This window comes from Porites lutea, chromosome 5, assembly GCF_958299795.1.
Source record: "Porites lutea chromosome 5, jaPorLute2.1, whole genome shotgun sequence".
NCBI classification, from domain to species: Eukaryota; Metazoa; Cnidaria; class Anthozoa; order Scleractinia; family Poritidae; genus Porites; species Porites lutea.
Window position 1 is genome coordinate 20,162,747 of NC_133205.1, and position 127,500 is coordinate 20,290,246.

At 39.7% G+C, this 127,500-nt stretch overlaps 2 protein-coding genes and 3 pseudogenes across 2 annotated transcripts; 3 read left to right on the forward strand and 2 right to left on the reverse strand.

The window, feature by feature from the left end:
• Nucleotides 1-47,644: 47,644 nt before the first annotated feature.
• Nucleotides 47,645-60,595, forward strand: LOC140936631 (fibroblast growth factor receptor 2-like). Its single transcript, XM_073386129.1, has 9 exons — nt 47,645-47,657; nt 49,892-50,036; nt 50,323-50,531; nt 52,954-53,138; nt 55,063-55,632; nt 57,639-57,853; nt 58,333-58,373; nt 60,013-60,109; nt 60,369-60,595. The coding sequence occupies exons 1-9, from the start codon at nt 47,645-47,647 to the stop codon at nt 60,568-60,570; spliced, it is 1,677 nt and encodes a 558-aa protein (XP_073242230.1). The 3' UTR covers nt 60,571-60,595.
• A 3,025-nt stretch (nt 60,596-63,620) lies between these two features.
• Nucleotides 63,621-77,961, reverse strand: LOC140936632 (uncharacterized; annotated as a pseudogene).
• Nucleotides 77,962-87,429: 9,468 nt separating this feature from the next.
• Nucleotides 87,430-97,200, forward strand: LOC140938051 (uncharacterized; annotated as a pseudogene).
• Nucleotides 97,201-97,717: 517 nt separating this feature from the next.
• LOC140938052 (uncharacterized) lies at nt 97,718-101,186 on the reverse strand (annotated as a pseudogene).
• Nucleotides 101,187-111,218: 10,032 nt separating this feature from the next.
• LOC140938053 (CUB and peptidase domain-containing protein 2-like) lies at nt 111,219-116,422 on the forward strand. The gene is made up of 4 exons (XM_073387594.1): nt 111,219-111,282; nt 112,089-112,233; nt 114,083-114,158; nt 116,357-116,422. The coding sequence occupies exons 1-4, from the start codon at nt 111,219-111,221 to the stop codon at nt 116,420-116,422; spliced, it is 351 nt and encodes a 116-aa protein (XP_073243695.1).
• Nucleotides 116,423-127,500: the final 11,078 nt, after the last annotated feature.

A 127,500-nucleotide genomic window follows, 5' to 3' on the forward strand; every position in this document is an offset into this window, starting at 1 on the left:
CGCAGGAAATCCCAAGTGGGCAAAATGGGCTCACCTTGCCCCCTTGGGTAGCCAATTAGAATGCAAGGTTTGCTTCATCTTGCCCACTCGAGGTAGCAGTTGGACATTTTTTGCCTTTTGCACAGAAGTAGTATTTCAAGATTAACATTTGCAGAACTTGACTAAGCATAAAGCACTTTAACTTGGGACTGAAATTAAGTTCCATGATCCAGCTTGCTTTCTTTGAGAGAACGTACTGCACCAACATCACATACCAAGGTGATCTGCCTGTTGTATAAAAAACAAAACAAAGTGCTAATAAGTAAAACACAGAAGCTATTCCCCAGGCTATCGGGGGGGGGGGGGGGGGGGGGGAGGGAAAACCTTTTAGCAGTAAGACAACTTTACTAATGTAGATATTCTCATACGAATAAAACATACTAAATGAGTAATATACATATAATTTACTGGCCGCTTATTTTGACAACTTAACTCAGCTGTCTACTTCAAAACTTTCTGACAACCCTGATTCATCACATTACATTTACATGCATACAGTTGTGTTTCATAGTAATAGCTAGTACATTATGTTGCCCGCGACCTGCAACATTAAGACTATGGACCAGGGGTTACATGTACATGTAAACAGAGGCTGTCTATGATTACCAGTACCAGTAACAAAAAGCCTACTTTTCAAGGGCCCAACCTCCCTCAGGTTGCACATTATCATCTACACGTACAGGGTCAATACCAGGGGCTGTGTCACAATATTTAGTATTGTCTGGATCACTCTGTTACAGTCGATTTCACATTATTTACCACACCATGTTGCAAAGTTCGTTGGAAAATTGGGTACTACATCATGAAGTAGCCAATTACTTAGCAAGTTAGGGAATCAAATTGCGAACTTCAAGACATAGTTGTCAACTGTGGTGCGACTGAGCTTCACAAGTTTGCTCAACAGTAAGTTCACTTCCCAGTTTTTTTAATCACCGAGTTCTCGTCAAAGAAGTACCTATTCCTGGGATCTCAGTTACTGAAAAAAAAAAAATCTTCAACTTTTTCTTGAGCGTTCTCAGTCAAGCATTATTATATTATTAGATTAAGCTCTCTTTTGGAACTATTGTCAACTCTTTGCACGAGTAACCGAAATCACGTGTCAATACATGACTTATCGAACCTTTGCAGGTCAACAACCTTATTTTCGGTTAAATGTTTTTGTATTTCCGTAGCATACATACTTGGTCGTCGCTGTTTAAGAAAGTCTGTGTAGGGGCTTCCTGGACATATGAAACGATCAACAATATTTGTTACTGTCCTTCTAAGTAAATTAAACTGGTGCACTATTTGGAATGGTTTCGAACCCCAGTGATTTTGTTACCTCTGCGTCTTGTGTCCCTCACACAAAAAATTCTCCAAAGACGCAAAATAATTCATGGCATGCATCCCGTAGGATGCAAAGGATGATCGATCGATTTGAAGATTTGTTGGTAGAATATCCTGTTTGTGTGATTTCTGTAGCTGTTGTTTAAAGATGTACATTTATTTTAGTCTTTTTGTGCTTTAAATATATAGGACTATATTTTGATTTTAGTAAACTGTCTTAAAGAGTTTTGGCATCTGTTACCAGATTAACTGTCTGGTTAAAAGGCCCATACCAAGCATTTTCAATTAAAGACTCCCTGTTTTTTAACTTGGACTCACTGGTTATGCGTGTGTACAGGCCGGAACTCTTGACTATTCACAAGATGAGTCCTAGGACTCACCATATACTATTTGCAACAAAATCACTGGAACCCTCTCACCATTTTTCTACAATCATTTCACAGACCTCACAGTGCAGTGCCTTGCCTTGTTTAGTAAGAGGATTCAGGTTCCTTATGCAGCAGTTTCCTGCTCGGAAAATTACTGTACTTATCAATCACAGCTTTGTGTCAACAAATATGTCTCCCAAGCATTATCTCAAATGCTACAGACCACAAAAATGAAATATGGAAAACTGTTAAGCTTTCCTTGTCTTACTATCTGTATTCCATCACAATCCTCCGCCTTGGATAGCCTTAGCACGGTAAAACACTCCAACTTTCAAATTATACTTGTGCATCACGAGGTTTTTGTCTCATATTCTGCTCCACTGTGTCAGAAAAGAGTCGCTTTACGAGGGAAGCGATCGATTACTGAAGGCCGATGGGTCGCTGAATACACATAACAACTCTTAGATGTCTTGTGGTATCATCAGAAAGCAAAAATATACCGATTCCACGCTCCTAGAACCTATAGAAGCTGGCAAATTTGAAGCCGTTGCAATGACTTTCAAAATGGACGCCAAAAAGAATGACCGCAATGAGCATGAGCAAAGGAAAAGTCCGCTGACCAGCACTCCGCTCTGTTCTAGGCCCCATTCTCTCTTGTTTTCTCTCTTGTTTTCTCCGTCTAGGAGCATTTTAGTTTTACGCCAGTACTAGTACTGATTGACATCAATCTGGCAAATATTGAAAGCTGTTGGTAAGTTCTGCGATTTTTATCACTTAGAATGGAAAGCAATGGCAACCTCGCACACTCCACAGTCTTTGCATCAATGCAACGCGCGCGAGTAATGCATGAGAACCGTTTAATCTCGACAGTAAATTTACCTTTATTCACCTTGATTGTACGCCAAGGCAAAGTCTACGAAACATTGATCATGCGATCTTGGACATGGGTTAAAAAAAAAAAAAAGATAAAAATTCGTCACCTGAAACGTAACGGAAACAAGAAAGAACGGAAATGTGATGACAGAAATGTGGCGGAAACATGAACGTTCGTTTCCGACGCGGAAACATGACGGAAACGCGTCCCGTCCATGGAAAACTAGATCAACATGTTTCCGCAGGGCGGAAACGTGACGGATATAAGCAACTTCCCGTTTCCGTCGAGTTTACAAAATACGGAAACACGTTATTTCGTCCTGTGAAATGGAAAACTTCTCGTCAAATTGTCAGTTGGAATAACAGTTAAATTATTGGTATTAACACCGTTCTAAATGCTGTTTGTAATGGCATCTGTATTGATATAAATCATGTCAGTGGAGTTTGTGATATTGGGAAGATTAGCATCTCCATATTCTGTTTTTTTTTCACAATTTTCTCTGTAAAACCAATTAACTCGCCAAATTTACTGTTTCTAAGATCCAGGTGGTAATTGTTGTCAATCTGAATGAGATTCTTGTTTGTTGACTATACAAATGTTAGGTTAATATAATACACATCATCTTTTTTTGCATCGACAGTTTTATGGCCCTTCTTTTTCATGTACTGATGTAAATAATCATTTATGTCTGAATAAGTATACATTCCATCTGTAAATTTGACTGTTTCCCAGGATGTTCCACCATCAGTTGAGTATTTTATTTTGTTATTTTGATACTGATCTGAAATATTATGCCAACTGTAAGTCATAATGACCTTATCCAGTGCCAATTCATGTGTCATATTATTTTGGAGTTTCAAAACTTGGTCAAATTTGCTTATAAAATCCTCCGTTTTATTTTTTTTGATTCTCTGTCTATCAACAGATGAAATATGGATTGTTCTTTCCTACATTATATTATTAGATTACATTATATACTCCTTCAACACACATTTAGAACACCTAATTTGTTCAATGTGTGAGCAATTTTGGAAAATTCATTTTTGACATCATCATTTCCAGCCAATATGGATCCGCCTAACAATTCCAATCTGTCCAAAAGTTCAACTGGATTATTATAATAAACAACACCAGAGCCGATTTTTTTGTACTTATTACTGGTTCGGTGAATTGGAATATCACTTATTCTGTTCAGTTCATCAAATACCATTTTTGATAATGGTGAATACTTTTTTTTCACTGTTGAACCGCTTTGTGAGCAGATCAAGTGTATCAAAGTCCACTTGCTTATCATAGACTTTTTTACCATCCTTATGAGCAATTGGTTTGAGTTGTCCATAAAGGTTAGGCACATCAATGTTTACATTTCCATAAACACCAGTATTGGGGTTAATCTTATACGCATTCCTCTTTTTTTGTGTATGAATACCCTTACCAACCTTCAGAGTTTTGTGCCCTTCTCTAAAATGCCAATTCTTTGTCGATATTTTCTTATGATCTCAATTCCTTCATCATACTCACCAATTTCATCCTTATTTCTCTTTCTGGCAGATTTTGTTGTGCTCAAATGGGCTTTTTTCCAGCCTAACTCCTTATTCATTTCACCAGATTTATCCAGAATTTGTTTCGCATAATTTGGCTGTTTTAAGGTTTGCAAAAAATGTCAGCTGGCAATGGCAGTTGCTGGTTTTGTACCAATGCTAATTCTTCTTGTGTGAATCCATTGTTCATATCAGCTACCATTTTAGGCGCCACCTCACCGCTGGGGCCCGGTAATGCTAATCTTTGAACTTTCTCAGCGTACGGGACAACTTCTTTTTTTAACATCTTCCCTCAAATTACTGACCTCCTGTATCTCCTTATCATACTTTTCGGTTAGAGGTTCCAGAGTTTCAGATATTTTTTCGCGTGTATCCTGCTTATTAGTTTGCACTTCTTTTATAACATCCCTAACAACTTCAGCCATTTTTCCTGCCTCAATTTTAGGAATACTGAGTTTCTTGAATCTTTCAATATTCATTATACTATTGTGTTAGATAGCTTATCTGAACTATCTTGAATTATCTAACACAATAGTATAATGGAGATTCCAAATTATGATTTCAATGAAGATGAAAATACAAACATGCCCAAATCCAATTTAAGGATGCTAATTTGTGGCCATTCAGGGTCAGGCAAAACAAACTTGCTTTATCACATCCTTATGAAACCATTAGTCTATTATGACCAGATCCATTTATACGGCAAAAATCTTGAACAGGAAAAATACAGACATATGATAGAAACAATGAATGATATTAGTGGCCAGGTTGGATATGACATAATGCATTGCAATAATGATGACATTAAACCTATCAATAGTCTGGAAAGTGATGCCCAGAAAATTGTTATATTTGACGACTTCATTTTTGATAAAAATCATAAACCGCTAATCGATTATTTCATTCAAGGGCGGTACAAGAACTGCAGTGTTATTTACCTTTTACAATCATTTTATAAAACTCCAAAAGATGTCAGATTAAACTGCAGTCATTATGTTATTTATGATTTTCCAAGCAGCAATGAAAGAAATATGATCTCTAGAGAGCTGAATGTAACAAAGGACCAATACATTAAAGCGACAAAACAACCCTACTCATTCCTTTATGTTGACAAACCAATGAAAACTGTGAAAAGAAACTTTTATGGAAATATCTAATATAATCCATGTGATTTGGGAGTCAATCATTAGCCAATCAGCTTTGAGTATAATTTTATTTTTAAGCCGCACACAATTCTTTGCGCGCCTAGAGCTTGTTCGTACGAACCCAGGCACGAACCTGCAGCGTTGTCGCGTGGTGGAAAATGGTACCGTTGTTTACATTCGGAGGCTTTTCCAGAGAAAGATTTGGCACAGAGCGGAGTTAAGATTGACAACTGAGTCTTTTAATAACTGTTGACTTGTTAAAACGAAGAGCTAGAGAAGGATTGGATCTTATGGTAATCAATCTTACGACAGACGAGTGAGAGTTTTAATTGATCGACTTCCGTACTCTTTCGCGCAAGAGCTGGTTAAATTTCCTATCTATTCCCGCATACACTTTAGTAACCAACTTGGGTTTGTTTGACAAAGGGAGTGCAGTCAATTGAAAAAGCCTGCCAAAAATGTGCCACCCGCGACAAAGTGGATGAGTTGAGCCAGCGTTTGATCGAACTCAGCTAACACAATCAGAATATTAAAAAAAAAAAAATCTGACGAAACAACGATAAACACGATATCTTTAATACTACCTAAACATACAATAAATACCGTTAATAGAACATAACAGTACAAAACAAGGTGAGAAATTATCTTTATGCTTACAAGCTGGAATTGCACTTTTCACACATCGCTTTCTTTTGAGTTTAACCCTATTCAGACTGGGGGGGGGGCTTTTCGACCCCCCCCCCTCCGGCAAAATCGTGATAACTCCTACACCGAAAGAGCTATGACGTTCAAATTTTCTGACTTTTCCTAAAATTTATCTAGGAACATTTTGGTATAATTACTATGTCCATGTGATTAATCATGTTGCCATGAAAAACCAGTTTCTGACACATAGGTTTTGGAAAATTTAAAAAATGGTGATTTTTTTTGTTTTAAGATCGCGTTTTTACACTTATAGTGCTTTTTGTTGTTAAAATGGTCTTTGCTTGGGACTAGGTTTTGAATTACATCCAAATGTTTCAACATCGAATATTTGGGGGGAGGGGTGGGGTAAAATTTGTCCCTTTTTTGCTTTGACAAATATGCTGCTCCATTTTCCAAATAACACTTCCAAAGTCATTTGTTTGGGTAATAAACATTAGTTCGATACTTCTTTTATACATTCTGAGCTTTTTCCCCTTTGAAAGTTGCTTTAAATTATAATTTTAACAAAAAAACAGAAATCCAAGATGGCGGATCCAAGATGGCGGACAACCATTTCAAATTTTAAATTTTATTGCTTCCTATTGCTTTTTCTCGCTGTACAAGTGTTTCCTTGATACTAGTTGATAAGAAAGGATAACAAAGAGATGACTTCACCAATATTATTGATATTTGACGTATCTAAGTGGAAAAATAATAAGAAACATTGAAAAATCGGAAATGACGTCACTGTGACGTCATCATTGGGCGTGGCAAGTCAAAACTGGGTGTGGGGCTTCTGTGTACGGAGATGATCGTTGTGTGTAAATTTTATGACCCTAGCATTATTGGTTCCAGAGATACAGAGGGGGGTCCGAGGAGCCCCCCCCCCCAGTCACAGATTGACCAAAAAAGCCCAGTCTGAATAGGGTTAAAACCAACCTGCTGCCCCACGACACTTTTTATCCGTTCATATAAACACTTCCTATATTTCTGGTACCATTTAGAGTTCTACACGGGGTATAAGGTTGGGAAGAACCCAAAATTCAACGATGAACGGTACTCGCACTACATTTGACCGACATGGTAAACAAAAACAAAACTTGCGAATGCGCGTGCGCTGTTTCATGGGATACGGCATTAAAATTTTCTCCCGAGTCCTCGGCAATGACGTCACCAGATCGCCTAGATAATATAAAATGGGAATTTTCAACCAGCTACCCAATTATAATGAATCATTTACAAAAGGAAAAAGAGGAATTACTGGCCCCCAAGGACCTCCTGGCCCGTCTGGACCCACTGGTGCTCAGGGTATTCCTGGGGCTACCGGCCCTCGTGGTCTTACTGGTCCATCGGGCACTGGTCTTAGTTTCGCAGCAAATGGAAATTATGATATGGTACATAAAAATACTGATAAATCTGGCTAGGGGGACTGCTTCCAATGATGCTGTAAGAGTAAGTCAACTAGAAACTAGACTACCACTTTCTGGTGGTTCAATGACCGGCAATTTAGAAATGGATGGCAATAGGATATACAATGTGGCTCAACCAAATGGTGATAATCTATCCTTACTAGCACATTTCCTGACAACTGGAAAGAGGCTGAGGTGATTCCGATTCTTAAAGACGGTGACCATGAAAAAGTTGCCAACAACAGACCGTTATCTCTGCTAGCCGTAGCTTCAAAGGTCCTTGAAAGGATTGTTTTGAATCAGTTCAGCGCCTATCTCAGAAAAAACAACCGCCTTACCTCACACCAAAGCGGCAATAAAAAAGCTCATTCTACAGAGACCTTAAACATCCTGCTCACGGATAAGATACTCGAAGCAATGGATAAAAAGCAGATAACAGCACTAGTACTATTAGATCTATCCAAAGCCTTCGACAGTATAGACCATGCAAGGTTGCTCCACAAATTCTCCATCTTAGGAGCCTCACCCTCTACTGTCAAATGGTTCAAGAACTATTTAACTGGTCGCGGGCAATACGTGAGAATTGGCTCCGCCTACTCTGACACTCTACCTATAACTCACGGAGTTCCTCAAGGCGCAATCCTATCACCATTGTTGTTCTGCATTTATCTCAACGATTTACCCACGGCACCGACGTTTTGCAACCTAGAATCGTATGTGGATGACTCAAAGCTATTAATGTCATTTCCTCTCGTTGAGCTTGATGCTACCATTGAAAAGCTCGAACAAGACCTTCACAGTGTAGCTCAAAGGGTGCTGTGAGAACCATCTACTTATCAGTCCCGATAAAATCAAACTCCTTTTCCTCGGTACCAGACAGATGTTAAGCAGGTTACCAGAAGACCCTAGTGTGGTATTCTTAGGTAAAACACTGAAGCCAACAGACTCTGTCAAGGACTTGGGAGTCTTTCTTGACCCCCATCTGACCTACGATCACCATATTTCATGTGTAGTGTCATCTTGTTTCGCAAAGCTTTGCCAAATAAATAGAGTCAAAAGGAGCTTCGACAAGGAAACACTAGAGTTGTTAATAACGTCATTAGTCTTTAGTAAGATGCTTTACTGCTCATCTGTATGGTCAAATACTACACTCCAGAATATAAACAGCTTACAATCTATTCAGAATTTTGCCAGCAAGATCGTAACAAACTCTACGAAGTTTGACCACGTAACACCTTTGCTTCGAGAGCTAAACTGGCTTCCTGTTAAAGAACAATTATTCTATAGAGACTCCGTTTTGACCTTTAAATGGCAGAACGATCTTGCGCCTCAATACTTAACGAGCAAGTTTACCAAGCGCTCAAATATACATACTCGTAACACACGTACACGGAACTCTTTGTAGATTCCGCTATACAGAACGGCTATAGGCCAGCGCACATTTTCCTACAGAGGGGCCTACACATGGAATAACTTGCATAATGAACTTAGGCAAAGTGCCTCATTGGCATCTTTCAAGCGCGCCCTGAAAGACACACTATTGAGGCAGACATTTCCTTCATAAGCTCTAGAATTTAGTAGAATACCATCATAAATTGTGATTTCGAGTTTTTGTCATTTTTGACAATAATAATAATAATAAAATTACTCACCTTGCCAAACCAACTGATGATAAAGATGGTGTAAATAAAAAATACACAGATGATAATTATTTGAAACTGTCTGGTGGAACAATGAGCGGCAATATAATATTAAACAGTACTATGCCTCTTTCACAAAAACAAGCACTAAGCCGGGCCACTGAAAGTGCATTTTTTGTGCAAATTACTAATCCGTATGTATATTCCCGATTCAATATGGTCAAAAACAAGATCACCAATCTTGGGGATGCAACTGATGCTACTGATGGGGTTAATAATTAATAAAGTCCTCTGATCACACTAACAGATTTGCATATCTCATGGACCCTACAAATGGTCTTTTGCAGTGGACTGATTTGCTAACTACCAGTATTGCCCTGAACAGCAATGGTGATTTAGAAGCAACATTAGGCAATTATCACACGTACACTAAAAAGGTGATTTTTGCTTCCATTAGGAAGAACTCAGAATGAGGTTATAAATGGCGGTTAGCTATCGAATGCTATCCCCTTCAAAAAGATAGAGAATACACCTTATGTTTCGAAATCCTCACAACAGACTATCAGTTGTGGCACAAATCTGTAATTACTGTTGACACAACTACCAGTCAGGGAGTAAATGTAAAAAATTGGCATGTCAATAAGTATTCACATGAGTATAAAACATCCTCGGTTGAATTTATGTACTACCAAAAGCTTGTGGTAGCATTCAGTAAAACAGCTTCATCCACACCTTATTTTCTGCACATACAGAATATTATGGCTCAGGCGGGGTCTGACCTAGGGGTTTACCCAACTAATTTCAATAAATATTACCTAATAGATTACGGTATTCTCGGCGAATCAATGGATTTAGATCCAAACAAAACATACCATACGGCATTTGATATTAAGCCAACAGAAGTTGTTTACAATGTGGATCTAGATATGAACAGAAAGAAAATATTAAATATTGCTCCCGATACAACTAAAAATAATTCCGCAGCGACTGTGAAGATGGTCAAAGATATGGAGACAAAACTGAGCCCTCATACAAAAAATAATGTTTATAGGGAAATATTTGAAGAATTTTATGATTTAAGCGATGCTGGTATCTATTAATTAGCAACAGGAAATCCATCAGGTGTCGTATTTTCCGGCTTAAGTCATTACATAACATCTTTTACAATGAATATTGCCAATGTTCAGGAAGGAGGATTGAGGGTGAAAAAATAAGCCATTGAATTTGGATTTATTCAGTAAAAAGGGCTTTACCATTTGTGTTGTTATGCAACTGTGGCTAAATAGATCAATGTATAAAAAAACGTTTATGAGAAATGGAGCTCATGAAAAACCTCACTTGATTTATGACAAAACAACAAGAGCTTAAAACTGCAAACTAATGGTCTAAGAGCTGGGTCAACTAATGAAACTTCTATCACTTTACTAGATAGTTTCAATGGTAAACGAGTTGTGTTTTGGCTAACAAAGAAAGGTATGGGGCTACACCAACAGTAAAAGCATCAATATCCAATTATTCTGCAACCTGAACACTAACTTCAGCTTTAGCATCTCAGAGTAACTACACTTTCAGAATAGCCTCAGAAGATGTGGTAATCCATAGAGTAATGTATTCTCCAAATTTTTATGATAACGATTCTATCGAATTTCATAGAATAATGATTCATGAGAAATTAAATGGTTCATATGTTCTGTAAATAATCTAAACTAGTGATATAATGAGTCAGAAGCAAAATATATTTCACTTTAATCATATCGATAAAAGCAAAACAAAAGAGGAGATACAGGAGATTAAAGAGTTGTATAAGTATTACCATTTAAAATATTGGATTTACCAAAAGGCCTACAAATACTTCAAAAAACTGAATCTCCTATTAAACATGTCCTCACCTGGCCTGATAATAATCGGGACTGTTGCTGGCGGTTTAACAGCCAACCCAGCCATTATAGGAAGCATATCAGGCGCTGGTTTAGCTCTAAAAACATTTTCTGAAACAATAGACTATAAAGGTAAAATTGAAATGAGCCGGTTTGCTTACACTTCTTACGACAAAGTATTACTCGGGTTGAGAACTTCATTGCGAGAAGGTACCTTCAATAAGCGTGGATTTTGCCCCATTAGAAACAAGATTTGAAAAGCAATACGCTAAAAAGTTCCTCTCCTGTCCAACAGAGTAAACAAGATGGCGGACGCCTTAGTGTGGATAGTACTCCGTATAAGATAACCCGAGGCACAACCTCTTCCCCAGGGTCTCTCCCTCAATGAGTAATGGGGGCTTTTCCTTTCCTTACTTCCGGTCTAAATTCTGAGAAATTAGCCAGCTGATATCAGTTTTGATGAGATCGTAAACTCTCTTCCACCAATCTTCATAATATTTGAACGTAGGTTTTGACCGAGTAAGAGGAATAAACTTGTATTCTACTCCTAAAATGTCGAATAGTTGCTTGATAATAAAATTTTACACTGATAAGCTCTTTTCGACCAACCGGTGTAACACGGTCAAGTAGCTGGAATATTCTCAGAATATTCTCTCTATTATAGTACCCAATTTGAATGCTGTTCTTTTGTGCGATATCATTCATGACATTTATGATGTGATATTTTCTGTGATATACGGACTTCTTTCTAATCCTGTGGCGATTCCCATAAAAATCAAAATATTCGGGGGCAAAATATTCATCATGAACTTGACCACAATTCTTACACACGATAAAACCGTCTTTGATCAGTCTCATAGAATCGCAACAAAACTACCGCCTTGGCTTAACCGGGTCCTGAATCTTTTTATTACAAAAGATACAATTAACCTGAGCCTCATGCATCAATAACTCATGAACTTCTTTATTACACATTACGATAATATTATAAGATAATAATTCCTTAAATGTATTTGCCCCCACTCAGACTGCGTATTACCAGAGAGAAAACACAAATCAATTCCCACAATGATGCGAATAATGAATTTGACTCATATATAAGGCCAGTTTGAAATAGTATTAGGATGTATCTTAGTGAAAGTATTACAGAGTGGAAAAAAGCAGGCCCCCTCTGCTAATGCCGGTAACCAGATACCCTTGTTAATGATGGGGTGAAGGCCCGCTGCTCCATCATTAACATTGGAAGAGAAAAAATGGGTAATGAGGAAACTCCCTTGTAGACGGTCTCCGGGACGTTGAGTAGAGCTATGGTCGCTACGGCGGAAGTGCTGGTTCGCCCCTAAGCCCGAGAGGGAGAAACAAAAACAACATGACATGAAATAAAATGAAATGAAAGGAGATAAGATGAAATGAGAAAGCCCTGTAAATTGGTCTATGGGTCCCTGTAAATGAATGGCCTATGGTAAACAATAAAAAAACCTTCTCAGGAGGGACTGAGGGGAATGGGGAGTGGGTAGGAATGGGAAAATGGGGGAGTCCTCCTGAGAAGGTCTGGTGGCCACCAGCTTTGTTAATTTTTATAATCTATTATTAGTTGAAGTAATCTGAGATCAGGCTCTATTTTCGTTTCGCTTTGTAAACAACATTCCGGCGGGCATGACGAAACGGAAAGAGAGCCTGATAAAAACCTACGAAACGTCTGCCGCCCACTTTTTTGATTGATTGACATTTGCTGAATCAGCCAACCAAATTTACTTCCGTTGCTTGTTTTTCTAGTATGCAAATTTTTCACGCTTGGGAAAAATGCAGACTGGCTGAATTGAAAAATAGCTTTTTATAAATATCTGTTAATTTTTTTCAGCTAAATATAAAACAGTCAGCACAATCACATTTAACTTCTTACAAGATTAAGGAAGATCTCTAAGGTTATTTCTGTTTTCGAAAAGGCGGCGACGCGATGTTCTGCTAGTTTTATTATTTTGGCTAGGTGCGCTCGAATTTAAAATACTGAAATTTATATTTTTCTGTTGTCTTTATATTTTCCTCGGCAATTTTCCCCGATTTTCAGTACATAAATCTTTAAAAACAAAAGCAAACAGCCAACGAGCGAGGACACCAGTTTTCCTGGTTTATATTTTACAAAAAGCGGAGGCAAACAACAGGTCTGTTACCTTAAGCCACCAGCTTTTATAATAATGCCTACAAAAATTCCTTGAACAGCGATGCGATATTTTTCGTCTAATACTTCACAGCTGGCGATGGAGGTTTCTTTCGCAGTGAGCCTCCGCTTGCGTACCCCGTTCAGAGAAGTCATTCCCGGCTAAACTTTCAGATGTAACCAGTTTTAAGATGGGCAGTATTTTGATTTGCACTCGTTTGTTGGCAAATCAAAAGGCACCTTGTTAGCGGTCAACAACTTGCAGAGGGATTCAACTAGGCGATACACTGTACAGTACCGCAAATGATCCCCAACCGCAAATGATCCCGAGACCGCAAATGATCCCCAAAATGGACCGCAAATGATCCTCGACCGCAAGTGATCCCCAAAGTTGACCGCAAATGATCTCGTGAAAACTTGAGGAATGGAATGGATTTTATGGGACTGATTACAAAAAAGGACTGATTATAAAACAGGAACCTTTTTCTCGCGCCTTCTAAAGAAAAAGGGAAGGAGGACGCTTCGTCTCAGGTCAATTTATACAAGGCCAAAAAAAAGTAGAATAAATCTGAAAAGGATATGCTATGAACCGTATACTTCTTCCATTGTCAATTGCTTCAATTTTCTTTAAAGAACTGTTTCGTCGCTGAAAATTTAAGACAGGCAGGACGTTACGCAGAAAAAACTCTATTATTTTAACGCCCAAGCTCAACTTGTCTACTGAGGAATACCAAGCCGGGCACCCTCTACATAACAAGAGCTTTATTGACTTTACTGATCTTTTTAGAAGCGTCGAATTAATTTTCACAATATTTAGTTTTGATTTTTCTCTGGAGTGTGAATTTTACGTGATAAACAGCAAGACATTGGTTCGTAACTTAGGAGTGTCCCAGGCCTGGGAGTGCCCTTTACGAAACAAGACATGATTTGAAATAAACACACGTCAAAATGCCCCCGAACTTATCAATGTCCACAGGTTTCGGTTTATTTTGAAAGAGCAACTTGCTTACAGCTCATGAACATGTTGCGAATAGTTATATTGACGCTTATATGTATATCCATTTGTTGTGTCTTTGCTGGAGACAGTTAACAAGAATCTAAACCTGGTAACGAGAAACGCAAAAGCGAGGTAAGCGGTAGTTATCGAGTGACAGAACATCGTACGAACCGTCACATTCACGGACTAAAAAAAAGTCGCTTATAATTATTCGGATCCATGAGGCACTTTAAAGAAAATTAAACAACCTAAAACCCTTATTTAGCCGCAATGAAAAGCATTGCATTTGAAAAGAGTTCAAAGGAAATGCTTGCATTAAAGGACAAATCATGCCGACCAGAAACAACAATAACTGCCGAAAATGCGTGTCATGACCTCTCAGTATGAAATAAGCGGCAAAAATCACATTTGCTCAGACAAAACGTTTTCCTTCAGAGGTATAATCTACCCGCCAGAGAGAAAATTCATATGAACAAGCAGCATTTTGGCATGAGGTAAAAGTCGTGTGTTGCCTACCGACTTCGTTTTTACACTTGAATGATTTTTTCATTTAGTTTTTATTCATGTATGTATTTTAGAACTGAAATTTAGCGTTTAATCTTACTTTTTGTAATAATAATAAAATAGAGACGATGATCCGCTAACTCGAGTCTAAGCCATTCCTATTTTTCTTTCGGGATCATTTGCGGTCAACTTTGGGGATCACTTGCGATCGAGGATCATTTGCGGTCCATTTTGGGAATCATTTGCGGTCTCGGGATCATTTGCGGTTGGGGATCACTTGCGGTACTGTACATACACTCACATTAGTTCCGTAAACAAAGCAAATCCTGAGAAGATATGAACAACCATATGAATTTTCTGAATTTCCATGGCACATATTAAGGCATATTTTCCTACCATAAGACCATAAAACAATAAAAAAGACAGCAAAATCGATCCTTCTCTCCGCCGACGACGGATCATTCACGAAAACAACCACGCGAAGAATAAGCGCTTTCAACTTCCGGCGTTTCCGACAGCCAATCAGATCTTGTGGCATTGTTCTAACAGCCAATCAGCGTTACGGCCAAAATCTGGCCGTAACGAGCGCAAACGTGAATGAGTTTGGATCAGGCCCCATTTTAGCGGTCGCCGTTAGAGAGAATGTATGAGAACCGCTCAAACTGGGCCTGATCTCAGGTTATAGTTGAAGTTGATTGTCAACTCTTCGATTAGTTGTTGTTGCTTTTTTGTGATCTTTGACATTGCTTCCTCTTTGGAACACTTATCATAACGGGCCTTTGTTTTGTAGCGCTTACCATCAACCTTATCATCATGATATAACAGATTGTTTACCGCATCATCCTCAATAACTAAGGTCTTTTCTAACCGGCCCAATTTATGAGCTACTTGTTTTTCTGTCCCAGCATCAATGGTGGCCATTTGTGCTTGATATTTCACTTCCTGACGTTTCACTTTAATGCCCAGTTTGTTTAATAATTGCGCTTCCAGTTTCTCACTGAAATCAGCTATCCATTCAAATTCCACCTTTTCCAAGTCCCTCTTGCCCTTACTGGGAGCATTAACAAGGAGACTGATATGAGGTTTTTGTGTTCGGTAACCGTGTTTTGAACTCACCAGTTGTACTGCCAATATCCACTTTATCGCATTTCTCAAATTCGACTTTGTAGATTTTGCCATTATTGTAATCGCTATTGAAGTATAAATTTACGATTTCCATATTTGGTTGCTTTCTAATTTCATAAACACGGTTCAGTGCGCTAGTGTTGAGATGGATATATAATTGAATTTGGTTGTGCGGGATAGTGCCGTATATAACTGTTTCTTTTCCATACGGTTGACATCATAAATATTATAAGGTTCGTTGATATCAGCGCCCTGATATTTGTAAACAGTGCAACAGAATGCGGGAATAAACGACTGAGCAAACTTGCTGATAGGAAAGAGTGTTCCCTTAATGATAACACTGACATCATCAATATGGTCCACATTAAACTCCATCATATTATAAATCTCCTCAGATTTCAAATTGGTAGTTGCTTAAACGGGCATCCCGACACAAACTTGATAAACTTCCTGATTACTATCATAAATAAACTCAACGTAACACGGTTTGTCTGCAGTGGATCGGTCACAACAATCCCGTGTAGCCTTTTGTCTGGTTGAGTTCAAATAGCAGATGTTTTTGTACAGGGGTTCTCTTTCTGCAAATTTGGTTGGCACCTTTCCCGTTTCGGGAAACTTCGTTAACGTATCTTTTGTTTTGATATCGTAACGTGAACACCCTTCTTTGTATTTCATTTGGACCCTTTTGGGCACATTTCAGATAAAGCTACTGAATCAAAATAATCATACTGTATCCGATGTCCCTTTTCAACGGGGTCACATTGACTAGTATCACCAAACATGAATACAGTATTGTGATATTTAGTGAACGCTTGATAGATCTTAACTCATCCACTTATTTGGGGTCATAGAATTCTCTTCGATAAAGATTGTTTTATCCTTCAAATGAGAAATGTCCCGATTATCATAACTATTAAAATACGAATCAAAAGTGAAACACTTATCAGACAAACTGTCGTCAATCCGTGATTTCACATTCTCGATCGCTTTATTGGTGAATGATAGGATAATCGGATTCGTAGCTTCTGCAGCTAGCTTAATGAGCTTCGTGGTTTTGCCGCATCCCGCCTGACAATAAAAGATCGCACCATCGCCCACAAAAATCTGTGTAATCATCCGGGTCAAAATTATTGCGATTATGTTTCTCAAAATACAAGCACTCTGAATTCGTTGTAAACACTTTGCCAATCTGATCAGTACTAAATACGACATCCTTCTTGTTTGGATATTGGTGCTTGGGGTTTGTCATAAACACGCCATCAGAGTTAATCGAATACAACAGTGAATCATCGGTCCAATTATCGTAAATCAAATCCAGACATGACAATATTGCTTGTAATACGACAAAACGATTGATTGAGGTATTGTCTGAAAAAACGCGCTCAGTTTGTTGCTCTCTAACCAGAAACAATTCTTGATCTGTGTCACGATTCTAAGAACAGGAATAGGTTTTTAATGTCTGTTTTAGTGCTTGCTACAACTTCCGTGTCGCACCGCGTGGGCCTATCACGCTCGGCTCTATGTTGCCTGTTGTTATATAATCATACAAGATTACACTGGATTGGTTGGTAGATAGGGTGCACGTGCAGAGCAACGTGCAGTGACAATGTAACGCAATATCACGACATCTTCCCCTTTTTATAGCGTTGGCATTTAAATAATTAATTAATAATTAATGTTCCGATCACTGTTCAGAATCACATAAAATTAAAAAAACATTGTTCTTGATTGAAACCAAAAAAAACAAATATTCAGCGGCTTAATCGTTCAATGTTCAGTAAATCTAATCCTAGGCTCAATGTTCAATGTTCAGTTCATATGGTAATCCTGATGCCACACAGGTGGTAGACGTCTGCCCTCTGATCGGCGAGTTTCAGTCCTTTGTGGCTCGATCTTCGTTCCCATTTCAGTGTCAGGTGGCCCTCTCTCTGCTTCGGTTTCGACGTGGAACTCCGGTGGTGGAGGTCCCGGCTCAATCAGGCTTGGCGCAGGTTTGAGGGTGGACTCGGGCGGATTTAACTCTACGGGACTCATAGGTGGTGCTGTTTCAGGGGTCAGGCGCAGTTGTCGACGGTTGCGTCGGTATCGCCTGCCACAAACTTCAATTTCATAAGACCTATTCCCCAAGGCTCTCGTGCAGGTCCCCAGACTCCATTCTCCCTTCCAGGGAGTCGCATCCTAATGGCCTGTCCGCACTTTAGTGCTTCAACATTTCTTTTCTCAGGGAAGGGGGTACCAGCAATCGCTCACCAAGGAATACTAGTCCCTTGTCTTTTTTATAAGCTCACTTCTTTTGTCATAGTAGGGCGTTAGCTCAGGGGCACCGAGCTTCCTTGAGACTGTCCATCCACCTTTTATTGCTCCGATCAGCTTTTGCATCACTGGGTCGTTGGCAATCTCGTTTCTGAGTTCAGCGAGCCCGTATAGTGCAATCGAGAGGTTTTCTGAATGATCGATTTCGGCAAGTGCACAAATCAGACTTGTATCGTGCTTGGAGGCTTCGGTTGTGTTGAGGTATGCTCGACTCAGCGCATCTGATATCCACATAAGTTCCCCTTTTTTGTACTGCACATCCAGAGAGTAATTCTGAAGAGCCATCAGCATTCTCTGGAGTCTCTTTGTTGACTTGTGTATTGGCTTGGTAAAAACTGCCTTTAGTGGTTCATGGTCAGACTCGATGTGCACAACTTCGCGTCCCAGTACGTACTGATTAAACTCGTCGGTTGACCACACGATGGCTAATAGTTCTTTCTCGATTTGAGCATATCGGGTTTCGGTGTCGGTCAGAGCTCGCAAGGCAAAGGCAATGGGCTGACCCTTTTGCATCAGAATTGCACCTAGACCGGTCTCGCTGGCATCGCATTGTATTGTCACTTGTTCATTAACGTCATAGTATTTCAGTACAGGGGCCTTGGCCAAGTATTCTTTGACTATGGTGAATGCTTTCTGATGCTGTGCAAGCCAACACCTATCTACGTCCTTGTCTTCGAGTCTTCGCAAAGGTTCTGTCATGTCGTACAGGAGAGGCAAGAATTTGGCCAGATAATTAACCATCCCCAGGAACCTCTTCAGGCCTTTCACACCGGTCGGCGGTGGCATGTCTAAAATAGCTTCAACTTTAGCTGGGTCTGCCTTTAGACCATCAGGAGTCAAGAGATGTCCCATGAAGCGCACTTCGGTTTGAGTTCTTTTCAGCTTGAGTTTGTTAAGCTTGAGGTTCCACTCCCAACATTTCTTGAAGAACGCACGTTCATTCTTTTCAAGGCTCGAGTTGACCTCTGCGTCGGTTTCGCCAAATCCAGCTATGAGGAAATCGTCAGCGATAACTTCAACACCCTCTAAATCTTCTACGAATTCATGCATGCGTCGCTGCCAAACTTCAGGAGCACGTGAGATACCAAAAGGCATGCGGGCCCACCGATAACGTCCAAAAGGCGTATTGAACGTTGTCAGGTAACTAGAAGCATCATCTAAGAGGATTTGGTGGAAACCGTCCTTGGCGTCACAGAGTGTAAACTTCTTAGCACCTGTTAAGCGGGAGGCAACTTCATCGATAGTCGGCAACTGGTAATGCTCTCGCCGTATGGCACGATTTAAATCTCTCGGGTCAATACAGATGCCTACTTTGTTTGGCTTCACTATGGCTAACATGCTGGATACCCACTGCGTCGGCTCTGTTACTGGAATAATAACTTTACGGTCAACAAGTTCGTCCAGCTTGTTTTTGATACGTGGAAGCAAGGCTAGTGGCACTTGCCTCGGTGCGTGGCCAACTGGTTGTGCCTGTTCGTCTATGGCTATTTTGTAGGCTCCCGGTAGGGCACCCAATCCGTCGAATACATCATCATACTCTTCGAGCAAGGAGGCGTTGGGACACTTAACGTGTTATGCTAGGACATCACAGTTATGCAAACTCACAAAGCCAAGATTTAGGCTGGTATTTAATGATAAAATCGGTTGATAGTCGTCGTCTATGATGTTAAAATCCAGTGACCTCCGCTGTCCACGAGACCACACGGGGAGGGTAGCTTTACCAGCAATTTTGCGGCGATCTCCCGTGTACGAGACTATTTCCTTTCGGCATGGTTTGAGGCGATGAAGGAGTGTGTCCCCAGTGATTTGCTTGTATACTTGGGCGGGGAGAATGTCGCACTGCGACCCGGTATCTATTTGAAACTGGACTTCTGTCTTAGGATCTGGCCTATAAATGTGGAGGTTAACCACTGCCATTTGTTCCTGGCCTTTGCTCTTTCTAGTAATGGCACCAATGTAGTAGGGGTCGTCTTCCATATCAACGGCTTCATGGACCGCTGAAACTCTGCTTTTCAATCCTCGGGGATTAGCGCGACATTTATGAGCAAAATGATTCATGCCCCCACAGCTAAAACATGTTCTTCCATACGCGGGACAATGACGTCCGTGCACCACTCCGCAATTTCCACATTCTCTAGACGGTCTTCTAATTGCTTGTGACTTGAGTTGTCGTTCTTCTTCAAATTTTCCTGCAGATCCGGCCTTCCGTAACGCCTGAACCGCGGTGTCTCCTCCAGCCATTTGCTTGACTTGCTGTTGGGTCTGTTCCGAAGACTTAATAATGTCGACTGCTTGTTGGAGAGATAAATCATTCAAACGGAGAAGTCTCTCGCGCACGCGATCGTCCCGTATGCCTAGTACGAGGCGGTCACGCAATATTTCATCTGGTGTGATTGTATCGTGTGCGCAGTTTTTGCGATCGTTCGGTGCTCCGTAAGATAGGTCGAAATGTTTTCGCCGGGTTCCTGGTTTCGGTTGTTGGACCGATAGCGTTCGTATATGACCTGTGTTCTAGGAGTACAGAATTCGTCGAACTTTTTCAAGACTTGTGAAATGTCGTCTGCGTTTTCTTCTTCGTTCCAAGTGAAAGTATTGTGGGCTTTGACGCCATCCTCGCCAATAATGCTTAGTAACGTCGACACGCGGACTATGCCCTCTTGTTTATGTACACCAGTAGCGATTTCGTAACGCTGCCAAGCTGTTTTCCACGACTTCCATGCGGTGGCTAAATTGTCGTCAAAGATAAGCGCTTTAGGCGGAGACAAATTTGACGGGGGAATGAAAACTTGTGTCGGCGCTGGTGGCGAAACTGTGGATGCTTCAGCTGTTTCTGTCATCTTTTAGGCGTGAATAAATCCCGCTTCTGACACCATGTCACGGTTCTAAGAACAGGAATAGGTTTTTAATGTCTGTTTTAGTGCTTGCTACAACCTCCGTGTCGCACCGCGTGGGCCTATCACGCTCGGCTCTATGTTGCCTGTTGTTATATAATCATACAAGATTACACTGGATTGGTTGATAGATAGGGTGCACGTGCAGAGCAACGTGCAGTGACAATGTAACGCAATATCACGACATCTTCCCTTTTTTATAGCGTTGGCATTTAAATAATTAATTAATAATTAATGTTCCGATAACTGTTCAGAATCACATAAAATTTAAAAAATATTGTTCTTGGTTGAAACCATTAGCAAGACGTTTTGCTTGTGCTTCTGGAAATGTATCAAATATGAAAGTCAGGAATTTAGTGAAAGTATCAGGTTTTAATGTTTGCCGCACTCTAATAAACCATTTGATATTGGAAACGGGCATCCGAGCATTATTGACCAAGTGTTTGATTAATTGCCGACAGTAAAACCCAGCTTCAATCTTAATATCAGCGCCAAACTGTTTGATTATAAATTCGTCGATATAAAATTCGCCGTAATACTTCAGTTGGTGGTTATGAGTAAATGGTTCAATAATATCATGAATTGTGTAAAGTGGGATTGGTTCTTTGTTATTGATCAGGATTAAAGGGTACCATTTTCATATATCAAGTGAGACCAAATTATCAGGTTTGTCACCAGTACTACACCATTGTAACGCTTTAGGGTAAAAATCGTCGAGCACTTGTTGTGTTTTTGTGTCATAACAACTCTCGGGCAGATAACTGCACATTTGTTTGAACAAACTAGTTGCCATATTAGTGTAAGATTGGTTTGACAAACCAAAATCCGCTGTTTTGAACTTATCAAACAAACTGTCACAAATCCGCCTTCTGGTTTCATATTGGTCATTTAATACAAACATGTTTGATCGGTGATCAATAAAACCATCAAGTCTAAAGTGTAAATATTCCACAAGATAGTTGGTGCGGTAAATGTAACGATCAATGACCGGTTCTATTTTGTCATCTTCTGGCAACACAATAACCTTGTTACTGACATCCAACGGTTCCTCTTCTTGCTCATGACGACGCGACCATTTCATATCAGTCATAAACTTCCACGAATTATCAACTCCTCCTTGGTTAACTTTGGTGGCCAACACTTCCAAACGCTCGTCCGTGATAGGGTAACAATGATTGTCCTTTATGAAAAACACGAGAGTAATATCATGATGAGATGTTGTTGCAATATGTTTCATGAATTTCTTGTAGGTGGAATCGTAAGCGTGAACACTAATATTGGGATGACATTCTTTTGCCCAATCAACTACTTCCTGTGTCCTCATAAAAGGAAAACTGGTCGCAAATTCTGATAACTGAACAGACCCATTGCAACATGGAATCTGCTTGTTTTATACAATGATCAGAAAAGAAAAACACGACAAGCAAATGCCTCGTACCACTTGACTCTTCGCAGATTTGTGCACGTGTCAGCTTAAGCATTTTCGTAGTCACAAACGGTTCTTTTAGTACTATGCTTCCTATTGTCCGTTTTTCCATCGGCCATTTTTAGCTCTTTTCATGCTAAGGACGCATTATCCGTCTGGACGAACTTGGGCAAACATTTTTTCTTAGCTTCTTCCTCTCAGCCTTTTTTCGATTGGGAAATATAAAGCATTGTTGAGTAATTCCCAACTATTTCTCTTGCCTCTCTTCCTTTTCTCTCCCGCCTCCCGAACCCATTTCGCCCCTTTTCTCCCGTGTTCCAACCCCCTGTCGTTCCCCACAAGTGTAGGCAGCCTAAAGATGTTTGTTAAGGGAAACCGGAGAAGTGAACGTCAGTGGATGGTGGCTTCTATTGTATTCAGAAAGAATATAGCTAGAGGGGTCAGCTCTTAAATCTTTTTACGGTGAGAATCAAGTTTACGCACTCCGTCGATAAAACTAACTCCCCGCCCCCCATACCGCTGCAGCGCCAAAGTTCCGAGTATCCTTGCGATGTTAAAAAAAGACGTTTTTTTCTCGAGGGAACTTGAAAATCACCTAAAAGTCGCCTCCAAAGGAAAAAGGGGACAAGGACCGCCTTATCAGTGGTTATTTCCGAGTTAAAACTACTCAACCAAGTCCTTAATTTCTAAGTTGTAAATTAGAAACTAAGAAAACTCTTGTAGTGCCAATGCTTCAAAAAGGTATAACGTAGGAAAGTACAGGCGCATTTATTATAAAACACTTCGAAATGACCGACGTGCATATCAGCACTGAACGAAAACTTTCTAGATTAACACCACATATTTGCTTGGGGCAAAGTGCAAACTACAGTGTAGGACGAAATCAGGGTGAGTGTAAATACCGCAATTGAATTCTAATTTACAAGATAGGGTTGCAAATTCAGGGGCAAATGCGGTATTTACCAACTTTGCCCCTAATTTTCTCCTTGTTTGTACTATTCAGTATTATGTTTGCCCTGAGCAAGTTTGCTGTAAATCTTATTTTATGCGCAGTGATGAGATATTTAGAAACTTGACCAGATTTTAAAATTCAAAGATGTATCTCAAATCTCAATTTAGTGCCTGATCTGTACGCATAATAGGGAATCAGCGCAGTCGTAAACTCAATTGAAAAAATTACAATCCTGACCTCAGTTTTATATAACTAATTATCTTTTATAGGTTGCCCTCATCATTGGACTTCACACCAATCTACTTGCTATAAACTATCCTCTAATACACTGGAATGGATCGCCGCAAAATTTGCGTGTGAAGCACTCGGATCTAATCTCACAATGTTGGATTCACCAGCTGAACAACAAGAAATTGGTTGGGGAAAAAGAACATGGATCGGTTTGCACCGTGACTCAAGTAATAACTCACGCTGGCAATGGATTGATGGTTCGCTAACGGTTTATCTAAACTTTGCTTCTAACCAACCAGACAACTGGAACGGTACTGAAGATTGCGTAGAAATGTATCCGTCAGGGAAATGGAATGACTTGAACTGTAATACTCCTCTTCATTATTCTTGTCAAGTGTCCCCGGGTAGGTCACGTTATTTTCGGACAAAAAGAAATGAAATAGTTTTACATTCAAAGAGACGTATCTTAAAATGTTTTCTGGCAATTTTTTTTTTTTAAAGAAAAGTCACAATCTTAAGGTGTAGATTGAAATAATAATAGCTCCTACAGGACTAGCTTAGTATTTTATAGTTGATATTAACTAATGCCATGCACTTGTGTGGCGCATTTTCAAGAGTTACTAGTAAGGGGGCTTACCTACCTATTTATATTTTCTACAAACACACACACACAACTCTTTTTTGTCTCTAAATGGCTGTTATTCGTCTCTGGTCATTGCCCAATAAAGGTTTTCTGGAGGGTTGGATAATATTTTAGCAGATTTGTAACACGATTGCACGACGGTTTTATGTTCGATTCTGCAGTAAACACAACCTCGTTCGCAGGATCCTCTCCTACTCTCCGAAATAAGAGAGACGCTCCGGAGAAAAAGTACAATGGACCCTGGAAACTAGGTTGCAGCAAACTAAGGCGATGAAAATGAAGAAGTGATCGTCGCAGTGAACGCAATTTATGCAATTGCGTAAAGTAGCCTGAAAAAAATTCAGGACTTCTTCATTTTCATTTCATTTCCGCAGTTCATATATGATTTATTTCATGTATCATTAACAAACTAAGGCGAATCGCGAATTTAACTGAAATCAAGGACACAAAGAACTCTCCTGCGTAAAAGTATGTTGCTAAAATGTCCTTACGTCCACGAGCAGAAGGCAGGTGACTGCACGGTCGAGCACACAGCGAAAAGAAAAGTGTGATTTTGTTTTTTTCTTTTTTGGCTGGAAGAAGTTTCATTCCATTGTCTTGAGTATTCTAATGAAATTAAATTAAAAAATTAAATGAGAAGAAAAAAGAAACAGCAACAACAAAAAACAGAAATTTCAATTAATAAAGAGCCTAAACTGAGGATCAAATCCGAGATGACAGTTATTATTAAATACAGTAGACAAAAGCAAAACGCGGTTATGAACTTTTTGACACATTTAACTAAGGTCTATTAAGTAATCTATTAATCAGTATCGTCATTGTTTATCTTCTTTACGTTTTTAAAGTTGCCTCATATCTCCTCTTTTAAAGGATTTACGTGCCGAAAACTCTCCTCCTTAGACGATGTACAAATTTTGCCCGACAGTTGTGTTTTAAACAATCAAAGATACGGCTCAATTTGCTCATTTTCGTGCGCTACTGGAAAACAAATTAGTGACCCTTCATCTACTCGGTGCGGAATAAGAGGATACTGGAGCGAGGAAGTGAACGAAGTCAGTTGTAATGGTTCGTATAACTCTAATTTTTGTTTCTTACTTCTTTTTACCCTTGTTTTTCTCTTGATGTTTCAAGCAGCGTTAAAAAAGTAATGGTGAGGATGTTGTAAAAGAATTAAAGGGCGAAGTCACTGGTTAATATTGGCCCATAGAACAACGAGCTGGGGGTAATGTTACCCAGTACTTTATTAATAAATAAGCATATAGAATTATTTTTCATCACGGGAAGCAAAACGCTTCCGATCTGCATCCAAGTATATGTAACAATGCTCGGTGCAGTCGGGCCATAGGATCGACGTGGAAAATGTTAACTTATTGTCAAATTTTTAGAAATAGGTTTTTTTACTCTTCTCAGCAGGTACTAAAATTGCCAGGGAAAGAAGGCATCCACCATTTCTTCCACACATTTTTAAGAGTTTAAGGGACAGCCTCAAAAACTACGATTAGAAATTGGATTGTTGGACAATTGGATTGTTTTCACATGACGTCATGACCGCCATGTTGGTGTGCCAAACCCTTCCTGTGGTAGTTGAACTTTTTTCTTATGTAAAAACGTTCTTTTTTTTCCAATTTGCATAGCTGCTGGCCACGTGGGTAAAACGCTTTATACTAAAACACTGCGAACAGTGAAAACGTCGCCCTACTATTTTTAATTTTTGTCAGGCCCAGTGCAAACGTCGAACTTTTCATTACCAAACTCCTTCAATTAAGTACAAGAAAAGATTGACGTTTGAATCAGTTAAGTCTGACATAACTAATTTGGCTCGACCCATGCGCACATGGGAATTCCGACTTAGGAGCGACGTCGACCGACTTTCATGCGCCGAACCTAATGCGTAAATGACTATCATTTATTTTCACTGTTAACCGTTGTAGACTATGCTAACATCTTGAAAATGAATTGAGTCCGACTAATTTTTAGTTTGACCTATGATTCAACCATTGGACTTTTATCAATTGGGTCGACCCAAATAGCTATTAAATTCGGTACATGAAAGGTTCAACTTTTCAATTGGGTCTTAGTCCCCTTCTTTCCCATTCGCCCGTAGTGAATTATCGTTCTCAACATTTTAATGTATTGTTTCATAACTCTTAAAAAGAGCAAGGCAGGTTTTTGTGGAATTTTCATTGACAGAAACACATCCATTGGATTTCCAAGTAGCACTCAATATTTGTGGCACTGTCTTTTAATTTGCTTTGTTATTTAGAATGTCAAGAGGCTCTCGGTATGGAGAAAGGAGCGATCACTGACGGGCAGATTAGTTCTTCGTCACAGCTTGATGCCAACCATGAAGCCAGCCAAGGTAGACTGAACTTGAAAGGATCTTGGTCAGCTTACGCTAATGACGCTGAGCAATGGCTACAGATTGATCTAGGTAGCAATCCTGTCACTGTCACACGGGTGGCAACGCAAGGAAGTAATGTAAAGAGCCAGTGGGTAATAACTTACACGCTGAAATACAGCGACGACGGTCTGAATTTCCAGTCGTACAAACAACAAGGACAAAGTGAACACAAGGTTAGACACCTCTGCAGACATTTATATTGTGCGGAGTTTGTTACTTTTTTAAAGATGTGATTGTTGCTTTTCAAAAACAGAAGATACAGCAAATAGTTCACTAGGAAGCAAAATAAAGTTCAGTAATCTGTGTCACTGCATGTAACCCTTAAACTCAAAAAAGTTATTATCAAAGACAATGTATTCATGTTGTAGGTTTTGAGATCTTGTGCATCCTTTACCCCTTCGTTAGTGAACTGTACTTTTGTTCTTCGTCATTTCGTTCACCATGCTTAATCTCCTCATTCAACTCCCTCTGAGGAGTCAGTCGGGGTGAGTGAGGCTAATAAAAGTTTCCAGCACCAAACAAGCAAGACTGGGGAGCATTTGGGGTCGAGGATAATTTGTGGTCCGTTTTAGCCATTCTTTCCCTTTTGGGGTGTTGTGGTCGGGGCTCATTTGCGGCACTGTACAGTTCCCCTGTTCCCCAGAATAATTTTGAAATTCACTATTTTCTAAAAGTAACTTTAATTAACATGTTCCCCAAAATCCAATGCTGTCAGCTTTCCGAAGTTTCAAACACATAGAGTTGTAATGGGGGCAGGTCTAACCTATTGTAGAACCTGAAAAGGCATCCGGGTAACGCGTAAAGAAAAAATAGTCAGCAGTTCTTAGGAAGGAAAAAAACGACTTCAGGCCCCAGTCTACTCGCAACCAAGTCACAACCGACTGCAATAGACCAGAGAAGCAGCAAAATTGTCAAACTTTAGAAGTCTGACAGTACAGTGTAAAAGTTTATTCGAAAATGATATTATTTTAAACTAGAAAATCAATGTGCCCCTGTAACTGGAAAGACTCAGCCGTTAACCTTTTCCCTAGAGGTCATTTCAGGATACCTCTCGTTTCGTCCTAAAAGTAAATGGACAAGGTCCCTTTTGCTTCCCAAAACCCCTGCGACTTCAGGCCCCAGTCTACTCGCAACCAAGTCACAACCGACTGCAATAGACCAGAGAAGCAGCAAAATTGTCAAACTTTAGAAGTCTGACAGTACAGTGTAAAAGTTTATTCGAAAATGATATTATTTTAAACTAGAAAATCAATGTGCCCCTGTAACTGGAAAGACTCAGCCGTTAACCTTTTCCCTAGAGGTCATTTCAGGATACCTCTCGTTTCGTCCTAAAAGTAAATGGACAAGGTCCCTTTTGCTTCCCAAAACCCCTGCGACTTCAGGCCCCAGTCTACTCGCAACCAAGTCACAACCGACTGCAATAGACCAGAGAAGCAGCAAAATTGTCAAACTTTAGAAGTCTGACAGTACAGTGTAAAAGTTTATTCGAAAATGATATTATTTTAAACTAGAAAATCAATGTGCCCCTGTAACTGGAAAGACTCAGCCGTTAACCTTTTCCCTAGAGGTCATTTCAGGATACCTCTCGTTTCGTCCTAAAAGTAAATGGACAAGGTCCCTTTTGCTTCCCAAAACCCCTGCTCAAATTTCATATTCTTAGTGTATGTTTCAAATTCCATTGTAAAAAAGTACGATAATCGAGTAAAAAACCCTCCATACTATTACAACATCAGTAACATTCACGAGAAAGCACTAGCTTTTCCCCAACTGATTTCACTTCTCAACCAAAAACATATCATATTTGCATGTCTACATGTTACTATGAACAGCTTTCATTCGTATCAGGGGTTACGTCTAGGTGTGCAGGAACCCGAGGGGTGTTCTGAAATTCAGTGCCTGGTAACACAAAATGTCATCGTTCGATTTTGAATAGCAGGCAAATGGCACCAAAAGCGTGACTAATTGTCCATATAAAGGAGCGGTCATTAACTATTGGGGGGAGGGCTGGTAAATTTTGGGGGAACGATGCGATTTTTTGGGGCGCTTATTTGGGGAGGACTAAAGTTTTCTGAGCCCGCATGAGGGGAGGGTTACAATTTTCTGGGCACCTTTGGGCGATGTGCGCGTACTAATGGGTTTTGTGTTACTGAAATATTAAGCACTGCTTGAAATACGATGGCCGTGCAAGTAATATTAACAGAATTGCATACTCAAAGATGAATCGCACGGTTAATAAGCACTCTGATTGGCTGGAGATGAGGAGTGACTTCACGTGGAATAGCTTGAAATTTGCTTGCCTTTGAAATGGCTTTGAAAACAGCGCACGGGAATTATGAATAACGAGACTGAGAACTGAAAGCTCAACAAAATAGACGTATGAATTAATTGCGTGCGATCCAGGGAATGCAGGATATGTCGTTTCCGAGAGTCCAGTTGACATTTTTTTTTCCGGGGGAGCATGCCCCCGAACCCCCCTATATAATTCGTACATTTGGGGCTGACAGTACACTTGTTTCTCCAGTGACACTAGTGGTTAATGTTCAGTTACAAAAAAACTCCATACCTGGACAAAATGAATGATGATACCGACAAACAGGGGTCCAAAATCTACATAATTCTGGATGAAAACAGAAGTTTGAACACCAAAGAAACTACACAAAACAAGACTAAAGCCGCAGTAAAACGGGCAACAAAAAACTTGCAACTTGTTTTGCAACATTGCTGCAAACCAAGTTGAGTAGCAATGTTGCGCGTTTTACCACCCATGTTCGACCCTGTCTTGCAAGAAATAAGGTTGTAAGGTTTGTTTTCGTAGGTGGTAAAACGAGCAACAACACTATTTAACTCATTTTTTTTTGCAGCCATGTGGCAAAACAAATTGCGCGCTTTTTGTTGCCCGTTTTACCGTTCTTTAGGTAGCCAACGAGAACATCATTAAATGAATAGGTGATCAAAAGGCTTCTTGAATCATGAATCGGGAAGAGAATCATGAATCATTGAGGTAAAAAACGACAGGAATCATGAATATCAAGATTCAAATGATTCCGCTTCTACCCCCGAAAATATTTTAAACGTAACACTTTTTTATTCCAATGAAATAATTGTCTCAAAGTTACGCTGGTATGGATTCTCGCGATGCAACATTCGAATACTCAGAGTGTTAATAGGGGAGGGTTACAATTTTTTGCGCACGCATTTTTGGAGGGGGCAGGATTTTGGGGCTGTTAACCTGAGAGCGGCTAAAATTTTTGGGCCTCCACTTTTGAAATAATACCGCCGCACCCCCGCCCCCCCCCCCCCCCTTCCCTTCCAATAGTTAATGACCGCTCCCTAACTACTGTTTTTTTTTTTTTTTTTTTTGGTCTGATTCAGGTGTTTGTTGGCAACACAGACGAGAATGCTATCGTTTATAACGAACTCAATGGGTCCATTGTGGCACGCTACACACGTTTCCAACCAACAGCTTGGCAGAACCACATATCAATGAGGGTGGAACTATATGGCTGCAAAGGTACGTTTTTTGGTAACATCCTTCTTTTGTGGATTTCGGTTAAAATACAAACAAATCCTTGTTGTTTGTGGAGACTCTTTGGGAAAACAACAAACTATAACAAACAAACAAACAAAAATAAAGTTCAGACGAACTGAGAAATATTTCATCTCAAAGCTTTGTTATTGAGCGTATTATGTTGTGGTTCAATTTTTTCCTTGGTTTAGATTTCATTTTCCTTTGTTTTAATCTCATTATCTTAGCTTTATCATACATTACCATACCCCAAAACAAAGGAAAATAAAATTTAAACTTAAATTTATATGCCTTTTTCGGTCGCAGTTAAAGAGTCCTAGGTCTACTTTAAATGCTTATGATTGTAAAGATTATAAAGGGCCACGGAAGACCGAAGTATAATGAAATCGAGAGTAGCTTATTGCAGGTTTCTTTGATATCGCCATCTTTACTATTGGAATGAACTGAATTTGTTCGTTTTGTTAGGAAACCCCGTATACGGCCGCTGGTTTCTAGACGGTAGTGATCCAGATGTGGGGTAAGTTGGGTTGTATGTATCTTGTTTGTTCAAGGTTTGGTGCGGGGATGGGGCGGAGATGTGGCGTTTGTATGCCTTACCCCTATTTTCGGATTTCTCTTCCCTTCTTAACTTTCTAAAACTCTTGAAAATATTTTCTGATTGACCATTCTCTCTTGATGACATCCAGGTTTCAGCATCGCCTCAAACTTGTGCGTTTGCCTTTCCGACTGCTGCAGGTGGCATTACACTCATAGCGTTAACTGGTTAAATTTTTGTCTTATAACGTAAGAGTAGAGGGTAAAATAGTGGCTTGAATTTTCCTATGACAGGTAATTATTTTATTTACAGCTAGATTCTATTCATTGGTTTTTGTGATCTTACAGGTATTTTGGTACCGTTAACTATACTGAAGGCTGGTGTCCTGGAAGTAAAGCGGCGACTTTCAGTCAGAATGGTTCCTATGCTACTGTTCCCAACATTAACATAACAACCTGTGACTTTACAATTGCATTTTGGGTAAAGTATATTGGTGTTGACGGACCTATACTGGCACTTTGGTCAAAGGGTGGGAAACTATTTTACGTTACAGTCAAGAAATCCCGTCTTCTGTTATCGATACACAACACTTTCCACTTACAAATCAGTAACTGGAATCACGTAGCAGTAACCTGTCAGCAGCATAAGATCAACGTGTTCGTTAATGGTACGAAGAAGGCATTGGTAGACCAATGGAATGAGTATTTCTTCTCATCGTTAGGCCGTTACCAGCCAGAGTACATCATAGGGAATGATCCGGGTTTAGTACAGATACCAATGGCGAATGGGGTGTTTGTTGGAGCAGTCATGGATCTTTATGTGACTGGAATAGCTTTATCTGGGAGGCAGGTCTATGACCTGAGTAAAGGTGAGAGTAGTATCTATCCAAGGTTAAATCGTATTCTTCTTATAGTCCTGGTTTTAGGCTTTTAAAGATTAAGCTAGCATAATGTTTTGGCGTAATTCGTAATAATTTTTATTAGTTTTCCAAAAACTATTGTAATAATTTGCACTTTTGGCTAGTTTTACAGCTCAAAATTGATCATGTTAGCACTTACTTTGGCCCGAGAGCAGAATTACAGGTAAATTTAAGTAACGAAATAATTTTTTTGTCTGCTTATTGTCACATTCATTGGACTTAGGTCCCGCAGGAATTAATCAAGGTAATTAAGAACTCTTTTTACAGGACTCAACGCATGCCCATAATTAGCGCGATCACTTAAGATGGCGTCAGCGTGCTAGTCGTTAATTCAGGTTTCAGTTTTTGTAGTTGTTAGACAGTTTTGTAGGTTTAGTGGTGTACCTTTCTACATTCATCTATCACTGCAAATACATCAGTAGAAATCACTAAGTAATCGCAGTATTTTTCTCATTATTTAAAGGCAAACCAATTACACCCGTGATAAACAACAAAGAGTCGGAAATACATGGTTGCAAAGTCAATGTAACGTGGAGTAGAAAAGAAATATGCACCATAACGGAGACCACTGTACGGTTTAGGGAGATAAAGCCACTAGGCATTGAAGCTAAATGGGCAGAACATAAGGTTCCTTCAACCACCTTTTATCTTTTATCTCTGGAATGCGACAAGGGGTATGAAATTGGTGTGTCTTCCTGGTTTGGAGAACTTCAAAGCGACTGGTCAGTTTCTTGGAAATTTAAAACCCGCTCTACAGGTGCGATATTACCTTATGTATGTTTAATAATTGCTGATAGGTTTTGGTATTGACACCAAACCATATCCAGTTGAACCTCTGCTGAAGGTCCACAATAGCCGAGTTCTGAAATCCCGCCTTCCCGCTAGTTTTTTCTTCTTAATTCCGCTATCCCGCCTGTTTTTACGTCCGAATCCCGATCCCGCCTAGTCTGCTACACAGCCACAAAGTTTGTGGGGAGGGGCGTTGCGTGACGACACTAAAAATTGCTGTGTAGCAGACTAGATCCCGCCCTAATTTTTTTACAAGTTTCCTGCTTTAATTATTGAAATATTAAAACGTTATACAATGTTTAAGACTTATTTTCTTGCAATTGGAGCTTTGATGTTTAAGGCTCTTATTCTGATCCCTCAAACCTTGATCCATTTTCCGGAGAAAATCATGAGACGTAGGTCCTTCTTCAGAAGTGTAACCGGTTTTAATGAAAGCAAAAATTCACGGTGAAACGAGAAAGCGTTTTCACCGGCGAGCACAATGTGACAAAATGCAAGAAATCAAAACAAGCTAGCTCTCACGTGATCCTATGACGAAGCACGTCTAACCTATGTTACATAACAAGGAAAATGTGACATGAGAAGGGAAACGCGTGACAGAACACTCCCCGTCTGGTATTTCAAAAAATGCCACTATAGAAGAAAACGAACAGTAACTTTTCTGAAAACAAAGTTATAAGCTTGTAACAACGTTATAAGTATAATCTCCAGCACTTAGCTGAGACAGTTCATCCAACTGAGGTTTCCATCTTCTTAAAATCACTCTCACTTCTGAGCAGAATAACTTCATTTACTGGTCTTGTGTAGGTCCTAACGGATCCATCTTTGGCTGTCACTAGCTCCACCTTACGCACTTTGCCATCTGCACTGACATGGGCTCGGGTTATCCGAGCAAGGGGCCAGCAATTTCTTGGGAGATCGTTAGAGCAGAGGAGGACCAGGTCTCCTTCCTGCAGGTTCTTTGCTTCTTGCTGCCACTTTCTTCTCGGCTGGAGCATTGGCAGAAACTCCCTGCGCCATCGGGCCCAGAAAACATTTGCCAGATGCTGGACTTGTCTCCACTGCTTACTGTATAGTTCTTGTTGAGTGAAATTTCCTGGCATCGCCTTCAGGCTTTCAGACTTTTGTGTGAGTAGGGTGGCAGGTGTGAGAATCTCTGGCATGTCTGGGTCCGACGGAACTGTAACTTCAGCCATCAGCGTTGAGAGAACCTCATGAGTAAGATGCCTGGGTCCAAGGTCTGCAAAAATGGAATCCAGGATTCTTCGGGTCACCCCTATCATTCGTTCCCAAACGCCCCCTGCATGAGAGGCGTGAGGGGGGTTAAAGATCCAATCGCAACCCTCAGCGGCCAAGTACGACTGGATGGCACCTTCATCCATCTCTTTAAGGCAGGACTGGAGTTCGTTGTGTGCACCAACGAAATTAGTACCGCAATCAGAGCGAAGTTGCACAACTGGACCCCGTAAGGCAAGGAATCTACGCAGTGCATTGATGAAACTGGAGGTGTCCATTGACTCTAATAGTTCTATGTGAATGGCTCTAATTGTCAAGCATGTGAAAAGCACGGCCCAACGCTTGCTATTTGCCACTCCTCCCCTTGTGCGACGAGCACTTACTGTCCAGGGTCCAAAAACGTCAAGGCCAACGTAACTGAAAGGCGGGGCATGGGTAAGGCGTTCGACGGGTAAATCGGCCATTTTCTGGATTTGCTGTCGACCCCTCAGCTTCTTACACTTTATGCAACTGTTGATAACGCTGTTAACAATTCGCTTGCCTCCGATAATCCAGAATCCGCTGCTTCTGATCAGGCCGAGAGTGAAATGCCGTCCTTGATGTTGCACTCTCCCATGATAGTAGGTAACTAGAAGAGTGGTCACGTGATGCGAACTTGGGAGAATCAAGGGATGGCGTTCTTCATAACTAAGACCTGCTTGCTCTAATCGGCCACCAACTCTAACGAATCCTTCCTTGTCGATCACTGGGCTCAGTTTGAGGAGCGGACTTGATTTTGGCAGTCTTTCAGAACTTCTGAGGCAGTGTATTTCCTCTTTGAAGGCTTCATACTGGACATTTTGGATAATCAGGGACTTTGCTTTGCTAAGGTTGTGGACAAGGGCTGTCTTCTGACTCTTGTGTGCACCAGGCTCTTCAGATGTCTTTTGTTGGTGCAACTGGACAAGCGAGATCAGTCGTGCAAGTGCCTTGATAAGAGCCTCCCACCGTGAGAACCTGGAAAAACGGCTGGTTCCTAGGGATTTGTTTTGCACAACCCGTGTAGCCAGAGACTTCACAAGAGGGCGGACTTCAGGATCGTCTTCTGTGGGTAGCGCGGCATCGCTGCTGATCGTTTCATTTACAGATGAACCATGGTGGTAAAGGAACTGAGGGCCGCTGTGCCAAATGCTGTCTTTGAGGTTCTGTGCCTGAACTGATCGCGTGGCTAGGTCAGCGGGATTCTTCTGGGTTGGCACTTAAAACCACTGTTCTGGAGATGAGGATTTCCTGATTCGCTCCACTCGGTTGCTGACATAAACGTAGAATCGACGACTTTCGTTGCTGATGTAACCTAGGACGACTCTACTATCCGAATAGAATGCTACAGCCTGAAAATCAAGGTCCAATTCTTCAATGATGAGCTCTGTCATTTCAACTCCCAATACAGCAGCGCAAAGTTCCAGACGGGGAACGGTGGTAGCGTGGGACGGAGCTAACTTCGCTTTACCTAGGACGAAGGAGACTTGCATGTTCCCATCACACTGAATGGTCCTGAGGTATGAGACAGCGCCAATGGCCTCCTTGGATGCGTCACAGAAGGTGTGCAACTCCCGTCGACTAACAGCTTTGAGTGAGGTAGTTGTGTAGCAACGCGGCACTCTCAGGAGAGTTAGGGCTTGGAGGGCTTGGCACCATGCTTCCCATGCTGGTCTCTGCTCCTCTCGCAATGGTTCGTCCCAGTTCTCTGGCTCAGGCTTTGTTATCATTGCTCTTAGAAGGAGCTTGCCTTTGACAGCAACTGGAGCGGCAAGTCCTAGAGGGTCATACAGGCTGTTAACGACAGACAATACGCCTCGTCTTGTGAACGGTTTCGCTCCTACATTGGCTTTGAAAGTGAATGAATCGGCCGATATGTCCCACAATACACCCAAAGACCGCTGCGCTGGAATTGTATCCTTTGAGAGGTCCAGATCCCGAAGGTCGGCAACTCGATCTTCAATCGGAAAGGCTTGAGTTACCTCTGGAAGGTTGGATGCTATCTTGTGTAGATGCAGATTAGCTGTGGCTAACATGGCTTGTGTTCTACGCAATAGGTCTACGGCTTCAGTAGGTTCCGCAACAGATTTAAGTCCGTCATCCACATAAAAGTTGTTATCAACAAAGTTCTTAGCATCAGAGCCAAATTCCTGCTGCCCGACTTCGGCGGTTTTCCTGAGGCAGTAAGTGGCTACTGCTGGAGACGACGTGTTTCCAAAGACATGAACCTTCATTCGATATTCAATAAGCTCTCCATTAGGGTCATTGTCTTTGTACCAGAAGAATCGTAATAGGTCCCTATGATCCTCTCTAACTAGGAATGAGTGGAACATCTGCTCAATGTCTGCCATGAAGGCCACGGGCTGTTGGCGGAAACGTATCAAGATGCCAAGTAAGTTGTTTGTCAGATCTGGTCCTGATAGCAAAATTTTGTTTAGAGAGATTCCTGCGGTCTCAGCTGCGGAGTCAAAAACCACACGTATTTTTTGTGGTTTTTGGGGATGGTAGACACCAAAGTGGGGTAAGTACCAGTGAAGAGTAGGTGGGTCTGACTGTATTTTCGGTGCGGGTTCAGCATGTCCATTGTCAAATAGTTTCTGCATGAAATCGAAATAATGCTGTTTCATCAGAGGTTTCTTGTCTAGAGAGCGTCGTGTAGACTTCAAACGTTTTAGGGCTTCTTCTCGGTTATTTGGGAGCTTTTCAATCCCATCGCGGAGAGGTAAGGGCGCCTCCCAGTTACCTGATTCGCTCTTTGTCAGCGAGTGTTTCATGATCTGGACGAACTTCCTATCTTCCACCGACGTTCCTGGTTTGTTGTCGTCCTTAGTTCGTACGAACACATCTTCTCCCAGTCCATCTTCAGACCTCCTTTTAAAGTTTCTCTCCTTCAGGTCGTCTATGGGTTCTGCAGTCGGATGGTGTTTGACGTAGAAGCGGTTACTGCAGGGTAGTAGAAGAGAGGGTCTACCATTATCAAGAACTTGTGTTCTGAAACATGAAGCCTCACTTGGCTCGTGGGCACCATCTAAGCATGCATTTCCTAAGACTACCCATCCTAGGTCAAGGCGTTGAACCCAAGGTGCATCCCTGGGCCTGTTTCGGGACTCGCGGATTTTGTGAAGGGGCGGTGCATCTCTTCCAATAAGCAGAAGAATATCAGCCTTTGGGTCTAGCTCTGGGATCTTGTCTGCGATGGGGTCGAGGTGGGGCAATGCTCTAGCGACCGAAGGACTAGGAATTTCCTCTCTGCTATCCGGGATTGCATCACATTCAGTAAGGACTGGAAGTGCATAAGAGTACGCATTGTCTAAAGACTCAATGATGAGGTTGTGTGCACGTCTCCCTGTAACTTGGCTTGTCCCTGAGCACGTTCTCAGCGTGTACGATGTAGTTGCTCCTTCCAGTTTCATCAAGTCAAAGAGCTTAGGCTTGGCTAGGGAACAGTTACTCTGATCGTCAATGACCACGTACACCTTGACCTTGTCTTTAGGATGCCCATTTTTGTAAACGTAGGCTGGGCAGATCTTTGAACAGGATTTTCCCCCAACTGCATTTCCACACAGTTCTGTACAGTTGGCTGTGACCTTAGCTGGCTCCCCGCATTGCTGAAGGACGTCTTCGTGCTCTCTGGTTTGCGTTTCTTGTTCACTTGGAGGGTCAATGTTTAATGCTGCAACATGTTTATCACTTTGGCATTCGGCACATTTGATTACTGCTGTACAGTCTTTGGCTTGGTGGCTAGTTGAAGCAAGACAGCGAAAACATATTCGGTACTGGCTAAGTAAGTCCTTCCTTTTGGTGAGGGACATGGCTCTGAAGGCACGGCACTTGCCAATGGGGTGAGATAGTTTGTGGACGACACACCATTTGTCTGGATCCCGTGCAGAAAAGTGAAGGTGTGGAGGACCTGAAACCTCCGTTTTGTAAGCCGATAGGCCTTGTCCCGACGGGGAGATAGTGTTAGACTTAACAGGAGGCTTAGCTGAGTGTGAGCTCTTCTTGCCAGGGTCCTCAATCATAAGGTAGGGGTCGTTGCGTTCCCGTGCAATTTCCTCGATAAATGATGCGAACTCAATGAATGGAGGATATTCCACTTCATGCTGACGTTTGTAGCGATACGCATGTCTTTGCCATCTTGCCTGGAGATCTTCAGGTAGCTTGACAAGGAGTGGTTTCAGAAAGGCTGGCTCGTCAAGAATTTTGAGGCCGGTAAGTCCGCCATCTTCTTTCGCACATTTCAATTCCAAGAGGAGATCCCCTAGTTCTTACAGACCTTTGTTGTCTTTGGCATTCAGTGATGGGAATGCAGTTAGCTTGTCCAGGTGTACTTGGGTGACGACAGCTGTTGAGCCAAAACGTTCTCCTAACTTCCTCCAACATTCTTTAACTCCCTCGGTCGGGTTCTCTATATATGCATTTCGTAAACGCTGAATGAGTCTCTTAGAGTCACCAGTAGCATGCTCCGCCATGAGGGCAAGCTCTTCGCTTGGCGAAATGTTTACCTCTCTTATCATGTTCTTGAAGGCTGCTTTCCAAGTATTGAAGTTTTCAAGGGAGCTGTCAAATTTCTCTATTTTGTTAGCAATGAGCTCCCTTCTGGAGAGAAACTGAACGAAACCTTCCATGCGGTCAGTAGGGTTAGGATTGAAGGGCGGTGCTCCCGGATTGAGCTCTTTCGCAAAGCAGGGCTTCTCTTCCTTGACTGGGAAGCCGCGGGCGGAGAGGTTCTTTGCTTCACGATTACGGTCATGATGATCTTCATACGGTTTTAAACCTTCAAATTGACTGTCAATGAATTGCTGAACACGCTTATCAGAATCTTCGATTGGTAAATCTATTGTCTGAAAATCAAGGTTCAATCCAAGTTCCTCGTCAATAGCTTTTGCGCGGGCGACGGCAACAGCTGCTTCCTGTTCTGCGCGTAGGGACTCCAAGCGTGCTTCTTCCTCGCGTTTTCTCCTAGCAAATGCCAACTCATCTTCTCGTCTCTTTCTTTCTTCTTGTTCTAAAGCCAGCGCGGACTTGGTTTGAAATTCGGAAATTTTCCTTTGCATTTCGGCCTTTTTTAATGCCGCGGCCGCCTCGCCTTTTGCATGGGCCCGTAGTGCGTTCGAGGAAACGGACGACTTGGAAGCACGTGACCAAGACCAAAAGGATCCTAATTCCAGTAAGAGGTCATTTTTCCGGTCCAACCCTTCGTTAATCGCTGCCTGGACGAGTTCCTTCCGAGTTCTCATCATTGCTTCGACTGTTTGTCTCTCTTCCTGATGTTCGGGCAAGCTAGCGTGCACTGTAAAATCCATTAATGAAATCCACGCAAGTTCATAATCACTGAACGACGAACGCAAGTCTCCTACGGCCTTACGTAAGGCTTCCACAGAATCTGGAGTTTCTTTGAGCTTGGAAATCGCTTGACTAGTTCTTTCCCATATTTCAGTGAGTCAGACTGCAGTCTGTTTTCGATCAACTTCGCGGTGGGCTTCGAGAGTCGTTTTGCTCGCGTGGATTCTGAATGCTTGGCGTTATCTTCGACGACTGTGTTTTCGAGCGAAAACAAACCCATTTCCACTTTCTCGGGGCCTTCCTTTGAGCTCCCATGCTTGGATACCTTTGTAACGGGCGAATTTGAAGGAGCCTCTTCCAACTGGCTGGATGAACCGTGTTTTTGAGTTTCGCTTGGTTGCTTGAGCGTTAAATCCACGAGGTTGTCTGGCTCGGTGTGATCGGCCGGCGATAAATCTCTCGTTTCACTATTCTGATCCCTCAAACCTTGATCCATTTTCCGGAGAAAATCATGAGACGTAGGTCCTTCTTCAGAAGTGTAACCGGTTTTAATGAAAGCAAAAATTCACGGTGAAACGAGAAAGCGTTTTCACCGGCGAGCACAATGTGACAAAATGCAAGAAATCAAAACAAGCTAGCTCTCACGTGATCCTATGACGAAGCACGTCTAACCTATGTTACATAACAAGGAAAATGTGACATGAGAAGGGAAACGCGTGACAGAACAGCTCTTCACTTAACCATTAATAGTCTGGGATCAGGCTCCGTAGTGGGGAAAAAAGGCAAAAAATGGGATCAATTTTTTTTCTCCCTTTTCCCCCAATGCGGAGCCTGGTCCCAGGCTAAACCATTAACGACTGTAACTTTATTTTCTGTTTTGCTTGTTATTATTTTTGGCAGGAGCGCATCAGTACAAAAAACAAGGTTTACTTCGATCTGAGTTCTGGCCATTTGGAAACAGCCAGTTGAGTTGGGTAGATGGATGTTTCGATTGATTTACTGCTAGGTTGCATTAGGCGATGAAGCCAATTGTCTACGCTGACAGCGGCTCATGGAAAGTGTGTATGAACACATTGGTTGGACAGATTGATAAAATGTTCTCTTTTTCCAAACCTCCTATGGAATCGAACAGCACAAGCAACTGTAGACAACCCCATCCAGAAAGTGTACTTTTCCACCCTTCTTGCGCTTGGTCCTCGATTTCTTCCTCTTTTGTACTGCTTAAGTGTACTCATTCCTGTTTAAAATCTCTTTACTTTCTTCCATTCTTAAATCCGCTCAAAAGTAGGTGCGTGTGACCTGCAAGAGTTTGCAAAACAGTCCTCTTTTCTCACAATCGGTTTTAAGAGGTGCGAAGTGCAGGCGAAGACTGTGTAAAATTAACCGCGTATTTTTCGCGCCTCTCCCTAGTCTAATTCGTTTTTTGGCCTCTCTCCAGACCTTTCCATTGACCGTTCGCGCACACCGTCAGTTACCAAGTACCGAAATATGACAAAAACACGCAAAAGTGATAATGGATAAAACTGACAGGCTTCATTTCCTTGGCGACTAGTAGTTCCTAGTACATGGGCGTGTACACAAAGAAGTCAAAATGTGGTCACAACAAAAATTAATTCCCGTATCCCGCTACTTTTCCCTTACGATTCCCGCATCCCAACCCAATAAAAATAGGAAATCCCGCTCCCACACAATATCAAAATTCCCGCTTCCCACTCCTTTTTTTAGCTCGCATCTCGAGTATCACCACAAAAAAAAGCCAAATCCCACATCCCGCCAAACCTATTGTGGACCCTCTATGCTAGGGGTAGACCTCCGGGGAAGTAGACACCCTCTTTCAGCTCCCTCATAAGCCAAGTGGGTAGTAAAACAGATCAAGACGGAAATTTATATTAGCACAACAAAGCCCTTTGATGTTCAATAACAATAAAAATGTACAGATTATAGCCTCCGCTTACTGGAAGTTTATCATTCTGTAACTTTTAAACTGTACGCGGCTGTTCATCTGTAATAAATAGCCTGTCACGACGCTGTATGTTCATGGCCATCCTAAATGGCCTGCATTTCTACATTTGGCAAATTGACGGTGAAGCTAGCAAAAAGAGACCAATTTCAATATATCAAAAGTCATACCTTGGGGAAATAAAATAAAAGAAATGTGTTATTCATTGTTGTGCCTCAAGTATGAATTTGAACATATCAAAATTGTTCTATAGTATTTAACATTTTCTTATATCCAAACCACTTTCAGTGAAAGAGCTCAAAAAGCTTCTAAGAAAGGTTTCTATAAGAAAATCACAATCAATTGCAAAAGCGGTCAACTGTGGGTTTGCTTCCCCTTTAAGGTTACGTCGGTCGAATTTTCAACCGGTTGAAAAATTTGACAGGACACTTTGTTCACACGGAACCGTTCTATGTTTTTGCGCTGTTCACACAGAACTGTCGAGCTGTAATATTTCCAAGCAAAATGAGAAATAACGTGACTCGTAAATCCATGTTCGCAATATCTGGTTGCTATAAAGTCATAAGTGCACCACTAATATACACTCTGTGTAATATGTAGTATTGTGTCTTCTCACTGATAGTCAGTGGTATAGTGACTAGTAGTTACTAGTAGTTACTGGTAGTTGCTAGTAGTTACAAGTACTAGTTACTTGTAGTTACTAGTAGTTACTGGTTATGCTAGTGGTTACTGTTAGTTGCTAGTAGTTACTTGTAGTTACTGGTAGTTACTAGTAGTTAAAGGTAGTTAGTAGTAGTTACTGGTAGTTACTTGTAGTTACTAGTAGTTACTGGTAGTTACTGGTAGTTACTAGTAGTTAAATGTAGTTACTAGTAGTTACTTGTAGTTGCTAGTAGTTACCAGTAGTTACTTGTAGTTGCTAGTAGTTACTGGTAGTTACTTGTAGTTACTAGTAGTTACTGGTAGTTACTTGTAGTTACTAGTAGTTACTGGTAGTTACTTGTAGTTACTAGTAGTTAAAGGTAGTTACTAGTAGTTACTGGTAGTCACTAGTAATAAAAGGTAGTTGCTAGTAGTTACTGGTAGTTACTAGAAGTTACTGGTAGTTGCTAGTAGTTACTGGTAGTTACTAGAAGTTACTGGTAGTTGCTATTAGTTACCTATTTCCTCTCTTTTTCCAGCTGAGTAACCACGCATCCATGTAGCCACGCCTTTGCCATGCAAGAATTTTGCCGGTCACGGTAATATTTTGTATTCAAAACAGTAGCAAACAGATACCCAATGTAGCTCGCAAAGCAGAGGCGTGATAGGGCACGACTTTGGGGGGCAGTAAATTAAGCGAGCGCTAGCATTTAGAGAACAAATCCTGTATATAAATAGTAAACAAAAGCGGTCGGACACAAGAACCTTGAGGGACACCCCATTTTAAGTCAAACGGCTGTGAGAACGTCTCTTTTATGGAGATTCTTTAAGATCTCCCTTTTAAGTGCGATTTGAGCCAGGAACTGTCGAGCTGTAATATTTCCAAGCAAAGTGAGTAATAACATGACTCGTAAATCCATGTTCGCAATATCTGGTTGCTATTTTGGTTTAGTATATACACACTCAGTGATCTTGATGATTTAAGCAATCTGATTGGTTCGCTATCTCGGACTATTCAACAATATTCACCTCCTAGCAAGTGGATAATGTGTGAGCTCGGTGTTTTTCAAATTTCTTTAGAGAACGATCTTTTAAAAGTCGACAAAATCCTAGGGCTGACTTTTTTTATTAAGGCAAGAAAAGACTTGGAAAGATTCAATACGGCGTTTTTCAATTTACTGTAGCTGAGTTTTGTGCTCGATGGATTGTTTACAACTCACGTGTATTCGCGTAGAAGAAGCCGTTTCGTGAACTCAACGTTTTCTAACAAGAACATTTTGGCTCAAGTTTATTTATGACAAACAAATTTAAAAGGAAATGTTTGCAGAAATTCTACGTTTCAAGTAAACAAGAAAAAGAATGATACAGGAAGACGACGCCTTACCTCGAGCAACCGAGCCGCCATTTTTGTCAGCACTTCATGCGAAAAACGACACAACAAACCCTTTTGGCTATAAACTTGGCGAGTCAACAGAAAACAACAAAGCTCTACTTTTCTTCTCAGGTAAGGAAACAGTTCAAACTTTTAGCGGTTCCATTTAAGCCATTACGCTGTGTTTGCAAAATGATAAACTTGTGAATTGCCATGTTTGAAAATTCTGCAAAGACCTATTTTTAAACTTACGCGTGATTTGATCTGTCCATCAAATCGTACTTTTTAATGGTTTCCTCTCTGATTTTGTTGAGATCACTTCGTGTGTATATACTAAAACAATTATTCTTTTCAATCTCGGTGAATAGTGGCTTTAGGAATATTTACCTCGCCACTTCGTGGCTCGGTAAATATTTTGCCACTATTGACCTCGATTTCAAAGAATAATTGTTAAATATACTTCATGGTGGAAAGCCACAAGTGCACCAGTAATATATAATCCGTGTAATATGTGGTATTGTGTCTTCTCACTGATAGTCAGTGGTAGTAATTAGTAGTTACTAGTAGTTACTGGTAGTTGCTAGTAGCGGAGCTCCACGCGCGCGCTTCCATAGCTAAGGTAATCTACCCATCACAAAAAATTTGGTAATCACGTGACCCTACACCGAACGAACGAACGAACGACCGTCCGTCCGCACCACAGGGGAACCAATGTTTACTCTCATACTTTCTAGCCAGTTTGGGAGCCCAGAAGAAAACTAATTGCACATCAATGTTGTGATCAATTGACAGCTGTCAAAACAGGGTATCCGCTGACCAGTATCACCTGACCGTACCGCGGGCTCAAGTGTCGACCCATCGAGCTCGAGTATTTTTTTGAAGTTATACACCGTATTCACAAATGGCGGACACGCGGGAAAAAACTGGTGCCTAGTCATGAAAGCGAGGCGTTGGAGGATAAACAAAAATTGCAAATTAAGACTTTAAGAGAACTTGCAGAGTGTTTAGCACGGATTCCACCTAAAATAACTCTGTACGGACTTCTTTTTAAATACAATTACGTAGGATGTCTTCAGTTTTTAATATTTAGTAGTGATTTGCTGTTTGCAATCAAAAGGGACGCGTATATCTTCAAGGAAACAGGATGATTTTGTAGGTTTCCGAAGCATCAGAAGCTCGACAAGTGGGCGATGGCTGGAGAAAAGCGGCAAACATGATGGCCCAAACTTCACGCTGAAACCGAATACGAAAGCCAGATCTCTACAATTCTGTAAAACAGAAATAAAAACAGATATTGGTGGCGAGAAAAAGAGAAATAAGCGACGGATATATGGCCTACTTGTCAACGGAATGGACCTCCGCCATTACACAAAACAGGTCAAGTCGAGAGCGGGTGAAAGATTCATTCACGAAGCTCATTCATTCATGTCAGTGTCATTTTATACATATCTATGTATATATGTATGTCTGTATTTACAACTTCCTTTGGATCATATTAATTCCGTCGGTTTGGAGTAAATTGTTAGAGGTACGTTGGCACAGCTTAGCAAAAATCTCATGATTTCTTTGTTATTGCGAAATAATTAAACATAATTTTATCAAACTTAGAAGCTGTTATGACTTGCTATTTGCCTGGTCTCCTCTAGGGCATGATCTCGGAGAGCCCTTGGTAAAAAAGCGGTATAAAGCTCACATTTTACTAAGTTAAACTTTAAAGGCAATGTTTGTGTCAGGACTGAACACGGCAAGCTTCTGTTTCGAATAATTAAATTCGAGTCTGGATCCGTTTAACTTGAAGAAGACCATCATTTTATTTATTTATGTATTCTTCAACTTTAAAATATTATGGAACATAAAGTTAAAGCTCTTAATAGCCAAAGATAAGAGATACGAAATTACTCGCTGAAATGATGTGGCCGGCTTACCGAGTCTGCCGAGTAACAAGTTGAAATTTGAGCGTACTCCACTCGGTCGCTCCTGCAGTTTATACTAAAAAATTAGTTCTAATTGATGTCCTTCATCGATAAAGACCAGAGAATAACGTCCTAGCAAACAAAAAACAAACATGACTTCATCGAAACCTCAGTCACCTCTTCTTTCCTGTCTTCCTTTTTTCCATCGGCTCGACTTGAATTGTTCAGCGTCAGACGTCTCTTACGTTAACAAGTAGGCCATATACCTGTCGCTTATTTCTTTTCTTCTTGCCACCAAGATTTGTTTATAGTTCTGTTTCACCGAATTGCAGTGAGCTGGCTTTCGTACTCGGTTTCAATGTGAAGTTTGGGCCAACATGTTTGCCGCTTTTCTCCAGCCATCGTCCACTTGTCGAGCTTCTGATGCTTCGCAGACCTACAAAATCATCCTGTTTCCTTGAAGATATACGCGTCCTTTTTGATTGCAAACAGCAAATCACTACTAAACATTAAAAGCAGAAAGCATCCCACGTAATTGTATTTAAAACGAAGTCCGTACAAAGTTATTTTAGGTGGAATCCGTGCTAAACACTCTGCAAGTTCTCTGAAAGTCTTAATTTGCAATTTTTGTTTATCCTCCAACGCCTCGCTTTCATGACTAGGCACCAGTTTTTTCCCGCGTGTCCGCCATTTGTGAATACGGTGTATCCGTTGACAAATTACCAGTTTCAAATGATCGCAGGCTCAAGTTTATTTTTTCCAATGATTCATATGAAATATGTTGTGTTTATGTCATTATGGCCCCGCACTACTAAAATTAGCCAGTTTTTTAAAAATACAGGCGGGAAGACCTTTTCTTACCATGGACACGCGTTGGTCACGCTCTGCGTCCAATTTTTAGGCTCTGATTGGTCAAAATTTGACTGGTGAGTTCATGCGGAAAATTTATGCAGCATCTTGAAAGTTGTTTACTTTGACAGCTTGCGCTGAAGCTTACAGAGTTTTCTGTCAACTTGTGATGTTTTTAACTGTCTTTTTCCACTGGATGTACAAAATGAAATACAGCTGCTATCAAGAGTCTTCTATTATTCATGGCTGGTTTGTTTATTGGGGTTTTGGTTGAGAAATGCGTCGCTTGTCAAAATTCGGTAATCCGATTTCGGATGGCATCGTTTTCGTTTTTCACCTTGCTTAATGCGTAACAGGGTTTAAAAGTCTCAAGCAACTGTGGCCTTCCTTGATAGCTTTCAGGAACTGAATCTCGAATGGTAAGCCTGAGTAATTATTGTATTTGATGTTTGTTTTTGTTATGTCTAATTTCATGAAGTCGAGCACAGTTTATGAGGCAAGTTTATGCACGTTTGTAAGATTTGAGTCAATGATCTGACCTAGTGTCAGGTTTGATATAAGTTTACAGAACTTAAAAGGCCTTCAGATATATTTTCTCACCGCAAATAGAAAGAAAACGTTCCGAAGAATATTTAGTTATAAATTTGGCTGTATAAAGAAACCTTTTAGCGATTTTCTTGCTTCGAGGAGTTCATCTTTGAAAAAAGCAAAACTGGGAGGCCGGCTTTTAAAGACTCAGGATTTTTGGACACACTTTAATACCTGTCTTCGTGAATGAAAATTGTTGCCTCTGTAAATGTTTCACCGAATTATATTTCTTTTATTGATTGTTAGTAGTCTCTCTTGAAATTTTAATCGCTTGTAGGTGCCGTTTGTTTTCATCGTTCATGAATATCGCTTGCAGGAGTACTCAAAAATGTCGCGCGTATCAAACGCTTTATAAGATTACACATCGTTATAACTGAAACCATTAAATAACAAAAAATAATAATAATAAATTCGTTATTATGTTGAAGCGTAACTCTATTAAAGTTCATTCAAACACTTGACCACACTTACAGCTCGCACTAGAAATGAGAACCGGCTGGCCGTATGGGTGATTTTGGAATTTTTTTTGAACAGTTTCGCTAAAATGCCACGATTGATCGTCCTGAGTATTGACTAATACGTGCAATTTGTCTTGAAAAATTGTGAAATGCCGCATTCTGTCCGAGGTCTGTATGATAAATAGTACTGTTTCACCTCAGATGTGATGTATAAAGAGTATAAAAGGTTGGTTTACACACCCCCAGATTTGTTGGCAAGAATTTGTAAAGTAAACCTATCGAACGCAAAAAATGCGGCCTGATTTGTTTTCCAAGAATTTGTTTTCGAGGCCTAATCTACTGTGATCAAGAGCCATTATAGCTCTTGAATGTGATTGAAGATGTTTGCTGTTTTTGGGTGTACATATATATATAAGGCTATCAACTCGATGTAAGAAATAACTTAGCCTTTCCCTCAAAAGTCACATGAATGTGCCCTTAACTTAACTGATTTGTGGATCACAAGTTTATTGTTTGATTTAAATTATAAGTGTATTAATGGGAGCTTCGCTTTTAGCCCTGGCTAAATCTATATATTAGTTACCAGAACTAGTTACTTGTAGTCACTAGTAGTTACTGGTTATGCTAATGGTTACTGTTAGTTGCTAGTAGTTACTTGTAGTTACTGGTAGTTACTAGCAGTTAAAGGTAGTTAGTATTAGTTACTGGTAATTGCTAGTAGTTACTGGTAGTTTTTTGTAGTTACTAGTAGTTACTAGTAGTTACTAGTAGTTAAAGGTAGTTACTAGTAGTTACTTGTAGTTGCTAGTAGTTACTGGTAGTTGCTGGTAGTTAGTAGTAGTTACTTAAGCAGATTGCAATTGAGGGAAGAGATTATTGGTAACATGCCACAAAGTTGCTTATTAGACGAAAATGCTTGAACAGTAGATCGAGGCCGGGCTTTTTTAATAATGGGTTCCAGGTTTCAGCAAAATATCCAGTCTGCAAGGACAGGCTGGTCATATTAGCAATGGCAGGAAGGAGTGAGTCTAAACGTGAAGATGCAAGATTTGTTCTTTACAGATGTAGTCATATGACGAACTGTCTCAGTCAGGCTTGGCATTGGAAGTGGGAAAATACAATATTACCAGATTCAGATTCCAGGTTGGACTCGGACGTTGACAGCAAGAATGCCGTTCATCTTTGACCTGATATTGGTTACCTTGGCAATAAAAAAACTGACCCATATTGTTTGCAAGAAGTGAAACAGAATGTGTGGAAGACATCGATCTTTTTTCATATTCTTGAGTCTTGAACTCTTACTTGCCGCGAAAGCCTCCTCTGGTCTGTGCTGTTATCTTCGATAAACTGATTATAGTAAACACGGCGTGTCTCATTCACCAAATTTACTACACGATTTCTTTCCTTCTTAAAAGCAGCAAGATCAACAGATAATCTTGTAGCTCTCCACGTCTTTTCAGCATTTCGTCTCAAGCGTTTGGCATTCCTAATACCTTCATTGAACCACGCAGCAAGAGGCCTGACATTAATGTCACGAGTTAAGACAGGTGCATACATATTCAGTTGAGATCGTAACGACTCATTATAACAGCCGACTGGAGAGTCTAAGTCGTTAGGTGGATCATGATAAAGCTGAGAAGAAGGAATGGCCTCAGAAATTGGTTAGGGTCAATTGATTTCATCCTCCTGAACTGCACATGCGTGACGTTAGCTTGAGGTCTATATACCTCTTATTAGCCGAGTTTTCGGTCCGTACTGTAAATTACGGACCGAGTTTTTTTCCATCGATTTATGGTCCAAGCGCGAAAAAAAGAGTTCAGGAAGATGAAATCAATTGACCCTAACCAATTTCTGAGGCCATTCCTTCTCAGCTTTATCATGATCCACCTAACGACTTAGACTCTCCAGTCGGCTGTTATAGTGAGTCGTTACGATCTCAACTGCGAAGCGCGCGGGCTATAAATCGATGGCAAGCTTCTTTGCCATTTGCAGTGTGTTTTCAAAGACCAACGAAAAAACGATAGAAGCGAGTCCGAGCCAGACACAATTAATGTCCAGTTTTCAAAAGACTCCAGCGTCACATTAACGAGTGAATACTTACAGTGCTCTTAGTTTTGACCGAATAAACTTTAAAATATGTATGTAAACTCTGAGGACTGGGATGTTGACTTTGCTTTTCCAAATTTTAACCTAGCTTTGTTTTAATAAGAACGAAGCTGTGGTAGAAACTGAATCGTATCCTTACCGAGGAAGAGAATTCTAGTCAGTGTTTGAAAATTTTAACGCAGATCACAATTGAAGACGAGAATGAACTGGCAGAAAGGGAGGTTTTCCCAAAAACAATTAACGAGTGAATCCTTCGACAATGACAACAAACTTACCTTGAAAAACTTCTTTGCCTTTTGCAGTGTTTTCTTTACAAGGACAAACGGAGGAAAGATGGAAACGACTTGTAGACAGACACTGTGTCCGGTTTCCAAAATACTCCAGCGTTACACTTAAGAGCTAAAACTTACAGTTCTCTTAGTTTTGACCTAATAAACTTTTTTAACGTGGCGAATTTGTTTTCACTTTCTCGGAAACCCTTTGTTGTATGCTATTGTTTTCGTGCGCCAATAAAAACTTTCTTTTTTGACGCCTGTCAAATGACTGTCAAATCGTGCGTCCTGCACTTGTTTGCGGTCCCCCAAACAGGAAGAAGCCATATAATAAACATCTTATTAGCTTCGTTTTTTCGGTCCGTACTGTAAATTACGGATCGGTCCGTAATTTACAGTACGGACCGAAAACTCGGCTAATAAGAGGTATTTATTTGACTGAAGACTGGAAAATGGTCGGAGAATAACTCACTAATACAAGGGCAAGCAGCAATGATGTTATCAGATGTACGAGTAGTAATTAAGTCAAGTGTATGACCAAGTTCATGCGTAGTAGACAAACATGCTGCTTGAGACCCATCGACTCCAGTATATCCGAGAGGTAGTAGGTCCATACGGATATTAAAATCGCCCAAAATTATCAAGGGCTCACTTGACATGACCAGAGACTTGAGGTAATCGTTAAACGGCTCAGTGAAAAATGTGGATGTGGTCACAGCATGTTTAACAGAATATAGAGGCCTGTAAACTATAACGAGTCGTAAAAGAGAAATAGTTACTAGGAAACTTATTCCGTTTATAAGTTTATTAGGAAACGTATTCCAACCACGTTTGTATATCAACGGCTCCTTACATTTACGATTGTTTGTATCCCTCAGTGACCAGAGAGGCTCTTCCAAGAGTTCCCACAGGTTCTCCTACAGGAGTTTCCATACTCTGGATAGTGCTGGGAGTTTCCGTGGCTGTTTCTGCTTTGGTGGTGGGGATAATTGTCTACCGTAAGAGAGCAAAGAGGAATGAACGGTATTTCATAAAATGTTATTGTCTTTGTGAATGCTTTGTATTATGATGATGATATGCATGCGGAAAAAGACGATATTTTATTCTGTTTAAGTGTCTGTTGGTCTTTAAGTGTCTTTCCCTCAGTCAAGTCGCGCTGGTGAGTGACCTTCCTTACAGACCAAGGCGATGTACTTTTATCACCTTGTATGAACCAGGAAGCCATGCATCTCTGATTAAAGCATTACCACAAGCCCATGATTAATGACGACGAATTTCATTAACATTTAATTTGCACTATTTTCTCTAGGTCCAGTGAGTCTGACATTGCTGAGTTTATGTTGCTGGAAGTCCCACACGAGCGGGTTACTATTATGGAGGAACTGGGACGAGGCGCTTTTGGAAGAGTTTATAAGAGCGTGATGAGGGCGGTACCTGAAAAGAATACATTCTCCAAACCAAAGGATCACAGTTTTGATTCGCATGAGGGACGTATTGTTGCTACAAAAGTTCCACCTGGTAGGTGAATTCAGAATATGGCAAAAAGATAACTTACTCTTTCAGCAAACGTTATTCAAGGGAGTAATTCTTATTAATAACAACCAAGAGAGGCTCTCTTGTAACAGGTTTGAATTATTTAATCCAATAGATGGCAAACATCATATCGTGGAAAACAGCATCTGAGTGCCCCAGTCGGTAATAGTGGGCGCTTTCCATTTAGTCAAAATTTCCGAAATTTCGCCGGTTCGGCGGTAAATGGAACACCTTTCGTCGGTTCGTCCCACTGGAAAATTCCCAAAAAAAGTGGAAAGTCTAAAAAGGTGGCCTGGTTTTCCCGGTTGGAATTTCTGAACGGAATTTCGTGTTCCATTTACACGTTTCTCGTAGTTTGTACCAGTTCCAGGTCCACGGCAAGAAAATCTGTCACGGCCAGTTAGCAAATCAAAATGGCTTTCCTCGATCTCATGTATCAATGTACGGTTTGGTTTTTTGCTGGTTCCACAATGGAGGCACTTTTGCACCACGAGTGCCCTGGCCTTGAATTAATTGGTAAGTGTCTAGTAATAAGTAATAGCAATATTTATTCAGAGGTTCATATTCACTGAAGAGAATCCCTGCAATTTTTCTGCTACACGCTTTTCCCTCCATTTGCTCTATTCAGACGCTTCTTTTTGAGATTCCAGTCGGTCGCCTTCACCCTATTCTGAAACTATGACATCTAACAAACTAACAAACTGGGAAGATCGTGATGTCAGGAACTTCATCACCTCTTGGGCCGTCGGGCACCGCGACGTACCGGGGTTTACGACCAAATAGAACAACTTTTTACCAGTCGGAAATTCCACTTTTGCTCCCACCAAAATTTCCGGTATTTTTTCCTAAATGGAAAGCGCCCAGTGTGATGTACCTCAGGGGCCCATTTTTGATCTTAAATTTTGTTTTCTTTTGTTTTCTTATATTATAATATATTACTTATATTAATAACCTCCTTGAATGTTTGCAATTTACCACACTTTTTGCAATGAATCAATTAATGTAGACATAAAAACCTTCAGTGAGATCAGAACATTGATAAGGTGTGCTCCAAGGTTAGTCGTGTTTTAAGTGGTATTATAGACAAGCTCGAGATTATGTAACATTAAATGTGCTAAAGAGTATATAGCGCTTAAATCGATGCCCATGCTCGAGCGAAAACCGAGCGGGCACTTTTTAAGAAAACCACACAGATATAAAAATGCAAAACAGAGCAGGCTGCATGATCACTCCTCAGGGCTGTGACACGATAACAGATTACCTCTTTAAACCAATTCAAAATGTTAGTGCATTCCTTCGTAATGTGTAGATTGTGATGAGTATGTGATCTTTCGAAATACGTTATTCGCATGTTTCAGTCACTTGAGAACTTTATCTGATCGTATTACTGCAGCTTTACTTAGAGAACTACCTTGGCTTCCCTTGAAGTATGAGTAGCGGAATTTTAAATTATTTATGTCCGAGCTATAATCATCATTTGTTTCAAACTTACAAGCCTGTTAGGAGTTTACGATCATCAACCATGAACTTGTTAATTAGTAACACCCAGATCAAGGCTAAAATTTTACCGGGCGATCATGCTTTTTCGTTTTGTGTCCCTTAACTTTGGAATGATTCTCCAGAACATACAGTGTAAAATAGAGTTTGAATATTCGTTCTTCTAAGAAAAATCGTAAAGCTCTAAAAACTTCTAAGCTTTATTTTTATTTCTTAGTTTTGTCTAACAATTTTTCTAATTTTTAATGTTACGAGTTACTGCTTTCTAGTCGTTTTAGTTGAAAACATTTATTGTAAAGCGCCTTGGAGCTTGATGATGATGATGATGATGATGATAATGATGACGATGACAGTAAGCCGAAAACCCTTCATGAAACCCAACTACAAAAGCATACTGGGATGTCCCTGTATATGCAGAGTCAATGGAAGTGAGCCAATTTGATAGATGCATAAGGATTACAAATGTGCACTCAAAGAAAGTCATATTACTGGAGATGAACTGCCCGTGGGTCGAGAATAAGGAAGCAATAAAAGAACACAAAAAGTGGCGTCTAAGATTAAAGAGAAAAGTTTCCGGACTAAGAGATCATCCAGTATCGCATTATGTTACATGTTGTGTTTGGTGATCGTTGGATGAAGAGAACTAACGGTTTTTCTTTGAGACTTTGTTTTATCTACGTCACTTAACTTAGGGAACCAATTTCTTAACAAATAGATTTTTTTCTCAGGCAAAAATTAGGACCTGAGCTATTGACTGTGTTATATTTTTATAGGTTAAATATATTTTTATCTTAATTAGTTCTTTTGTTCTTTACATCTGGTTTTAGTTGTTTAGCACTAACTGATATCGTGTAGCATATACGCAGGTCACGGTTACCTGGATTTTCTTTAAATGTCTTTTGTTTTTTAGAAAATGCCACGGAGGAGGACAAACGGCAGTTAGTTCAGGAAATCGAGCTGATGAAGGAAGTCGGAACACACCGTAATATTGTGAGCATGCTCGGCTACTGGATCCAATCACATCCCATCATGTTAATCATGGAATATGTTCCTAACGGAGATCTTCTTCAGTGGCTCAGAAACAAAAGGCAACAGGTATCATTACTTTATCAGCCATATCAATAAAAATTTGCTGCCTTCTTTTTTGCCTTTTGTTTAAAAAAATATCTTCTCTCCATTCGCAATAGGGTTGCGCACAGGCACTATTTATAACACTCAAACTCAGACAAACAAATTCCACAATTTTGTTCGTCTTTTTGTTATTAAAATGTCAAGTTTGTCTGACTTTTTTTTATGAAAATAACAAGAATGGCAGATTTCACACAAACATGGCAAATTAGTCACTCTGACGTCATTAGTATTCTGTGCTGCACTTTCTAATGAACATCGTCCTGGGCGTGTATATGTTCTTTTTCTTACATTGTGTGGTCTCTTAAGGCAGACGGAAAATCCTCTACCTCATCACACGTCTAAAAACCATCGTCTTCAGTAAAAATAATAAGATGCTAAACAACTTGATGTGAGAATTTGTACATGTTACCTATAATTTAAGTTCTCAAAGACAGAGGTGCACTAAAAATGTAGACATGAATGCAACCGGATATTGGTATTTTTCCAAACGCGGTTTATACAGCGAGACTGTTTAAATGCTATTCATGTATTCGGAAAACAAAGATCGGTAAATATACAAAAATTTGTATTCAACGCTTAGTTAATAAAGCCAAGCTTGCCCCGGTAGGATCAGTTAAGGTTTTGCGGGAAACTGCCCACCTATCCCTCCCCTAAGCCACATTTTGCCCTAAGTAAGAAGGTAGCGTTTGTCTTAGGGGAGGCGTAGGTGGTCAGGAAAGAAAAAAAATGATGTTTTGAACGTTTACCCCTGGGGGTACCCCCGCCCGATAGGATGAGGATCTCCATTCTTAAATATGGTATCCTTCTTGCCCTTATTAGAGCAGTGTTGCCGATGTGATCCTTAGATAGGGTACCCTTATTCTATCAGGTAAAATTCACGTGCGTTAATGCCCAACACACCAAAAACAAATCATAGATCTGTTAAAACTGAACTTTACCCTAGAGCTGATTAGGAGCGCGATTTAAGGAAGTTTTTTTCTGTTTCCACTGATTCTTAGGTCTTGTTTTTCCCTTGAACTGGGCTTCATTTTCCATGTTTGGGTCTTTAATAGGATATTGGTTTTCGCTTGTCTCAACTATTCGAAATTTTTGAGAGTACCCCCCTCCCCCCAGGTGGGCGTTAACCTTTTCTGGTCAGCATGAATCACGGGATTACTAATGGTGGAGCTACGCTATTGTTTGAACATGGTAACAAGACAAGAGTAGTTTACTTCAACGAACGCTTTTCATTCTGGTAATTTACTTATTTTTTCTCATTTTCCTATGTATTCACCATAGTTGAGCTCCGCCATTTGATAAACCGTCCTTGATTCAAGCTAACAAAGGGCTTCCACTCAAAATGCCCGTCAGCTTTTCCATCCATGGTCTTTCAATGGTGGCAAGATGAGTTATTCAAATCAACCCATGACACCAGTGAGAGTTTTTCTTTTCAACCTCCGACCGACGCAGTAGAAAAGTTTCTTTTTAAAAAACCCTTCAAAATATTTTGGTGGAGATAATGATTGTGAGTCCCGAAAGCCCTGTACGAAATATGACGTCACAAGTGGCATTAGGTCAAACCAAATATTCAAAAGCACACGTCGCGTTTTTGGGACTGTGTATCTTAAAATGTCACAGAAAATTGTAACAAAGCAGAAGAAAAGCTTTGTTTCTATTGCAGTTTAATCCATTTGATTTTTCCGTGGACGATTTAAAGAAAGTTGGCCCATAAGGTTTTCCAGGCTAGGTTTTCAGTTTAACGTCGGTTAAGTAATCTTTCAATTCACATAGATTCCTTTTAATTGCTGGGTAAAAATATTTCGGCTAACCAACTGATAGTGTTGAAATTGTTTCTGCTGACAAAACCGTTTCATGATCAGACGGAATTCATTTCAATATTTTTTTGCAGCTTACAATGAAAAAGAGTCGTCAGAGTGATGTCGTTGAAAGGCTTAAGCCTCCTGTTCCTGAGAGGCCGAAATTGGTGTCCAAGAACCTGCAAACAAAATATGTCCTGGATGAAAACCTGAAAGAGGAGAACAGGGAAAGAAATAATGAAGAAAGTGGAAAAGACGGTGGCTATCATACCAGCGGGACGAAGGAAATTAAAATCGACCTGGACGACGTTGAAAGAGGAATTCTAATCAACGACGCTCCTCGATCTGAGATGGAACCTTCTTGCTTAAACCTGGGTTACGAAGATGACAAGGAGGAAGAAGAAAGTGACGATGTCAACACGTCATTTCAACGAAATGAACGGCGAAAGGGGTCGGTTACGTCGGTGATGGTGTTACCTTCGATCAGTATTGCCCATTTCTCCAAAGAAAAAGAGCTCACTCCCGCTGAGCCTTTGAGAAACGTCGAAGAAAAGATCACCATCAAGAAAGAAGAAGGCAGCTGTGAGGGCAAGGAAGATGATGAAGAAGACATTTCAGGGAAAGAAGTTCTTTGTTATGCGTGGCAGATTGCTAAAGGGATGGTAAGAACTTTTTCGACTGAAGAATGCTTTGAGCAATTTAGTCATCGTTTGCAAATCACAAAAATCTGCCTCTTCCCCGTATTTAAAATACTTTACTACTAGTTTTTTCTGCGTCTGCAAGTATTATGCTATCCGGGCATGAGACGGCAGATTTTTCAGGCATTCAAATTGCTGCGTTAATTATAACAGACCATTATAGGGGTAACTAATATCTTGCTGAATTTTTCGTGAAACGTAGCACACATAAAAATCAGCCGTTTGATTTTAAAAATAAGGTTAAAAAATCGAGTTTTTTATTATATCCCGAGAAGCCTAAAAATCACATGGAGCCGTCCTGAAGGTACCTATTGAAAAATCAGGTCTGTTCGTATTTTCGAAAAGGTGTCCAGTGAATACAGCCATATGACCTGAATTAGGCTAAGCTATCAGTTATTTAATTTGAATCGTACGTACAAGCCTGACATTTAGGGACGTTGCCAGCTTTTTGGTTAGTTGTAGGCCTGGCTGACTTTCATTTCCAAATATCCTGAAAATTGTACGCATGACCAGTACGCACTGACCTCACCAACTCTTTGAGCTCTTAAGCTTTTCAGCTGACTCCAACAACGCATAATTTATTTCAAGCGGTAGAGTGATCAAACCAAAAATTTGAAGGCCCAGGCCTACAGGGGCTACGCCCCTGAGAAAAGAAGGGAAGTAGAGGAAAGAAAGAGCAATGATTAAATTTGTTTTCGGGAATGGAAGACTGAGCAGCAAGAACTTTCTAGATAAATACTCCCGTACTCGGAATCTTGGAAAAACAATAAACGGTCTGCAAGTGAAACTGATGGTTGAAGCTAAGGGATTGCTTTTCGTAAACGGCCACCATGATGGTATTTGCTAACTATTGTAAGCTCAATTGATATATCTGGTGGCTCAGCTGTATATTTGGCTTTTAGGTTTTGCAAATACACCCTCCTTGATCTGCATAACTCTGCCTCATCCAATAATTGCTGTTTATTCATTTGTATGAATGAACCTTTTTTAACGAAAAAATCTATTCTCTAAATGAATAATGTTCACTGAGGTAAGCCGTTTTGGGTGACTTCGAAATAGAAATCAGCAGTATAGTAAGAAGCAATAGGTTTTTTTTTCTTTTTTCAGGCGTGGTAGTCTAAGAAGGGCTTGATTCCACTTACCCCAAGTCTCTCTCAAAAACAGCATTTAATTAAGTGTCAACAGGTGTCAACGGGCTTTCTTCCGCTGTTGAAATCTTAACTGAAAACCTTATTTCTCAACCAATATTCATTCCTTCGAGTTATCGAGGGTAAAATTGTATGAAAGTGATCTGAAGGGAAACAAAAATTATTTCGAGTTAGCGGGAGATTCAAGTTATCGAGGGTTCGAGTTACTGACGGTAAATTACAGTAAAGGAAATATCCAGGGGAAATCAATTCTGGTTCGAGTTCAGCACAAGGTTCGAGTTAGCGAGGGTTCGAGTTATCTGGAGTCGACTGTAATTCACTTAGCTTGTTCAACTTTGACGGCTTTTTGTGCTGAAAAGTATACGTCGCGGGGATTTCTTGGCCAATTTCTTAATTTGTTTCTTGTTTTCCAAAAGCTGTAACGGAAATCCTCCCTCCATTCTTCATGAATAGACCGACGATCACTTCCTCCCGCTTTCCGGACCGTTTGCCAGGCACAGCTTGCAGTGGCCTGTTCCAGGCTCTCGATAGTAGGGGTGGCAATGGCAAAAATAAGGCAAAAAAGCGTGATCTAGGAAAAAGGGGCGGTGGCGGGCTATCTTTGAGCCTGGAACAGACGGTTTATTGTACGTGGTTGCTTTTCCGCCAGATCGTTAAATCGAGAGTTCGTTTACAACGAAATCCCGATTAAACTGCTATCCCCCTGCTATATCGTAAAATCGAGCTTCCATTTTAATTTTCATATTGGAAATTTTTTGTTGATCTAAAGGTATCTGGTAACTAAAAACTGTTTGAGAAATAATTTCGTTATTTCTCTTCCAGGAATACTTGGCCAGCAAAGGATTCATTCATCGTGACCTGGCAGCCCGTAATATTCTACTTGGTGAGGACAGAGCGGTGAAGATTGCTGATTTTGGTTTGTTACGCCACGCAAATGAGAGTGAAATATACGAAGTTACGAGCGTGCACAAGCTACCAATGAAATGGATGGCACCTGAAGCGTTGGAAAGCGGCATTTTTACTTTCAAGACTGACGTGTAAGTATATGTTAACGAGGTCACAGTTAGGCCAAGCTTAGGCTTCCTGTGATGCAGTGTGAAGTTGAGGTTTTAGATAACATAGACCTTCCAATGTACTGTTTAGAACTGTCTGAAAAAAAAAAAAAAAAAACAAGAAAAAAACAAGAGCGCAATTTTGATCGTGACACTGTCTACAGTAGCGGTTATCACTCTATCTAAGTGAACCGACGAAGTTAATCTGAGACCATCTTGGATCCTAGATTCCACTCTCAACATCCCGCATTCCAGATACTAGATTCCGGATTCCAACTCAGTGTATTCCAGATTTCAAAAGGCCTAGATTCCAGAATTTCATAGTTAGCAGGATTCCGGATCCCATAGTCCATGACTCCAAACAAAAATTTCCTGAATTACCATCCATGGGGCGAGATAAACAAAATTGATATTTCTATGAATTTAATTCTTGCTATTTCTTTATGTACTTCCTTTTATTGCAGATGGTCGTTTGGAGTTGTTTTGTGGGAACTAGCCACCATGGGTAAGCTAGTTTTATAAATCTTTTTAAACTAATGCTGGTAGAATAATACCAGTAGGGAAAAGTTACGGAAAAGCTGACTATTCAGTTTTAGGATAGCTGTCACAGGAGATTTGAACCGCTTTAGAAAAGAGGCCATTCTTGCATAATGTCATGATTGCTAAACAACTAGAAAAAATAATAGGCTAACTTCCGCCGTTCTCCTAGCCGTCTTTATCACGTGTCACTTGGCAAAATAAATACTCAGTAATGGTAAACTTGTACATTACGTTATTTTAATCCCTCCTGGAGGTTGGTAAATTGATAATACATGATGGACATTGAACTGAGTGGAGAGCAATTTGGTCTGAAATCATACGCGTGATTTCGATTTGAGATCAGAAGTATGATTTCAGACTAAAATTGCACGACACGAAGTGAAATTATCACTTTATTACAGCCATTTTGAAATCACAGAATTCAATCCGTACCAGCAGTGATTGGCCGTGGCACCAGACAAGTTAGCTCGTTATCCCCCATACTCGTTAACATATATTCTGAAGCCATGCAAAGAGATGCTTTAAGTGGTGTGAATAAAAGTATTCGAGTGAGAGGTCATCTCATTAAGACAGTGCGCTTTGCGGATGATCAAGCAACCTTAGCCAGTTCAGTTAAAGGTCTGCAACTTATGATAGGTAAAATGCAGGAAAGCGCGAAGGAATATGATATGAAGATCAATGTTAAGAAGACTAAGGTGAAGAAAATCAGTAAGAGGCCTGGTGAGGAATTCACGACCTTTCTTGAGGGTAAACAATAAAGTCAAGAATCGTCGCACTTTAACTATCTTTGGAGCCTCATTACACAGGATGGATCCTGGGAAAAATAAATTAGATCGAGAATAGCCCGAAAACGCGTTTACTAAGTAAAAAGAACTGCTGACAAAAGCCTTCAGCGCGCTAGCCTTTGCCTGAAGAAGATAATTATGAAGACTGTTATCTGGGGTACTTTTCTGAATGGAGCCGAATAATGACCATAAAGAAAGAGGACGTGCGAAGACTGGAGAGCTGTGGGATGTGGCTTTGGAGAAAGGTTTTAAACATAAATTGGTCTGACAAAGTCTGTAACGAAGAAGTATTGAGGCGTGTCGGTGAGGAGAGGGCCATCATATCTGTTATCAACAGAAGACAGCGAGTCTGGCTTGGTCAAACCCTACTACATAGTGATCATGTCCCATTAGTTATTGAGGGAAGAATACCAGGAAAGAGACCACCTGGACGACGTCGAGCGGGAATGCTGGATAGAATGAAGGATAGCAGCTCTTACGTAGCGGTCAAGAGGCGTGCCTTAGATCGAGAACCATAGGGAAGGACTTGCCTGTGGGCAGATCAAATAGCCTGTTGAAAAGCGGAAACAAAAGGGCTTTTACATCTCATTTTGTATTCGACACAGAAATGATGCGATATAAAGCAAGGTGCGACGGTACGACGTGGTTTAGAACATAAATAACGCGATTTAGAAGAGATATGATTGTGTGATTCGTAAATAAATCACACTGCTGAGAGCCAATCAGATTGCAGGGATTACCAGCGATTTCAAAATGAAAAATAGGAAAAGCCTAAAAATCTTTGATAAGACAGCATTGATCTTTATTTTGTTATTTTAGGGGGTACTCCATACCCTGGGATAAGCCCTAGGAGGCTCTGCAGTTTACTTAAATCTGGATATCGGATGGAGAAACCCAACACGTGCAGCGATGAAATGTAAGTCAGAATAGAAATAATAAAAGACCTCCGAATAGAGGGCACGATGAAGAAATACTTACATAGTCCTTCAAACAGTTTTTTTTTTCTAAAATTGTCAGCCTTTTATCCGAGGAGTGGAAACTTCAGCGCGCCTCTTTCCCTTACGTTGCCCCATTCTAAAAAGAGCCTATAGAACATAAGTGTCTTCTGATTCAAAGTAAATGGAGACATATCTTTGTGTAGTGGTATTTTAAACTATGTTTTCCCTTTTCAACAGATACAAATTGACGATGGACTGCTGGAAGGAGGATCCAAATGAACGACCCTCATTCGTTCAACTAATACCGATACTGGAAGAGATGATGACGGAAGATACCCCTTACTATTATTTCAGGCTACTGGATCAGAACCAGCCATGTTACCGTGAGGCATCCGCTACTAACGCCAGTAAAGCTAGTACTCTTGATACGAAGCTGTAATTTCTGTAGGGTCTTTATGGTTTAAGTTTTGTCAAAGCACCCTTTTTTTCTTTAGATTGTTATAGGGGTCTCGGGGGAAGGTGGGGCTGGAGAAGGGGGGGGGGGGGGGGCTCCAATATGAAAGCATGAGGGAATACTGGACGGATAAGTAGATTAATAATTGCAGTTGCACCGTCCGCAATACCAAGAAACTATACCCATAAACTGAACACCGTTGTTTTCATCTTCACTACTTGCCAGTTTTCATAACCAGTCTCCTCAGGGCAGCCAAAGTAGAACACTCTCTAACTCATTATGACAACGTCTTTTTGTATATAGATACCGTAAAATTCCGAAAATAAGCCCCTCCATGTATAAGCCCCTCCAAATATAAGCCCCCCAGACCAGTAACGCAAAAAACCCTCCGTTAAATTGCCCCTCCAAATATAAGCCCCCGGGGGCTTGTACTTGGAAAATTGCCCTTAAATACAAATTTAAAAAAAGCAAAAACGGTAAATTTACTTCCAACTGTAAGGCTAGTCCAGTCGATTTTGAAACGCAAATTCTCCTCCGTAGATAAGCCCCTCCAAAAAAAAAGCCCCGGGGCTTATTTTCGGAATTTTACGGCATTTCTCTACGCTCAACCCTAAAGCTGCGCGCAAACGGACGCAACAACTTCCAACAATGTTGGACAATGCTGCGAGTTGTTGGCCAACAAAGTTACATCCGTTTCATGGGGGTTAGTGATACAGTTATGGTTAAAAATATTGGCTTTTTGTTTTGCACAGCCAAAGTGAGACCAAAAACTGCAATGTCTACGTCTAAGAGAGACGAGCAACCCTGTCATTTTCATATGGGAGTTCTCTCACCCAGCAAGGAACAGGACTGAGATGACGAGAACAACTGTTTAATGGGTTATTACAATAAGATACCTAATAATATTTAATTTCATTTGAAAGACATCGAGAAAATACTGAATAGCACTGGTAATGTAACAATTGTAGGGACTAAAATCGGTTCCTTCTCTACAAATGACTATAAATTTGTTAGTAGTTCGGATTGCGTCTTTTACTTTTTTAGATAGCCTGTCCACACTATACTGAAAATAGATGTTCGTGTAGACATGAAAATGTATCCGGTAGTATGAGCGACAACCGTATAGAACTGGAACAAGTGGTCCACACAGATCGAACATCGTACCAGAGCGGCCGGTTGGCCGAGAGGCCAGTTTGGTGTACTAAATCATAGTGCCCTCTCCTAAAAATATACTTTCATAATAGGTGGGTCCCAGCCTGTGCTCGCTCCTACTCATTTCACTTGAAAACATGTTCACACTGCGACGAAAAGTGGCAGAAAACCCATCCGATATGTAATGATCCACTTTTCAAGACCGCCGGCGGCGCAGTTTCGTTCCTTAACAGAAATAGCCGAAAAATCACCGTTCTTCTTTCTATGTGAACTGACAGAAGCAAAATCCTGTATCATTTTCGTATCGGTGCGAGGGCTATCCGATATAGTGTGGCTGATCGTAGCCTTCAGAGTTCCTCAGACGCCAGATATTAACCTACCACATAATTCCGTGGCTACAATTCAATGTTACGAACGTTTCAATCGGCTAGGTTAGATTACAGCATTGCCACTCGCTATAAACATGTCATGTCATGTCATGTTGGAGAAACGAACTATTGACTCAAAAAGGTGACATTAGGAGTAAGGTGATAAAAGGCACTTCGGTTCACCATAATATTGCGGTAGTAGAAGAAAAAAAGCTTAATTATTGTAGAGACCTTTGCTGGTGTTGAATAACAATTATAGTATTATAGTTTAGATTTTTGTGTTCTTTCAAATAGTGTCATTAGCAGATCACTTGGGGAACCCACGTCTGGGTATGAAACGTGAAGATTCGGATTACCAGGGCAGTTCGGAAAAAATAACATTCCATTTCCGACCAATGCTGCCAATACAATAAGCAATGCAGGAACCTTTGTTACAATTTCTACAGCTAAGGTCTGGTTTGGAAGTCAGTATATATAAAACACTATTCTCTAAAGGCACACAATCAGGGTCAGAGACGGGAAAGAAGTTATCCACCTCGGCGTTCATTCGATACCCCTCCTCGACCTGCATAATTTATAAAATTCTTTTACTTAATGGCTCATACGCCAGGAACGAAGTCAGCACCAGCAAGAACGTTTCAATGGTCAATTTATACAACTATACATTTATTCATTTAATACATATTACGTAATTACCTAATAATATTGCTTCATTTTATAATGATAATAATAAATTATTGAATGGCAGGAGTAAGATAAAATATTGTAGGGACTTCGGTATGAATGGGGTCACTTTGATATATCGTGCTATTATCCAAACTCATAGCCAGGCCAAGAAAACCAGAAGAAACGAAAGTCATCACTCTTCTTCCTCGTGTTCTCAGGACATGATGTCAATGGATATATCGACAGTGGCCTATTTCATAAACGAATGTCCAGCTTTTGTCAGTTTCTATATATTTGATGTCATTCTTTAAAATAAATTAAAGGCTTTTAAACTTTATCTGAGTTTGTGGTCATTTCTGAGTGATACGCTGAGAATCTCGAGAAAAGCAATCTCCCTGTTCCCCACAGGACAGGCTATTCAGCCTAATGATTCAAATTAGAGGAAAAGGGAGACCATTATGTTGCATCTTTGTGTGCTAAAAGGTTAATCCGAATTACACATGTGCTTGATCATGCACATGCCTGACATGTCGCAAAAGGCAAAACAGGTAGTGCAAGATCTTTTTCTCGTACCAGCTAACTGATAAATAACCAATTGTCTAGTCTGTGTATACAGCAACCCCTTAGGATTTTTCCTCAGGAGGGCTATTTTGAATGGACCGGCACAAGTCAAAAACGAGGGTTGTAAAAGAGCCGGCTACTTGGGCTCTCTAAGAAAGGGCATGACAGATTTCGGAAAATATATTGGAAGTTGGTGCGACAATAAAAATGCTTGTGGAAGATGTGAAACGTCGAACGCTTGGCAAAATTCTTGAAAGAAGACAACCTCTCTGACCATGACTCCTAAAACAAGCAAAACGACCCGTTCTATTTATTCTTCCTTTTTATATCTGCCTTAGGATAACAATATTCTAATCTTAGTAATATTCTACTTCACCATAACCGTAAGTGGAACAACTTGACCACCATATTTTTGGCAAGACCGCAGCAGTCTTTATAGGGCAAATTACGTTTTTTAAGTAAACGACAGAACTATGCGCCTTAAAATACAAGCATTTACAGTAGTTCTGTAAAAGCAACCAAGGATTTGCCAAGAAGAATAAAGCTGCGACTGGATTTGGGAGTTCTCGTCAAGTATTTCCACAACATTTAACAAAGATATTTTTGTACTTGTATACCAATTACGAGCCATTCGTTGTAAACCAAGAAAGGTTCAATAACTTTGACGGTTCTCCACAAAGTATGTTTCTACCAGCACCCCCGAAAACCAAACGAATTCATACTCCAGTCATCCTTAAAAACGGACTTTCAATAGCATGGAGTGAGGAATGCGTGAGGTTCTCGAGGGGCCTTAGTTATGTCAACTGAGAATCTAACACGCCATATTTCCCATATTTCACGGGACCAGGAAAATTGTTCTTCGCGGGGCCTTTCTTAGGGTAATAAAAATCTGGTGGGCGCTTCAACATCACGCCAAACTCGGACGAAAGGGTCGGTACTGGTGGTGGTGGTGCAGGTTTTTGAATTGATGTATTCTCTGGAACTAACTCAAGACTCTTTGCTCGGGATAAACCCGGATTATTTGGTCTCGGCGAGCTTTTGCTCGCTTGGCTGAGTTCGCTTCTTGCGGATATATTAGGATCACTATGGACAGTCGAAGGTTTTGATTGTTTCCATGGATTGTGAAGGCCACCAAAGAACCCACGAGCACTCGAGAAAAGCAGCCCAGCCGTACGACTGACAACACCTACTGACCTAGGCGCGTCAGCACTAGAATGACTTTCAGGGGAAGGCTCGGGTCCGTTGGACGTTTCATAGCTAGGACTATCAGGCAGAAGTTCAGGTGTACTGGACCCTTTACGCTTGTGATGACGTTTCTTCTTACTCTCACTGGTATTGAAGGTACTACCCTACAGGAAATACAGTACTACAGTTAGTAATCATTTCTAGATTAAGAGTGTCTCTCAATAGTGACCATTAGATTCTAAGACGAGGACGACTACAGGGAAGAGATTTTGTCAATGGCAAGAAGTGCGTGGCGTGAGCCAACATCATTTTGGCGGGAAAAAAGTGACAGCCGTGTTCATTCTACTACGCGTTTTAGCGAGAATGTCATGGAGGCGGAAATAAGTTATCAAATGTTAGAAGTTTTATCATTCTGCGATCGGGCGAGGGCTCAAACTCCTTCAATAAAAATAACCGTTCTAACTTGCAATAAAACTTTCCAGGCTTACTACTTTCTGAGAAGAGGCAAAAAAACCTCTGAGTCGTCCATGCTCACAAATCTAAAGGTCTCTATTTTAGAATTGCTCCCTGCGAAAGAAATTCCAGCTTGATCAAAGCGGTGCAATATTGTCGTGTGAGGAAGCAGCATGAAATCACAGACAAGAAATCCTACTATCCTGTAAATACAGCCCACTCACATCACTCCACGCCGTCGGGACGGGACATTTCCTAGCGACGGAGAGCGACGAGAGGCGGCTGTATTTGCAATGCAACAGTATACACCATATTCTTTCCCCTTCTGGAAATAAACAGAACTGGCGAATGATAATTCGAGCTTACTCTAGAAACCTTCTAGTGGACTAACATTTAACATTTAAATTCAAACATCAGGGATTAGCTTTCACCATTCAATTATAAATACACAACAGCATTGTGTGAAAACCTACCTTTACTAATTTTTTGTCATGGTGATCTGTATCAGTGCCGCCCCCGATACTCTCCGGTTCCGCCATCTTTACAAAACCGAAAAGAAGTTGTTCTTTTCCACTTAACCTAGGAACTAAAATAAAAATAAATACGTTTGTACACTGTACACATTGGACCGACAATAACTTGTAATGTGGTGGTAAAAATAAGTAAATGAATGAACAAAATATATTGCTCCGATATGACAAATAAAGAGTTCTGAAAACCTCTTGTTGCATAAATGCGTTCTGAAGTATAATTGATATGAAAATAATATTCATTGTCATGCAGATTAAACTAATTTTTACGAGAAAAAATGTCACTTAGCCTCGTTTTGAAAATGAGAGTTTTTGGAACTCAGAAATGGCAAACTAAAAAGTAATCCAAGTTGATATTTTTAACTACTAAGCGGAACGTAAGAAGGTATGTGGGGAGAAATTTCATGTTGATATCAAGTTGATAAAATGCCAGATGAATATTCCTAGTGCACGAACGTAGTACTCACCTTCCGACAAGACAGTGGCTTTGCTGCGTTTGCTATCTTCAATTGCAAGTCGAGGGGGGCCATGACCGTTCATAAAGTGCACTGACCTCCCGGGTGAGTTAGAAGTCTCCTGATTATTGTTCCTCTTTGCAAACAGTATGAACAGAAAAAGAATTAAGACTATTTCAATGCAAAGACCGATAACATGGCGCTCCATAACTTCCTTATTGAGTGGATCCGTACGGACTTTCATGTCAGCAACTGCGTTGGTCAGGTTGTCCAGTTTTGATTGCAGTTTAGTGATCTGTTCCTTTTGGTTGTTGATCTGTAGAAGGAATGAGTAAAGTTTACATTTAAAAAGAAGTAACATTGGCTCGATTAATATGTGCATGTAAACAAGACATTTGCACAGAAAATCGTCTACACTGTAGAACGTATACCAAACGCCATCAAACGTAAATGGTTGCGCTAAAGGTTCTACCATCGTTAGACCAATGTTGACGTTATCTTCAAGTGACGGGCCAATAGAGAGCATCAGGTTGGGAGTAAGTTTGAAACTGTCTTTCACAGCAGTTAATTCATCCAATTCGAACTTGTTCCATAGTTTTAATTCGTTGCGCACTTGAGATCGTTGACATGGAGCACGCTCAGTCGAAATCCATGTGTTGCAGAGTAGGGCATTCACGCCATATTATTATTGTACTAATCTCGCCCAATCTCCAACGGATAATTTTTAAGAGGATGATAAACAAAATGCCTGTGAACGTTCATTTTTGCGAATTGAGGGGTAGAAAATGCACTGAAGAGTAAACACCAGCTAATAAGAACCTACATTATTTGAGGTCTGGCAAAAAAGGCTACTTTATTTTGGGATAGTTATTGGTAATTTACGCTAAGAACGTTCTTTATTAGGTTCTTCATTTCTATGAAGGAGATATAGTTGTTGACTACCAGAAAAATGAAGAAACTTGAAAGTTTGGTCCTTAAATATACAGTGTTTATTCACAACTGTACATTGCAAACCTTCATGCAAGGTTCATGACGACAATTACAATCTGTACTTTTTATAAACTTTTTTTTGGTTGTAGGAATTACACTAATACGTCTATCTGTAATTACAGTTTGGTGTGAGTATCTTCTTGAAATATCACTTGGCAATCTCAAAGTCAAACTCCTTGGTCAAAATATTTATCTTTCAGTATTTACCTGTAAGACACATACAAGAACCTGCTTGATTTTGCTTGGCTAAACAGGTTCTTACATTTTTGGGTATTAAAATGCCAAATTTCTGCCAGCAGGTCCTTAATCCACAGGTTCTTATTAGCGGGTGTTTATTGTATTTTGTGAAGGTTCAACTTCCTCAGATTAATGTTAAGCTAAGAACATGTTGTGTAGGCAACACTCGCTTCGACAAAGGTTAGAGTTACTGATTGCTTCGTAACTCTCACCACTATTTCCCAACACTAAGAATTATAAAGATTATACATACAATAGTCTCTGCCTTCTTGGTAGCATTGGTCAACAGGGCAACTTTCTTATCTGAGTTCTTCTGTAATTCTTCCACTGACTTGCGGTATCTGTGACCGAAAATAAGGCAACTCTTGTTAGCATCATAAAGCATCAACTTTATTTCTCTTGATAAGATCAAAACCAGATAAAAACAACGTGCATTCTAACAAGAAAAGGAGACACAAGGCACTAGCTGTAGTTCTGAAGGCTTGAACCTGTTCAACTTATTCCCCCAGAAAAAAAAGGAGGGCGGGGAGGGGGGGAGGGGAGAGAATCTTCGCAATTACCTTAAACATAGGCCTGAATTTCAGACAACTACTTTGAGTCGTGTTTACTCCCTCAGTAACGTCTGAATTTCAGGCTACGTAAACATACCTTCCTTGAAGAAGGAATTAAAAGACACGAAGTTATGGGATTGTCCCTAGCACTTTCTCCGAGGACCCTAAACTACTTTCATTATTCGTTCAAAACATTTCCCTGATTCTAATTGGCTAAAAGCACACACATAATTCACTTTAACCAGCTACTGACGACCAAATTTGGAGGAATTTTGCGACTAATGAACTGATGATGTCAAAAGTGCAGCTTCCTTGCAGGTTAATGCACCGTTAACCGTGAAGACCTGGGGACGAAGTTGAGTTGTTTTGGTTATGAAAACAAAAATTGCGGACATTTCACTCGTTCCAAGAGTAAGAACTAGGCAAAATAATAGCTAAAAACATGGCAAGAACAGCAAGAAGACAACTTGAACGGCGACATCTGCTATTTGGAGAATATTTGTGGAGCTGAACAACCCTAAACGTGCACTATCAAAGATGAAGTTAACATCGATAGAGGTAAGCACGTTGTGTAACTAGGAATTATTTTGATGAATAATAAAACAATTATTGAATTCGACTTTCGTATCACATGAAGAATTATGGAGATCTCGGAGGGTGTTTTCCGCCTCGGCCTCGACTGATAACACCCTCCTCGATCTCCATAATTCTTCATAAGGTACTCAGCCTCATTCATTAATTGATAATTATTCAACTCTGGTCGTGTAATACAGTACAACGCTTTTAGAGCGCAGCAACAACTGTGGTCTAAACCGGTTGATACAAATTGAAAAAGATTTATTTTTACTGTCATTCCGCCTCAAATGAAACCCCTCGCTTTAATAAATGAATTGCCTTACTCCCCCTTCCTCTTTTCCAACGATTTTTCGAGTAATACCAGGGCCCGGTTCCTTAAAAGATGGTTAAGTTTAACCCAGGATTAAGCCTAGTTTTAAGGAAGGTTTTTTTTGTCTAAGGACATGCAAATCGAGCTAAAAAAGATACTGTTGAGCCTTTACCCCGAGATACAGTAATGATAACACAAGAGGTTACTCTAAGCAATACGTAGGAAGGTAAATTACAAAAACGGGACAAAATTATAATCCTGGATTAGCGCTAATCGACCTTTCAGGAACCGGGCCCAGGACCGGGTTGTTCAAAGCTGGGTTAAGATAACCTAGGGTTAGTGCAAAATATGAATTCAGATATGAAAGCTTAAAAGGTAAATTCAGTTTAATTCTTTTTGTCAACAAGTTGATATTTGGATGGTCTTAAAAACAACAGAGCAAATTATCCGAGAAAATGCTTTTGAAAAAAGAAAAAGAAACTCGGGTTAAATTTAACCCTGGGTTTAGTGCTAATCGGCCTTTAAACAACTGGGCCCAGAATTATATGCACTGGTTTAAAGGCCAAACCACTATTGAATGGGGGGGGGGGGGGGGGGGGGGGTTGGGGTAATTTTATTAGATGTTTAGAGGAGATGGTAATATAGCGCGTACGCGTAATTCAAAAAAAATTAATAGATGGAACCATCTAAAGAATTTTGTCCATCAGGTTGTAAATGTACATGTAGCTTTAGTCTGGGACCAGGCTCTCTAGTGGAGGAAAAGGCAAAAACTGGGCGAAACAGCCAAAAAAAGAAAAAGACAACAACAACTACAACTACAACAAAAAACATGGACTGGGGTGTGGGAAAGGGCAGCAGAAAAAAAGAAATCCCGTCCCTTTGTCATTTCCGCCACTTCATTTGCTGATTTTTTTTTTCGCCTTTTCCCTTTTGCAGCTGGAGCCTGGGCCCACACAAATAAAGCTTTAAAGAGAACATGGTGCTGTAACCACTTGTATCAACGAGAGATTGAAGAGATTTGTAAAAGTTACCTCTGATGCAGCTGTTCCATATACAGGGTCCTCATGTTCAAATTCTGTTCCAGAACCTTGATCTTGTTACTAAGACGAACAAATATGGATTCCTTCTGCCCTCCTGACCCGACCCCTGACGATACTCCAGCTGAAGAAGAAACAGCGGCTTGTTGAGCTTTGCTGAGGATTGAAGTATCTTGAGTAGCTTCTGCTGACGATGCTGCAGTTGAAAACTCATGGTTAGGCAAACTTGTGTCTCCAATAACAGGAGGAGCTGGCAATGAAAGAACAGGGTCTGAAGTGTCAGTAATGTCACTACTAGGAGGAATGGTAGGCTGAATAACTGGATCCACATTTTCAGTTTCCAACATTTTGGATGTCGATTTTGTGCTTTCAATACCCGGCCCCTGGTTTTCCAAATCTGGTTTCAATCCTTCACCTTCTGTTCTAACTGGCTCTAAATTTATGCTTGAAAAATCAGTTGCTTTGGTTGATTCTGACGCTTCAATGGCACTTTGTATAGGCTCTTTTTCTAAATGTACCTCTTCAGGTAATTGAGCAGTACCCTCTCGTCCATCTTTGTCAGTGAGTTTTGTCTCCAAGACGTCAATATCTGGAGAAGATTGCGACATAATGTGAATTGAATTTGGCCCTTTGCATTCCGATGGTATAGCTTCGGTTTGATCTTTACCCTTGCTACCGTTTAATTCATCAGTAACAGTTACATTGTCTTCTATTTTCTCTTCATCTTTGGAAGTTATATCCTTCATATTCAAAGGCAATGGCTGTTGAGAAGTGCCTTTTGTCACAGAGTGTGCCTGTTCACTTCCTAACACAGTTTATGGTCTGTCAGGAATGCTTTGTACAGGTTGTTTATTTAACTCCTGCTGATCGTGTAACTTGGATTCACCTTGTGGAACATCATCAAAAGAATCCTTAATTAATGGCACTTGGGAACTTTTAAGTACCACAGACGAAGAAGCCGGCAGAGTGGCAATTAAAGGTAAGGACGTAACAACTGACACTTCTGCTAATGAGGGGGTTTTGTCATCAGTTTCCCTCTTCTTCTCATCCTCTGACACGAAAATGTTAAGTGACTCGCTAGGCTGCAAAACTCCGGGCGAAGGGTCAACATATTCTGAAACTCCCGATGCGCCTGAGCTGGTAACTTCATTTGATATTTTCAGAACGCTGGAAGACATTTCAGGAATGATAACAGGGAATTCTTGGTATACGATATCTAATTCAGCACTCTTCTCTTCTGAGCACTCTTCTTCTTCACTCTTCTTCTTCTCCTCTCTTCTTCTCTTCAGTAGATCGCTCTCCAGCCTCTTCTGCAGGAACTTTCTCTTGGTCTTGACTTTCTTTCTTTTCATAACATTCACCTTTATCTTTTTCATGAGCTACAATTAAATTTCGCTTGTAATCACCACTCATGGCTAAATTCATTGATACTGTAAAGTTTTCATTCTTTGAAAACAGTATTCGTCCCACAAAACACCCCAGACTGTAGTGCCCCAATACCTGAGCAAACAACTGGCACGCTGACGGAGCAGGGCTGCATGTACGAGTCTCTCCCTCGTTACCTGCTTTGCTGCAAGGTGGACTATCTTCATGGCTTATATTACCAGACACACATTTTCCTTGTGAAGCATTTCTATCACGACTGTGACCTTGCTTTACTATACAGGCTTTGTCACCACTCATTTGTGAATTTTCGTTGAGCTCTTCATGACCAACAAGAGTGACAATTTTGCCCTTGCTTTCACCTTGGGATTCCTTCTCAGAAGCAGTCATTTTATTGTCTTGGGCGCCGAGTTTACTATCGTCTCCTTCCTTATCTTGCTTGTTATCATGCCCATTTCCAGTGAATTTCTCGACCAGATTAAAAACCGTATCAGCTGCTCTTTCCAGCAGATTTTGCTCCTTGGGTTGATCTTCAACCTTGGCACTAGGATCAGAAGGTAACACTGGCACATCACTGTCACTGTCACTGTTATCGTTCTCTTCCTGTCCATCTGTTTCATGGTCTTCCAGCTCTTCCATCATGCTGCTGCCGTGCACACGCAGAAGGCTCAGTGGACAGTAATGCTCTGAGCCAAAGTGACTCAACATCTCAACCTAATTGAATTAAGGACAACACATAAGGTACTTACAGGGTTTATGTCACACTGAGGTGTATTTGCTACAATGTATCTGTTTAAAAAAGCTAAAAATTGTCTTCGCATCGACTGAATTCCAAAAAAAGAAAGAAATTTCTACCTACAAGGTACTTAAAATAAGGGATTCGTTAATAAGACAACTATAAGCATCATACGTGCAATGGCTTGTTCTTTAACGAAACGAGCATGATAAATGTGTTGTACACTAAATATGTCGCTCATTAAGCCACAAGAGGGCGAAAAAGGCGTGATATATACGTAATATATCTCGTTCTTTAAGCTTCGATGAGACAAAACAAGTGCGATGAATGTGTAATAGGATGTTAGAAAGTTGCTGAACATAATAAACCTTCTGGCCAAAGCTGTTCAAAACTTGGATAGCACTATCCACCATATAAATCACTATACAGTGGATAAGAATTAGGGAAACCAATCGTGTTATCCAGTAGATAGTGACTTATCGGGTGGATAATGTTATCCATTTTTAAACAACTGAGTATTGCTCCAGTGATGAGATATGAGATGACACTCGTTCACGTACTGGCTAATTGCTGTAGCTACACTGAGGCCTGATGCCTAACTTTGGCTTTGGGCGACTTGACAGCAAACTGTTCACAGATTCATACCTTAAAGTACTTGGCATAGATTGGTTCATCTAGTGGAAAAGTTTGTATCGTCCTTTCCTCGCGAGCTTGAAATGTCCCTAACATAGTCCACTCTCTCGTGGGATATCTCTTACTGACATACACCCGAAAGCTTTCAGGAGTAGAAGAGAATAATTCAAAGTTTGCAATTTGTATGCTTTTGACTGGAGCCAGGTCACATAACTCCACAATAAACCACACTTGTGCACTACACGGATTTAACATATACAAGTCTCTATTTCCGACCAAAATACTGTCAACATTAGATGCTTCACTATTGTGATCTAAGATCTTTGCACCACAGTCTACTGAAGCGTAATTGCTTTGTTTTCGTTCCTTTAATTTCTTGGGTTTGGGTGCAGCTCCACTTGAGTTCTCAGCACTCTGCTGTTTACTTTTCTCTTCTACCTCCTGTAAAACTCTTCTTTTACATTCATCATTTCCTGTTCCTTCAGTTTGGTTTCCTCTACTGCTGCCTGGTTTAAAACTGCCGTTATACTGTCTTCTTCCTCCTTTGGACTTGTTGCTGAAGGTGCAGTAGGCGTGGGCTCACTGCTGATTGGATTTGGGGGGCTACAATAGCAAACAGATAAAAATTACAACTTATCCGTAAATAATATAATATGAGGTAAATAGAGGGAACTAACGTGTATTATTTTCATTCTTTAAATTTTCCCTTTCATCTATCTGTTTTTCACCTTGTGGTATTTTTTAATTCATTGCACTGTAAAGTTTACTTACACGGAGTCTAAAACTGAAGAAAACGCTTCTGGCTCTTTTGTTGCTACCACTGCCTCAGAGAAAGTGCCAGCTCTAACATTTTGACTTCCCTGGGATGACTGAATGTGGCTTGGATTACTGGGAGGTATAAGGATTACTGATGAAACCATGTATTCTCTTGGTTGTGAGTATGAGTCACTGCTACCTGCGTGGTTTACGACAGTAATGGACAAATCAGCATCATAGCTTGGGGTGGCTGGAGCCACTGTTGGTGTAACAAGTTCTTCCAGTTCTGATGTGGAAAGGAAGACACTTGAGATTCTTTCTGTAACAAACGAAAGAGTGAAATAAATTTTAAAGAGTTCTTAATTATGCCACTTATGCAAAGTCACTCTACCAAGACCCCCTTCCTCCCTGTGGAGGAGGAGAGAAACTCTAACCAATAAATTTCTACAAGACAAGAGAGTTGTGAATCACAACACTTATCTATCTGAAGTTCATTTCCCTACAACAGGGCTTAAGCGTGGAATGAAATACTCAGCTGCATGTACTTTAATAGACAATGTCACTTTTGAATTTTAAGGCAGCTACATTTCTGTAGCCAGTAGATGGTAATGTGGCAGCCAGTTGAACATGTCAGGGCAATTTATCATGTTAATGAGTTAATTTACTAAAACGTGTTAATTGATAAGTCAAGCTTTTATTAATCAATTGGTTGTACGAGCCGTCATTGACAACAGCATTGGTTGTCTTCCATCTTCTAGGCCGTGCAGTTTTAAAGAGTCTGTGGCTGTGCTTTGGAGAGGAGGGTATTCAAAACTACTGTATTTACAGTATAAAATTTACATGTACTTTATCAACAAAGCACATACATTATAAAACCAGACCGAGCAACTGATTGCAAGGTGTTTCAAGGGCTGAAAGGTCAAGTAAAACAGGCAACATTTTTGTTCAAGTTGTCACAATCCATTAGAAGTTAAAAGTATTGTTGCCCATATTACAAGCTGACGAGCAACATGTTGCACAAAAAATTTCAGTGCAAAACCCAAGAGTGAAGACACTGTATTTGTTCATACGAATAACTCATTTGAGGCCCAAAATTATGAGTTATAAGTCACTCCTTATAACCAAAATTATCTCTTATTTCAAGTCCCAGTGTGCAAAGAAATTCGTGTCTAATAGCCTGCGGCTAGTGGATTGTGCTATTGGGCTAGTGAATTCTGTTCTTAACTAATTGCCCGCTGGGCAGGTTGTTTTTTGGGAAGTTCAAATTACAGATATACATCATCAAATATTTTTTTCAGGGCAGTTAAAGAGACTCTTAGGCTAGTACATGCTAGATACAGCTTGCCCAAATGGCAAACTGTCAAACTGACTTTCTTTACTCCCTGAGTCCCTTTACAAATTGGTGGCAAATCCCTCATCATCCAAAAATAAATCAAATCCCCCATAAAAAACTTTGCAGGGTTATTGTTTCCCATCCTCTAGTATTAAACTTAATACAAGGGTGGCTATACACTGCAAGACTCACTTTTTGAAAGGCCAACATGTGTGAAAAAAGACTTGACTTATCACAACGTACATATATGTACAATGTAGGATTTTCTCAAAGAGCCGCAACTTAAACACTAAGAGTTCTAGTATACATGCAAGTGCTTTTTCTGTAATCTGAATTTTCTTTAGGGTTATTAAATTTTAGAATTGCAAAAAACACATTCGGCAAAATCTAGGATCAGTGAAATTTAGAACCAATGAGGTATATACATGTATTTAATACTCCTGCCCCAGTATCTGGGTACAAGAGGAACAAGATGTTGTCCTTTGGGCAAGCAGCTCTCAATGATTTAGTTGGAATTTGGTTTGACTTGCCTGGATCTATGCCTATCAGGCAGGCTATCATTTTTTAAAAAGAGATAATCATTTGCTCTTTCAACAACTATACCATCAAGAAATGAGCCAGTGGCAAAGCTTTTTATATTATGGCTAGTGCCCAGTTTTTTGCAACATAATTTACGCCTGATGGTTTTGGGATGTTGCTTGTTTCAAGATAAATTTGCAAGTTTGCGGCAATTGAACCACAACAATAGCTGAGATAAGTTCCAAATTAATATTTCGCGGTATCTGATGCATTTTTGTGAATTTCGCAGGATTTTGTGGATTTACCTGAATTTCGTGGTTCAGCGACCACGCAAAATAATCACGAGCCCTGTATAATTTATTATCGAAACCCACTTTATATAGGAATGTGATCAGTGATTGTTGTTGCAATAACCACCGTGATTACTATAAGATGCAGTCTATAAGATGCAGTGGATAAGATATTTTTGTACACTGATTGTAGTTGATTGCAGTAATTAGGCTTTTTTCGGTCTTTTAATCTACAAATGTACACCGCATGTATCAGAGTTTTGCCAAATAATTATTTTATAGTTCATGTTCCTTATTCACCGGTAAAATTCACTAGCAAAGGACACAGGTACATGTCAAAATCACTCTAAAGATATCATAAAATGCCTTGAATAATGGATAAATAATTATAATTATAATTATTGGTTAATTATTTTAATAAAAATATTGTCTTATTCAAGAAATACAGATTTTGAGCCAATATCCATGGAATTAATCAGGACTAGCTAATAACTCTAAATTAAAATGCAAATCCAACACAGGATAGACAAGATTAACAAAGCAACCTTCACAGGCAAAATTTGTTGAGTTTTACTTTAACTGTCTACCATATAATTAAATAATTTCAATAATTTTCAAGTGGCACCCATGAGGGTTACCCCTAGCAGTGAGTCATCAGCCGCACATATTTATATGCACACATCATTCTGAGAGAGACATAGAAGATAAAAGGTTCTTGTCTATGAAAACAAGAAGATGGCAGAGCTTTAACATGAACATGTAAACAGGTTAGCTAGTACTAGGCACATTTTAAAACATAATTTATGAATTGCAAACGCCAGAAAAAGAAACGGAGATTTTTACTACGAAAAATATAACCAACTGGTAAACATCATTTCAACAAGGTACATGTCCAATGAATACTTGTACCTCGCTGAGCTTGCTGAGCCTGGGTATCATGGCGACCGGACACGACTTCTGAGCTCCGCAACAAAAATGGCTTCCTCCTCAGAGCCACTCACTGTTGACAACATTTGAGAGATCTGGAAGACAGAATTCCTTCCCAACATCAAGAAAGAAATCAGAAACGAACTGGAGACTGAAATTGAAAAGGTAAACTGCCTGATAACTAATCAGGTGTCAAAGCGTCTCGACGCGATTGAATCGTCACAGCAATTGATCAGCGAGAAATATGATTCCGTTTTAAAGTCAATGCAGTTGACCAAGAAACAGATAAACGATCTTAACAACTGGTGCAAAGCCCAAGATAACAAAATCAACCATCTTAATGGGTCAGTCTACGATGCCGAAGCAGCCATAGACTCCATCCAACAGTGACTCGAGGAGAGACTGCCTTGAAATTTTAGGAATCCCAATATTGCCTTTGGATTCTCCAGCAAATCTAACACAAGAAATGGGCCAGCTCATCGGTGTAACAATCGACAAGCAGGACATTTCGATAGCCCACCGATTGCCTGATACTAAGGGTAAGAAGGACAGATTTATTGTCAAATTCGTCCGTAGAGAAAAGCGTGACGAATTCTACAAGTCACGCAAGCACCTCGGCGGGAAAAAAGCAAGCGTGCTTCCATCCGTGGCTTGTGAGATGGGGAAAAGCATCCACCAAGACTCTGTACATTAATGAATCCCTAACCCAGTATCGCAGTGAACTCTTTGGAGGGGTAAACAAATTCAAGAAGGAAAACAAGTACCAATCCTATGGACGAATAATGGTAAGATCTATCTACGTAAACATGAAACCTCACAGACATTAATTTTACATTTACAACATTTGAAGAATTCGAAGATTTCATCGTTCCATCACAATGAAACTTTAATATCTGGTTAATACTCCTTGTAGTAACTTAGTAGTTATTTAATAATGGCTTGTTCAAATGTTTGGATAACCGCATTTAATGATTTAGATGAAAGAGAATTTAGATTTTATACTCGGTTCTGGTAATGTCAGTGACTTCACTGGTAATGTCAGTGACTTCACACTGTGGTGTTGATTCGTACAAATAAAATATTCCTTCCAAATCTGACAAGTTCGATGAATCTAACCCTGATTTAATGTTGTCAACCCCTAGCTCTGAGTACTATTCCATAACATGAATATACAATTCCATTTTTCTCTTTCATTGTAATATTAGAAGTCTAGCAAAAAACTTTGAGCTCTTACACGACCTTTTAAATTGCTTTGATAATACACCTGATGTAATTGCTGTAACTAAAACTAGAATTAATTGTAACTCATCAGCAAACACAGATCTTTCTAACAACAAATTTTACAGTACTGATTCTAAAATAATGGCTAGTGGTGTTGGTATTTACATCTCATCCTCCCTAAATGCAATTCATAGGTCAGATTTAAGCTTTAAATCTGTTGAGGCAGAATCCTGCTGGATTGAAATCTTACAGGAACACAAAAACCTAGCATAATTGTGGGATGTATATACAGGCACCCCTCGTCTAATCTCGATAATTTTATATCTCAACTAGAAAATGTCGTCAGTCCCTTAAAACCAATCCAAGCATCAGGTCTTTATCCTAGGGGACATGAATATTGACTTTCTAAGAGTAGGTACACATTCCAAAACTGAAGACTACCTTGATATTCTTTACAGTAGTAACCTCCTCCCAGTCATAACAAAACCTACCAGGATCACAAGCCATAATGCAACTCTTATTGATCATATTTACACAAATGCCTCTACTGACCAATTTTCATACCTGGTATTGTAACCACGGACATATCAGACCACCTGCCCACTTTCTGTTTCATTAGAAGGCAGATAACAAGGCTAAAACCAAAGAGATTCTTCAGGGACTATTTAAATTTTGACTCTAAGACCTATCTGAATGACATAAAGTCAGTTGACTGGAGTAGCATCCTAAATGACCCAACCGACATCCACACTAAAGCCAGCAGCTTTGTCAAAAAACTTAAAAGCACAGCCAATAAACATGCGCCAATTAAACGCATACCCCGCAGCCATCTAAAACAAAAGATTCACAAACAATGGATAACAGTACCTTATTAAATTCTATAAGAAACAAGCAGAAAATGTATCGCACACACTTTCTTTCTAAAGATCTAGACTTGGCAGCTTGATGTAAAAAATACTCAAATAAGCTGAAATGGACCTGTAAATCATCCTACTATAAGCAGCAATTTGAACTAAATAAGAACAACCTAAAAAATATATGGAAGTTAATTGGCACCATTATAAACAGGAAACCTAAAAGGCACACTGTACCAGCAAAGTTACACTATAATGGAAAAACCTACACCAACAAACATGACATTGGCAATCAGTTCAATGAGTACTTTATAAATATTGGTCCAAATTTGGTATCTACAATTCACTCAAGTATAAAACCTTATGCTTTCCTCCCAGCAACTCATAGTTCTAGTTTTTTTCTTTCCCCAGTGGATTCAGCGCAAGCTGAGCTAGCACTATCTGGCCTCAATAGGCACAAAGCCACTATAGATATCCCTAACTATCTAATCAAGATTGCCAGCAATCTGCTTTCAACTCCCCTCACAAGCTTATTTAATGAATCAATTGAATCAGGTATTGTCCCAGATATTTTCAAGATCTCAAAGGTTACCCCAGTCTTTAAGACTGCTGCAGTGACAGACCCTGGCAATTACTGTCCATTGCTGTCCCCTCTCTGTTTGCTAAGACCCTTGAAAGACTAGTGTACAATCAGCTGAGTCATTTCCTAGAAAAGGAAAACATTCTTTTTAAATACCAATTTGGCTTCAGGAAAAATTATTCTACTGAGCAAGGAGCTTGAAAAAACTATAAATGAGGAATTCAACCATCTTCTTAGCTACTGCTCGGCTAATAAACTTTCTGTAAACTTTAAGAAAACCCACTATATGACAGTCTCCTCCCCCCAAAAAGCAAATAAACTTAAGCTTAATTTACACAATACTGAAGAAAAGAACTACATCAAATAGCTAGGTATCTACATTGACAAAAATCTAAATTGGGCTCCCCACATTCAGCACATTAACAGCAAAATATCTGTAAAAAACTTGGGAATCCTTTTCAGATTATGCGATTTCTTAACTTTAAACACCCTCAAGCAAATTTATTACTCACTTATCTACCCCTACCTTCATTATGGAATTATGAGTTGGGGAAACACATACCCAAGTAGATTAACTAAAGTTCAAACAAAACAAAATAAATGTATACGCTGCAAATTTTTTAGCCATAATAGAGAAACTAGTGCACACTATCTCAAACTTCTAGATTTACTTAATATACATAGCATTAAACTCAGAATCTCCTTGCTAGCTCACAAAATCTCACAAAATGAAGCCGATATCCCTAAAGTGTTTCAAAACTACCTCGTAAAGGTGTCTCATATTCACTCACACAATACCATTTATGCCTCAAATCTTAACTTTCGTGTACCACATATAAGGTCAAATTACGGCAAACACATTTAAGTTTGCCATAACCAAAACTTGGGAAGAGCTTCTTACTAAGATAAAAACACTTAGCTACCATAAGTTCAAAAAAGAATATAAGCAAATTCTAGTTAACTCTCAAACGTAACAATTGTAATTTATGACTGTCTCACATAACCTGACTGCTGGCATAATTGTCCATAGTTACCATGGCACCAAGTGCATGTTTATTATGTATTTCCAATCATAACATGGTGGTGGTTAGCTCGAAATCTAAGCTCCTCTGACCACCATACACTTCTACCCAAGCCATTAATTTTGTTTTTTTTTCCCTTATTCTTCTACTTTATTAGTGTATTCCTACCCTACTATATATAATGTAAATATTAAATATTTACATTATTTTTCTAAAGTGTAAATAATAAAATTGAAAAAAAAATTAATATGATCCTGAAGTTTAAGAAGGTTAAGCTTAGCAAACAGAGGACTTGTATGTGCATCGAAATTGGAGAAAGTAATTAAATAGACTGCTTTTCGTTATATTATTTGAAGTAGTTTAATGTTATGGTCATAAGTGTTGCCCCAAACTATACAAAATCTTTGTTTCGGAAAGGCCAATACCATTGAATGAATGTTGTAAATCTGATAACAGCATTGTCAAACCATCATGGTTAGCAGAAACACTTCTTATGTTGAAATGAATTGTAGAAAAGAAAGGCACAGATTTGCTCTGAGAAATATTTGTAAGGATAAATAGCTTTTATCGCAATTTCCCTTGTGTTTTCGTCTTCTGCCTCAAGTATGCCAGAAATTTTTACACACTTGCGGCTAGAATACTGTTCTAAATTATTCAACGAAGCTTCACAGAATTGCAGTTTACACGCCAGTTTAGCATTTTCGGCTTCTAAACTCGCATTCCTTGCCTCAAGTGAATCAAGTCTTGCTTGTAGAGCCTCGTTCAACTTTTTTGAATAGGTCGTCTAGCCTGGAATGAATCGGCTTGAGTTTGCTATCAAGCAGCGACTCAAGATCCTTCAAAGAAGGCTTGTCATTTGATGGCATTTCACTTGTTACATGAATGGACACACGGAGACACCAAAAAATAAAGAAAAAAAACGCTGTAAGAATCTGCATTAAGCAGTGGACGGAAGACATATCACATGGAGTAAGCAAAACATGTCTGCCATCTTTGCTGATCGCTGACCATGTTGTAAATGTCTTGAATAAAGTATTATTATAAAGACTTGACTTTTCATGTATTTCTGAAGGATCCCTGCCTACAGTTAGTTTCTCCACTGTCCACTTTCCAACACACTTTCATTTACTATAACTACTCAACGAAAAACTTTTGAGGTTAATTTTTAATCTCTAACTAAATCACAAATTGTTCTTGTTTTCACCGCGCTTTCTTTGAAGTTTGCAGTAGATCTGGTGGCCCTTGGGTTTTGATTTTTGCCCACATTCGATCATCCCTGTCACTTGCTCACTTGAAATCCAGAGTAACCCCCCGCCCCCCTCCAGGAAGTAGATCAGGTTCAATTTCATTCATTTCCTGCATGAATTTCTATGGTAGTTCTTGGACCAAAAATGGGCCAAAGGAATATGAAAACATAATAATATTATATTTGCTGCTCCTTGCACCTAGCTCCTCTGTACCTTTAACTCTTACTTCCCCCTTCCTTGCCTTAATATCTCCTCCCTGTCAATGAAGCCATTCCCCTAATTTGCCAATTATTATATGTAACACATTACATTGACATGCACTTCCTTGAGCATGCACTACAATAATAAAATTTTACATTAACTGCTAAATTCATCACTATGATGTTATAAAACAATTAGTTCATGCTTCAGCCGTGCATATTTCAAGAGGCTAGAGATGTTCTCGGCTGAGCCTCAAGCAATTCTTACACTCTCTAATGTATACTCTCTTAACTTCCCGTGCACTCAATATCTCAACACTGATGCATGAACTAATTGTCAGGATCTCCTTTGCTAAAGAGCAAAGAATCTTTGATCCTGTCATCATAGAAGGAAAGGAGGTAGAGTTAGTCACTAGTACAAAGCTACTAGGCCCTACAACAGCGAACGATCTATCATGGAATGGCCATGTAACTGAGATAACCAAAAAAGGCTAGCAAGAGACTCTATTTCCTAACTCAGTTTAAGAGAGCGGGAGTTCCGCAACAAGATCTACAATCTTGGACAAAACTGTTGAGAAAATTGTATACTTGGACAGTATTTTTCAAAACATCGTAGCTGTACCGGTTCTTCCCTCTCCCCCTCCCCCTGAAAGCAATGTTGTTGTGTACTCAAAAGAAAGCCTGATCCCTGGGCGTTCAAGTGGGAAGCAACATTGAACTGGGGGAAGGGGTTTTCTTTCCGCAAAGGCGTCGTTTTGGAAATAGTTTTGTTGCGTAGGAAAGTGGACACGATGGGAAAACTTTCTCAAGTAGTTTTGTCCGGGATTGTATTTGACTGGGAAAGGCAATTTGCAGCCTTTAATGCAGCCAAATAAGCCTGTTCTTTATAAATGTAGTACATTTCAAAGAAAAGTAGATAATTAATGCAAAATGAATGAAAACAGAGACGTTTATGACAAGAAAATCAATTGGTATGTCTTACTTGATTGGAGTGGTCAGTCAAGAACGTTTGCGAAATTCATTTTGCACGCATGGTTTTTACGCACGCTTTGAGTGAAGAGTAGCGGGCATACATTGCGCTTTTCGAGGACGAAAAGGACGTTTCCGTCAAGCAGATTAGCCAGAAAACGGGAATTTCACCCACTACGATTCGATCAACAAGTAACACATGAAACTTTTGCTGAATTCAGAGCACGTCACCCGACAACTTGAAACACTGATTTTCCCATCACCGCCGAAATAGTCAATTAATGGGCAAGCACTTGCAATGAATAAAAGCATCAAATGGAGAGAGGATTAAATATTTACAAAAGCTGTATTTTTACTTTTCACATTTGAATGCTTACTTTTGAAATTGTAGCGATATCCAGTCCAGAGAAACACACTATGAAATCTAGAAATGTCACGCGCGATAACGTGACAAGATGTACTATCGCGTGACCTGTAAAAGTGCAAGTTTTGTCTTCGGGTTACATATGACTGGAAAAATTATGACCTAAATTGATAATTTGTAAACCAAGGCATGATAAAAGTTGCCATAGTTTACTTCTAATCTTTTTCTGTCCACAATATCTGCAGGTCGGAACGATTAACAGGACATTTTTGAGCGGCTGCGAAGATTAGCAACGGTTAACAACGATTAACAGGGAAGTTTAATAAGAATCAGAAGGTCATTCTCTATTGAAAACGAAATGGTGTTAACCGTTTCAATGCTTTGTTAATCGTAATATTATTCTATCCATGGAATTATCATAAAAAGTTAACCGACTTTTAACAAACAAAGTTTCTGTAACACCCATAGTTTAACCAATTATAAGTTCTGAGAAGCAATTTCCACGTGACGGGAAACGGTTCCATATCGGATTGACTATTATGTCCTGAAATAAACACCACGAACTCCTTTTCTTCGAAGAGAACCGTCATACAAGTCTTGTTCAGACTCTTCTGGAAAAAATAAATTACTTTTCACATTTTCCGAGCCTTCCATTCCTGAACTACAGGAAAATATGTAACAATTAGGTTCTTCCCTCTCCCCCTCCCCCTGAAAGCAATGTTGTTGTGTATTCAAAAGAAAGCCTGATCCCTGGGCGTTCAAGTGGGAAGCAACATTGAACTGGGGGAAGGGGTTTTCTTTCCGCAAAGGTGTCGTTTTGGAAATAGTTTTGTTGCGTAGGAAAGTGGACACGATGGGAAAACTTTCTCAAGTAGTTTTGTCCGGGATTGTAGCACTGTTCTACGTATCGTGTGTGAGATCTGTTATTGATTATGCAGCACCTGTCTTTTTCAACGGTCTCCCCCAGTACTTAAAGAAAGAGCTGGTACGGCTCGAGAATAGAGCAATATCAATAATAACCTCAGGAAAGTGCAACTTGGTAACAGAGGTGGGCTTAACACCCATTTTAGATTATTATTACGTACTATGTAGAAGGCTTTTTGATAACATTGTCAGTGATCCAAACCATGCATTGAAGGCGCTCCTTCCACCAGACTATGACAACTCACGCTATAACCTAAGACGACAGCGCCTTTTTAATATGTCAAAGCTTTGCACAAACAGAACAAGTAATACTTTTATATATGCGATGTCAAAATAGTCTGGGCTGTAGTTTTATCCCACTTATATTCATGCTTTATATCTTAACATATTTTCATAGGAATGTGTTGTATAGAATTTTTAATTATCTTAAAAATTAGTTTTCAAATTATTGTCTAGGATTCATTTGTAATTTTCGAGTATTGCAAAGTATTTGTGAAAATTAATAATTGCGTAATTCTAGCCTACAGAGCAGGTGTTTTTTAACGAAAACTCGGAGGTACATTGATCCTGTCCGCCATCTTGAAAAGCAACGAACCCAACTATCTGGTAGTATTAACGTCCAAGATGGCGGGACAACGTCATTCCTGAAAACAATTCATGGATCCCGCTCCAAAATATGCCTGCTTTGCAGGCTACGTAATTCAGCCTTTGGCTGCGTTGCAGTTTTAATAAACTATCTATCTAACTATCTATCCATCTATCTGTTAAATGTTGGAGATAATCATATAAAAGCGAAGTGGTCAGAGATGGAGGTTTGACTGTAATATTCATTTTATGAATGTGTTTTCCCAGAAATTCCATACCAATAGAAATATTGCGAACAATATCAAATTGAAGCTCGATGAAAGTTCAGGAGTTTAAAGCGAAAAACACTTTCACTTTAAATTTCCTGCTTCAAGCATTAATTTATGGGGCAGTGTAAAATGCAGTCTGTGGACTGACTGTGGACTATTGTTTCTAGGATTAGAAAACAGTGGGACTATCGTTGTCACCTGCTCATTTGCATGGTTAATAATTTTATCATGGGTGACGAATTACTCCTTAATTTTGGCGCGAAATTTTAGCGATAATTTGTAATTTCACATGTGAAATTACAAAATTGCCATGGCAACCCTTCTGTATGTCTGTGTCAAGATGGCAACGAAGTTTTAAAATGCCGTGAATGAAGATGTCAGGGCACAAAAAGACCCTTTAGAAGACCTGAACACACAAGAAAACATCAAGAAGGGTTCTAACAGGTATTTTGCTGAAAAAGACTGAAAAATTCTGAACTTTAAAAGCCAAATTGAAGGTCTAACCATTTGAGAGAGTGGAGTTCTCGATCGATACGATCCAGGATAAACATGTCAAAAATCCAAGATTGCTAATGTAATTCGTCACCCATGATATTAATAGGTAATCAAATGGTATACTTGTGAAATTAGGGAAAAATTTCACTCGTCACTATTTGATTACACATACTAGCATCATAGGTGACAAATTACTCCTCCATTTTCGCGCTAAATTTCAGCGTTAATTTGTAATTTCACATGTGAAATTACTAAATTGCCATGGCAACCTGCCGTACGTCTCAGTGTCAAGATGGCGATGAAGTTTTAAAATGTCATGAATGACGATGTCAGGGCACAAAAAGACGCTTTAGAAAACCTGAACACACGAAAGAGCACATCAAGAAGGATTCTAACAGGTATTTTGTCGAAAAACTCTGAACTTAAGCCAAATTTAAGCTCTAAACGTTCGAGAGAGTGCAGGATAAACATGTCAAAAATCCCAGATTGTTAACGTCATTCGTCACCCATAATATAAATAGGTAATCAAATGGCATACTCGTGGACAAAACGCGCGTGAAATTATTCCCTAATTTCACTCGTCACCATTTGATTACACATACAAATACAACAGTCCGCAGTCTGTATTTTACACTGACCGTTAATTTACTGAATGAATTAAGAAACAAACATTCAAGGTTTGCAGGAACTAAACTTTCAGACAAGGATACACTTCTTAAAAGAATATAACTAAAGATTTTCTTTATATATCAAGGGAAAATAGATAAAAGCTTACCTGTAAGCATAAAGCCGAATCCTTTAAATTTTAAAGCCACGATGTGGTTGTACACAGCGCAAAACGTGGTCAACATTCCAGTGATTTGCAGTTACACCGGCGAATTAATTTGCCCACAAATGCCACAGAACGAGGAACGTAATATTTCCACTGATAGTAATAATAGAATAGTCCATTTGCAGGAAGTTTTGCCAACAAACTTTACCATTTTCTCCTCATTTTCGATGATCATGGCTTCCATTGCACAACAATGGCTTCTCGTTCCCAGAATCTTTGCGGCACTAGATTTCCCGCGAAAAAATAGGTTGACCCGGGCCTGGACCCGGGTATAAAATTAAACCCCACATGACCACACCCAAAATCGAAAGTTGGTTCTCTTTTGGACTTTTTCAGCCCCCTGAAGCATACCTATTGTAGACATCATTTTGGATATACCTCACGTAAGCGACCAACCAAAATGCAAAGACTGAGTGATCGCTTATGGGATTTGGTCGTTAACAAGAATCGAACCACAGGGGCCAGGAGGGTTTCTTCCGAGAAAAGGTCCAGGCACATAGGATATCAAATTGCATGTTGTCACTAAAGTTCTTGGTATGTTCTAAGTAAGACGCAGGGTCCAGAGGAGATGTGTTTGTCGTTAGAACATCAAAACCCGTCGAAAACCTCTGAAAAAATGGGTTATTTTGATCGCGTTACAGTTTCGTTACAAATTCTATAGACCGCAAACCAAGAGACTGACGGCTCGCAAGATCGGCTTACAGTATAAAATCCTTTCTTTTACTCGGCACCTCGTGCCTCAGTCGCCCTTCGGGCAACGGCCTTCGGTCACCCTTCGGGCGACGTGCCGTGCGCCAGCGAAGATATGGCTTGCGGTTATTGATTTTCAAAAGTCGATCTGGGTCAGATAAGAAGCGAAGAAATCGTTTACAGTAGATTTATGAAGATCCCATTGAGCTAATTAATCGTGCTGAGCGACAGGTATAGACATTTTTCAAGGTGAGACTTTAAATATGTATTTCGTTTATTCACACGAAACTCCTCTGGACCCTGTGAGTAAGATAGGGCATACAGCGAAAAATAAAGATCAGAGAATGCGTCAAGTAGTCGCTTTATACAAGGGGTTAAAAACAATGGAAAATCTTTAACCGTCAGGGTCAGAAAGTGGTCGCGGTCGCTTATATACCGAGGAGGTGGTAGTTTACAATAGATTCCAACTGTAACGGCTTTGACTGGGAAAATTTTGGTGTTTTGGATTGGCGGTCGCTTATGGGAGACGGTCAGGCGGCTTACGAGAGCTAATCGCACATGGAGGTTCGATTTATACCCGCCCTGTCTGCTGCAGCTCTTGATTCCACCAATAATGCAATTTTTTCTCAGCCCTTCAATTAATTGAAGGCTTCTGACAACACTTCTTTTCGATGAGAAAATGCTTTATGAAACTTTTTTGACCCTTGGTCTTTTCAGACTGTTGTTTTGTCGAACCTGCGATCAGGCAGTCCTTTTTCTCTTTTGTTTGGGAGTCTACAGAACGGTGACACAGACGGCCGCAAGAGTTAGAGGGTCGTTGGAGACTTCACCGGAAGTGATGAACAGCGATGTGGATTTCACGCCCACATTTTAATCAACGGGAGCTGTGTGCGTGTCACGGATTTCCAGTTCATTTTCTTAATATTTCATTTCATTTTCTTAATATGTCAGGGATCAACACCAAAAAATGGGGTGGGATCAGGGATCACTGCACAGCACCGGGATCTTGGATCACAAGCCGGTGAGATCGGGATCAGCATTACTGAAAGGGGATCAGAGATCCGGTTGTCCAACAGAACAACAAAGACCACAAAATTCTGAAATGGCCTTAATTGGACGAACCTGTCAACATTTTTCAATTCAGTTGTATTTTTGCTGTAACATTTCGATCCGGTACTAAACTGTACTAATGCAATCAGATCTGCTGGACTAGCTTGTCTGGAAAACTTGTGGATACTTTGCTTGAATTTAAAGATATTTATCTCATGTTGTCTTTTTTAGCACATTACCTACTCTCTGCTTGTTGACCTTTTGACTCAGTTTGTTGGAGCTAAGATGACTGAGCTAAAGAATTGGAATTGGTCAAAGTCTTTGCTTGCCGAATACGGATTCTGGAAAAAAAAATGTGCATAATGGACATTGCCCTTTACCAGAGTGGCCAATTTCTCTCTTTCTAAACCTGTCGTGCGATGATGAAGCCAGGCATCCTAAACAAATATTTAACAAAGATGTCTTGTTAAGAGACGCAGTTCTTTTAATTGACAAACTCCTCTTATCATAGCACTTTCTTTTTGCACTTGGTATTTGACACTTTGCACGTTGTACTGGTGAGCCTCAAGACACCATATATGGTAGCCTTTATGCTAAAATTCCTTTAACAGATCCCAAAAATATCATTCAAACATTCACTTTTAAGCCACTAAATGCAAATTACTTTCAAACGTAAAGTAGCTAGCGTCATGAAAGATATAGCAACTTGATGAAGCTCGTGGCTCTGATTAAATATTCTGCCTGAGGGAGAAGCTCTGATCTGTGATAAAAAGCTAGCAAGTCGAATCGTCCAAAATCAAGGAAACACAATCCCTGTAGTCTGGAAATAAATTACTGCAAATTGTGCAGCCATGATAGACGCTTCAAATTTTCTGTCGCTACACCTTTTGCATGTTATATTAGCATTTTGTAAGCTGTTGTTGTTCATACGCTATAGCGACAGGGATTCTCTATTCATCCTCGTCTCGTGGAACTCTGTAGGTACTAGTCATTGGTCAAGCCAATCTTTGCTCAAAGAGATCTCAGGAGCGTATCATCCATAAACGAACATACGCGCGTGTGTACATGTACAGTTAAAACAAAGAAAATATTTTTTTGATTTCCTGAAAATCATTTTTTGCTGCGGAGCGACCGAAGGGAGCGAGCAGCAACATAATCAGGATTTAAAGGAAATATATAAGGGGCGACGAATTCTCGAATTCATCACTTTTTACCACAATGCATTGCATTTAACCACACTTTTTACCACAATGCATTGCATTTAACCAGAGTGTATTGCGCCACGAACAACTCAAATAAAAACACGGGGAAGTTCGGTGGGTGAGAGAGTGCATCGTTCGCTGCTCAGACTTAGAGTTTTCTTTGTGGCAAATTTTCTACAGCACGGTTAGAGGTCTTATCAAATTTTACGACACGCAGGAATCTTTCAGATGAGTACGATGGTTAACTTGGGGATTGGATTTCAATTCAAGAGCCTTTTTTGACTCAAGAGCCTTTTTGCTCTTCGACTCCGCAACACGGGGGATATACAAATTCCAGCTTGCTAGAAGGTGATGTGAAAGTGAGAAAATGTCATGCAATACTATTCTTAGGAAACTGTATGAGCCGAAAATGGATGTGATTTTGACCATTTGCTTCAAAATAACAGCGGAAATCGAGATAACAAAACATATGTTTTGTCCTACTTTGCAGACGAGGACGTGTATCGGCGTTTTGAAAAGCATAATTATGTTCTTTCATTCATTTATTGCCATGGAATATTCGTTTACATTGTTTTTTCATTGTTAATAGCTCGGTTAATGCGGCTGGCGATCATCCGGCGGAAGTTTCATGGAAAAGGAATAAAATGAAAGACTTCTCCTAGAAACTACGTTATCAGTCTCTGTGGTGTAGTGGTTAAGTGTAGTCGCGTCGAGTCGAAGGTGCCGAGTTCAAATCCTACTGAGTTATTTGTTCCTTCTTTCTTTTTTTTTTTTTCCCGTTTTTTGTGTTGTTGTTTTCTATAAATATATAGCTAAATAACTGTTACTTAATAAAGTGCAACAAACAGCAAGAAAAGTATTGTGTTTCCAGAGAAAATATCGTGCACCGTATATTAAATGTATTGATAAACGATCTGAATTTCTATTATTTCCTACAATTTACTGTGTATGGGAAAACCAGAGTTGATAACCACTTGATCATTTTCTAAACAACGTTCCCACGAGTTCTTTCTATAGACTGACAGTAATTATTCTAGTACTTTCCAACATGTAAATAGGATATTCAATGTCATTTTTGATTCTTTTAAGTCTCACTGCCTAACTAATGCCAGTATCAACAGAATGTGCCGCAGCATTACTATCTTTTAGATACCCTAGTTTATCATTAAATAGGTACATTTTTGCACTGTTGGTGTGTTTGTGTTAGTGTTTGCTTTATCCTTTCATTACTCCACAATTCTGACGGCTTCACTGGCCTCTTTTTTCCCATAAACACTGAATCTTACCAACAACACCAGAGATGGGTAAAATAAACAACTAGCTACTGCATTTTCCTGCGTATTAATTTACTGAAAATGTCATGCAAAAAACGCTGGAAATGGCCTTGCTGAGACCCTAAATTTAAAACTTTTCTGGGGGAGTATGTCCCCAGACCCCCCTAGGTTGGGCCACCTTCATCGCTACAACTTTAATTTTCTCCCACGTGCGTGCACCTTCAGGCTACCGACACCAATACGAAACGTGTATAAGGATAGTCAGATGGTGATGTATGACTTGTGGCACACCTCACCTTAGTTGGTCAACCGGTGCGACCAAGGCGACGACTGAGACAAACTACGTGTACAATTAGGACAAACGCCTTTTACCTTAGACTAACTTGATGTTTTCTTTTGCTTGTGTCGCTGGCGAATTGCGGAATTGATCACATTTTAAAGGAAAGGCGTAAACGGCACGTACAGAGCACTAAACTAAAAGTTCATGACAAGATATATTGCAATGAGAGCTCTTAAGTGGAAGGTATTATGACAGAAACTATGATTGCTCTAAAGAACAAAGTGGAACCAACCTTAATTCTCCTGTCAGTAAATGATGTGACTAATTGTAAAAGAAATCAAAAAGAGAAAAAAATTTTTTTGCAGTTTTTATAAAGTACACGCAGCTAATCCAACCCGGATTGAATCCAGGGATCAAACAAATTCACGGGATCAGGGATCAAGTTTTGCAACAATTTTGGGATCAGGGATCAAAATTTACGGCCTAAATGTGGGATCATTTGGCAAAAAAAATATACCTTATTACAACCCTGATATTTGCTACTTACAAGGTCTTTTCTACAAAGGAACTTATCCTTAGCAAAGAAATTACTTTGCTTTTTCGCAAATGACTAAATCCCTGCTTCATGTCAAAAGTTAGAGACAAAAAGAATAATCGGAACTTGAAAAACTGTTAGGCCATTAAGGGCCTCTTCATATGAACCCGGTTGACCGGGCTGGCTCGGTTACCGGGATGAATTTTGCTTTGGGTTCATATGAGAAATTTCAGCCCGGTTTCCGAGATGAGAAAAGGTCAAAGATCCTGGGTACGAGTTCTGGCGCCAAATTTAGGAAACAAAGCAAACATAGCGAAACACAAAAATTTTAACTTTTGGGCCTATCTTAGCATCGGTAACTCTTAAAGCTGTATCACTGCAGTTAAATGGGATGCTTATGATGTGGAAAATACAGCAGGCAATGCAAGACGATGCCATCCGGACCGCCAGAATTCATCCCGCCGTTCATCCCGGTAACCGGGATGAAGTGTTCATATGGCAAAATTTCCAGCCCGCTTACCGAGATCTCGGTTGGAAAAACCGAGATCTCGGGAACCGAGCCAGCCCTCCCTCTCATATGAACACATCGAAAATTTTACAAAGGATTTAGAGGTGAGGCGAGATCTCGGAAACCGGGCCAGCCCGGTCAACCGGGCTCATATAAAGAGGCCCTAAAACAAGTTTTAAAACAGCAGGAACCAATTACATTAATATGTTCTAGAGTCAGAAAATTAAGACGTGTTTTTACTACCAAAAGAACGCCAAATTCACGAATTTGATGACTTTAGTGATATTTTCAAACGGAAAAAATTTTTAAGTGAACCTGTACACTAGCCACTCTCAAAAATGACCTCTGGTCACTTATACGTGCTTGCACGAAAGCATGTATCAGTGAGCGGGTTACACTTGCTACAAGTCGACCTCTCATAAGTTACAAATAATTTATTTGAAGTCATTTTTGATCCTAAATAAATTTCTATTGTTTCGAGAATTTTTAAAAAGCCCTTTGAGGGAACAGATGTCATGACGTCAAAGCAAAAACTGAGTCAGACGTTACACACTTGATAAAAGTGGATCATTGCGGCGTTCTCTGCTTTCAAAACATTGATTTTGACTCTGACATGGCGCGCGCGAAATATCTTTTAATTTTGTCAGGTACCTGTGTTGCAAGGAAAAAACAAATCACACCAGTTCTATCCCCGCCATCAATCAAAGTAGTATTTGGTGGGCGACGGAAAACACACTGAAAACAAGGAAATATATCCGCCCTTTAAAAAAAGTGGAGATTCGCGTTTATGAAAAGACAACGAAATCTGTCATTAATAACGTCTCAGCATACTCGACTGACTCGATTACACCCGACTTCAGATTAAGACAAGAAGCCTGAAGTCGTTTCCGTGGGATGCGTTGGTCTATGGAAGCATTATTTCTCTCCAATCCACATCCCCTTTTTGCTTCCTCCCTATCTCCTACCCCTTTTGACAGTGGTCGCAAGGATGGAGTTGATCTTGTTTTGATCTATCGCTATGTAGTTATTTTCGTAGCAAGATTTGGATAAGAAAAAGAAGTTATTTTTCATCAAAACAAGGTTTACCCGTGTAACTTAAATTGGAATGTTAACGGAAACAAGTAATGGAGAACATGTGCATAATGCTCTCTGATTAACCTGAACAGGAACTATATGTATAAAGATACGTCATATCTTGACACAGGTAACTTTTTCAAAGAGAAATAAACATTGTAGTTTTAGGTAAATGGAACATAACAAAACGAAACTTCCGCTTACTTTATCCAGGGTCGAACCCAGGGTTATTTTAATAAAAGTTCGATAAAGTTCCAATGTTTTAATCCAAGATTAAAGTTTAATATTCCAAGATGGTCTTGACACGGTTAAAAATTAATTGCAATGTGTTTCCAAGGTCTCAAAGTTAACATAGTTCCAATGATTATCCCTGATTCCAAGGTATAATAAGTTTACTAAGGTCCTGATCCGTGTCCCATCCACAAGTCCAATCCATGCCGAAAGCGAGTCGTCGATCGACGAGGACGATATTTTCGCGATTTCACCGCCAATCGTCAAGGGTACGAGTTGTAATTTACGCGATTTAACCTCCCATCGTCAAGGTGTTTTCGATAAGAAAAGAAAAAATTGAACTCTGGCTGTGCTCGGCAAAAACTGGCGAACTCCGAATAAAAAAATCTATCGGAAATCACGGCCCGCAACCAGACGCTACTAATGCTACTAAAACCTTATGAAAAAGCTAGACCTAAACAAAAAAGAATCATGAAGGGAAGAAATAATTTGTCTTAGGTCGCCTTTCGTGACTTGCCAGTATCCCGAAGGATTTCGCTGGTTAAAACAAGCCATCCTAAACCACGAGTGGGAAAACTCAAGCGCGACAAATTTGGCAAGGAACGTTCTGATTTCAACGTTCTTCAGAGGAAGCAAATCGATTAAAAATCGATACAGATTTTGTACAATCTGATTAGTCGGCTTGGAAGAAGAGATAATCGATAAAGATTTTACGCAACCCTATTGGCTGGCTTTGCAATTTGGCTACAACCGAACCGGATTTTTACCGTGGTAGTGCCACAGGCATCCCCCGGAAAAAGGTTATCGCCTTCTGATTCGATCTCACCGTAGGTTGTAAACATTCTCAAAACAAAGGTGTATGTTATTGTGTGATTCTTCACCGACGGTAATTTTTATCACTGTTTTTATAAGGCTCATCGCGTATCAACGGCGCTTTTCAAATTAGCCTAAAAAAGTTTTTTCGATCGGGCAAATTATCGATTAGTTTCGGTTCTGATCGCCAGCTGTTTCAGAAGTAAGGACTTCTTATGGTCAAAACCAATGAGATTTGCTACAAAGCGTCAAGGCTGTTAATCTACATGCATATGCATATTCCATGATATTCGGTTTTCAAGATCTTTGTATTTTTATCGCTGAGTACACTCCATTAATTAATTCCTTGAACTCAGCTTCCCGTGAAGCATGAAATGAAATGTTAATTTTCCAAGACTTGATCATTAATTTCATCCAAAAAACTCTCTTGACGTGCGCACCCATCCCACACATTCACTGGCGGTCAGCAAACTGCGCACGCATTGGTCTACAAGCCAAATAAAATGACTCGACTAGGGGTCATCGCTCGGCAGGAAATTGTATACTGTGATGTGCTTTGATCTGTACAGTACCGCAAATGATCCCCAACCGCAAATGATCCCGAGACCGCAAATGATCCCCAAAATGGACCGCAAATGATCCTCGACCGCAAGTGATCCCCAAAGTTGACCGCAAATGATCTCGTGAAAACTTGAGGAATGGAATGGATTTTATGGGACTGATTACAAAAAAGGACTGATTATAAAACAGGAACCTTTTTCTCGCGCCTTCTAAAGAAAAAGGGAAGGAGGACGCTTCGTCTCAGGTCAATTTATACAAGGCCAAAAAAAAGTAGAATAAATCTGAAAAGGATATGCTATGAACCGTATACTTCTTCCATTGTCAATTGCTTCAATTTTCTTTAAAGAACTGTTTCGTCGCTGAAAATTTAAGACAGGCAGGACGTTACGCAGAAAAAACTCTATTATTTTAACGCCCAAGCTCAACTTGTCTACTGAGGAATACCAAGCCGGGCACCCTCTACATAACAAGAGCTTTATTGACTTTACTGATCTTTTTAGAAGCGTCGAATTAATTTTCACAATATTTAGTTTTGATTTTTCTCTGGAGTGTGAATTTTACGTGATAAACAGCAAGACATTGGTTCGTAACTTAGGAGTGTCCCAGGCCTGGGAGTGCCCTTTACGAAACAAGACATGATTTGAAATAAACACACGTCAAAATGCCCCCGAACTTATCAATGTCCACAGGTTTCGGTTTATTTTGAAAGAGCAACTTGCTTACAGCTCATGAACATGTTGCGAATAGTTATATTGACGCTTATATGTATATCCATTTGTTGTGTCTTTGCTGGAGACAGTTAACAAGAATCTAAACCTGGTAACGAGAAACGCAAAAGCGAGGTAAGCGGTAGTTATCGAGTGACAGAACATCGTACGAACCGTCACATTCACGGACTAAAAAAAAGTCGCTTATAATTATTCGGATCCATGAGGCACTTTAAAGAAAATTAAACAACCTAAAACCCTTATTTAGCCGCAATGAAAAGCATTGCATTTGAAAAGAGTTCAAAGGAAATGCTTGCATTAAAGGACAAATCATGCCGACCAGAAACAACAATGACTGCCGAAAATGCGTGTCATGACCTCTCAGTATGAAATAAGCGGCAAAAATCACATTTGCTCAGACAAAACGTTTTCCTTCAGAGGTATAATCTACCCGCCAGAGAGAAAATTCATATGAACAAGCAGCATTTTGGCATGAGGTAAAAGTCGTGTGTTGCCTACCGACTTCGTTTTTACACTTGAATGATTTTTTCATTTAGTTTTTATTCATGTATGTATTTTAGAACTGAAATTTAGCGTTTAATCTTACTTTTTGTAATAATAATAAAATAGAGACGATGATCCGCTAACTCGAGTCTAAGCCATTCCTATTTTTCTTTCGGGATCATTTGCGGTCAACTTTGGGGATCACTTGCGGTCGAGGATCATTTGCGGTCCATTTTGGGAATCATTTGCGGTCTCGGGATCATTTGCGGTTGGGGATCACTTGCGGTACTGTACAGATCTCTCCAACAACGCGCTCTTAGGTTAATCAGTAAAATCAAGACCATAGAAAGCGACTGTTCACGAAATTCGGAGGAAAATCTAGCTATGATCGATGAATCTGATATAGAAAGAAGGTTCCTTGAGGAGAAGGCGGAAATTGTTCGAGGATTTCTGCAGGAGAGAGAGATTGTTGATCGCGCCCACGAAGACGAGAAAAATGATATGCGTTTAGCTTTTGAAGTGGAAAAGGAAAACATGAGAAAAGCCTTTGAATGCGAGAAAGAAGAAATGCGACAGAATTTCTTAAAAGAGAGAGACAACATCCGCTTGGAATTTCAGGAATCGAGACATGTTTTGAAGTTGTCTTTCGAAGACGAGAAATCTGCATTGATAAAATCATGGGATCGTGAAAAACAGACTCTCCTTGACAATTACATCAAAGAGAAGAAGGAATTAAGAGCGCAATTTGAGCGACTTTTAAGGGAGAAAGAGGAAGGATTTAAAGCCGAAAAGGCTGAAATGGAAGCGAAGATTCGCAAAGAGCTTGAGGGAATCGAGGAAGTAAAAAATGAGCTGAGGCGGACATTGTCGCCGGGCTTGGGCGATCTGGAGAATGTTTACTTCGAGGAGAACGCGCATCTCGAGACCCTCTATAATCACGAGTAACCAGAGGTTGATATGCACTTTAAAAGTATATCAGATGCCGAAATGAGCCTGGATAAAGAGGAGCTGTTGAAATCGCTCAAACAAGAGAAGACCAAAATGCATTCTCACTACGCCAATAAGCACAAGTTAGTTGAGCACCAGTTCGCGTTGGAAATCATTGACATAGAACGGAGGTTCAAACAGCAAAAGAACGATTTAATGAACATTTTTAGAAGAGAAAAGTCGGACATGGAAAAGGGCTTTATTAAAGAAAAGGAAGACATCAGACGTAAGTTCGAGGTGGAATTTCGCAGAATGCTTCAACGACAGAGGCTGAAATTTGAGTCGGAAATACAAGGTTACGAGCACGACATCTCTGTTTTGAAATATCAAAAAGAACAGCTGGAAAAGTGCTTTTCCTTGGAAATGCGAACATTGAAATTAAAATTCGACCACGAGAAGCTCGAAATTGAGAACAGGTTTAAAAACGAGAAGAAGGACCTTAAGAAGGTTTTAAAAGGGCAGTACGAGAGAAAGCTGAGTGGGGATAAACGCCGGCTGGAATGGCTACTAGATCAGTTTCGCCTTGGAAGAAGAGCGAGCACCGATCAAATGAACTCTAATGGTTCGGCGCTCAGCACAAGTTCTATTTATTCCGATTAATCTTTACAGAAAGATGATGAAGTGCCGGGAAAACTGAACAGGTTATAAACTTCTCAAGTACCTCAAAACAAATAGCAGTTGATACGGTAAACATGCCTCCGTCGATTTCTACTCGCGCGACTAATATACTCGGTCTTTCACAAATAGTCGCTTAATTTAAGTCAAACGAGCTTCTCCCTGAACAAGGCGATTGACTGTTGAGTGTAGTGAGAAGCTTTTTGGCTAATTATCAAGAACAGGCAACACAAATCTAAAATGTTGAGTCGCTCGAACAAATACAAATGTACAGGTTTTTTAATTTATTATTTTTTTAAAATTTTGCTATTCAGTTTCTCACTAATTGTTTTTTTTTTCCGTTCGCAAATGACATTAAGCGCCTTACCTTGCCAAATGAGACTGAAACAAGTAAAAAAATAAAATAAAAAAAAAATACAATAGAAACTAGAAAAAGCCACTGTAAAATTAGATAATAATTTATGTTATATAATCATTATTCTAATCCATTAGTAAAATTTTGCTTTTTCGTTTACTGTATGATTCTACAAACACTGGCATACGGCAGCGTGAAGAGAATATCTCGCGCTGTATTAAAACAAAGGAAGAATTATTCCTGTTATATTCTGCACTAACCTATATAAATATAAACACAAATGCAGCAAATCACTGAGAATATTGGATTATGGCCTGTGCGGTAACGCCACTTTATTAAAGAAAATGCAAACAACTAGTACAAAATAGAAATGAAAACGTCAAATAGAGTAAGCCGTGCCAGTGGGGCCAGAAAAAACCTAACCTAAAAAACCCCGTGGGGAAAAAGGGATAGGAAATCTGGGGCGGGCCAGGCACGACTTAAGTCCCCCGCCAAGATTACTAATAAACTAAATGATTGTAATAAACAAACGAAAACTAAATAGCAATAGTCTGAGCAACTTTTAAGCGATCACTAACGGTGTGCTTAATGTATCTGTTCTTTGAAGTGGCACATTTCCAGCCAGCATGCATATCTAGCAGATCAGCGGAAACACTCCGACAAGCAGGATTTGAGGCGGCACCAGACTTTATACTGTGCGTGCCGTAAAGAGCAATGTCACCTACAAATGGTTTAACAAATTTCTTAAATTCGTCTCTTAGCGTTGAATATGAAACTCCTCTAGAAGCGTGAAAACACTCCCTAGACTTAGTTTTAACGATTCGCCTAACGAGGGGCGAAGATGACTCACAAGTTGAAGGGAAAAGCTTAAGTAACCTTTCGGTGATAGAAACTGGGCAAGTAGCCTTATGAGACCTAGCTAGAAAGGACGTATGCCCTTCTCTATACTGATCATTTTTGCGCTGAGGAATAAAAACTGACATGTACTCGTTGAAAAAAGAGACATCTTTAACTGTCAAATTGCGAATTTCGTCCATACGAAAAAACCCAGCAAAGCCAACCAAGAGGACGAAAAGAAAACGAATAACGGCAAGCGAACTACTAGAAATATGATATTCAGCGATCCTTAAAACTGTGTCAACGGATAAAGGCTCTTTGGGTTGAACAGGACGAGCAAGCTTCCTTCTTGCACCCTCCAAGGACGACTTAACAAGGGGGTGACCAGTAGGGCATTCTACAATACCGGCCAGACTATGACCCCACTTAATACCATAAACAACTGACTCTATAGGAGATATCCCCGTATTATTAGAAATAGAAACAGCAGTAAGTTCGCTGATAAAGAGAGCAATGTGCAGTGGCTTCGCTGGAATAACTGGAACGCCAAACTTAGAATCTGCCCATTCACGCCATCTGATCCAGCCAGATCTATACTTCTGCACGGTAGAGGGAGCCTTGGACTCAAACTGTAAATGGAGAAGGTCTGGAACAAGCTTGCGCAAGGATGGATCGGCCAAAGAATTCGCTTCACTCCAAATCCCGGATTGGAGAACATCTAAAAAATAAAATAAAAGTAGGCAGGAAAAGGCAAAACATATAAAATTATAATACAGTAGAAAATATGATGCTACATCATAATCATGCAGCACGGACAGTACTACAGCGTAAAAACGACATGTAATGAGAAACAACGACAAACGGAAGCCGAACTGGCTGAGCCCAGTAATGCTGTAAAAAACAGTAAAAAATACAACAAAATAGCAAACATTCAATAAAACAAATGTAGACCAATAAAATAAAACATAGAATAAGGCCAACTGACGGCGCCAAAACAGGCAAACTACGTGGTGAAGCGGACATCGAACTCCGAGCCAAGAAGACGCTGCCAAATCAGGCAAAAAATACACCGCCAAAACAGGCAAAACAAAGCTGCCAAATCAGGCAAAAATACACTGCCAAAGCAGACACGATAACGGTGCCAAATCAGGCAAAAAATAAATAAATAAATAAATAAATAATAATACCAAAACGAAGCTAACAAAAGATAAACCTAAAACACCGACAATAATGAGCTGTAAGGGGAGACAAAAATGGGAAAGCGCACCTAAAATCTATCCGCAAAGCTAACATTTTAAATTTCGGGCAGCCGCTGAACACCGACGGACGCGCTTTGTAAATCTGCTTCTGTCCTGGACCCTCCAGCAAGAGGTCTTCAATACAAGGAAGCTCAAACACTTCTTTAACAAAAGACTTGAACTGGGAGGCGTTGTCGTGCAAAAAAAAAGGCCAAAAATAGGCCGAAGGCCATTGTGGAACGATCAAAGTGCCGTAACCGGAGCAAGACGAGAGAGCCCTAACTAAAGGCACAATGGCACCCACCGGAGGGCAAACCCAGTTATTCTCATGTCGCCAATCCTGAGCCAAGGCGTCCACACCGCTGCAACCTGGGGAAGCAAATTTAGAGTTGAACCTCGGAAGCTGGGCATTGTAATAGGACGAAAAGCGATCAATTTTGTGAGGGCCCCATTTAGCGTCGACAAGTCGAAATACCGAGGGATTGATGGACCAGTCGTCTTTATCAATAAATCTGCTAAGAAGATCTGCTCTTTCATTAAGAGACCTAGGGATCCACTGGGCTTCGAGAACGATGCTGTTGGCAAGACAAAGATTGAAAATATCCATAGCCAGGGCCTGGAGGTGAGATTTGGAGCTTCCGATAGCAACTATTCTGGCGGCGGCCTGATTATCAGTGAAGATTTTAACTCTCTTGTGTTGCAGTTGAGCCACGTAAGAAAGCAACACGTAAAAAATTGCTTTCAGCTCGCGAAACGTAGAGCTTTGGCCGATATCCTCGCTCTCCCACATGCCGCTAACGACGGAGCCGTCTAAAGTAGCCGAAAATCCTCCGAACGCTACGTCACTAGCATCGGAAAATACAACGGTATGCTTAGCTAACGGTGGCCTAATAGAATAGCCGTTTAAGCAGTCGATGTTGCAATACCAAAATTTCAGTTCTTGTAAAAGGCTCGGAGGAAAATGAATTATGTCATCCCAAGCCGATCTGGTTTAAATGGCGAAGTACATTTGTCTGGTCAAAAGACGAGAAATTGGACCAACAGCTAACGCAGCTGAAATGATAGTGCCTGCTATTCTCGCTAACTCGCGAAATGAAGAGAATCCATCCTGAATCGCAGAATCTAGCAAGCCTTTAAGCTTGAGAACTTTCCTCTCGGGAATCCGGAAACACATTAAAATAGTATCAATAACGAAGCCTAGACATTCGCCAATTTGAACTGGATCCCAGTGAGACTTTTCCTCGTTACAAAGAAGACCAGATGAAGAGAGCTCTTTACGTTGAATTAAGCTAGCTGCCACGGCAGAACGTTTGTCTGGTCGACTCCCGAAACCATCGTCCAAATAAATGAAACTGTTGTGCCCCATAGAACGCCAACGCCTAACTAACGGGCGCATTAACTTGGTAAAACAAAAGCAAACGCTACTTAACCCGAAAGGCAGTACTGTAAAGGAAAAATATCTGACAACGCCAGAAAAAGGCCACGCGAAACCAAGGTACTTTTGGCGGGCGAGACAAATATCGACATGGTGGTAACCGGACTTAAGGTCCCAAGAGAAAAACCAGTGTCCTTCATCGAGAACTTGAGAAAGCGATCGTAAGTCCTCGTGCTTGAATATAGGTTTTACTAAATAATTGTTTACGTGTCTCAGATCGATAACCAGGGGAAGCTTCTTCCCAACAGCGACTGTCAAAGGATTAACACAATACGGGGGGGATTCGTGCTCAACAATGCAGCCGTTACTTAAAAGCTCGCTAATAGCATCAGCGACAAATTCCGGATGCTGAAGAGCTGATCTATTGTTCTTCAAAAAGCACTGCGAGGGGTACTCGGCAAACGGCAATCTGTAACCGCGCCTAATCATATCAAGGACAAAATCTGGTGCATCTAAAGTCTCGACCCAAAAATTAAACGAAGATTGCAAGCGACCTTTCACGCCACTGCTTCCGCCTTTCGCCCTAAACTCGTCGCCACAACAAGACAATAAATGAATCAAATCACACTCAACTTCATCACAGGTCGACGAGTCGCCATCTAGTCAATCGCGTCGAGAGCTACTCTTCGAAGAATCCGCAGGCTTCAAGCACGTGGAACTCAAATGACCAAAATCCCCGCACTGAAAAAAGGGGAAAACATACAGAAAAACATGAAAATAAAATCCATAACATAAAAATAAAAGAGCAGTGTTGTAGCGTGTGGCGTTGCAGACCCGAAGGAAGAACATACTGACTGACAACAACTTATATATGAAACGCAGTTAACACGTATTACGTAACTACTGAACACTTCATTGAAAAACACAATGAAAATACCAAATTCAGAACGTGCAGAAAACAAATATCTGCTAAACTTCGTACCGCAGATATTTTGATATTATCAGCATGAGTTACATTAATAATTGATGATATTCGTATGGAATATAACTCAGACTCTCATGCTAGCCGCAAAATAACAGGAGATTGGCTGAATAGAAGTGAAGACTGATTTCAGATGATAAAAATAAAACGTGGTTGCCAGGGATGTAACTTTATACCTTTTTGCAGAAGATCTTAAATAAACTGTATACTGCGAATATAAATTCAATGAATTTAATTTTAGTGCAGATGTTAGTAAATACTAATAATTTAGCATATACGTGCAATGGATTGAATTTTGGTCAAGGTGATTTATGATACCCACCTCGTTTAATGCAAGCCGCTCACACTCTTCAGGTAGAAACTTCATTTTTTTATGAGATGGACAAGTTCATTTTTTTTCTTACTCACGAATCGAATCAGAATCGACCACGACGTTATTAACCAAAGCTACAAATACAAGGCTAAAGGAACAAACTTTTCAACCAACTGAAACAAAGAAATTCTTAAATATCTACTTTATAACTTTAGGAGCCTTCCATTCACCCTCTGGTCAAGGGGTTGCTTGATTTAAAGAGGGAAAAAAATCCCTTTTGAAAACACATTCACCATTGTCACATTGCCCTTAATACATCTCGTTCACCACGACCATTGTTTCCAATTTCACCGGGGGGAGGGGGGGGTGGGGGAGGGAGCTAAACAAGATGGTAGGTCGATATGGGCAATGTGAGAATGGTGAATCAGACAAAAACAATCTCCACTGAGCTAAAGAATCTTATATCTGCAACGCAAATTTTGTTCACATTGGAGTTTTTGTATGCATGAATCTGCTGGTTGGGGGAGTGAGGTGAAGTGGGGCGATAGGCACGCTTGGAACGGGCCTTCATCTCCCATATAAGCCCTTGGAGTCAACCCTTTCCGGAGCTCTTGCGCGCGTAGTGCAACACCATGGGTAAGAAAATGTGGTAATCTAGCCATCCCAGAAAATTTGGTAATCACCACGTGACCGTACGCCCGACCGTGCGTCCGTACCACAGGCATACCAATGTTAACTAACTCAATCAACAAGTATGGCAACTCAAATGTAACTCGAGGTTATTTTGGCAGGAAATCGCATAGCCACCCGTGTCTTGTAAAGCAGAGTCAGCCAAAGAGTCAATAAAGACGAAACCCAAAATCGGAAGAAAGCGGAAATTGTTTCTGCTGTGTCCGCGTATTAAGCTTGGATTAATTGTCATGTCCAAAAAATTTGGACTATAGAGCAAGAGAAAGACAGAGAAAAAGCGATAGGCCAGCGAAACTCAACGAGAAAAAGGGCGACAGAGATCTAGAGCGACAGACAAAAAAAAAAAGGAGACATTTTTCTGTTGGAGGAACAACATCAGCATGAGAATTTTGTAGCCGCGGTGACAATGCTATCGGCCATCAATGCAAGGAGAAAATGGGCAGCAGTGAAAAAAAGTGAACAAGAACACTTACGACATTGCCTCCATAAAAAATGTTTCTGGAAGTTTCACGTTGTAGTTGTGCAAAACAACGGCAACGAAATGTACAAAAACGTGTGCTGCGTGTGCAAAGTTGCTTTTTTGCTAATTAGACCTATTGTTGTTTTTTAACCGTTCTCCGGCGATGCCCTCGCCGCTTAGCCATACACGATTTTATATTTTGTTTGAACAAACTATAAATATTATCGAGAGCTTCGCTTTTAGCCCTGGCTAAATCTATATATTAGAAAAAGCTTTCGCGGAATATTTTTCACGCCTTCTTAGTAATATCCAATCAGAACAGAGCTATGATCATACGTCACACGCAGAGTCACAGAAGCGCGATTTGGATTGCTGCCAACAATGGCGGTAGCCAGCGTGAAAGAGTTTATGATAGTTCTGATCTTCTATCGGCTTAAAAATACGCGCTTAAAGCCTAATAACAAAAAGAAAAAGGTGATACACTCACGCGACGTCTTCAAGTTTGCTTGTAATCTTGACAGTCGGCTTTATATCATAAGTTTTATCACCAACAACTCAGTTCCGGCCCTCGACTCGGCAGCGGGTAAATAAATACACAGGTAACCCAGGCTCTGTGATACTACCACAGTACGGTTCCAGTAAAATTACAGTGTTTGTATGGGGTAAAAATATCATGCTAAAGTTTCTAGGAAATACTAAATAAAGATCAATAAAACTTACTCTGCAGTTAATTGTTGTTGTTCTTATTGCTCCAACGAAGTTTCGTGATAATTTGCAGTAATTTGTTCAAATTCACTCTATCTACAATAATAATATACAATAATATAGGAAACACGAAGAGCCATTTTCGCCGACATGCTCTCATTCAAGACAACTTTTTCCACGAAATTCGAAATCCAACGGAAATAAACACGCCAGGATCGTAGAAATAGGATAGCAGCAGATATAGAAACCAATGAAACTTTCCCAGATAGAAAAACAAATCCAACAGACTTTGACAAACTCGAAGGATATAATCCAGATAATCCAAACAGACCGAGAATATGCTCGCCGAAGCAGCCGGGCCAGATCAACGCGCGGCCAGGAAAATGAGGCCTGGGCACTGTACCAAAAAAATCCTTCCCGGGAGTCCTGAGGTGACCTTTCTGGGGACCGATACATCATTTGCCCAAAGCCACCCTACCGTGCTGAAAAAATACTTAATAGAAGGCAAGGACAACAACAATTTTACTGGAACCGTACTGTGGTACTATCACAGAGCCTGGGTTACCTGTGAAAATCAAGCTCTTTAGTTACTTTCTTACTGGTTAACTCACTTGTTCAATGCTTTGGAGCTTTTTACAAATTCCACAAAGGACCACACTGCATCAACCCACAGTTAATTTTGAAGTAAAACGTATGTTGCTCCAACTGTGTTAGATCGAACACGGGCTGCATCTTTCGCTTGCGCAGCGGCTGTAATTGTGCGAGATCTGAGGTCGCGAATTATGAACAGAGTTTTATAAGCCAAATTAATGTGGCTGTGGATGAAAACGGCTTTTGATAACGTACAATCTCAACGGCAAATATTTCAAGAGGACGTATCAAACAAAACAAACGAGATGTTCAACAAGAATGAAATCGAATTAAAAGCGAAATTTACTGTTGTGTACCTAACATACTGAGGGTTTCATTCACACAATAAAACAACTGTCGATACAGAATCTACTGAGCCTGGTATTTTTCTCTTGCTACTAAGAAACTAAGTAACATGTAAACAAGGAAAATAACAGGCAGTCATAAAATTAAAAAAGGAGCGAGCCGATGGGGCTAACGACTTCAAAAGATTGAAATCCTTGAATGAAAGAAAGGTTCTCAGAGGTTTCACTGCGAAAGTTAGATGTTTCTGCATGTCACGTCCTCCTGCATATTACCTTTGCGGTTCATGAGGTCTACAAGTTTTTGCTGCGGCCATGAAATCTTGTAACACCTTGAGCCCGATCTTGAGAAATAGTGTGATTGCCAAACAGTGTTTAATTTCTTCCTGAGTTTGAAAATTCTGAACTCAAAGGGTTTTTGTAGCTTTCATGTCTTGTGACAACTTACCGTAAACTGCCGCTTATAAGCCAATCCGCTTATAAGCCCCCCCGGTTATAGGCCCACCTACATGCAAACAAAGATACATCCGATTAAAAGCCCATCTAGCCTGTTCCAGGCTCCGAGATGGTGGTGGAAAGTCGTTCAGTTATAAGAAATGCGAAAAACGTGCGGCAGCTGGGGAGAGACAGGACGCCGCCACCGCCCCCTTTCCCAAGTCGTGCGCGTCTTATTTTCGCTTTGCTCGTTTTAATACGTTCGCACTATACTATCTGAGAGCTTGGCACAGGCTAAAGCCCATCCGGATATAAGCCCCAGTTACAGTTTTGATTTTGTTTTGAAATTTAACTAAATTCGATTTATTGCTGCCTTTTTAAGGCTTCAATTGTAAGAGTAATAAATTTAAATCATACGTCGATCAACAGTGCTGTTGCTCATTTCGAAACGTTATTTTTTTCGTCCGCTTACAAGCCCATCCGGATATAAGCCCACCCAAAACCCCTTACGAACTTGTATAAGCCCAGGGCTTACAGGCGGCAGTTTACGGTATAAAAATATTTTTAAGCCAGATTACATATTATTTATATTAACTCGAAACCAGCTTTCCTCAGTTGTAAGGGAAGGAACAGAGGCAGGAGCTACGGTGATGGAACAAGGAGTAAACTTGTCGACCAATTTCCCTCTTTCGTCGCCATTTTTTCTCACTACAGAAATATGCGGACGTCCTCGAAAACACATTAATTTCGCGGGAAAGTCTGTTCTAAAAATAATTCTTTACGGGAATGGGTTGACTCAAGGGTACAGCAGATATGGAGGCTCCAAGTAAACCATTGCAGAAAATACCATAACATTCCTTAAAATGACGTTTGGGTAATGATTCATGTAAACCTTACTTTTGCATATCTTTTGTAAGACAAACTTAAAGCAAGGGGCACACATACACCAACCCACGGCCTAGCCAGTAACTCACGCATGCGCGCAGCCATATTACCCGGACAGTGGCAGCCATGGACAGCTGTTTCGCCCTTATTGGGGCTCATCAACATGGCATAGCCGTCGGGTGAATGAACGGGAAAAATCTCCGCGTATCAAAGACTCTTTACTGCTGAGGCGAGGGTAAAGGGTAAAGGGTCTTTAATACACGGGGATTTTCTCGCCTGTGCATGGCATGTGAGCTTTCTCCGTCGACAAGAAAAGGAAAAAAGGACGGATGGATAACCCGGAAGGTATTGCGTGTCCTGCCGCTAATGCGACCTCTCATTTGACTTTTGACAGGAAGAGATGGGTCATTTCTTGCGGATCTAAAAGCTTGTTTGATATGCGACTCTGGATGTATTACTCAGAAAGGACTGATACGCAATTTAATTTACGTTACAGCTTTCAATTGAAATCAAATATACAGAAACTGACAAAATTGGCTACTCTCGATTTATATCCAGATTAGGTGAAAGCAAGATGATGTCCAGAGAACATAATGACTGAGAGGGGTGAATTAAAAAAAAATACAGTCACTTTATTTCAGTGTCAATGTATTTAGCACGAAAGTATACTTGGCAGGGGACACTATTTTTGCGTCTCCTACTCACTGGAAACGGGACTTCATTTTATACGTGTTCATCCGAGGGCAAGAGAAGGTCTAGCCGTTTGCAGCTAGGACGAAGGCACTGACCTTTTTTTAAACCCTTAGTATTGGTCCGGCCCCAGGAATCTAACCCAAACGGCCTCCCGCTCTGCTGTCAAGCTTTTTTCTACCGACTGAGCTAATCCCGACTCAGTTTATTCTCGTCCTCTGCACTCAGTGTCCTCCAGTCTTACAATAGCGCTTTTTGCTGCTGACACCAACAAAACCGTTACACTTGATATTTAACTGAAATACCTCTTCAAGTCTTGGATTTGTTGTTGTTGTTTTTATTTTTCTTTGTGCCTGAATTAACATTGAAAGAAATTGTTGAGTATCAGTAAATCAAGAAAGTTCAGGAACTCTTCCGGCAGCAGCAACAAATAAACATGCATGTCACTCTCTACAAATAGGCAATTTGGTAATTGTGGTTTGATTAATTGTGGTAATTCTTTTGTTTTGTTCGAAAAAGTATTACTGGAATAGCTTTTTCGAGGATGGTAGACGTTTTAGATACTTTCGTTTGCTGCAATTCGAACAATGACCTCTACGATACTGGTGCAGAGCTTTTCGCGGGCATACGTTGCGTCTTTAACAGGAACAATCTTGCATTTTTTTCCTCATTCCGGGGTTCCAATATAGGAAATTCATGTATTTGTCATTTCATCTTCATCTTTCCCGGGTATAATACGAACAAATTTAATGATCAGCTTCCAGTTACGTGGCATGGCTTGCCGATGCAAACTGGTTAGAGCCCTGCCTCGGTGTCACAGTCAGGGTTAATCCGGACAAGCCCCCGATTTTTTCAGGCTTTTTTTTTCGCAACTGCATAAGTTCAGACTGTAACTGTGCATTTGTTATATCTATGCAACTGGCCTTAGATCAGCACCTAGTAGTACCGGAAGAGGCGTCATTTTTTATGAACATGGGTCCAGTGTAAAAATTTGATAAACTACTCTCACCTCACCCGCTGCCCCTGAATAAGTTTGAATACATCCTGGTCGTCATCAATTCTTGCTTCTCATCAGGAGCCCATCAATGCGTTAGAATGAAGTAAATATTGGGAGTTGAACCACAAATTGACGATAAAGTTTTTAAATTAATCTGAATCGAAGCTGGTGGCGCTATAAAAATGAATTTATAGTAAATTATGCTTCGTTCATTATTTGAGGCATATTGTCGGTCTCTGCGATGTCAGAGGAAACCGCTTTTATTAGCTTTTTCCTTCAAAAAACACAATATTATTGCAAAAATATACATAAATTTTTATTTTTCTTAAAATGCATGCATAAATTATGCGAAATTTATCTGCATGAAATCTTTTGGTAAAATTTCACGCTTTTCTACAGAGGGTAAAATGGTATTTTCTTCTTTTTCAAAACGTTATTTTATATTTTTGCCCTTTCAAAAGGGATACAAAAATAATTAATAGCTTCAGTCTATAACGCTGTAAAAACCTGCTGAGGAATTATCGATCCATTTCAATATGGTGAATTTCCTACAATTGCCAAATTTACTTGACGTTTTACTTAATGCTCGTTTCAGTCAAACGCTTTTGTTTTCAAAGTTGTTATAAACAGCAGCTGGAAACGTTTTAAAGTTCCTGTTGATAAAACAGAATTTTTCCTTCAGCTTCAAGCTTTCCCTACGGCTAAAACTCAGGATCAACATTCCTAATGCTGTATGATCTTTCAGGTATTTGAGACTTAAAAACTACTTTCCATGAAACGAAAGGAATATCCTTAACTTACTTTACTTTTTCTTTCTTTTTTTTTGTTCTCTTTTTTATTTCATGAATGTCCATCTGGCATTAATTATAAGACTGAGAAGAAAGGAAGAGTTGCTGCCGATAAAAATTGATCAAAGCTCATGATTGTAGTACAGTTTAATGCCAATGGTTTATGCAAAACTTTAAAAGCAACGTACAATAGGCATATGGCCTTTATATAAAAAGAAAATACCACAAAGGGGAATAAGTTATACCGAGTTATGTTACTTATAAACAGTAGACCTCAACCTGATTGTAGTGTCAATGCCGTGTTCTTCAGTACTGCGCTCCGGTCCGGGTAAATATCCTTTACGAGTAAATACACAGAAGAGTCTCGCTCGCGGACTTCTCCGGAAAGTGGAAATATGCACATGTAGTTGTTCAATTCTATACCCTCGGTTTCAATTTAATTTATTCTCTGTTTTTGAATGTTGTACTAAGTTAAGGGTTAAGACTGTTGCGAAATTTTTCCGTGCAAACTCACGTAAAATTTACGCGCGTAAATGATATAGAGGTAATGTATGAAAGGCCACGAGTAAAACGTGAAAGTTGAGCGAGGTTCAACTTTTACGTTTACGCGTGTCCTTTCATACATTGTATCTATTTTATTTACGCGCGTAAAATTTAAGTGCGTACGCACGTAAAAATTATGCGACAGTGGGAATCCGCCTTTATCCGAGTCAGTGCCTTACCGGCCAAAACACGGACAGGCTGGCTGTAAAAAAAAAGAGAAGTTCAAATACCGAACTATAACTAGGCGCAGTATAACATAAAGATTTCCGTCTTTGTACACTCATCTTGTGGCTTCATTCATTCGGCTTTATTTCCGCCGATCTCTCGTGTCTGGTCTTTTTGCATCCCAAGAAGAGAGCAAGAACAAGAAGTCTCTAAATCTTTGAATATTCAAACTAAGCTGAGTGCTCTGCATTGCAAAAGCGACGATTTCTATTTGAACAACAACGGTCCCAGCTGCAAAAAGTTTAGAAATATATTTTATTTTCAAATAGCAACATAAGCAAAACTGAATATTAAGATTTCAAATGAAAGTTTAATCACATTGTAAATTAATTTAAAGTTAAAAAACTCTGACTATTTTTATAGAACATCGCTGAAGAGAAAAGATGTCATCAATGCGTGAAAAAAACTGAAAATGGTGCGTTCCACGCCATTAATGCACTTTAGTTAGCCAATCAGCTCTCAGAATCTTGCTCAGAATTATAAGGCAATGAATTGCGAATAAAAGGACAAAAAAAAAATCAAACTAGGGGTAAAATTGCACCACATCAAGCATTATCAAAAAGGAAAAGCTGAAGACCGAGATGTTCTAAAAGAACGGGTGAAAACGCAGCGAAAACCAGCACAATTAAAACGGAAGTGAACACGCGGCAATACATGTGACCCGAAACAGATGCTGATGTTTATTTCTAGCGGACTGACTGTTATTTCATAATTGGTCTTTTTGCCACCTTTTCCCAGTATGTCATTTTAAGAATACACGTTGCCAGGGATACCATTACTAGATTTAAAAAGTTGTAATTTTATTCATCACCCATTTCTTGTTTTCTTTAAAATTAATAATCATGGACCGAAGCAATTTCTTTTTGTGTTACTATTTCTATTCCAATAGTTTCCTTTTAAACCGAATAAAGAGACTTCGTGTATAGTGGAACTGATGGCATATGCCGTGATCGTTGTGCCAATTAGAGGTGTCATTAAATGTAGCCAGGGGATCATTTGAAAAGAAAATTATCTAAATTCATAAATATTTGCTGTCCGCCTTTCAGACGTTAAATGACTTGAGGGAGTGAATAGTGATGTCTATAAAATGCGAAAATTTAAAAATTGTTCGAACATTATTTTTACCCACTTAGTCAAAAGGAAAACAGCGGTTGGCTAGAACGCATACGGAAATACGGCGATCTCGGTGAAAATTTTCCGTCAAACTCAAATGGTAGTATTTTTTTGGTACGAGAAAAAGTAACGGGATTGAGTTGTACCAACCATAAAATGCCACTAAATTTTCCATTTTCTTGTTCAGGGGCACCCAACGACCGTTTTCTGTAAAATATCTGTCGGAGAAGCAAATTTTGCGTAAAATTTTCTTTTGCTTGACGACGGCTAAAAATTTCTAGATGAACGTTCTATTCATGTACAATTTTCCAAGCTTTTCTAATAAATTTCCTACGATTTTCAGAAGTTTAATTTTTAATATTTTACTACCCAGGTTGTACTACTTTTCGTAGAAAAACGAAACCTAAAATTTTCGGATTCTAAACTACTGTGATGGAGAGAGGAATCAGAAAAATTCTTACTTTCGTAAAACGTTAAATTACACCTAAAATTTTCGGAAGAAAAATACTGAAGCCCTTGCAATTTCGAAAAGATTTAATATCCCCTAGGATGACCGAACAGATACAAATTTTGTAGCGCCGCTTAGAATGCATTTCTAGAGATCTAAAAGTACTCTGGATAGCCTAAAAAGTGTTTTCAACGTATTTTGAAGCAAACCGTCGTTGGGTACCCCTGATTGTTTTCCTCGAAGTTATTAAAAAAGGGAAAGAAGAGTTAATAATTATTTTATTCAACAATTGTAACAGGGAAACTCATTGATTCTGCTTACCCTCCTCTCCCGCGGCCTTCTGAACAACACCTTAACATCACGTTTTACTTAAACAGGAGGATGAAGTTTGTATTTGTGCTATCGCTGATGCTGTGTTACAGTTCAACTCAGAGTGCTGATTCAAGTGAGTATATTGTACAGTCCAACCTATGTAAGTGACTGCCTTTCGTAAATAAGTGACCATCTAACCAAAACACCAAAACTTTCCCAGTGAAAGCCCTACAGTTGGTACCTCTAGTAAACGACCACCTCTTGTAAGCGACTGCGACCAGTATTTGGGTCTGACGGTTTAATGATTTCCATTGGTTTTAACCTCTTTTAAGCGACCACTTCATGGTCTTTCAAGCATTGTCTGATCTCTATTTTGGCAGTGTGTACTATGCTAATAGGAATATACGGAGAACTTTAGCAAAACATGGAACTACACACTTGCAATACCTTATCTTCCATGAAAAAAGTTGTTTACGGACATCTTCACCTTCACCGCGTTTTTTGGGGGTTCCCTTGTATTTTTATCGCGCAGAATATCATGACTACGCCTCTATTTTTCTCCTGTCCGTCCACCCAATCAGCTGACATTGAGAAAGCAGAAACTAGTGTTTAACTATCAAACATCTCGCAAATTTTCTTGTTTAAGTTGTTTTTTTGGCAATTTTCGTGATCCACCTATTGTGTTCAAAAACTCAATCACCCTAGGTCAGATTTGATTTCAGGTGATACCCTGTAAGTTGAGTACGACATTGCATTTTTAAACCTGTGGGAAAATAGTGGGATTTAGGAAATTCGTGTTAATTAGTTATTATGTCATCTAAAATTTTTGAAAAAGCAAAAACCGTAGAAAAAAGAACATTGAGGGCGACACCTCAAAGTTCTCTATTGATTAAGAGAACACAAGCAAGTTGACGTGTAAAATTACAATCTGAATTGTAGAATGTGGTTCTGTGGTAAACAACACCTTGACAAGTCCTGGATTTCCAAGAAAATACCCAAATAACGTGCACTGTGTGTACAACGTTTCTATTCCATCAGGAAAGGCACTGAAGATCAGTTTTTCAACTCTTGAACTGGAATGCGGGTGAGTAATTTTTTAACAATAGAGAGATTTAGAGTCACGTTAACTGCAAACGGCAAACGTTAGATTCAAGTTGAGAATATCTCAAATAAAAAATAGCGGGTAAAAACAGCTCAAATCAATTCTTATGGATAAAACTGGCGTGAAACAATTTAATTAACTTTTTTGTAGAAGTCATGAACCGTTAACGTCAAGAAAAGGAAAAACTTGGTCACGTGGTACAGATTCACTTTTGCCATTTAAAGTTGACGTGACAGATGACAAACAATTGAAAACCACTTAACTGACTCGGCTTTGGTAAGAGTAGAATAGAAACGTAACTTGAAGTAATACTTGTTACTCTAAAACGTAACATTTTTGCTGGTCAAAACATACTCACGACTTCCGACGTTCGGCTTGTACGCTGCAAGTTTGCGGATCTGTGATTTTAGGCCTAGAAATAAGACAAAATCAGGCTTCTCAAAACCCAGGCCAGGCAGGTAAGTATATCCCGCCGGGAAAAACACCGGCCAATGAGAATAGCCCTCTAATGTTAAATTAAGAATGTAAGAAGAAGAATGTAAAACACACTGATACTCTTTAATCGTTTTAATACTCTTTAATTCTTAAAAGAATTAAAGAGTATTTGCTAGTAAATTAGCGGTCTGGTCGACATGGCGTGAAAAATAGATTTCGCTCATTTCTTGTGAGTTGAAAGACTTTCATGTACCTGTACTTAACGGCCCCAATCCGCTAGACTGTATATTTAAAACTCTCGAATTTTTGAGACAATTTTGGTTCACCCCATCCAACGCTCGCGTTGCGGGGCTTAATTCAAGGCTGAAAATCAACAAAACTTTGAATGTTGATTTGGAAAGTAATAGTAATTATTAGATAAAAGAAATAACACAAAAAGCCATCATAATTCCTTTGACATAACACAGCGTTTTCTGCCACAACAAGCAAAATTTAACGCCATAGCAAGATTTTAACGATCCCCTTCCCGCACTGTTAGATTAAGTGGAGCCAAACCACCCCCAAAATGGGGTCCCTGAAATGTGTCATTTGCTCTCGGATAAAAAATTGAAGTAGAGTAACACATATAGAAACCATGATATTTTGTGAAAGATTTCTTCCGAAAAAGATATAATTTCTACGATTTCTTCGATTCTTTCTTCTCCTAAAATACTGCGTAAACAGTGCATTCATTAGCCATTGACCAGGTGACAGTTCTTACGTCATCAGTATGGTATTTCTGTTGTTTCGGCGCAGACGGCTCTCTCTCAAAATGTTCCTAGCGGCAGAGAGCGATGGGAGTCGGCTGTTTCGCAGCCTAATGAACAAAATTCATAAACTATTATTTACAAAATCGAATGTTCGTTGCTGGTGCTCGTAGATAGGCTCAAAAGGTGTAGAGACCTCTCATTGGCTAAATCGAGATCTGACCAATGATATGGTTTTCGATCTGGAAAATGCCATAGCTTTTTGAAAATCCAAATTAAGATTTCACGCCTCAAGGCTTTTACGTGAGTTGAGATGAGTGAAATCCCTTTTACAGGCCTTTGTCATCTGTAAGTAGGTCGAAAGCAAGAGAACATAAAAGCCTTTTGTTTAACGTTAATTGCCATTTGTAGACTGGGGCAATTCGACTGCTCGGGAGTGACTCAAGTGCAACATAAAATGAAAGAATTTGATCGGCGGCTTGATATTCCGCAGAAACGTTTAGAGTTTCGTTAACTCCACCATAAAGAACGACTCGCAATTAGTTGAGGCAGGAGAACATAGAAGGCTTTTATATTCTCTTGGCGGTTAGGGTTATTTCTATGAATTTAACTGCCCTTGAAAAGTAAAAAACATAATTTTTCCCCTCTAGGTATGATTATTTGAGGATTGTAGATGATAACAACAGAGCACTTGGTACATATTGTGGGAGCGAACTTAGTGGGAAGGTAGTTTTGGTCAATGGAAACTACGCATTAATAACATTTCGCTCTGATGGTTTTATTCAATACCGGGGATTCCAGCTCACGATATTATTTACTGAAAATGGTATGTTCAAATAAGAAGGGATTCTTTCATAAAAAGTAAATAAAATAAAATAAAGAATATAAGTAAGTTGCCATTCAGGTAAGATGTCAAAGTTGATGTTTAGAGGTCAAGGTGAGGTGCGCGGCATTTTTGAGAAAACTGATAAACAAACAATACAACTAATATTGATAAAATAGGCAAAATTAGAGGTAATTTCGGCCTTTTTTTTGCTGTTAAGCAAACTCTAAGTCTGACTAGGAACACTATACAATCTTTCATTCGGGTTTATGCAGTATTTCTTAACGATTTCGCAATTTTTTTTTTAAACTATGCTCTCAAGATTATTAGATCCTGATATCGGGGATTGAACAAGATGGTACTGAGATTTTACTGCATAGTACTGATGTTTGACCGTATTATACGTCTTTCTCCGAGAGAAAGTGAGAAAAATGTTCTTTCCAGTAGAATGCAAAACAATCGGCTTTTTTCTCGAAATCAGTAAAGAAATCGGTAAAGCGTGGCGTAAGAGTCTTAAGCGCGAAGTGCGCGCGAGCCTCACACGCCCGTAAGGCGTGTGAGGCGAGAGAAAAAAAACCTAGCATTAGCATTGCTTCTCTGTGAAATGTAGTATATAAAGTAGAGGATCAAAAATGAGTGGAAGTGGCAGTGAGTAAAAAAAGCCTGTGCCTGCTCCTCGAGGGGGGAGTAAGCCGAAAGAGCCGAGCGCTTCGGATAAATTGTAGAATTTCAAAACACAGTTCGGCAATTTTATGAGTGGATGGGTAAGCTCCGAAAATGTGTTTTTTTTTCCCCACCAGAAAAGGAGAAACATTACCAAAGTTGGCCGATCTACTGAAAAACGAACTTTTCGTTGTCCTCGAGGAAGGAGAATCTTTCTCCACAAGAGTTTGCTCTCCGGCGGAACAAAGGTTAGAAACTGGGTTGCGATGCTTTCCCAAATTAGAGAAAAACTGATCACGCCAACTGACAATGAACAATTATTTCGATTGAAAAGAATGGATAAATCCCCTCATTCCAATCCACTTCTTCGGGATTTGGCTCTATAAATCAGATCACTATCCGTGAGAATTTAAACATCCTGCTAAAGACGCTAACGAGCATGGGCCCAGCGTGAGAAAACCTTGCTGGAAAAAGTCACATTCATGGACACAAAGAAAATGGCTTATAATTATTCAAATCCAGGAGGCACTTTGGAGAAATGAAACAACCTAAAACCCTTAATCAACCGCAATGAAGAACTTTGCATTTCTAAAGAGGCCAAAAAAGAAAATGCTCTTGCATCAGTGGGCAAATCATGCCGACCAGAGAAAATCAATATGCGTGTCACGACCTCTCAGTATGAAATATATTTAATAAGCGGCCAAAATTCACATTTGCCCAGTCAAGACGTTTTCCTCCAAAGCTTAATCTACTCGACAAAGAAAACAATTATTTTGGCATCAGGTAAAAGTCGTGTGTTTTCTACCGATCCCCCTTTTTTACAGAGGTGTGATAACGATGACTGTCCGCCGTTGCACGGAACTTGAAGAACTCTTTGCATGAACAAACATCTGATAAATAAGGCTGTTGGTAGGACACAGAAAACATCCTTTCCCCTGAGCAGCATCTCCAAAGCTTCCTTCTGCTACGATGTTAAAACAAATCCCAGTTCTTGCTCGAGCAAATCCAGGCAATCAACATCCGTCATTTTACAGCAAAAGCTTTAGAAATCAATTCATCACGCGTGGTACGAATATCGCGAATGACTTGTTGAAAACATTACTTGACAGCTTGTTGACAGCTTGCATCGAAATTTAGCCAATGGGAATTGCCCGTGGCTGGGAGAAGCGGGTAATTCGAACGAAACTGACGTATGCAAAACGGTCAGTCCGAATTTTTAACGTCTCTCCCCAGTCTCGCTCTCTTTTTTCAGCCTCGTTCTAGACCTTTCGTTGGACTGCTCGCGCGTACTTGAATACGCAAAAATACGGACTATTTTGCAGTCTATCTTTCCAGATGAGGTCGTCTCATGAGTACGTGACTACTTTCAAAAATATGACTATGAAAATAATTCTCCAAGAGTAGAATAAAAAATACGTTATATTTTGTATTCTTTCAGTTGAACATCAGGTTTAAAGTTCGACATTATGACATGCATGCTGCTCAGTATATAGGTTGGATATAACACTGGTAAAGAAATACGTAGCAAAACAGTACCCTGCCTCTGTAGACGATACTCTTGTCGTCCTATGATAATGACTGATCACATCTTCCTCAACGACTAGAACTCTGTTTTCCCACACTCTTACGCTCCTACATTGATAAATATTCTTTCCTGTCCCAAGATACACGTACCAATGTTTCACGAGATAATTTGTTAAAGAAGAAATAAATTCACGTCAGTCTTTAACCCTCGGACTTTTTCACCCGTGGTACAAGAAGGTGCAGTTGCAACCCCTCTGGGTTCTTGCTATGTTATACAGGTCAAGCTTACACCTGTAGATCCCATTAATTAATGAATCGATTCGTTTAAAAAATAAATTCGTTGTACGATACGTAGAGTCGTTGCCGCAACCAGGGATCAATTTAATAAAAGTTTTACAAGTGTAATTTTTAAGTGTAGCTATTGTCTTAGGATCTGAAAACAATAGCTACACTTAAAATTACACTTGTAAAAGTTTTATTAAATTGACCCCAGTATTTCAAATCTACCTTCTTTCACATATGCATAATGAGCAGTGATTTTTTTAACGATACCTCTCTGTATTCGGTCAGATTGAAAATTCTTTGAATGGATAAAATTGCTTTGAAGACATTTACATCAAATTCAAGAAATCTGAGTAGGTAGAAATTTCATTGCTCTCTCTCGAGTGTGAATTCACTGCTCATTATGCATGCAGGAATGCAGATGAATCTAAAATCTACAACTACCAACGGATTCAACATTCGAATAATAAATTCATTAATGAACATTATGCCATGCGGCCCCGTTAAAGAACAGTTGTGAATTTTAAAATAGCCGCCATTTCATTTATAAATAATCTAGATTTACTTAAATAGTTAAGAAAACTAAGCATTTCTTCATGCTTGAGGTGATATTGTTAAAATTTAAAACTGTTTGACTTTTCTCACGGGGGCAGGAACGCGTCACGAACCCCTAAGAATGTCTGCGTGGGAGGCTACTGATTTTGGTAATGGGCGAAATTGCGATAAACTCGCATTTTACACAAAAAATTGATTGAAGAGCATATCAACATCAAATGCGCCACATTTTCCTAATAAAGTATACAACATGCATGCGTGATTTTTTTTTTCTCAAAGCGAGCGACTTAAAAGGCGAAAGGTCAATACGTCTACCATTTTGACAACGCGTTCACTGAAATGAAGATGATATCACCTATCCACTATTATATCAGTCTTAAGCGTTACAATTAGCCTGCAAATAATATTTGCTCTTATAGCATTTTACGCTTATGGCTTATGCTTGCGAAATGACGTAACCATGTGATGTGTTAGCATTTCTTGTTTCTTTAAAATTGTGCGAAACTTCGATGGGTCAACATCTGAGCCCGCGATGAGGTCATGTGATACTGGTAAACGGATACCCTGTTTTGACAACATTTTCGTGGTGCGGAAGACAGATGGACAGGGGTACGGACAAGTGACTATCCAAATTTAAATTTCTCGGATGGATAAAGAACCAAATTTTGTTAGCTACGAGGCTAAGCTCGCGCCGCCTCGCGCACCCGTGGAGCTCCGCTGAGACATATTTAAACCTCCACAAGGTCGGGCGGCTCGAGAATAAGAAAGATTTTGAAATATTCTTCGCTCAAGAAATTCCAAGTGAGTAGAAAAAGGCGACAACTTAGTTGACAATATTGTTTCACTGATGACTGAACAACTCCTTTAAGTGGCTGTTCGCTTTAGAATCCACCACTTGATTGGGTATATAATTTCGCCGATTCTTTTTAAAATGCTAACGAGGCTTTGCCTTACTGTCAGGCATGCCGAGCAAGATGGCCTCTCAGTATTGTCGCAATTTGTAATGATTATTTCCCCCCCCCTCCCCCCTGGCGCTCTTTGAAACATATCTCGCGATTTGCAATAAACGTTGTCGCACTTTATAATGAACTTAGCTGTCGCAATTTGTAATAACTCCATCGCACTTTGTAATAAAGTTTAGTTATTTATGAGATTCGCTTTTATGACTTTGATCTTCTTCATAACGTGAAACTTACTGTGACATGTTAGCTTATTTGTATCCAGTTACTGTTTTCATAGTCGGAATATAAGCCGTTGTAAATTATTATTTCTGCGTTGTTTATTGCAGCTGTTTTTCGAGAGACCATGACAGGCTTTAATAGAACTCTATTAAAAAAGCGGTGCGGAGGTTTCAACAATTGCTTTAAAAAGATAAGCAACACAACTTCGAAAACGCATCAGCTAGCGGCGTTCATTAAATCATTTCAAATGATAAGAAACCATTAGGAAGTGAAAATGGCTAATGATGAGTAGCAGTGGTAATGCATTACAATATGGATTTGTTAACATAACAGCGTCACAGTGTTTTAAATAGTCAAGTTTTTAAACCTCGGACGTACAAAGGGGGGAGGGGGTTGATGCCAATCCCCCTCTGAGGTCTTTCTGTGTTTTTCCCTCCACCCCCTCTTAGGTTTTTCCGTGTTTTTACCTAGACGATTAAAAATTAGCACCTAACGTTTTCAGTAGCCGTTTGTTTGTCCCTCTCGCACATTTTGAGACAAGTTTAGTGATGATCAGTTTCTGTGGTTACGAGATATGACGTCATAAGTAGCAGGTGGTCAAGCCAGTTTTGAGTGAAAATGCATGCTTTTTCAACTTCTTTCAACAATAAAAGTAAATCTTGTAGATAAAATGGAACGAAGGTATTTAACAATTATTCCTCGAGCCTGAATGGGCTCCGAGTCAAGAGCCCATATGGCCGAAGGCCGAATGGGCTATTGACTCAGAGGCCATGGGGGAGAGAGGAGTAATTGTTTTAGGAAAGTCGAACTAGTTGTTCAGAAATATCGAGACAAAACAACTTAAAGCAAGACTTTAATCATTTTTTTTGCCGCCAAAAATCCGGCGCTTTTCGCTACTAGTGGGCTATAACATATAGCCTAGTAGTAGCTCAACCAATCAGAACACAGCATTGATGATAAACCACCAGTTGGATTTTACTAATAGGTATTATACTACATGTCAAGCACAAGACATTTCCTATTCTCGGCGTTTTTACCTGATTTCTAATTCTTGGTAAAATTCAAGATGGGGGCTAAGATGGCGACCATTTTTGATGACGTCACAGACCTCCAGCAGCGCCACCAACCATAAATTATACCTCATCTTGTCGAGAAGATCAAAGGTTTTCCACTGAAAGTAGTGCCTTTTCAAAATACCGCAGCATATAAAAAACTCTAGAAAGGGGTTCCATCAGACCGGCCCTTGTACCACGGTGGGGGTATGATTTTGCTGGTACGTCCGAAGGGTTTAAAATATTGAAAGATATTGTTGCAGTACAAAATTCCGTAAAGTGAAAAAAGTTTTGCATCATTAAGCAAGAATTATACTTATCTTTGTTTTTTTTTTTGGTTCCATGAAATTTAAGGAAACTCTTTCTATACTGATAATTCATCTTGCTTCGCCTGGTAGAAACATTGATACTATTTATCATGTCGTTCAAATTCTTGTAAAGCAATCTTTAGTAACTGAAAGAATGCTTTCTCTTAGTATGTACGAGGAGATTAACTACTAAAAGGTTAGAACAACCAAAAAAAAGGTCCTACATAAAATATTTAAGCGAAAGAAAAATCATGCACAGGAAAGTACCTAAAAAAAAAATTCAAGCATGTGTGCTCGTTGAATTTGTATATGAACAGGTATTGAAAAATACAAGAAAAGAATAGATCTCCTTAATCTGGCGAGTCAGGAGCAGACATTTATAATCATCCCCCCAAGATTGCTCAAATAAATCTGCAATGAAGACATTTTCAGGACCATTTTAATCAGTTCATATTGAAAACAATAACTGAATTTATCGTCTATATCATTGTGGCATAACACTAACATTTCTTTTATCGGTACAATCCATTTGCCACACGCAGACACAATAATAACAATAATAACAATTATTATAATTATTGTCAAGACTCTTTCGGAGGTGGTCTTTTGGCAGGAACAGGGTCAAGAACTAAAAAAAAGCTACGAGGATGCATTATTACCATGCAAAACACTTACAAAATGTTGCAGGTGTAATGAAAAGCCATCCTTTTAATGATGACCCTAAATAAAAGGTACTTTGGCGGATATTAAAACACGTGAAGCAGAAAGATACCTTAATATTAGATATCCTAACATCCTGTGTTTGAGATATGCCCAGAAAGTGTCATTTTTACCCATGTAAAAATCAGCGAGTAGCATATGTTTTACATGTGCTGTAGTTTCTTGGCATTCAAAATGCCCCCTTTCTCAAAAGGTAATCCTACTGTTTACCAGCAGAATGGGTGCCATACTGAAAAGTCCACTAGGTTTCCAGTAAAAAAGCAACACTAAATTTAAAATATTGAATAAAAAAAGAAACACAAGAAAAACGTTTTCAAAACTGCCATCCACCCCACCCCTAACCAATGTTTCTCACTGACGTGTGACTTAAGGGCAGAAACATGGGTTACTGGGGATGGTGTGGGTAGGCAGTTTCCCAGAAACCTAAACTGATCCAACATCGCTTCTGGCCATAAACACTACACAGCCATAAACAATACTTCTGGAATCATAAACTTCTCACTTAATAAATACCAAAATGAAATGCACAGTGTCAAAAATTCTGTGTTTCCATTTGGTGTGTTCAGATGAATACATTTTAATTAAGTTTTATTTTCAAAATAGACTCGATCATCTCAAAGTAAATAAATTTACCGTAGTTGTCATTTTTATTAATAGTCTCTTTGATAAACACTATTGTGGCTGCCCTCATTCACATCCTTAACAAAAAAAACGTACTGTTGTTGTTTCGCAAGAAACACTTTATTCTTGAGATAACAATTTAGTACGGGTTACACGGCAAGATGGCTTGAGAATAACAAGGATTTACAACGATGAACGTGTTACTCATGTAACTTAGTCTAGCAAGACAAAATGGACGATCCAAGGCAAATCAAAGGGTGCCTATGGCCAACTAGTCGATTTATCTTTTTAGAAATGAAAGCTGACAATGAACTTGCAATTAGTCTACCGGTATAATTTCAGTTTGTCAAAAAATGAAAATATGTTTGAAATAAATAAATAAATAAATAAAAACGGTAGGAAAACAAAAAACAAAACGACCAAATAAAAAAGAAAAAGAGAAAAAACCGCGGAAGTCGAACCCTAGAACTATTATTAACGTGTATGTTCAACGCGTTATCTATTGCGCCACGACAACTAATGTTACTAAAAGCTCAACATAGCACACCTAAGAAGGAACGCATATATCCACTCCAGTCAGTTAGAGGGAGTGTACGGAAACTCTGTGCGCGCGCAGAGAAGAGTCTCCGAACTCTCCCAGAAAAGAAAGTGCTAAAATTTTCACGAAATGCTTTGCAAAAAAACACACCTCTAGTTTCAAGCAGAAGAGGATCGAAATTCACACTCCGTATTTGGTTACGTTCAGTAGGCAGTAAGAAAACAAGAAATTCGATCCGCCACGAGGGTATTAATGTCAAGGTCAAAGCTTAGTAGGAAAAACGGCTGTACCGTTCTCGCCACGAGAAGAAAACAACTAAAGGTGCTCTTGTAAAAGCAACTAAGCACAAAGCCAACCCGGCAACTGACGAGGTTCGTGTGGATAACCGAAACCATGGTCTTGTCTGATTACAAAGTGGCAATAACAAAACAGTCCAAAGACTGTTAAGCTTATTCAAAAGCTATTACCAAGGGAGGAACTACGCGCTATAGTCAAAAGACTCACACTACCCTTTAGAAAAACACTAAGCTGGAGTTTACTGAGTCACAAAGCAATTCTTCATAGTTGATGTAGCTTCAGTTTAAGCTGCACTTGATTCTTATAATTCTGGGTCTGTAAATCACTATCCGTGATAATAATTTAACATTCTGCAAAGAAAACTAATGTTGAGCTGAGCCCAGCGTGATACAACATTGCAGAAAAACATCACATTCACGGACTAAAAAAATCGCTTAGTTATTCAGATCCAGAAGGCACTTTGGAGAAAATTAAAACCCTTTGAAGCTGGTAGAGCTTTATTTATGAAGAATTAAGAAATATATTCGAGAGCAATAAGCAGTTTTTTGACGGTAAAAGCGGCACTTTAACTCATTTCGTCGCAATTAAATTGAAGAACACATCTCCGACAATGAGCGATTTTAAATGCCTCGCAAAACGGTCGTGAACTCTCTTGCTGACGGCATTGTACAGCTTGCAGTTCTCTGCATTTACATGAGGAGAATTATCAATTACGATTGAGCAACAGTAAACATTTCCGCTTTGATTCAACAAAGAAACATTTCATTTCAGAATGATATTTTCCTAACAACCATGAGATTGGGAGTCTTGTCGTGAGAAAAGTTAAAAAATTGTGAGAGTCACGACAGTATCGAGAGCTCGCCTGGACGAGTGAAAAACCTCCGTAACCTCTGGTGTCCCACAGGGTTCTTTGTTGGGACCATTATTCTTCATAGTCTACATCAACGATTTACCGGGGGTAATTAGTAAGGACAGTTCAATTGCTCTGTATGCTGATGACAGTAAAATGTATAGGGTTATTAGTACTCAAGAAGATCTGTCTACTTTTCAAAGTGACATAGACAAAATTTCAGATTGGTGTAAGATGAATAAGATGAGAATTAATACCAAGAAATGTAAGATCATGCGAATAACCAGGAAAAAGTCACCATTAGTTGGGGAGTATAATATTGAAGGTCAACCTTTGGAAAGTGTTGATGTGTATAAAGATTTAGGATTATTTACTACTAGTAATCTTTCATGGAACCAACACGTAGATAAAATAACTGCTAAGGCTAATAGGGTTTTAGGGTTGGTTAAGAGGACTTGTAGGGACTTAAAGGATATTGATACCATGAACACACTTTATTGTAGTCTTGTGAGACCTTTATTAGAATATTCATACGAAACTTGGAACCCTCATACTAAACGTAACATTGATAAACTGGAGGCTGTTCAGCGAAGAGCTACCAGATGGATCAATAGGTCTGATGATGATTATGATACTAGACTATCTAAGCTAAAATTGTTTTCATTATCTAATAGGAGGTTCACTAGAGATGTTACATTTTTTTTTAAATGTAATTAATGAACATTATGATATTGACATTTCAAATAAGCTCATATTTTGTAAGGACGTCAGAAATACAGGTTATAACTTGAGGAAAAATGGCACACAGGACCTTGTTCCAAATTCTAGTAGAACTGATGGTTTTAAATATAGTTTTTTTAACCGTGTTGTAGATGAATGGAATGGTTTACCCAATCATATTAGAGAATCAAACAGTATTGCAACTTTTAAAAGAAATGTGTGAAGCTCTATTAAGGATAACTAGATCATTTATATTTCTATTTGTATATATAAAGCCTAATACAGGTTTCGATAGATAACGTTATATGAGGTGTCAAATGCCATTCAAATGAACAGTGGAAACGTTCAGAATACTCCCAGAGACTATGACGATACACGTTTGCATTAATTTCTTTATTAAAGAGGACCAATTGATCATAGTACCATAAACATAGATTGCAACTCAAATTTGAAGAACTCAGATGAGTGAAACAAGCTCTATAGAAACTAAACGAAATAGAATACAATAGTGTACTGTGAAACTAATCAAATAAGTTCGTCAAGTCACGTTTTCTGTTGTAAAAATCAAGAAATTTGTTGGTGGAAATCTTTACAAAATATATACAAATAGAAATAGAGAAATAGAGTTCTTATATGTTAAGTAGTGGGGGCATCCCTAGTATGGCGCATTGGTGCTTTTGGTTGTCTCCTTCTCCACAACTTTTTTTTTCTTTTATTGTTTGTTTGTTAAAGTAGTGTTAAAGTAGTGTTAGCTTATTTCATTTCATTATTTGCTTGTTATGCAGTGGAGTGAATCTGTAATAAATAAATAAATAAATAAATAAATAAAAAAGGTTCAAAAATTCATAAACTTCTGTCTCAAAGTTGGCCATAGTGCTAATCTGAAACATATCAAATTCCACATGAAGACAACTTATCGTCCTGTGAAAGGTACAAAATCATAACGTCAGAAGCTCTGGGCACAATGCAGGCTCAGCACTTCTTGATCGCGGAACGGGAACGATCGATCTACGACAATTGTTGTTTTGACATCGGAAGTTTTCGTGCGATCCGAGTAATTACGAAAGGTGTCACATCTGAGTGACACACTTGCATATCGCAGTGTCCACAATAACTCGTTCCTTACGCTACGCGTAATCCACGAGTTAAAAAGGGGATCGGGCTTCTTTTGTGCTTCTTCAAGGTTTTTATTCTAGGTACAGTGAAACCTGTATTAAGCGGACACCCTCGGGGAATGCTGTAGTGTCCGCTTAACACAGGGTGTCCGCCTAATACAGGTTTCGATAGATAACGTTATATGAGGTGTCAAATGCCATTCAAATGAACAGTGGAAACGTTCAGAATACTCCCAGAGACTATGACGATATACGTTTGCATTAATTTCTTTATTAAAGAGGACCAATTGATCATAGTACCATAAACATAGATTGCAACTCAAATTTGAAGAACTCAGATGAGTGAAACAAGCTCTATAGAAACTAAACGAAATAGAATACAATAGTGTACTGTGAAACTAATCAAATAAGTTCGTCAAGTCACGTTTTCTGTTGTAAAAATCAAGAAAGTTGTTGGTGGAAATCTTTCGCATTTCCGGTGTCTGGCGTGTTGGGTGGTGGAATTTAATCACAAGTGTCCGTTTAATACAGGTTGGTAACAATAGAAATGACCATTTCAAGTACTTTTTAGGTGTCCGCGTCCGCTTAATAGATTGTCCGCTTAATAAAGGTTTCATTTAAAGTAAATAAGCGAAATAAATTTGGGGACCTCGGCTACTGTCCGCTTAATAGAGGGTGTCCGCTTAATACGGTGTCCGCTTAATACAGGTTTCACTGTATAATAAAATAAAATAGCACTGTAAAAATAAAAATAAAAATCCCTGCAGAGACTTATTTTGGTGAAAAAAGAATTCCTGCAAATAGTAATGCTGGAAAAAAAAAAAAAATACTCAGAAGAAATTGCCCACCCACCCCTTACCCTTTCCCACCCCCACAAAAATTGAATGGTCCGTCCCTAAATGAATTCAGAAACAAATCGTCGAATACGATATAAAAAGTGAATGTCCTGAAGAATACTCGACCGTCGATAAAGTAGGAAATGAGAAGCCTTTAGGAAGTAAATCCTGTTTCGTCAGTAGAGTAAATCACCTCCTCATTTCTTTTCTAATCTCTAAGCAAGCGAGACTTAACAGCGATATTAAGAGCGTCGTTGTTTGTATTAATTTCTTCGGCTCTAAAGATCGTTGGATGTTTACAAAGGGCTAAAGCGAGGAGACATGGACATCTAGTCTATAGCAAGAAGGAACAACGCAGGCAATAGGTAATCGGTTGGTGAAAATTTATGGCAAGTGACCGTTGTTAGCACTTTAAGCCAGTGGCCGACAGTGGAGCTCCTTTTCTCATGATCCTTTGGTATGTAACTGCATGTTGTTGGATTACTGTTTACTTGACGCTTTAAAGAGAAGAAAGAAACGCTCTCTGTACAATTTACGGACTGCGTTCGGTGTGTAAACAGTTGAAGCACTCGGTAAAGGTAGCCTGATTTTCATCCGATTGCTTCGAGTCGTTTTCTCCTCTCAGCAACGTCTAAATCAACTGGTTGTTAATGCCGTCCAGTGACGCCATCATGATCACTACCCGAAAACCGGGTAGTGATTTTTATTGGTTGATTGTCTAAACATTCGCATAATTATGCATAATTAAGAGAAATTTTAGCGGGATTGTCGCTTGATATTCAGCGGATCACATCCCTGGTATATATGCTTGCGTGGAGTTCAAACATTTCGATAATCTTTATCGTAAACAGCAAATTTGCCCTCGTCTTCTAAACTGAAATGCTAAATTGAAGAGCGAATGAAGAATCATTGCGGAGGAGTCGGTACGTTTTTCATTTAGAGCCGCTTTGTGGTTTCGGCAGTGATTTTGTTTATACGAAGTTTCTGAGACCAATGTTGTAATACGACCTTCTAGCTATTTTCAAAGTCAAGTGTAATGATTCTGTGAAAGGTTTGAACCCAGGAGTCATTTCAAAAGTAGGTTGTTGAGTTTGATCGTCCTGGTGAACGTAGTCCTGAATAGGACTGTTGTTGACAGTGACTAGCGTTTCGATAACCTCTGCGGTAGTCATCTTCAGAGTCAAAGTGAGTTGTATCATGTCAGTTGATGGTATTATACTCTGGTTATTGATCTGATTGGTAAATTACGTCGGGATGTTATTGGTCGTCTGTCAGTTAAGCCGTGATGTTATTGGCTATGAAGACTCTTAATCAGTAATTGGTGCGCCTTTGATATGGAAATGATTTTTCATTCTCGTGCAAATAAAAGTCATTTTCACAAGAAAGGTTGTGCACTTGGCCTCATTTTGAAAGTGAGGGTTTTTGGAACTCGGAAGTGGCCTATTACAACCGGTTCAGAGTACTGCATGCAGTTGATAGTTTGAACCTTAAACATGAATTAAGATCGAAAAAAGTAAAGCCATTCTGTACCATGCAGACATTTCCAAAAGATATTTCTTGGTTTGCCACTTGAAAATCGTGTTTAACTTTTTGCATGAATTAAAGCAAAGGATTAGTGACGTCACTGGATGGCATTAACGGCTGGTCGATTCAGACGATATCGAGAGAGTAATAACGACTCGAAGTAATCGGATGAAATTCAGGCTATCGGTAAAGGTTGTTATTGACTTTTCACCGCAGCAATTAGTCGAGCGCTTATATACAGCACGTTTACTATCAAAAAGCAAGAAGTATCGAGTCTGTATAACAAGTACTACTGATCAGGTTGTTTGTGCGCCTTTTGGGTGATGGTCTTGGACATAGCTGCAAAAGTATTCAAGGAGACTCTCATGGGAGAAAACAGCTGTGGCGAAAAGGCACGTTCTTCAAGCCCTCTTAGTTTGAAGTGTGACTATTGTAATAGGATGGGCCATTTTGTATATA

Excerpts from the sequence above, each read along its gene's own strand:
- LOC140938053 (XM_073387594.1), top strand. The coding sequence starts at position 111,219 with ATGAAGTTTGTATTTGTGCTATCGCTGATGCTGTGTTACAGTTCAACT. Across the intron at positions 111,283-112,088 it reads AACTCAGAGTGCTGATTCAA|AATGTGGTTCTGTGGTAAAC; the intron begins GTGAGTATATTG and ends TCTGAATTGTAG. Across the intron at positions 114,159-116,356 it reads GGAGCGAACTTAGTGGGAAG|TTGAACATCAGGTTTAAAGT; the intron begins GTAGTTTTGGTC and ends GTATTCTTTCAG.
- LOC140936631 (XM_073386129.1), top strand. Across the intron at positions 57,854-58,332 it reads TTTACTTTCAAGACTGACGT|ATGGTCGTTTGGAGTTGTTT; the intron begins GTAAGTATATGT and ends CTTTTATTGCAG. Across the intron at positions 60,110-60,368 it reads AACACGTGCAGCGATGAAAT|ATACAAATTGACGATGGACT; the intron begins GTAAGTCAGAAT and ends CCTTTTCAACAG.